Below are 144,179 nucleotides of genomic sequence, written 5' to 3' on the forward strand. Positions count from 1 at the left end.
CACAGTGAAGCCGGAGACAGTGAGTAACACTACCTGTGATTATAATTGCCATTACAAGTCCCCACTACAGTTCTCAGATCAGCAGATAAGCTTGATCAAGAGCACCTAAATTGGTTGATCAGAGCTCCCCGCCAGCACTGCCAGTGATCCCAACTCCCCGCCAGCACCACCAGTGATCCCAACTCCCTGCCAGCACCGCCAGTGATCCCAACTCCCTGCCAGCACTGCCACTGATCCCAACTCCCCCCCTCCCACCAAGGAGTAAGGGAAGGAATAAAAATAGAGAATACATGGAAGGGAGAGGAAAAGAGGGGGAGGAACAAAGAAAAGGGAAAGAGACAAATAAGTGAACAAGGAAGACGGCTAGAGAGGGATGGGGAAAAAAACCCTGAAATTAGAATAGAGAGGGATTAAAGGGAAAGAAAGGAGAACAAAGAGAGAGTGGTACATCCTAAAATGTACCATAAGGGGTTTTTAATACTGTACGAGTGGAAGGGACTCAAGGAGTGCTAAATGTCCGTGGGTTAGCGGCGACAATTACTTGTCTTGCCTTGGCTGCTGACAACCCACGCTACGAAAATAATTTTACTTTTAGGGGTCCCCACAACTTGGGAGATTTTATAAAGGGGTCACAGCACTAGAAAGGTTGAGAACCACTGGTCTAAAGAGAGAGAGGAACAGCTTCTGTCAGCTTGAAGAGTAGACATGTGCAATTCATTTAGTTCCGAATTATTTTTTTAACGAATTTTGACAAATTAGTTAATTCCCAAACTTCTGAATTTTTCAACTTCCGAATTTCCGAAGTTCCGAATTTCCAAATTTCCGAATTTCGAATTTCCTAAATTACGAATTTATGAATTTAGAATTTCCAAAATGACAAATTTCCAAATTTCGAATTTTCCAAATTTTCCAATTTCCGAATTGTCAAATTTCCGAATTTCCGAAAATTCTAAATTTTGGAAATTCGAAATTCGGAAATTCAAATTTCTGGAAATTGAAAATTCCGAAATTCGGAAATTTGAAATGTAAAAAATCTAAAATTTGGAAATGTAGAAATCCAAGAATAAGAATGAAAATTCAAAAGAATGAAAATCTGAAAATTCAAAAGAATGAAAATCTGAAAATTCGAAAACCCGAAAATCTGAAATAATAACTAACTAATAATAAATATTAAATTATAGGTATTGGAATTTCCTTTCAAATTTGGATGTTAGTGAACGTAACGAGTACAAATTTATCCAAAGTTACAAATTATCTGAAATAATGAATGCCGAACAGCCGAATTTGAAAGGAAATTCCAATACCTATAATTTAATAGTTAGTTATTATTTCAAATTTTACTGATTTTCTTTCTTTTTTTAAGATTTTCAAATCTTTGAATTTCCAAAAATTCGGAATTTGGAAATCCGAAACTCTGTATGTAGCATCCCCCTGAGCCCTGCACTCTGTATGTAGCATCCCCATAGCCCTGCACTCTGTATGTAGCATCCCCTGAGCCCTGCACTCTGTACGTAGCATACTCCTTGGCCCTGCACTCTGTATGTAGCATCCTCCTGAACCCTGCACTCTGTACGTAGCAAACTCCTGAACCCTGCACTCTGTACATAGCATACTCCTGAACCCTGCACTCTGTATGTAGCATCCTCCTCAATCCTGCACTCTGTACGTAGCATCCTCCTAAACCCTGCACCCTGCATGTAGCATCCTCCTGAACCCTTCGAAATTCAGAAATTCGAAATTTCGGAAATTCGGAAAAAAAAACTAATTCGGAAGTGAACGAATTGTACATGTCTAGCTCACATATATGCCAACCGGTGACTCTACAATACTACTACATGCTAGCCTCCCAAAGTGCCTATTCTGCCCAATGCATGATACTGTATATCTAAGGAATGCGGAAGTGCACACTGGGAAACCACCCAGTCTATACAGTGGCAGATTGGCTTCAGCTTGTCCCCTCCCTAGCTACGACCCAATAACACATTTCACCCATTCACATGCTTAGTCGTAGAGGTCCTCTATAACTAAGCCCGTAAATGCATGAAACATATTAGAGGGTCATGGCTATGGAGGGAACAAGCATTCCTTGGATAATCTATAACATTAATGTCATTTGAGCAGTGTTCAAATTCTTAATTTCACAAATAGCTTGTGTAAATTATGTCTTCCATGAATGCTAAACGATTCAGTGCTCTCTCCAGGGGCAAGTACTGTTGTGCAAGACGCAAGAGCATTGTTTGTTTTCCCAGATTTTGTATCTACAGAACTAATTGGCAAACACTGTGCAGCATTAACCACTGGGAAAGGAGTTTGGTCACCCATCAGGTGTTGGCTGGGACCAGTCTAGAGAAGGATAGTAGTATGAAGACATGGGAGCCAGAGGTAGGTAGGTGGGTTATAGTAGTGTAGCACCCTCTACTTAGGTAGATGCTAGAGTTAGGATTTTTGTGAGAGCAGGTAAATTTAAGCAGGCCTAGTTGGAAGCTGGGCCTGTTTGTTTTGATCTGTGTGGGCTGGGAGTGGCTCAGAGCAGCAGCTGTGACTCACAGACAGCATCACTCTATGGTTACCTCCCTCTAGCTTCTAGAGGATTCTAGAAGAAGAGAAGGGGAAGTGGGGAGGAGCAGTCTGGGGTGTCTCGGCGAGCACTGACCAATCCCCAACTAGGATTGGCAGGGGGCAGGTCTCCTTGAAATACCCAGGGCCCGCCCAGCTAGGGAGGAGTTGTCAGGTGGAAGAACTGAGGCTGGAGTAATAGGCTGTCGGGGCCTTTGAGGGAGCACCCCAGTCTGGGGGGGTGACCTTGGGCCTGGGACTCGGGTGCAGGACGGATCCCTTCAAGAACTCATGGAGGATCTGAACAGGAGACACAGAGACGAGTCAGAGAGGACAGCTGGAGCTAGTACTGCCTGGCAAGGAGGGAACCACCAGTTTGCAGCCAGGAGGGCTAATGAGTGACATGGGCAGTCGGGAGGACTGGAGAGGCATGCCAGAGAGGACTGAGAGGAAACAGTCAGAGCTGGGTGTGGAGCCAGTGAGGATTGCAATGTCAATGCAATTGATTCCACCCTAAGTCTAGAATTGCTGCACTTCTCTCTTCTGCCGCTAGGTGTTTGCGTACCTGGGGACATTAGATAAGACAAGGACAAAGCAAGGACAGATTAGGAATATATGGGGTATCTCAGCCAATGGGCAGGGATTTTCTTAAATCTCTTGGCCTGCTGGGAGAACCTATATATTTGGGTGGAGTCAGGTGATCAGTGTTCTGTGCCACCTGGACAGCTGTCTGGGTGGACATTTATCATATTGCCCGGGCTGCTAGGCTGGAGTTTGGGCCTATCCCGGGCACATCTGGCTGCTAGGCTGTCTGAGGGCCTATCCAGAAGCAAGAGAGCAGCGTAGGGTTGGAACTGCAGCTTGCAGTCCAATCAGAAGTGATGGTTCTGCCGGCCGGAGAACCTGTCAGAGGTAGGGGGAAGCTGTTGCCACTAAGGGGCCATCTACCTTATTACCAGGGACCACAGTGAGTAGCTGAAGCAAGTACCAGAGCAGTATTCTCACCAGCCGGTGAAAAATTGGGAAACTTCAGCAGGTGTCATGCCAGGGATCCTGCCAGTGGAGTTGACGCTTGTGGAGCAGCCTTGTGTGTCAAGCCAAGGACAGAGCAGGCCAGTGGGGTGAAGCTGGAGTGCAAAACTAGGGACCCAGCAGAGAAGCGGGGGTGATGCTTGAGGAAGATACTTAAGTGAAGATTGGAAGAGCTCAAGGGATTTGGGTGGCAGTGAATCAGCAAGTCTAGTGAGACAGACTGGGAGCTCAGTGGGTCGAGAATTTAAAAAAAGTGACTGTAGAGAAAGTAATGGAGTTTGTTACAACTTTTGTTAGGAACTGTTCTAAGATTGTTGCCATGGGAGACAGCATCCCTACGCATGCAGATGTGAGGTCTTGCTGGATGCTTTTCCCTGCATGGCTGTCTACCTGTAGAAGTCTCGGAGTCTGATAATTACCATTGCAACTACCTAAAGGGGTCCTGGCCCTAACCCTCTTTCCCAAAATTCTGTTCAAGAGAAATAAAATCTCTTTGCATTCAAGAAGTGTCTGGCACCCATGAATCTATCTTCCATTAAAGCCACTATGCCTTACAACCCACTCTATATGGAAGGATGTCAGCAGTTCTTGGCTCTGGAGGTTCTCATTAGACTAAAAGAGGCTTGGGATCTTGCTACAACTATATCAAAGGTGATTCCCCAGGAAGTGATTTTAGCGGTAATGGTATGGCAGGCAACTGCTTGCTCATTATCAAGGCCTGGTTTTGGCTTTTGAGTGGGCTATGTAGACCTGAACTTGAGAACTGAATAGACTAGCTGGGCCTGGGATGGACAGCTGAGTGGGCTAGGTGGGACTGGGCAGTTGGGTGGGTTTGCTGGGTCTGAGCTTGAAATCTTAGTGGGAGTGGTCTAGTTGGACTTGGGCTTCAAAGCTCAGGCAGCACGGTGGTGTAGTGGTTAGCACTCTCACCTAGCAGCCAAGGGGTTGCTGGTTTGAACCCCAACCACACCACAACACTACCTGCATTGAGTTTGCATGTACTCTCTCTGCCTGTGTGGGTTTCCTCTGGTTTCTGCCCACACTCCAAAGAGATGCCTGTAAGTTAATTGGCCCTAGTATGTATGTATGAATGTGAGTTAGGGACCTTAGATTGTAAGCTCCTTAAGCAGGTGACCGAATAGATGTAAATAAATAGGACTACGATCCACAGAGGACATTTTTGTCTTGCTCTGCCACTGGCTCCATCCACCCTTCTCCTGAGCCAAGTCCAATGTGGATTTACTCCCAGGAAAGGTCTAAGGTGCAATCGATTTGCACCCACTGCCAAGGACACTCTTATTGAGAAGAAGAGCAGTCTAGAGGCAGATTCATCACTTAAAAGCCTTCTCTGGGCACAAATTGTGATGTAAATGGCGTGACTATTTGAAGCAACTCCAGTTGAATGGTAGCTTGCAATTGACATGCTGCCCAACAAAATTATATTATTTATTTCAGGCATTTGAAGTGTCATCAATTTACTCAATGCTTCACATACTCTACATCAGTCAATACCCTCAAGGAGCTTATAAGCTATGGTTCTTATCTCACATGCTTACATACATACAGTCAGCTCCATAAATATTGGGACATGAACACAATTCTAATCTTTTTGGCTCTATACACCACCACAATGGATTTGAAATGAAATTAACAAGATGTGCTTTAACTGCAGACTTTCAGCTTTAATTTGAGGGTATTTACATCCAAATCAGGTTAATGGTGTAGGAATTACAACAGTTTGTATATGTGTCTCCCACTTTTTAAGGGACCAAAAGTAATGGGACAATTGGCTGCTCAGTTGTTCCATGCCAGGTGTGTGTTATTCCCTCATTATCCCATTTACAAGGAGCAGATAAAAGGTCCAGAGTTAATTTCAAGTGTGCTATTTGCATTTGGAATCTGTTGCTGTCAATTCTCAATAGGAGATCCAAAGAGCTGTCACTATCAGTGAAGCAAGCCATCATTAGGCTGAAAAAACAAAACAAACCCATCAGAGGGATAGCAAAAACATTAAGTGTGGCCAAATCAACTGTTTGGAACATCCTTAAAAAAAAAGAACGCACCGGTGAGCTCAGCAACACCAAAAGACCTGGAAGACCACAGAAAACAACTGTGGTGGATGACCGAATAATTCTTTCCCTAGTGAAGAAAACACCCTTCACAACAGTTGGCCAGATCAAGAACACTCTCCATGAGGTAGGTGTATGTGTGTCAAAGTCAACAATCAAGAGAAGACTTTACCAGAGTGAATACAGAGGGTTCACCACAAGATGTAAACCATTGGTGAGCCTCAAAAACAGGAAGGCCAAATTAGAGTTTGCCAAAAAACATCTAAAAAAGCCTTCACAGTTCTGGAACAACATCCTATGGACAGATGAGACCAAGATCAACTTGTACCAGAGTGATGGGAAGAAAAGAGTATGGAGAAGGAAAGGAACTGCTCATGATCCAAAGCATACCACCTCATCAGTGAAGCATGGTGATGGTAGTGTCATGGCGTGGGCATGTATGGCTGCCAATGTAACTGGTTCTCTTGTATTTATTGATGATTTGACAAAAGCAGCAGGATGAATTCTGAAGTGTTTCGGGCAATATTATCTGCTCATATTCAGCAAAATGCTTCAGAACTCATTGGACGGCGCTTCACAGTGCAGATGGACAATAACCCGAAGCATACTGCGAAAGCAACCAAAGAGTTTTTTAAGGGAAAGAAGTAGAATGTTATGCAATGGCCAAGTCAATCACCTGACCTGAATCCGATTGAGCATGCATTTCACTTTCTGAAGACAAAACTGAAGGGAAAATGCCCCAAGAACAAGCAGGAACTGAAGACAGTTGCAGTAGAGGCCTGGCAGAGCATCACCAGGGATGAAACCCAGCGTCTGGTGATGTCTATGCGTTACAGACTTTAGGCTGTAACTGACTGCAAAGGATTTGCAACCAAGTATTAAAAAGTGAAAGTTTAATGAATGATTGTAAATCTGTCCCATTACTTTTGGTCCCTTAAAAAGTGGGAGGCACATATGCAAACTGTTGTAATTCCTACACCGTTCACCTGATTTGGATGTAAATACCCTCAAATTAAAGCTGAAAGTCTGCAGTTAAAGCACATCTTTTTCATTTTGTTGTGAATTCATGAAGAAATATATTTTATATTTACTGGCAGAAACACGAGAGATGCTTAGGCCTCAAAAAGCAGATGAACTGTGATGTTAAATAATTGAACTGTTGCCCTTTTGGAGACCTTTAGGACAAAATTGACGTTCTCATGTTTGACCAAGTCTTTCTCTACTACTTCAAATATTGAAGACGTTTACAAGCATGTACTGTAAAGGAAACTGTTGGAACAAAGACTGCTCTTGTCACAAAACAAGGAGATATTTACATGGTATTAGTGAATAAACAAAAGAAAAGAGTCAAGATTATACGGACAATTCTCACATTAGAAATAGCCTCACCTGGCCTAAACCTATTGTGTTCAAGTGAGGGACTGTTTAAATAGCTAACACCTTGGCTAACAAAACTCATTGTATGAACTTTTAGGATGGTTTAGACAAACAAGTCATTTCTAAACACCCAGTGGGAATGTTCAAGGTCCATCTCAACACGTTAGAGAGAGTTGAATATTGTGCCAGTCAAAAATATTTTAAAAGTATCTATAAGGTTATTATAAGTCATTTCAAACTATCTATGACATTGTAGGTCACAGAGATATTATAATGTTGGCATCTGCGGACCCAACAACTTTGCTATGAAGAAAATGTATATGAAAGTGTGATTTTATAAGTAGAAGTGTTTTAAGTAATGAATTAGTATTAGGAAAAACATATAATTATAATTATAATTATATAAGATTGTAGCCTATGCTTAGATAAACAAATGTTCATTGGAGATACCAGAAGTTATACAGGTATCCATATAGATAATCATTTTTATGTAGTATTGATGAAATATATAACAACGTGTGTATTTCATAGATAGACCAGTCTTTATACACATACATTTATAGAGACACATATATATGTAACCAGTTTATGTAATAGTGATTAATCAAGATTATACTGAGTGTATTTTACATTAGACCGATTACCAGAATATTTAAAAGTATATACTATCCTTACCATTATACACATTATGAAAATAGAATGTATTGACTTAAAGGATGGACTCGAAACACATGTGAGACACCTGGTGGTTGAAGGTGGTATTATTTAAACTCACAAAATTTCCAGAGGAGGTTAATAATTAAGTCTCCTAACCCAATGGGAAGTGGCCACATCCTTTTGGGCAGAGCCATTATAATTTTTATGGTCTTATTATCTGAAATGGTATTTAGAGGCAAGTAAGATGGGAGAAAGAGACAGGAGGAGGAAGAGAGCTCATCGGGAGAGCTCAGGGATCCATCCTGAAGGGGGGACACTGGGAGATACACACACTCCCAGACTGACACTCATGCACCATGCATGAATACATATCTTTACATTCATGAAGATTCCTCAACACCTAATACTTAGAACTCAGAGGTCACAAGAAGTAAATCCTCTTTAAGAATATCCATTTTGAAACTACGGCAGCCATCTTAACTCTGGTAACCAGCCAATAGGAACTGTAGCCATCCTGGAATGGGTAATTATGTCATGTTGATTTTATCTTGTATGTTCTCTCAAATATTGATATGTTCTCTCAAATATTGATGTATTGAATATTATTCAATTGATAATCATTCTCCGAATCAATAACCGCTTTGTAGATTTTTCTCTAAAGATTCATATTTTTCATCATATTTTTCTTTTTGCATAGTTGCCACATTTATTGACAAAACAAATGTCTAATTTATTTCACAATTTTAACCACTTACTTACCTGCAGTATAGTAACGGTTGTACGTGTGAAATACAGATGTTCTGTTTAATTGTCAAGTTCACAAGGTTATTGATTCTACCGAGAAGTTATCATGGTGGTATTATGTCAAAGGGACGGTACGCCCATTTTTGCAAGTGTTTTTATTGATTTTCAGGACGTTCTTGTAACACAATCGGTATCTTAATTTCATGTGATTATTTGTGTTTGTTTACCAATAAATTTCTATTTCGTATGATCACACGTCTCCGTGAATAAGTTTCACAAGCATAGACTGTGTCATATTGATTGATTTTGTATCCTAAAAATATCTTCGTTAAAAATTACTCAATGATAATTATTGTGCGGGAAACCTGTCCTTAAAAAGGCACAACTTATTCTGACTGATTATTCACGACAATTTCATTTCAAATCCATTGTGGTGGTGTACAGAGCCAAAAAGATTAGAATTGTGTTGATGTCCCAATATTTATGGACCGGACTGTAAGAACCCCATTAAGACAGAAGCCAGTTAACCAACCAGAATGTCTTTGGAGTGTAGGAGGAAAGTCACACAAGCACAGGGTGAACATGCAAACTCCACACAGATAGTGTCCTGGCTGGGTTTTGAACCAACAACCCTGGGGCTGCAAGGCAAATGTGTTAACCACTAAGCCACAAAGATCTGTAAATGTTTTATATACAGGAATTGCTGTTACTAGCCAGATGGTAACCCTACTTGAGAATCTTTGGGAGATTTGCCTTAATTGCCGGGATACTCAGAAGAGAACCTTCAAAACCGAGTGTCTCCAGAGTTTCTTGGGGAAGTTGACATGTATACATCTATAAGAATATACAGTACATACACACGTTTCTCGGGGCTGCAGTTCATCTGAGCTCCACAAGTTGGTGATCTCACTTCTACCCAGACAGGAAGTCTCTATGAAAAACAGACAGGAAGTGATGTCAGGGATGAATAGGAAGTTCCGGGTGAGAGATGAGTTGGGAGGAAGTAGAGAGATAACATTGTTGGAAGTGGCAGCAGAGGAGGTAATAAGATCTTATTTTCTATTTACACCCAATAACCCCCCCCCTCCGTCATGTCCGTCCTCTGCTGATGAAGGTGGGTATCTGGAGTGATGTCACTGACCAAATATAATCATTACCAAATTTTGGCAGTGATGCCGCCCAGGACCCCCGCCGTCTTGCTTACAAACAAAAGCTAGACATGGATCTGTCATTTGTGACAGGAGTAGCTGCAGGGCGCATGGTTGTTATACTGTGTGCATTAGTGGATGTGACCCACAGCTGACAATAGCTCCTCTTGTACCGTCTAAAGGTAACAATTAAAGATCCTATTGATCATTCCTTGTCTGAAGATCTAAAACTAAGCAAAAATTGTTCAGAGACAAAACAGAAACTGTCATTTCTGATTGGGGATATAGGACAAAACAGGTTTGCTGGGGGCAAACTTGGCAAACTATAACCCAATCTACATTTGCCACTTCCAACTGGGGGCAGCCCTACTATTAACCCCTTATATCGTCATCCTAATATTGTACAACCAATACCATCCAGATAATTCTCCGCTATCCATTTACAGAGATCACATGACCTCAATAAGGATGGAGGAGGACTGGAGTCACATGACTGAGAAGATACTAAACCTCACCCTGGAGATCATCTACCTGCTGACCGGAGAGGTGAGGAGGATTCTGGGAGGTCACATGACATCACTCTTATCTCTATTAATAAAACACAGACCTGACCGGAGAGGTGAGGAGGATTCTGAGAGATCACATGACATCACTCTTATCTCTAATAATAAAACACAGACCTGACCGGAGAGGTGAGGAGGATTCTGGGAGGTCACATGACATCACTCTTATCTCTAATAATAAAACACAGACCTGACCGGAGAGGTGAGGAGGATTCTGGGAGGTCACATGACATCACTCTTATCTCTATTAGTAAAACACAGACCTGACCGGGAAGGTGAGGAGGATTCTGCGAGGTCACATGACATCACTCTTATCTCTAATAATAAAACACAGAGCTGACCGGAGAGGTGAGGAGGATTCTGGGAGGTCACATGACATCACTCTTATCTCTAATAATAAAACACAGACGTGACCGGAGAGGTGAGGAGGATTCTGGAAGGTCACATGACATCACTCTTATCTCTAATAATAAAACACAGACGTGACCGGAGAGATAAGGAGGATTCTGGGAGGTCACATGACATCACTCTTATCTCTATTAATAAAACACAGACCTGACCGGAGAGGTGAGGAGGATTCTGGGAGGTCACATGACATCACTCTTATCTCTATTAATAAAACACAGACCTGACCGGAGAGGTGAGGAGGATTCTGGGAGGTCACATGACATCACTCTTATCTCTATTAATAAAACACAGACCTGACCGGGGAGGTAAGGGGGATTCTGGGAGGTCACATGACATCACTCTTATCTCTATTAATAACACACAGACCTGACCGGAGAGGTGAGGAGGATTCTGGGAGGTCACATGACATCACTCTTATCTCTATTAATAAAACACAGACCTGACCGGAGAGGTGAGGAGGATTCTGAGAGATCACATGACATCACTCTTATCTCTAATAATAAAACACAGACCTGACCGGAGAGGTGAGGAGGATTCTGGGAGGTCACATGACATCACTCTTATCTCTAATAATAAAACACAGACCTGACCGGAGAGGTGAGGAGGATTCTGGGAGGTCACATGACATCACTCTTATCTCTATTAGTAAAACACAGACCTGACCGGGAAGGTGAGGAGGATTCTGCGAGGTCACATGACATCACTCTTATCTCTATTAATAACACACAGACCTGACCGGAGAGGTGAGGAGGATTCTGGGAGGTCACATGACATCACTCTTATCTCTATTAATAAAACACAGATCTGACTGGAGAGGTGAGGAGGATTCTGGGAGAGTCACATGACATCACTCTTATCTCTATTAATAAAACACAGACCTGACCGGGAAGGTGAGGAGGATTCTGGGAGGTCACATGACATCACTCTTATCTCTAATAATAAAACACAGAGCTGACCGGAGAGGTGAGGAGGATTCTGGGAGGTCACATGACATCACTCTTATCTCTAATAATAAAACACAGACCTGACCGGAGAGGTGAGGAGGATTCTGGGAGGTCACATGACATCACTCTTATCTCTAGTAATAAAACACAGACCTGACCGGGGAGGTGAGGAGGATTCTGGGAGGTCACATGACATCACTCTTATCTCTATTAATAACACACAGACCTGACCGGGGAGGTGAGGAGGATTCTGGGAGGTCACATGACATCACTCTTATCTCTATTAATAACACACAGACCTGACCGGAGAGGTGAGGAGGATTCTGGGAGAGTCACATGATATTACTGTTTTTTTAATACAGAGATTTCCTCTTATGAAGTCAGGTGATCATATGGCCATCACAGTGCCTCCATGTGACTCCCTAAAACCTGAGAGACACAACATGCAGAAGATTCTAGAAGTCACCAAGAAGATGATGGAGCTGCTGACAGGAGAGGTGAGCGGTGCTGGGAATTCTGGGACATTATCCAGTAACAGACAAGGGATGTGTCTGGATGGTGACTGTATCATTGTGTGTGTCAGGTTCCTATAAGGTGTCAGGATGTCACTGTCTATTTCTCCATGGAGGAGTGGGAGTATTTAGAAGGACACAAGGATCTCTACAAGGACTTCATGATGGACAATCAGCCGCCCCTCATATCACCGGGTAAGAGGAGACTTTATTGTAAAGGAGAGAGCAGTACGGAGGGTCCACCTAGATCCCCCATCATCTGATAAACACATAGAAACAATGTATTCAGTCAGTGTGTGTGTTTCCTACAGATGGATCCTGTAATGGGAACCCACCAGAGAGATGTCCCCGTCCTCTGTATTCCACACAGGAAGATCACACCATCCCTCACCATCATCAGGTAGGTGGGGTTGAGGATCGCAAACATAAAATGATTGAACACTCTGATATGTGGAGATGATGTGTGGACTCTACAAGATGATATTTTCTTTGTGATCTCACATCATAAATACTTCTATTTTACTGATGTTATTTTCTGTCATTCTGTTGGTTTAGGGTGAAGATCTAATGAAGATAAAAGTTGAAGGTAAAGAAGAAGAGAGGTATGTGAGGGATGATCAGCAGTCTATGGAGGAGGATGGAATAACGGGGACATTTATAGAGGAGGACACTCCTACAGAGATCAGCACAGGTGGGTCATAATATATTCTTCTGTTATCTCTGCTCTGTTACTCCACATTGACAAGTTCAAAGTTTGCAGGAGATGAGTGATATCAGCCAATAATAAATGGTAGTGACATGACACCCATCCTGGGGTGACAGTATTAGGTTGTATTTCACTTCTAGTTATAGTAACACAGATGTGATAATACAGATTGTGCCTTTCTCTGGTTGGTCCCTCTTCTTCGAGCAGACTAATAGCTAAATGATAAAACTCTAATTACAATCTTGTTGGGATCAAATTCAAGAAATAACATCAAGACTGGAATGCTTAAAGCGGAACTTCAGTCATTTTTTTCAACTTTCCATCTATGAAATCTTCTGTCCTTGTTGTTTTAACCACTTCAGCCCCAGAAGAATTTGCCCCCTTAATGACCAGAGCATTTTTTTTGCGATACGGCACTGCGTCGCTTTAACTGACAATTGCGCGGTCGTGCGACGTTGTACCCAAACAAAATTGACGTCCTTTTTTTCCCACAAATAGAGATTTCTTTTGGTGGTATTTGATCACCTCTGCGGTTTTTATTTTTTGCTCTATAAACAAAAAAAGAGCGACAATTTTGAAAAGCAATATTTTTTTACTTTTTGCTATAATAAATATCCCCAAAAATATATAAAAAAACAAATTTCTTCTTCAGTTTTGGTTGATATGTATTCTTCTATATTTGCTTAAAAAAATCGCAATAAGTGTATATTGATTGGTTTGCGCAAAAGTTATAGCATCTACAAAAGAGGATAGGGGATATATATATGGCATTTTTATTTTTTATTTTTTTTATTTTTTACTAGTAATGACGATGATCTGCTATTTTTATCGGGATTGAGGTGGACAGATCGGACACTTTTGACACTTTTTTGGGACCAGTGACATTTATACTGCGATCAGAGCTAAAAATAGCCACTGATTAGTGTATAAATGTTACTGGCGGGGAAGGGGTTAACACTAGGGGGCGATCAAGGAGTTAACTGTGTGTTCCCTGGATGTGTTCTAGCTGTAGGGGGGATGCGGTCACTAGAACATGACAGAGATCACTGTTCCCGATGACAGGGAGCAGTAGATCCCTGTCATGTTTCTAGGCAGAACAGGGAAATGCCTTGTTTACATCTCCCTGTTCTACCTCTCCTCGCCGTGATCGTGGGCCACCAGTGGACATTGAGTCCGCAGGACCCACAGGCACACTCCCGCCAGCGGCATGCACGCGCCCACTAGGCAGCTTTGAAGGAGGGACATATGGGTACGCCCATTTGTCCACCCTTGCCATTCTGCCGACGTATATCGGCGGTCAGGATGTGGTCAAACTTTGGATAGTAAAACATTTTTTTCTGCCAGTAAATAACTTATACAGCCCACTTCCTGTTTCTTGTCTGGTAAAAAACCTAGGCTTATGACATCATGCACACCTCTTTGCCAGGAAGGGAGGGGGAATGAGTCATAAGAGGGCCAATGAAAGGTGCAGAGCTGGAGGTGTGCCTCTGTGTGTCTGTGTAAATCCAGGAAGTGAACAGGCAGCAGCTTCATCTGCCCACAGTTAAAATGGTTGCAGCCAGACTTAGTGGAGGAAGATTTCTGCAGCATATTTGGCACGTACAGAATCACAGTATATATAAAATAATATGCAAAGTTGTTGGAGGGAAGCTTCAGAATGGCAAGGATGTTTTTATTACAAATTATGTGAGCAGACTACAGTTCCCCTTTAACTATCCAGAACATACTGCTGCAAACTCCCTCCAGTGCTGCTTATCACCAGAAGCCCATACTTGACCAACTGTCCCGAATTTCCCGGGACATTTCCGGGATTTGGACCTTTTTCCCGATTTTAGTGTTTCCCGGGAAATCAGTTTTTTCCCAGATTTTTCGCCACCACTAGAGGTCCCCGGTCGCCATTTTACAGAAGGCCAGAAGAAGTAACACCAAGAAAAAACAAGAGGCGGAGCCGGCCGGGTGGCTGACAATAGAAATTGAGCTGCGGCACTGCCCGCCCCGCTGCCGGTCTGCTGTGACCTGTTATGGAAAGGGGCGGGGCAGGGCGGCGCCACAGCTCAATTTCTATTGTAGCTACCTGGCCGGCTCCACCTGTATCCTGATCCCCTCGGCCTGTTACTTCTGGAATTCTGTAATGGCGGCGGAAACTCCTCTGCTAGGATACCTGATGTAAGGGGGACACCGCTGGGGGATACCTGATGTAAGGGAGACACCTGATGAAAGGGGGACACCGCTGGGGGATACCTGATGAAAGGAGGACACCATTGGGGGATACCTGATGTAAGGGGGGCTCTACTGGGGGATACCTGATGTAAGGGGGGCTCTACTGGGGGATACCTGATGTAAGGAGAGACTCCTCTGGGAATGCCTGCTGAGGACACCTAATGGTATCTGGTGGCAGGCGATGTGGCAAGTGACACACTCAGGACTCCTACTGATTCTACATTCTGGTGAGTTGAACTATTTTATCTTATATTACAATGTAATAATGCGGTGTAATCATCCTGACAACATAACAACCATGGTGCCGGGATGACTGAAGCGCCAACACCAGGTGTTTGGAGTATCTTTATCTGCTGATTGTTAAACTTTCTAAAATACACATATTTCTATTTGGGTGTAGGATCTGGGCCTGCTGTCCCTCCATCCCTCTTTCTTTCCTTCCTTCTCTCTCTTTCTCCCTTTTTTTCTCCCTCCATCCCTCGTTCATCTCAGACTCTAACCACACCCCCTTTCAGCCACGCCCCCATTACGCCACACCCAATATTTAGGTTAAACCACGCCCATTTTTGCCGTGGTGTGCTTTACGCGCCGCAGTTTTCTTTCTCGCTACATCACACCTACAGACGAATGCCCCGCCCCCTAATTATAATAAGACTCAACCTACAGACAAAAAAGTGTCCCTATAAAATTTTTTCCAATGTTGGCAACTATGGAAGCCTAAGCCTATAGCCACTTGTTCTATGCTAAAGAGTCTGCAAGTCTGAACTTTAAACCTCTGGTTTATCAGAGATCACATGACCCAGTGCCTAGGATTGTGGCTATGTAAGAAGCATGATATCCCAGTTCCCATTGGTTCCTCTTCAGAGAAGGCTGTGTAAATGTAGAAGTGATCTGGGGGGGGGCAAGGGCCCTTTTACCAAAGAATGGAAGATTCTCAGCTGGTTTGGACATCCATAGAAATAATTTATTCACTGAAATTCACCTGATCCAGATGCAATATTGATTTAAGTGGATTAACCCTACCATATCTATTGATTGTGGTTTTATATTTTTCCAGGACACACCATCAAGAAACCATCAAAGAATCGTCTCACTTTATCTTCAGGGTGTAAAATGGAAGATGAGAACATCACAAGAGATTGTGCAGGAGGAAAGACAATGAGCTCAGCTATGGATGGAGGACTTCACAGTGTGGATAGACCATCAAATCTTTCTGACTCTGAGCAACCTTGTACTGTGAGGGATGGTACCAGAATTCAGGGGGCGGGGAAATTTTCCTGCCCTGAGTGTGGGAAATGTTATTCACTGAAGTCCTGTCTTACCAGACATAAAAAAATACACACAGGGGAGAATCTCTATCCTTGCACATACTGTGGGAAATGTTATACACAAAAATCACACCTTGCTTCACATCAAAGATCTCACACGGGGGAGAGCCCATATCCTTGCCCTGAGTGCGGGAAATGTTTTTCACAGAGGGGCAGTCTTTCCAGACATCAGAGATTGCACTCAGGCGAGAAGCCGTATGCCTGCCCTGAGTGCTGGAAAAGCTTCTCACAGAAAACGGGCCTCGTTATACATCAAAGAATTCACACGGGGGAGAAGCCGTATTCCTGCCTAATGTGCGGGAGGTGTTTTTCTGAAAAGACTAGTCTTACCAAGCATCAGAGATTGCACACGGGCGAGAAACCGTATTCCTGCGCCATGTGCGGGAAATGTTTTAAGCAAAACTCAGAACTTGTTAAACATCAAAGATCTCACACGGGGGAGAAGCCGTATTTCTGTGCCGAGTGCGGGAAATGCTTTTCACAGAAGTCCAATCTTAATGCACATCAAAGGTTTCACACAGGGGAGAAGCCATATTCCTGTCCTGAGTGCGGAAAATGTTTTTCATGGATGTCTCAACTTACTGAACACCAAATGTGTCACACAGTGAAATAGCTATTTTTCCATCCCGAGTATGAGAAATGTTATACTCAGCAATTAGAACTGTCAAACAACAAAAATCTCACACTGGAGAGAAGCCGTATTCCTTCCCTGAGTGCGAGAAATGTTTTCCACAGACATCAGTGCTTATTATACATCGGAGGTCTCACACAGAGGAGAAGCCATATTCCTTCCCTGAGCGCGGGAAATATTTTTCACTAAAGTCTTGCCTTGCCAAAGTTCAAAGAACCCACACAACCTTTGAGGTGTATTAGTGTCCTGAGTGTGGGAAATGTCTTCTGTTCTGACTCAACTACAAGGCCATAAACTTTATCTCCAGCTTCATATAGGGCTTACACGACCTGGTGTTCTATTTATCCCTTGCATCAATTCAGACAGCTTTACTCAATGAATAAACTCACTGTATGGAGAGACAGACGATGAATCCTTTCGAATGTTCCGTTTAATGATGGATATTCATAGGTAGAAAAACATTGGTGTTGTAAGCCACATGGAAAGATGTTACAGCATGGGGTATACTGAGCAAATGAATCAGAGACAGGAAGGGGAGGGGAATATATAGAACTACGGTAGGGGAGAGAGTTCAGATAGACAGAAGGGAACAGAGCTTAACCACTTGCTTACTGGGCACTTAAACCCCCCTCCTATTCAGACCAATTTTCAGCTTTCAGCGCTGACGCATTTTGAATAACAATTGCGCGGTCATACAACACTGTACCCAAATGACATTTTTATCATTTTTTTCCCCACAAATAGAGCTTTCTTTTGATGGTATTTGATCACCTCTGCGGTTTTTTATTTTTTGATAAAAAAATGTAAAAAGATTGAATTTAAAAAAAAAAGATTTTTTTTTATATTTTGTTATAAAAAATGTAAAACAGGTAATTTTTCTCCTTCATTGATGTACACTGATGGGCACCGATAGGCGGCAGTGATGGGCACTGATGGGTGGCAGTGATGGGCACTGATCGGTTACACTGATAGGCAGCACTGCTAGGTGGCACTGATTGGCACTACTTTTGGGCATTGATAGGTGGCACTTGTGGGCATTAATAGGTGGCAGTGTGGGCACTGTTAGGTGGCAGTGTGGGCACTGTTAGGTGGCACAGATGAGGCAGATGTGCCTCTTCCACTTCGGGACCGATGTCCCTCGCATCTGAGCCGGTGATCGGGTTTTTTTTCTACTCACGCTATAATTGGACACTTTTTGGGGGACCAGTGACACCAATACAGTAATCAGTGCTAAAAAATGCACTGTCACAGTATAAATGGCACTGGCAGGGAAGGGGTTAACATCAGAGGCAATTATAGGGTTAAGTGTGTTCCCTATGGGTGCTTTCTTTTTTCAAATTCTTTATTTATACAAAAGAACCAAGTATCCATCACATACAATATACCGCAAAATAAGTGTCACATTCACCTAATACAAAAAATGTTTCAAAACAACACGGTATTATAGAGCAAGTAACCAAAATACTAAATATCGCTAAGGCCCTACACCATTTTCTCCTCTCCATAACTAAGGAGATGAAAAAATAGTGCGCCACAGTTTTCCCTTTTTGTTTTAAAGTAAGAAAAAAACCTAAAACAACCCCCCCCCCAAAAAAAACAAGAAAAACAAAAATAATGGGTGCTTTTTAACTGTAGGGGGAATACTTTGACTAAAAGAAAACAGAGATCCATTTTTCTTTCTGGCAGAACATCGGTCTGCCTTGTTTACATAGGGAGATCGCCGTTCTGCCTCTCTACAAACGATTGTCGAGTTGCTGGTGGCCATCTTGGCCCTGCTGATTGGATCCCGCTGTGTCCAATCACAGCGGGAGCGGGGCTCCGGTGGTGCGCGCCCCTGAGCCGAAGAAGATGATCACGTACAGGTACTTGATTTTGTGCTAAAGAGCCGCCCTGCTGCATAAATGTGCATGGGTCCTTAAGCGGTTAAAGGAGGACATAATATTAGGGTAGATATTGCTTGTAGATGAAGTGAAGGGGAGATCAGATTACATGAAAGCACTGACAATTTCAGTGCAGGAGTTATCAACCTGTACAGGCATTCTTAGATGTAACATTTCATATCTACGTAATAAAAAATTAAAATATAATAACACTTTTTTTTGTATGAAACAAAATTAAATGAACTATTACATTCATAAAAACACAATACTTCCTGCCCCACTCCTGCAACAAAATAGAGCCTGACTGAGCATTGCTCAGCCATTCAGGAGAAGCTTTGTATTCTATGAATGAAAAATAAAGCTTCCATGATTGGCTGAGGCAGAGAGGCAGGCGGATGACATTATGATCTCCGGCTCAGCCAACCAGAGGGAGCTTTGTATTCATTTATAGCATACAAAGCTTCCTGTGAATGGCTGAGCAGCGCTTGGCCTGACTCTGTTTTGCTCCAGGAGTGAGATGGGAAGTCCTCAAACTACTTCCAGAATGCTTCTCTGTATACTGGTAATACAACGCACCCAGCAAGAGCACCTGTTAGTGCAGTTTGTGCATAGTTTGTTTGGGCCAGCTTGGCTTAAAGAGACTATCCTAGGTGTCACATACATGACAGGGGAGCCTGACGAGACATGGATGACCTTCCCAACATCTGAGAAGAGTCTATGCTGGGTAGTTTGTTGCTGCCTTTTTCACACTCTGGGTTTGGGAGTTGCTGTCACATACTGTACATGTCAGCGGAGCCTCACTAGACAAGGATGACCACCCATACACTTCCAGCCCAGGGCCCCTGATAGGGTGGCTCGTTGATTGACTGGATGATGATGCCAAGGGTTGGAAGCCACTGGATGGTTCTGTGATGCATGGACTCCCCGTGGGAAGATGACGGGCAGAAGACCAAACACTGGTGCAGCAGTCTGGAACAGTGCAGCAGCCGTGATGGAAGAAACACAGGACCTGCAGAGGGGCGAGTAGGCAGGTGTGTAGATAATGGAGCTACAAGTAGGTGTGTAGACGAAGAGATGCAGGGCTTAGGACTCATTCAGGTCTTGGGGGAGCTGGGTCAGGCGGATCAGATGCAGAGGTGAGATTTCAGGTCGGTATCAAACGAGGAGATCTAAAGCTGGAGGAGCAGGCAGAAGTGTGATCATGGTTAAGACAAAGGTCGTTGGGTACAGATGGATAAGTAGAAGCAGTTCGAGACAAGCCAGGTCCAGGGCTGCTGCAAGGATTTTTGACACCCTAGGCGAAACCTCATTTTGCCGTCCCTTGACTCCACCCCATTTCCCCTGCCCATATAAACCCCACCTTTTTAATGAAGCGCCCATCAAATGCAGCCTCACCAGCGCCCATCAAATGCAGCCTCACCAGCGCCCATCAAATGCAGCCTCACCAGCGCCCATCAAATGCAGCCTCACCAGTGCCCATCAATGCAGCCTCACCAGCGCCCATCAAATGCAGCCTCACCAGCGCCCATCAATGCAGCCTCACCAGCGCCCATCAAATGTAGCCTCACCAGCGCCCATCAAATGCAGCCTCACCAGTGCCCATCAATGCAGCCTCACCGGCGCTCATCAAATTCATCCTCACCAGCTCCTATCAAATGCAGCCTCACCAGCACCCATCAATGCAGCCTACCAGTGCTCATTAAATGCAGCCTCACCAGCGCCCATCAAATGCAGCCTCACCAGTGCCCATCAAATGCAGCCTCACCAGCGCCCATCAATGCAGCCTACCAGTGCCCATCAATGAATGTTTGCTTGCCTTCAATCATTCGGGAGTCGGGACACAGACACAGTCCTCCGCCACTGCTGCGCCTCTGACACTATGTGTGAATGGAGCGGCGGCTGCCTGCTGATGCTGAGACTTAGTTGCTTGCTGCAGAGAGAAGAGAGTAGGAAAACCAGTGGCCGGGCACCCTAGGTGGCTGCCTAGTTCGCCTAGTGGTAGCACCGGCCCTGGCCAGGTCAGTATCAGGAAGTCAAACAGGAGATACTGGATACAGATTAACAGGTAATGCTGAAGACAAGTCATCACTGGCCATGGGAACTTATCCAGTTTAGATTTTCTTGGCACCAACAACAGCAAGTGTTCAGGTATGCAGCTGTGCATGAATAAGTGGTCAGCAGCAACCACTTGGTGTTATGCTGGCCATACACTATACAGAAAATCGGCCGAACCCATTTTCGAAAAACGAACGTTCGACCGTGACCGCAAACGATCGTGCCATCATATAATGTCCGATAATCTGTTCAGTGGACATGAATAAATAATTTTGTGTTCGTTTTTTTACATATACCTAGTGCAGGCAGTTCGGACGGGAAACACATTAACCTTGCAATTTATCGTACGTTCGGCAGAAATTTTCCAAACATGCCATTCGTTTTTTTTCCACAAAAACGTCACAAACGATTATCGATTTGTACCCACTAACTTGCCGAAAAACGAACGAAGTGTCCATACGAACGATTTTTCGGCCGATTTTTCGTATAGTGTATGGCCAGCATAAGGCCTGTACCAGGTTGCTCATACTGAAGTGGCATCTGCCATATTGTCATGAAATTCGTGAATCCAAGCCTCTAAGGGTTGTAGGAGTGGTATGATTGTCTGTTTTTTGTATGTCTTTTTTTTGTATCTTTTGTATTCATGCAAATGCAACAAGGATGGCATCGTAAACTAAACTTCTACTGATATCCTTCTCTGTGCGTGAGTAAAGTAGGGGATTCCAAAAGATCCAGTCCAATTAAAAACCTTAATCTGTTTTACGTTTATCTTTGAAAAAACCCTTTCACAGAATGCTTGAGTGCAAGTAAAAGTAAGAAGCAATGGTGGCTCGTCCATTAGGGGCGCACTGCGCTGCCCCCCATCCATGTGTCCGGCCCCCTAATCTACATGCAGGATTCCAATGAGGGTTGCTTTTTCTTTTTGAAGTACGTGATTAGAGCCAGGGGCTCTAAAAGACTTCAAAAGGTGGGCTCAGGGCGCAGAGCACTTCGCCCGAAGTCCACTCTTTTGTGTGACAATAGCGAATTAATATTCACTATTATTATACTGGTTCTCCTCCCGGCCAATCAGAAAGTGGGTCGTGAGGCCCGTTACCCGACTGAAAGGAGAAGCCATCCTATTGGCCTATGAGGAGGGAAGAGATGTACGGCTGAGGTGACGCAGGGGAAGCCCAACCGTCGGAGCCTGGACATGGAGGAGACTGAGGGGGAAGCCACCACTGCAGCGACCATGGGGGGGGGGGGGGGTTGGGTATGGGGCACGGTACAGGCAGGAGCAATGGGAGGGCATGGTCATGTCCGTCTGCCGCCCCCTTGACGGATGGAGCACCAGCCAGGAGCAGATAGGAGTTGAAGAAGACTCCTTACCCTGTAGCTGAAGGGAGCATATAGAAGACTGAGAAGACCCGTTACCCCGCTGCTAATGGGAGCAGCTAGGAGCCTGAGAATAATCGTTACCCCATAGCTGATGGGAAAAGCTAGGTATCTGAGAAGACTTGTTACCCTGTAGCTAATGGAAGCAGCTAGATGTCTGAGAAGACTCGGTACCCCCAGTTGATGGGAACAGCTAGGAGTCTGAGAAGACTCGTTACCCCACAGCTGATAGGAAAAGCTAGGAGTCTGAGAAGACTTGGTACCCCCGCAGCTGATGGAAGCAGATAGGAGTCTGCGAAGACTTATTACCCTGCAGGTGTTTGGAGCAGATAGGAGTCTAAGAATACCCATTACCCCATAGCTGATGGGAGCAGCTAGAAATCTGAGAAGACTTGTTACCCCACAGCTGATGAGAATGGCTAGAAGTCTGAGAAGACTTGTTACCCCGCAGCTAATGGGATCATCTAGGAGTCTGAGTAGACTTATTACCCCAGAACTGATGAAAGCAGATAGGAGTCTGAGAAGACCCATTACCCTGCAGGTGATGGAAGCAGATAGGAGTCTAAGAAGACCCATTACCCCGCAGGTGATGGAAGCAGATAGAAGTCTGAGAAGACTCGTTACCCCACAGCTGATGGGAGAAGGTTGGAGTTTGAGACGACTCGTTACCATGAAGCTGATAGGAACAGCTTGGATACTGAGATGACTCATTACCCCGCAGCTAATTGTTAATGTAGTTCTGAAGATAAAACATTTTTCACCTTAACAGATTCCCTGCATTAAGGTAAAAAAGGTTTTGGGACTTGCTGTGCCCCCTCCCTCTCTAAACACTTTCCTCTCCTGTACTGATCCAGTGCTATGCCCGGTTGCAGTCTTCTCTCCTCTCCCCTGCTTCACACAGGGACTGACAGGCAACAGCGGGATCCATTGACTCTTGCTGCTTTCAGATAAATTGAGTGAGGAGGGAGTGGGGGGCAAGGCCCACCTGCACTATGTGGGTCTATAGATGTACACAGCCCAGGTTGGGATCGAGCCTGCATGAGTGCCCCCATAGCAAGTGGCTTGCTATGGGGGCACTTGGGGATGAGGATGAGCTTAGAGTCATACCTCCCGACATTTTGAGATGGGAATGAGGGACACCTTCTAGCAAACCTATGTAGGCATAGGACACACACCCTGCCACACACCATTAAAGGTGACTTAACTGAAAACAAAAGGTTAATCAAATCCACAAGGGCTTTTTTTTACCACTACTATTCCTTTATATTGGCTTTTAAAGTTTACAAATGCAGCAATTTAGCATTTGGAGTAAAGGTTTAGCACAGACCAAAATGAGGGACAAATGAGGAGGAAAGAGGGACATTACTCCAAATCAGGGACAGTCCCTCCAAATCAGGGACAGTTGGGAGCTATGCCAGAGTGCCGGTACAGGACCCCAGGAGAACCTCAGACCACTCTGTGCACAAGCATTACACATAGCAGGTAAGTATAATACGTTTGCTATTTTGTTAAAAAAAGAAATGAAAGCCTTTACAATAGGCAGTAATATATTTCTATGCCCCTTGGTGGGAGTTTAGATGATCCCATCTATAAGGATATACAGTACATACACACACAACACAAGACTGTGTTCACACTACGAGACGTTTCTCGGTGCTGCAGTTCCTCTGAGCTCCACAAGGTGGTGATCTCACTTCTATCCAGACAGGAAGTCTCTATGGAATACAGACTGGCAAAGGAAGTTCTGGGTGAGAGGTGAGTTGGGAGGAAGTAGAGAGAAGACATTAGTGGAAATGGCAGCAGAGGAGGTAATAAGATCTTATTTTCTATTTACACCCAGTAATCCCCCGTCATGTCCGTCCTCTTCCTCCATAGTCACTGTGATGTCTTTTATCTCCAGCAGATGATGATACACACACATATACACCCATTACCTTGCACCCTCTGGCTGCAGCTGCAATCCACACAATTTAGTTCCCATTTCCCTTCTTCCTAAGACCAGACTCCCTTTCTCTTGCGCCCTTTGGAATGCCTACTCTGTCTGTAACAAACTCACCTCTCTCCGTGATCTCTTTATCGCAAACCCAATTAATCTACTTGCCATTACTGAAACCTGACTTCATGAATCCGACACTGCTTCTTCTGCTGCCCTATCCCATTGTGGTGTTCTCTGGACTCACTTCCCCAGATCCAGTGGACGTAAGGGAGGGGGTGTCGGAATCCTACTAGCCCCACATAGCACCTTTCAGGTACTACACTCACCTCCCTCTCTGTCACTCTCCTCATTTTAAGCACACTGCATTCGTCTATTCTCTCCAGTTTCTTTAAGGATAGCCGTGATCTACCGGGCCCCCCGGACCGGTGTCAACCTTTCTTGATGACTTCTCTGCCTGGCTGCCCTACTTTCTCTCTTCTGAAATCCCCACAATCATTCTCTGTGACTTCTACTAACAGTTACCCGTAGAAACCTATGACATCTCAACTCTTCTCTACTCTGCTACTGACCACCTCTATGACAAAGTCTCACCCTTATCCTGCACTGACCTAGCCACCTCTGTCTACAACGCTTCACTGTGGCATAAGACTAATGCCCCGTACACATAGTCGGAATTTCCGACAACAAATGTTGTATGTGAGCTTGTTGTCGGAAATTCCGGCCGTGTGTAGGCTCCATCGGACATTTGTTGTCGGAATTTCCGACAACAAAAATTTGAGAGCTGGATCTCAAATTTTCCGACAACAAAATCGTAAATTCCGATCGAGTGTACACAATTCCGAAGCACAAAATTCCAGGCATGCTCGGAATCAAGCAGAAGAGCCGCACTGGCTATTGAACTTAATTTTTCTCGGCTCGTCGTATGTGTTGTACGTCACCGCGTTCTTGGCGATTGGGATTTCCGACAACATTTGTGCGACCGTGTGTATGCAAGACAAGTTTGAGCCAACATCCGTCGGAAATAAATACAGGATTTTGTTGTCTGTATGCGGCATAAGTCTAAGAAAGTTTTCAACCAATATAAATCTGCCCTCCAAAAATACAATTCCAGCCTCCTCACTGCCAAGCAGACCTATTTTATCACTCTCATTAGCAACTTATCATCCCGTCCCAGTCAACTCTTCTCTACCTTCAACTCTCTACTTTGGCCTCCACCCACTAACTCACTCACTGCCCAGGAGATCATCAATCACTTCAAACAGAAGATTGATACAATTTGTGAGATCTCTGCTGTTCAGGTACCCTCCATGCTTTACACTTCATGCCCACCCGTACAATCATTACTTCCCTTTTCTTTCAACCCCACCACTATAGACGAGGTTGCTAAACTACTTTCTAACGTCCATCTAACCACCTGTCCTCTGGATCCTGTACCCTCAGAAGTCCTACGTTCACCCTCTAGCTCTATTCTACACTCTTCAACCCACATCTTCAATCTCTCCCTCTCTTCTAGCATCTTCCCCAACTCTCTAAAACATGTACTAATCACCCCCATACTTAAAAAGCCCTCACTGGACCCAACCAATCTTAACAACCTACGCCCCATCTCCTTGCTCCCCTTTTTATCCAAACTCCTTGAACGTCTGGTCTACAACCGACAGAGCGACCGCCTTGCTGAGAATAGCCTTCTTGATGCCATTCAGTCTAGATTTCATCCTCAGCACTCCACAGAAACTGCTCTCCTAAAACTAACAAACAATCTACTAATGGCCAAAACCAATGGACACTATTCTGTACTCCTGGAACTTTCTGCTGCCTTTGACACAGTTGACCACCACCCTCCTCCTCAAAAAACTCCACGCCTTTGGTCTCTGTGACTGTACTATTTGCTGGTTCTCGCCTCCAGGACTTTTCCATAGCCTCTCCAATCATATGGAACTCCTTACCCCAATCTGTCCGCTTATCTCCTACTCTGTTAGCTTTTAGACGATCCCTGAAAACCCTTCTCTTCAGAGAAGCCTATTCTACCCACACCTAACAACTGTATTTTCACTTTCTCCATCAGCACATCCCACACAATTATTACTGTTTTTTTTGTTTCACTTGAGCCTCCCTTCTAGATTGTAAGCTCCAAGGAACAGGGCCCTCTGATTCCTCCTGTATTGAATTGTATTGTAACTGAACTGTCTGTTGTAAAGTGCTGTGCAAACTGTTTGTGCTATATAAATCCTGTATTATAATAATAATAATAACCCATCCTCTGACATCACACTGATCTCACAGCTCCTCCTAATGTCTCTACGTCCAGCTCTTATGTCTTTTTCTGATGCGTTTAGGACTTGGGCGACCCTTGGTATCCTCAATTGCAAAGCAGGTTTGTTGATCCTGCATATTGTGTAATGACACCAGAATGCCTGCAGCAAGATTTTTATCTACATAATTGGGGGGGCTGTGTTTGTAAATTACATCTCAGCCTGCAGTTGGGCTTTACAACAACGGAGTGCTGACCAGAGATGTGAGGAGGATTCTGGGAATAACATTTGATTTTACTATTCGTGTTTTAATACAGAGTTTTCCTCCTATAAAGTCTGGAGATCATATGACCATCACATTGCCTCCACCTCCCTCCCTGATAAAATAGAGAAATAAAAAGAAGATTCTTGAAGTCACCAGAGAGATCATCAAGGAGAGGTGAGCGGTGCTGGGAATTCTGGGACATTATCCAGTAACAGACAAGGGATGTGTCTGGATGGTGACTGTATCATTGTGTGTGTCAGGTTCCTATAAGGTGTCAGGATGTCACTGTCTATTTCTCCATGGAGGAGTGGGAGTACTTAGAAGGACACAAGGATCTCTACAAGGACGTCATGATGGACAATCAGCCGCCCCTCACATCACCGGGTAAGAGGAGACTTTATTGTAAAGGAGAGAGCAGTACGGAAGGGTCCACCTAGATCCCCCATCATCTGATAAACACATAGAAACAATGTATTCAGTCAGTGTGTGTGTTTCCTACAGATGGATCCAGTAATGGGAACCCACCAGAGAGATGTCCCCGTCCTCTGTATTCCCGGGATTCCACACAGGAAGATCACACCATCCCTCACCATCATCAGGTAGATGAGGAACAATCACTGATAAGTATCATTAGGATCTGTAAATTCTATCTAGATTGTTACAATTAATGTCATTTTTATTCTATATTCAGAGTAGAAACCTGAGAGAGTTCAAAGTTAATGTTAAAAAAGAGATAAAAGAGGAGGATGATGAGGATGGGGTGATGGAGGAGTCAGAGCTTCTAAAAGAACACAAAAATCTGTCCCAGGACACCATGATGGAGTCATCCAGCTGCAGAAATCCACCAGAGAGATGTCCCCGTCCTCTGTATTCCCGGGATTCCACACAGGAAGATCACACCATCCCTCACCATCATCAGGTAGATGAGGAACAATTATTAGTAGTTAAGGCTTATATACAAGCATGTTTGTTACAATGATTATATTTTTATATATTCAGAGTGCAATCCTCTGGGATTATAATATTGTTGGTAAAGAAGAGTATAAAGAGGAGGATGAGGAGTATGGAGTGATGAAGGAGTTTTTAGAAGGACACAAGGATATGATGGAGCCACCTAATACCAGGAACCCACCAGAGAGATGTCCCCGTCCTCTGTATTCCCGGGATTCCACTCAAGAAGATCACACCATCCCTCACTGTTACAAGGTTGGTGGGACGTCTAAAATATGGATTCATGGAGATGATGTGTGGATTTATTGGATGTCATAATATTAAAATCACAAAGGAAACCATAATTAAATGGCGGGCGTTTAAATGGTAGTTCCCTAGATAGGTCAAAATATATAACAAAAATGTGTAAATCTAAAGTATAAAAAATTCATTTTTACATATAAATACATCACCTTGGACAATACAGGCAAAGCATAGGCCCGCATATACATTAAAAATACACAGATGTAAATAACCATGAAACACGTTTGAACATGTGCCACACAGGATTCGCCTACATGTTTCACAGCATCGGCTGCTTCTTCAGGGCTTCAGAATCCATGTCTGGTTCAAACAGTATCTCTAAAATTCCTGCATCAAATGTGTTTGAGCTAAGGGGAGACTTCATGATTGTTTACATCTGTGTATCTCTCTTTGTGATTTTTCTACTTAATTGGGCTGGTTGTTCCCAAAATAGAAGGCTGGTTTAGAACTTTGATAGGTTACTATACTATACCATTTCTATCATCCTTCACAAGTTCACAGTATTAAAACTTATAGTTCACAGATTATATTTTCTTTTTATTAGTGGGAAGATCCAGTAGATATTGAATTTGAAGTCAAAACAGAAGAGGAAGAGAGGTGTGTGAGGGATGATCAGCAGTCTATGGAGGAGGATGGAACAACGGGGACATTTATAGAGGAGGACACTCCTACAGAGATCAGCACAGGTGGGTCATTAACACTAAATACATTCCCTGACCCCATTCAGAGGAAGGCAAGACCTGGACGAATCAGTCTATTAAAGGGTAACAATCCTTTCCGTATGTGAAGATAAATGTATGAGTGCCCCCTTGTCCTCTGTAATGACCTGAAAGTGAATGAATCTACACCAACTTCACTAGATGGACCACTAATCTATTTATACATGGTGATCATATCTCCTCTTATGTATTTATACATGGAGATCATATCCCCCTTATGTATTTATACATGGAGATCATATCTCTCCTTAATCTCCTCTTCTCAAGAGAGAATAAATTCCGTTCCTCTAATCTTTCCTCATAGCTGAGCTCCTCCATGCCTCTTATCAGTTTGGTTGCCCTTCTCTGCACTTTCTACAGTTCCCCGATATCCTTTTTTATAAACTGGAGCCCAAAACTGAACTGCATATTCCAGATGAGGTCTTACTAATGATTTGTGCAGATGGTGTCAATATCTGGAGTACAAGAAAGGGCTTTGCTCGCTTTGGAAACTTCACTTGGCATTGCGTGTTATTATTAAGCTTATGATCTACCAAAACCCCCAGATCCTTCTCCACCATTGATTCCCCCAGTTGTACTCCCCCTAGTATGTAATATGCATACATATTCTTAGCCCCCAAGTGCAGAACTTTACATTTATCAACATTAAACCTCATTTGCCACATGGTTGTAACTTTCCTGAGCTGTGTTCCCCGTCCTGTATTCCTGTATTTCTCTCGGATAATCTTCCTTCTCTGAGCTGCAGACACAATTTATGTATCTAGAATGGATTTATGGAGATTCTGGGGTTCAGCTGGCAGCAAAATGTTGAATTTCACCATAGGCGTTGCTGGACCTGGGTAGTGGTACCTGGGGCATGTGCCTTAAGTCTTCTACCTCATGCCCGGGTCTAGCAGGAACTTTGAAAGAGCAATTCTCCCAGGCTTATTTGCTCTGTTGTCTGCTGTCTGTGCCGGGTGGAGGGATATGTCTGTATAGTCTCAGACCCAAGTCACTGAGTGCAGTCTCAGGAGATGGGAGGCAGTGGTGTGGGACCTCTGCAACTTGTCTCATGTAAACATTTAATGTAAACATTTAAGCTTCCACTGATTACCGAATATCAATATTATGAGCCCTGACCATTACACTATATAATTTATATTATACATTACATACTCCTGACCCCTTTACTCTATATACAATATACTCTATATTGTGCATTACATAGTCCTAATGCCTTCACTATATACTCTATGTCAGGATTCAAAATCTCAAGTCCTGAGCTACTAGCCAGGCCTTAAAACCGCGTACACTCGATCGGACTTTCCGACGGGAATTGTGTGATGACAGGCTGTTGGCGGAAAATCCGACCGTGTGTTCGCTCCATCGGACAATTGTTGTCGGACTTTCCACGAACAAATGTTGGATAGCATGTTTTAAAATTTTCTGCGGACAAATGTCTGTTGTCCGATTTTCCGAGCGTGTGTACACAAGTTCATCGGATAAAAGTCCAATGTACAAACACGCATGCTCAGAAGCAAGGACGAGCCTGGAGCGGTCGGTCTTGTAAACTAGCGTTCGTAATGGAGAATTAACATTCGTGACGCGGCAAATTAGGAAATCTCGAAATGTAGCGCACAATTCTCTTCTTCTTTATTGGGATAATGAAGCTGCTTTGCTGGTGATACTGGTGGAGTTATTGCAAACAAATTTTCAAAGGCTTTTTTTTCCTAGTGATATCAAGAATAATATTATTATGCTTTTTTTTTTTTTTAAATTTGGGCAAGTTACCACAACACCATTATCCTGTAGTTTTTAAGATCAAAGATACAACTATGTTGGTGCTCCTTGTCAATTTTACATTGTATTTTTTTAAATGTAACTGTCTACTTCCAAACTGTCATTTGAAGTAAAACACATAGCCAAGTATTATTCTACACAATTTTTTTTATTGTGCATTAAAAAAGAAAACAAATAAAATTAGACATGATATCTGCCAATAGAACTTAACCAAAAAGTGCATTCTATGCATCCAAAAATATAGAAAATATACCAAATCAAATCATTATTCAACCAAAAAATAATGTCAAAGCAATAACTCCAATGCCAGTAATAAATAACACGTTATCCCCTCTGATTCTGCAACATGGCTGGTTGATGAACGGCCGTTCAGATAGGAACTGAAAAGTGCAAAATGAAAATGCAAATCAACACTCACCAAACTTCTACTAACGCGAAATTAGCAGAAGGAGCCCAAAGGGTGGCGCTAAAGAGCTGAAAAACAACGTAGTACCTCACTACGTTCGTATTTGTTGGCCGACAATTCCTTGCCGTTTGTATGCAAGACAAGTTTGGGTCAACGCCCTTCGAACAAAAGTCCACGGTTTTGTTGGCCAACAATCCGATTGTGTGTACGAGGCTTAAGAGTTATTTGCCACCATTTGTCCCACCCAACCCCTACCCTGCCCTGCCCTTAAACACGCCCTCATAAATTATCTCATGAAATGACACTGTTGCATTGTGCACATCACTACTGCCTTTTTAAGTACCGTATTTATATTAAGGAAGAAAAACTTACATTAAAATGCCCATCAATGCAGCGTTATTGGTGTTGATCTGCAGCCTTGTCTGTGTCAGTGCAGCCTTGCTCCAGTGTCTATTGCAGCCTTGTCAGTGCAGCTTTGCCCCAGTGCAGCCTTTTCAGTGCAGCTTTGCCCCAGTGGAGCCTTGTCAGTACAGCCATGTCAGTGCAGCTTTGCCCCAGTGCAGCCTTGCCCCAGTGCTCGCCGCCGATATACACAGCAGTGTGTAAATTCAAATATGGCGCCGAGACTGCTGTGTATATCGGCGGCAATCGCGGCAAAAGCCGCAATCGCTCCGATCCGAACAAAAAGTGACAGGGATCGGCCTATAACACGCACCCACGATTTTCCCCTGATTTTCAGGGGAAAAAAGTGTGTGTTTTATGCCGATAAATACGGTAAATATTTTTAATGCTATTTAATATAGCATTAAAATATTTAACAAGGCAGTAATAATGTGTACAGTGCCTATAATAGCTCATCATATTTTATCCTTATTTTATCACAGTGAAATCTATGAAATGTGATGGCAGATTGCTGGTATTGGTTATTTCTATTTTTTCCTTATTTGATATAATAATTATACTGAATAAGGAAAGAAATAAAAATCACTAATACCAGCAATGATATTTCATTGATCTCACTGTGACAAATAAAATAAGGATAAAATATGATTGGCTACTATAGGCAGGAGAGAGAGAGGGGGAGGCAGGGAGGGAGAAGGCGAGAGGGGGGCAGGGAGAGAGAGGGGCAGAGAGAGAGAGAGAGAGAGAGGGGGTTAGGGAGGGAGATAGAGGAGGGTCACGGAAAGAGGGGGGTCAGGGAGAGAGAGAGGGGGGGGTCAGGAAGAGAGATAGGGGACAGGGATAGAGAAAGAGAGAGGCAAGGAGACAGATGTGGCAGGGAGAGAGAGAGGGGGCAGGGGGGATTGAGAGGGGGGCAGGGAGAGAGGGAGGGGTCAGGGAGAGAGAGAGCGGGCAGGGAGAGAGAGTGGGGGACAGGGGGAGATAGGGGGGCAGGGAGAGAGAGAGGGGGGAGGGAATGAGAGGGGGCTGTGGGAGAGAGAGAGGGGGCAGGGGAGAGAGGGGGAAGAAAGAGAGGGAGGGAATGAGAGGGGGCAGGGGGAGAAAGGGGGCAGGGGAGAGAGAGGGGTGCAGGGAGAGGAGAGCAGAGAATAAGAGGGTGCAGGGAGAGACAGAGGGGGAGAGAGAAAGGGGGCAGGGGGAGATGGGGGGCAGGGAGCGAGTGAGGGGAGATAGAGAGGGGGGGGCAGGAAGAGAGAGGGGGAGGGAGGGAATCAGAGGAGGCTGGGGGAGAGAGAGAGGGGGCAGGAGAGAGGGGGGGGGCGGGAGAGAGGGGGAAGGGAGAGAGGGAGAGAATGAGAGGGGGCAGGGGGAGACAGAAGGGGGGCAGAGGAGAGGAGAGCGAGAGAATGAGAGGGGGCAGGGAGAGAGAGAGGGGGAGAGAGAAAGGGGGCAGGGAGAGGTGGGAAGGGAGAGAGGGAGAGAATGACGGAGGAAGGGAGAGAATGAGAAGGGGCAGGGGGAGAGAGAAAGGGGTCAGGGGAGCGAGAGGGGTGGAAGGACAGAGAGATGGAGGGGTCATGGAGAAAGAGAAAGAGGGGGGTAGGGGGAGATAGTGAGGGGGCAGGGTCTGGTCAGTGACAGTACTATCACACTGGGAATAGTCCCTGGGGGCTCACTGGCTGAGTTAGCAGCTTTTTTTCCAGTGTGGTTTTCAGATGCTTATTTTTAATCTTCTCGTCTACATCCCCACACAGACGGAACACACAGACAGGGAGGGAGGGGTGGGAGAAGGGCTGTGTATGAAGCTCAGGACAGGCTGCAGGCATGCTGGAGGTGGAGTGGATCCCCTCTGCTCCTCCCGAGCTGGCTGTCACCCGCACTGTCCACACACTGAGAGCAGGGGATGATCAGGAAGACGGAGTGGCCATTGGGGGAGGGGGAGGAAAGGAGCAGCTGTATGGGATTTCCGGGGGACTGGAACTCATTTTCTCAGCTGAGGGCGAGTGTGGAACCACATCCGATGTAGCTCCACACTCGCCCTCAGCTTATTTCCACTCGCCTAATGCAAGCAGTATGTTATATATTACATACTCCTGACTCCCTGCACTTCATACTCTATATTGAGCGTTACATAGTCCTGATACTATATTGTCTCAACTTTGTATCTTCTACAATGAGTTCTGCATTACCTGGTCCTGACTTTTTCTTTCTTACACCCATTGTCTACCAGCTGGACATTTTATATCCAAAGTTTTGATTGGATCACAGACCTTTAAATCTTAAAGTGGAGCTTAACCCATAACAACTTGATAAAAAAGAATGCTCTTTAGCAATGAACATACGTTCCACTTTAATACTTATGCTACCAAAGTTAGTGTGTGCTGTAAATTGCCTCCAGCATTTTTTCTATTTCCTCTTGTTGGAGGCTGCCATTTTGCCAAAGCCCCTGAGCAGCAGTAAACCTTTAGGCTGTCAGCAGATCAGCCTCTACAAATTTGGCACCCTGCCTTGAAAAAAGAGAGCAGCTAAGCATGTGCCGAGCAGGGTGAGACAGTGATATCCCACAATCTAGGCACTTATTTTTAATGTTTTACATATTATATCTATACCTGCAAAAGGGGCCAGAGTGATGTTATCTAGTAGGACATCATTTTCTGAAAGTTTCCCTTTATTAATAATGTGATAACTTTGGAACCTTTAAACAGAAAGTGATAATGAGGGAGGAGTCAATAACCAAATGATGGTGGTCTTCAGGATCAGTCCAGTCTTCATCTTGGTTGTTCTCCCCCCATCCTCACTCTCTGACCTCTGGTGGGGCTCAGCCCCACTGTTATTCATGACTAAATCATGGACTAAATAAGGAAGTGCAGGACTTCTTGTGTTGGGAAGATGACAATGAGTGATAGAGGGGGTGGGGACACTCGTCCTATAATCCCCTCATCACTGTCACTCCTATAAAAGACAGTTCTCATTGTTTCCTCACTCTCTGACTAAGGTCCATGAATAAAGAAGTGAACTGGTAGGAGATCAGAGGACCCATTTACTAGTTACCTTGAGGGGGAATTGTAAGATCCTCAGAGACAAAGCTGCCTGATGTGGGCGGAGTCCTGGATTAGGGGAACCAATCTGCTCATGTCTAGTAATAATCTTTTTATTTCTATTTTAGTAGATGGACGGGAGATGAGGAAAACCTCAGAGGATTGTCTCACTTTGTCTCCAGACTGTAAAGTAGAAGATGAGGACATCACACAGTATAGTCCAGGAGAAAACCCGACTACCTCAAATGTCCATCCGGCACCACACAGTGTAGATGGACCATCGTATTCCTCTTATCCTGAGGAACCTCAGACTGTGAGGGACGGTGCCGTCCTTCCAACAGAGAAGAGCTTTTCCTGTACTGAGTGCGGGAAGAGTTTCCCTTCTAAATTCCATCTTAATGTGCATATAAGATCTCACACAGGTGAAAAGCCACATTCCTGTCCTGAGTTCGGGAAGGGTTTTTCATATAAGACCAGTCTTTACAGACATCAGAGATTGCATATAGGTGAGAAGCCGTATTCCTGTCCTGAGTGTGGGAAATATTTTGTAAAAAAATCACAACTTCTCACACATCAGAGATTGCACACGGGGGGAAAAACATATTCCTGTCCTGAGTGCGGGAAATGTTTTTCACATAAGTCAAATATTTACAAACATCAAAGATTGCACTCAGGTGAGAAGCCATATTCCTGTTCTGAGTGTGAGAAATGTTTTGCACAAAAATCACATCTTGTCAAACATCAGAGATCTCATACGGGAGAAAAGCCGTATTCCTGTCCTGAGTGTGGGAATTGTTTTTCAGATAAGTCACATCTTTATAGACATCAGAGACTGCACACAGGTGAGAAGCCACATTCCTGTCCTGTGTGTGGGCAATGTTTTGCACAGAAATCAAAACTTGTCACGCATCAAAGATCTCATACAGGTGAGAAGCCATTTTTGTGTCCTGAGCGTGGGAAATGTTTTTCAGAGAAGTCCTCCCTATCCACGCATCAGAAATTGCACACAGGCGAGAAGCCATATTCCTGTCCTAAGTGTGAGAAATGCTTTGCAAAAAAATCAGAACTTGTCCCACATCAGAGGTCTCACACAGAAGAAAAAACATATTTCTGTTCTGAGTGTGGGAAATATTTTGTACAAAAATCAGAACTTATCTCACATCAAAGGTCTCACACTGGTGAAAAGCCGTATTGCTGTCCTGAGTGCGGGAAATGTTTTTCACAGAAGTCCAATCTTTACAGACATCAGAGATTACACACAGAGGAGAAGCCATATTCTTGTTCTGAGTGCGGGATATGTTTTGCACAAAAATCAGATCTTGTTACACATCAAAGATCTCATACGGGGGAAAAGCCTTTTTCCTGCCCTGAGTGCGGGAAATGTTTTTCAAGGAAGTTCAATCTTTACAGACACCAGAGATCTCACACAGAGGAGAAGCCGTATTCTTGTTATGAATGCGGGAAATGTTTTTCACAAAAATCAGATCTTGTTACACATCAAAGATGTCACACGGGGGATAAGCCGTATTCCTGTCCTGAGTGCGGGAAATGTTTTTCACAGAAATCCAATCTTTCTACCCATCAGAGATCTCACACGGGAGGAGAAGCTAATTTCCTGTCCTAACTGAGGGAATTGTTCCTCACTGAAGTCCTGTCTTCCTGTACATCAGGGATCCCACACAACCCTCGAGGTGTATTAGTGCCTTGAGTGTGGGAAATGTCTTCTATATGAATGTTGCTGGACATCACAGCTCTCATGTGGGGAAGAAGCACACCCTGATATACACCTCAGATATACTCCATGGCTGATCTTCATCATGTAAGAAACAGTTCATAAGGAGATCAGAGATCACCAAAGACATGGATGAAGTGTTGTACTGTGTTGGTCATTGATAGCAGTAGAAAAATAAAAATGGAGTCATTACCTTTCATTGGCTGAGTACATTTTGTGATGTAAGCTTTCACAAACACTTAGAGGTCTATTTTTGACGAATGTCACAAGTATTCATCCAGCCACAATGACTATCGTTTGTATTTTATTTCACATAGTGATTTCATATGATCATTGGTTTAATCTAGTCATTACCTTTCATTTACTGAATACATTTTGTGGTGTAAGCTTTTGCAGACACTAAAGGCCCATACACACGATCAGAAAATCGGAAGTAAATTTTTTTTCAGATGAACGATCTAACGATTTTCTGATCGTTGGTATGGTGCTTTCGACAGCCAATTCCTAATTTTCAGATGACAAAAACCTGGATGTGCAGGCTATAAAATTTTTGTTGTATGTGAACACAACGTCAGATTTTCGTTTAATTAGCACAGTTTTTGTCCGAATAAAATCGTAAAAGATCAAGAGCGAAATGCATGCTCAAAAACGAACGTGCATGCTCAGAAGCAAAAGAACACATTCAAAACAATATAACACATTACATCACTTCTGAAGTTGAATTCTGTCGTACGAAAATTTTCGTATATTGAGTAACCTCTTCACTTTCGATATGAGACTAGCATGCAACAAAAAACTGACAAACATTTGTACGATAATCTGATTGTGTATATCAGGCTTTAGGGGGTCTGTTTGGTTCAAATTTTTTTTTTTTTTTTTAATGTTACCAGCTTTCACCCAGCCATGAGGAATGTTGGTTGTATTTTATCTCATACAGTGATCTCCTATGATAATTGGCTCCATCTGGTGGTCATATTGCGATGTTGCAATATTTTTTTTTTAATGGAGGTATTCTAGTTAAAATACTACATTATAGCCACTAGATAGAGCTGAGGATCATAGGAAATTGCTGCGTTAATTTATTGAACAACACAAAAAAATTGAGGATCATAGGAAATTACTGCGTTCATTTATTAAACAACACAAAAAAATTGGTATGTGCCTATGCAATGATGACAAACTTCATAAGCAAAGCTTTAAAAGCCTTTACAGGTCATCTGTAATGGAACCTCCCACACTGCTTGAGTGCTTCCGTCATATACCGCTTCCTCCAGTCTGAATATAGATATTAGATATTATTGCCGCATATTACAACCTCGAACAAGGCAGGACTCATTTGGCTGCAAGCTGGAATATGAACTCTTTATTCAAACACAGGTATACACTTGGGGAACAACTCCCCCCTCCCTTTGCATTCCAGGCAGGGTAGACTGTCCAATCAGCAGGGAGAGCTGTTGGAGGAATTCTTCCCTCCCCTCTCCACCCTGCTCCCAGTCCACAGGCCAGGAACACAAATACAAGGATCTATCCCATAATACACTTCTAAAGCAGACAGACACAACAGAAAAATGGGACACAGCCACACCCCAAACGATCCCAGCAAAGAGTTCAACAGTATGAGACAACACATATACATATATACAAAATTCCAGTCTGACTATCACAGATCAGACTGGGGTTCTTGGTCACCCTGTGCCCCTAATGGACACAGGGTAATTTACACATAGGAGGGGCCAGGGGAATTGGACCAGGAGCCTCCAAAGCTCTCCAAGGCAAGCTAGGTTCCACAAGCCCAAAGTGACTCCCGTCACACATCTCCCCTTTTGGCAGGGGACTAACACAGGAGGAGATCCCAGACTGGTTGACTCCAAAGTTAGTCATTAGTTCCAGTCCCCCAATGCTGGTATCCACACAGAACCCCAAATGAATTGTCCCAAACATAGCATTACTTAACCAGCCAACCTCTGCCTCTCTCAGAGAACATACCCGCCGCTGGGGAGAAGTGCGGACTGGCCCTTCTCCCTGGAGTCCTTTCAGCCACTGGAGAGAAGACAGGGTGGCTGGGCTCACTCCATCATGCTGTTGGGGATCTGGGCCCACTGCCCAGCATCCCTGGTGTATACAGATGGAGACCGCAGTCCCATCCACGACAACCGATCAAGCTGCAGTTGTAAGGGGCCAATTGCATTCCCTCCCTGGAGCTCCTGCGGAGTGGATTGTTGTGTGCAGAGGCCAGTAGTGTTCTGCCCTGCCCTTCAACTCTAACATAATCCACTCTACCTAACTGTTAGAGAGGGAAGACTACAACCTCCTCTCCCTGGGCCTCCAGAACTGCTGCAGGTGTGGGGCAGAGGTCTTGGACCCTCTGTTCAGTTGTCATCACTTCAGCTGGAGAAGTTTCTGGTAACTCCACAGATGCTGGTGCTGGGCAGAGCTCTGTGATGTTTGTGCTTGATGCCAGCTCTTCTGCTGGAGGCTCACCAGGTTGTACTTCCTCAGCAGAGAAGTCTATTAAAGCTCCAGTCTCGGACTGGTGTCTGGGGATAGAGGTTCATCATCTCCTGTCCGTGGAACCCAGAAGGTGTTATCAGTGCTGGGCAGAGGTTAGCAGAGATCTGCCCTGTTGTCAGCACTTCAGCTTTGGAGATGGCAATTATCAGAGTTTCCACTGCTAATTCTAGGGCATGCTGCTGAACGTGTTCTAGGAGTTTCCTGTATGCACTTTCCAGATGCTGTTCCTTTCTTAACAAATAGACCAGATCAGGTTTAAGCTCTGAGACCCCTACAAGACTGAGCATGGCCTCTCTGTATTTTTTCAGGTCCTCAAGGGTAGGTTCCCCTTCATCGCCAAACACAAAACGTTCTGTAAGGCTCTCCCACAGCAATCCAGGGTCGCCAAAGTCATATCCCTCTGGAGAGCATTCTGTTGTCTCCCCCAAATATTCCTGCTCTGCGTGCCATTGCAGAGCCCGATAACGATTATCCAGCTCTATCTCCTGCTGGACCAGCCTGTCCAACTCAGTCACCCATTGCTCCTGGGGCTTCTCTCCCAGGAATGCCATCCGCAATGCCTGCTAGTCACTGGCCCGGTACTCTGGGGCTGGAAAGCACTTGCCCCATTGCATACCAGTGACCTGGAGGGCTCCAATCCAGAGTCCTACCCGAATCTGCTGCCTGAGCTCCAGGTATTCATCCTCAGACACAGTCCTGGAGTATGCTGAAAGGACGATCCACAGCAGCCTCGGGAACTCTGATGCCAGGTCCATATCTCCGCTGGGGTGACCGAAGTCTACTATCCTGATCTTGGATCCTGGTGGAGGTTTGGATGTCCCAGACTTAAGGAAGTGTCCCACTACTTGCCACCAATGTAACGGAACGTCCCACATTCTGCTTGAGTGCTTCCGTTAGTATATTGCTTCCTAAGTCCTGGAACACGAGACCAATGGATCTGGCTATAGAAACCCCAAGAACCAGACAACACCAGTCTTGGAGTGAACTAGAAATAGACTGTTTTATTTCACATCTCCCACAAATATATACACCAGGATGACAATACAAACTGTAAACAGAAACCTTATTAACATGAGTTAATTAACTAATCATTTAACCAGACTAGGTGACTCAGAGATATGACCTTTCAGGTCATCCTTGTCGTCTCCTAGCTCACTGATTATCATAAATATCAACACATAACTCCTTCACACAATAGCAGAGTTAATTAGCATAAATAACAATGGGTGAAAGATCCTTAGAAACCACACTAGACTTATTCACAATAAACACATTATAGCAGACAACAGACAGACAGGTGGCTGGAGTTGATGACATCAGCATCTGGTGTGAGTCCCAACAGTATGTAGCAGTCACTATTTCTATTATGGAATATACAAGGTTCCCAGACTCTGTGTCTTAGGGGGACATGGACTTGAATCCAAAGTAACATTACATCAAGGGTCCCCAGGCATACACCTCACAAAGAGTATTGTTCCCTTAAAGTGGTTGTAAACCCACAAATAAAATAATAAAAATAAAAGAAACCCTGCAAAACAAAGGCATAATGAGCTAGTATGCATAACATACTAGATCTTTATGAAATACTCACCTTAGATCTAAGCCCCCTTGCTGTGGTCCCCGCACACTGCTCCGGCTGGCGACATCACTCCTGGAGTTACTTCCGGGTATTGTGGGGTCCGGCACTGTGATTGGCCGGAGGCGCGATGACGTCACTCCCGCGCATGCGTGCGGAAGCCACCGGTAATGGCACAATAGCTGAAGCAACGGCACGAACGTGCCATTGCTTCAGTGCGCATGAGCCGATGATGTCACCACATGCTGATACAGGGAATATCTCCTAAACCGTGCAGGTTTAAGAGATATCCAGAGTAGCTACAAGTAAGCCTTATTTTAGGCTTATCTGTAGTAAAAAGTGGTCTGTAAGGGTTGAAAACCACTTTTAAATCCAGGGTCCATAATCAGTAGGCAAGAGGCTCTGTTTAGCTCCTTTGTAAGCAGAGGAACTTGGGTTGATTGTTGGGGGCTGTTCAATGTCTCACAGGTTCCTGGTCTGCTACTTTCCCCTTTCTTCTGGAGGGTTCTAGAAGTATAGTGGGGGAAGAGCAGGGCAAGCAGCCTGGATGTTTATGGGTCTCCAGCCAGTCCCTGGGGAGGTGTGCCCAGCAGGTGGAAAGAAAGCACACAACTACTCCGAGGCCTGGCAATCTGAGGAGGGTTCCAGGGTCCAACCTTCTAGAGGAGACTCCTGCAATAGGGGTTCTTACGCTCAGGCATATAGGACAAGGAGTCCTTTTTAAAGACATCAAGGTCCCAGCTAGGCTTAGATGGGGGACCTACCGAAGAGAGAGAAAGAGTGAGACTTGGGTTAGAGTCTGGAAAATGCAGAAAGAATAAGAGAGAGGAAGCTCCACTGTTCGAGACTGGGAAGGAGCATGTGGAGAGAGAGTAGGAAGATGGCAACTTACATGCACATCTTCAGCTGCAGAGCAGAGGTGATGTTTTGGAGCCCAGCCCTTGTTGAACCACTAGGACGGAGCACCGTAGGGCCGGATCTCATGGTCAATACAGGCGTCTGGTTAGTACACAAGAGAGGGTTTGCATTAGGCATAATTGGGAGCATGGAGGGGCTGTGCCTATTATGTGGGAATTGCCAGAACCCTACAGAATTATTGAAAGCGTGGATACGCTCCAGCCACTGTCAGGAGCCCTTACTGGAACTGATGCCCAACGGACCTGCCGCCTGCGACCTATAAGGTGGATCTGGCTTTTGTGCGAAGCTGCCGGAAGCAAGTCTGGCTGGCAAGGATGGTGTTGCTGCTGATCCTGTACATCAAACAACTGCCCCTTCACAAGACCAGAGCTGCTGGCTGCATGGATCCCAAATGGGAGGGGCCCAGACAATATCTTCTTTGCCTGGAAAAATCAAGGACAAGGTAAGTGTCAGGTACTTTTTCCGAGGCCAAGATGCTGAGAGAGGCTCCCCTTGTGGCTAAGTGCAGTATACCCCTGAAGGTGGTACAGGAGGTATAGGGCTCAAAGAAGCACGGGTTGCCAGCAGGTTGAGAAGACTTGAGCTGATGATCAGTTGGAGACTTGCTTGAGAAGATGACAAGGAGTATTCCGGACGCTTAGTAAAAGCCTGGCTGAGGGTAGAACACAGGAGAGCAGATTGGAGGCTGTGGTGAGGCCAGCTGAGGGTCAATCACAGGTAAGTGATAAGCAAAGTCCGTGAGCCAAGCCGGGGGTCAAACACTGGTAATCAGGCAGGTGCAAGTATAGCAAAGTCTGTGAGCCAAGCCGGGGGTCAAACACTGGTAATCAGGCAGGTGCGAGTATAGCAAAGTCCGTGAGCCAAGCCGGGGGTGAAACACTGGAGAGGAGATCAGAGCAGGTCAGGAGGCAAGCCGGGGTCACAACAGCTATCACCTGAAAGTATAACACGGGTTCAGGAACAGGGAAGAGCTGAAGACAATCCAGCAACTTTGCCAGACAGAGGCAGACATTTATAAGCTAGCAGGGGGAACCATCTGTCACATGATGCGCCTATGGGGCCCATTTCTTCTACTAGCAAGATTGCCAATACTTCCATGGCCTATTCCCTGACACTATTTCTCTGACAGTAAGTTTAGCCTTGGAAGGGCCGGTGGCACCAACTTGCATCACAGGGGAGGTGCCTGCACCTGTCCAAGAAGTCAGTGGCAGAAGTCCAGAGTGGAAAGCAGGGAAAGGGGTTGGTAAATATGTCATATTTACCGTCCCCTTCCTTTCTTGAATGAACACTTTGAGCGGTCGGTACTGATTGCTCCTGTGTCCACTCATCACTGAAGTATAGTAAACTGTTTACTATGCTTCAGTTTGTGAATGAAAAGAAAGCTTCAGAGTACTCCCTATTTATTCATCTGTGCCACTGAGGCTGCAGAGAAAGGGACCGATGAATCTCTGTCCTCATTCCCTTTCTCTCTCTCAAATTTGAGAGATCAGGGGTCTAGACCCTCAATATTTCACCAAAGCCCCCCCAGCAAGGCAGTTAAAAAAATTAAAAAATATATGTAGCACCCTCTGTGTACAGTGTAGAAAGATTTAGTCATGCTCCTCTATAGGCAGAGAATTTGTTTAAAGTTACCTGACAGAGCTCCAAGGGCCGAGTCTCAGTTTCCTCCCCCTGGCTTCTGGATCTCCTGGAGGGTTCTAAAACTTAGAGGGTGGAGGAGCAGAGTCTCCTCCAATCCCTGGGTGAGGGTGGCCCAGAAGGTGGAGAGACAATCCATAAATATTCTGAAGCATGGTTATGTGGGGAGCTGAGTCCAGAGTCCAGTTGCCTGGAGGGGACCCCTATGCTGGGGATCTCTGCCCCTGGGCAGAAGGAAGGAGTCAGAGAGAGAGAGTCAGAAGCAGCAGAAGCCTTACAGCCTTCCAGCCTCAGCTAGGCTTAGCCGAATCCATCCTGGGAGCCAGTGCAACCTGTCCAGCAGGAGGCCTGCTCAGCAGTCACATGTGTTATACGATTTACCTAAGGGACTGAGTAAGTAGCTTCAACCACTACGCCCCAGAGCCTATAGTGCAGAATCAGCCAGGTGCAATGCCCAGCTAGATTTCTACCAAGGGAAAGCTTAGAGCCATTCAAAGCCAGTACAGCTACTCTACACATTTTGCACTTCTTGTTGGGAATCTAAGGAGCAGACAAATGTCTTGGCATTCTCTACGGAGATAGAGCACCTGCATTCACTGATCGGAAACCTTTCCTTACCAGTTGAGCCGGTCTGTTTTATCCTATGGGAGGATGGCTTTGTGATTTTTGGTAGCCAAAGACCGTTTCAAGTCCTTAATCTGTACTCAAGTTATCATTATGGGCATCCCATATCTTCCCATTCCTGTCAAGTTCATCACCTAATAAACCAAAAAAGCATCCTGGACTGGTTATTTACTACTGAGTGAATGCCAGAAAATTCCTATTGCCTGGTTGTGCATGTGAAGGGGGACCCAAAAATCAAGCGGCCCTTAAAGTGGCTGTAAACCCTCAAGGTTTTTCACCTTAATGCATTCTATGCATTAAGGTGAAAAACCTTCTGTCACTCAGCAGCCCCCCCCCCAACCCCCCATTATACTTACCTGAGCCCCGTGTTTCCCACGATGGGAACAAGCACACCAGCTCCGGCCGGTGTCTCGTGTCCTGATTGGATAGATTGATAGCAGCGCAGCCATTGGCTCCCGCTGTTGTCAATCAAATGCAATGACGCAGGCGCCGGGGGGGGCGGAGCCGAGTCTTGCTGTCTGTGTCAATAGATGCAGCAGCAGGACACGTGAGCATGCCCACACGGGTGTCCCGAAGGAGATCACTTCTCCAACGGGGCACTCAAGAAGAGGAGGAACCACGAGCGCCGCTGAGGGACCCCAGAAGAGGAGGATCGGGGCCACTCTGTGCAAAACCAACTGCACAGCAGAGGTATGACATTTTTTTTTTTTTTAAAAGGGTTTACAACCACTTTCACCTACAGGTAAGCCTAGATAAATGCTTACCTGTAGGTGCTAATAATATCTCCTAAACCTACACAGTTTAGGAGATATTTACAATTCCCCGTACGATGAGTTGTACGATGAGTTGTTCTGCGCATGTGCCGATGTACACGCTGTGCCGTTTCTAGCTGGGGTCATGCCGTGACTGGCGGCTCCAGTGCGAATGCGCGGGAGTGACGTCACGCGACTCCGGCCAGTCACAGAGCCGGAGTTCGCGGGCCCGGAAGGAAGAGGGGTAAAAATGAAAGCTCCCTGTGCGTGGGGACAACAGCGACATCACAGGCTTCTGTGTCAGGTAAGTGACACATAATGGGCTACTATGCGATGCAGGAAAATAAAGAGGAAGTAAACCCACCAGGGTTTACTTCCTCTTTAAGTGGGTTAGGTATCGGCCCAGGTTGGGATGGGTAAGGGTTAACTTGTGGTTACCAATTTCTAGGCTTTTTGGGTTTCACCCAGCCCACCTATGATATACTGTAAGTTGGAGAAAAGACCTGAGGAGTTAGAGATAAGGACTCATTCATATACAGTAGATACACTGGCCATGTAAATGAATGGATTGTTCATGCGGCTGGAGCTGTCTGTTAGGCTACTTTCACACTGGGGCGTTGGGGGCATCGGCGGTAAAGCACCTTCACCATCGTTTTTGCGGCACTTTTCGCCCGCTTTCTGCGGCACTTTTCGCCCACTAGCCGGGCACTTTTAACCTCCCTAACAGCCAAAAAAAGGTTAAATGCGCCCGCAAAGTGCCGCTGCAGTGGCGCTGCCCATTGGTTTCAAGTGTATGCACCGCTCCTACAGCACCTAAAAGATGCTGCTTGCAGGACTTTTTTTGGCGTCCTGCCAGCGCACCACTCCAGTGTGAAAGCACTCAGGCTTTCACACTGGAGTGAGAGGAGAGGCTCTTTACAGGCACTTTGCAGGCACTATTTTTAGCGCTATAGCGCCTGTAAAGCGCCTCAGTGTGAAAGCAGCCTAACTCTAATGCCGCATAAACGCGATCGGACATTCCGACAACAAAATCCTCGATTTTTTTCTGACGAATGTTGGCTCAAACTTGTCTTGCATACACACGGTCACACAAATGTTGTCAGAAATTCCGAGCGTCAAGAACGCGGTGACGTACAAGGCGTAAGACAAGCCGAGAAAAATGAAGATCAATAGCCAGTGCGGCTCTTCTGCTTGATTCCAAGCATGCATGGAATTTTGTGCATCAGAATTGTCTACATACGCTAGGAATTTCCGACAACGGATTTTGTTGTCGGAAAATTTGAGATCCAGCTCTCAAAATTTTTTTTGGGAAATTCCGACAGAAAATGTCCGATGGAGTCTACACACGGTCTGAATTTTCTGAATTTCCGACAACAAGCTCCGATCGCACATTTGTTGTCGGAAATTCCGACTGTGTGTGCGCGGCATTAGAGGAGGCAGCGGCTTAACAAACACAGCCACAGGCACTAATTTGGCAGGTGTGGGTTAGTGGCCCTGAATGACCACTTACACTGTCTGCATTCGGGGCCATACACCTGCACCCACATGTCTGTCAAATAAGGACCTGCAGCTGTGTTCATAGAGCCACTGCATCCCTATAGAGTAACATAGGCTGCCTGCACACAGCTCCAGCCACATAAACAAACCATTGAATAACACTGTAAAGGCCACACCACCCATGTCAATGACCCCCAAGACCTCATTCACACACAGAGTTTGAGCAGGAATTTTGTTTGTGTCCACTAGGAGCAGCCTACTGAAGCCTCAGAAATCCATCCTCAGGCAGGTGGGACCAAATAGGCTCCCACCAATTTGACAAAGGGGCGGTGCTTATTGCCCCAAAACACGTAGTCATGCCCTCATACCTCCCACATCATGCTCTTGGAACTTGCCTGCATCACTGTCTTGCTGTCACGGCTCCAGCCGTGGTTGGTTCCTGGACATTGGCTTATTCGCTCCAGCCTGCTGACTAACCGCTACAGGAGGGTAGTAGATATTCAGGCTGAGGATTTTTATCTTTCCACCCCAAGCTCTGGAAGTTTCTAAACAGAACTAGGGGGAAGCAAGCAATCCCACAGCTTGTGGAGCCACAGCAGACCAAAGCAGACAATCCAACTCCTGTAAGTGAGCCAAAAACTAAATTTCCCTAGCAACCTAACTAGCAGGGTGTTAAACATGGGTTCAGACTAAACCCAGAGCTCATTACAAGTGATCTGTTTACTGGTCCCCAACATTGGTGACCAATAGGAGAAGGATCCCCTTATATCAGTAGTCAGTGGGAAAAGTACATTGTTCATTTCTTCATCCTAAATCAAGGGACACAGAGCATCTTCCTAAACCCTTACTAGCAATGTTATGTTGCAACATACAGGTGATTGGACACTAACCAAAAAAAAAAAAGGCAGGAAGCCCCCTCCTAGACACAACCCTACCCCTGTAGGGGGGACTTCAGTTTTCTTGCCAATGTCTGAAGGTGATGGTCACTGCTGTGCGTTGAGAATCTAGCACAATTTTACTAGATTCGCAATGGTTCCAACTGGGATCAGGAGAGATTCTATCCAGATCCATTGCTACTGCTTAAAAGAATGGTACCCGGACCACTGGATGAATAGAATGCAAGGGCAGCCAGTCAGCATTGGATTTACTCAGCATTTACAGGAACTCGGTACAATGATATATTGCCTGATGTTTCCGAAACAGTGCTATACAGATGGCAGTGAATCCCAGCATGGGAGATAGAGTCTCTGAAGCCCCTCTGGGTGAAGTCCGCTGTGATGGGTGAAGATGGGACCATCCCTGGGAAGGGGGGTCCTGCAGCTGGATTGATGAGTGCCCCATGGTTGCTGTGCTAGTTGTTACCCCTGTGTGTCCCTCTTTAGCCCAGGGGCTCTCCCATTCCCCCTCCTGGGGAGTAGTGTCCTGGAGAAATTGAATTGCTGGTTTTGTGTTTATTCAGTGCTGTGTGTGGATGTCCTTCAGTGCCTGTTTATGGGGTCTTGGGCCAATATTTGGGGTTCCCCTTTATTGGCTTCTATATTGCTCTCTTGGGTACCTCCCCAGGCTGCCTGAGCACTGCATAGTGGTAACAGTGCTCAGGGAAACCCAGAAAACTTTTGGCACCAACTGGGGAAGGCGGAGTCATTGCATCCTACTCGTGGACGCAATGAGTGGTCATAAAAGGTACCTGGGTGGCAACACATGCATACTCCTTCCTGATGGGGGTGGTGATGTGCACTGCCTGGGTGAGTGATCATCTAGGATGATAACCAGCACATTAGTACAAAATTAGCACAGTGCCCCCCACCTAACTGGAAGCGCTGTATCAGCATAGGTCCCCCAATACGGGTCAGAAGGCCTCATGTCAACTAGACAGCAAAGAGAAGGTTATGTTGGGGATTGATGAGTCCTGTATACCTCTGCTAGGTAGAGAGGATCCTAGACATAGCCCCTCATACCACAATTGCTCTTGGGGTTAATATGTCCCTTTGCTGCTCTGACTCCAGGGGCACCATTCCTCCGATTCCTGCATGATTATAGAGAAATCTATGTTTGCATGGCTAAGGGATAGCATAGCTTATGGGATTGGTTTGGTTTGGACCGTTTAGGCCACAATTGCAGGCAATTATCTTCTACTCCCCCGTCCTTAAAAAGGAGGGGAACCTGGTGGAGGAACCAACAGAGGCAGACAACCTTTTTCTGGAAATGGGGCAAACAGAAGACTCCTCCTTTGAGGACTCTTCACCAGAGGAACCCCAGAATCAGAGTTTTTTGCAGACCCCTAGAGCCTTTGTGAATCCTTTTGCGGAATTTAAAATTGTTGCTTCCCAAGTCCAGAGGCTTCAGGGCTTGGATCATGCGGGAGGCCACAAGATCATCAGTTTTCCCTATACATTCTCACCATATCGATGTCTAGTATGCAGACTGGGCTCAACTCAAAGAGGTGTTCACTCCACCGCAGAGACTCACCTAGCAATGACCCAGGGAAAGGGAATTTGCTCCCAGTAGAGCCAGAAATCTTTTATCTCAATCAGAACCTGCCATGCTGGAAGACACTGTTCTGATTTTAAGGATGCTTCCAACAACCACCTGCAGGTTTGTTTTTTGAAGTATATAGTTTTTAGACATGATGGGAGCAGATCTGCAAATGGCTATACTAGTCTAACACAGTGCCAAGATATGGGCTCTGTGTCTGTCCAATGGAGGATCACTTTAGTGGGGATACAAATTTAAGTGGACATCTTGTGCCTGTTTTTTTTTCTTTCCAGTTTTCCGGTCAGAAGCATGTGGGGTTTTATTTTCTTCACAAGGAACATTTTGTTTGGACCTGCCCTGGTCCAGACAAAGGAGGAGAAGTTATCAGGAGTTATAGGCACTCTGGTACTGACAGGGAGTAGGACAAACTCATGGTTCCAACGGCTTGTCACTCCTTCTAATTCAATGAGACTTTTTTTGCTGCTCCCCAACATTGGGCTTTCAGCGGCAGTCCCCAGTTCCATTAGGAGTCCTAGGAGTCCATGCCAGCTAAACAAGAGACAGTGACCTCCTCACTAGAAGAGGCCCCTCACCCATCGGGTAGTGATTTTTTACAGGCCTTTTGCAGAGATTGGCAGGGTGTAAAAGCAAATGAGTTGGTCTGCAGCATGGCAGTTCACAACTACCAGTTAGGATTTTGGGGTCTTTCCACTTCTCGATTCACGCTTTAGATTTTTTCTTTGATTGTACAGGAAGAGGTTGTTCCTGACTGCAAGAGTTTCCATATTTATACTCAAAGCTCCTATGGTTCCAAGAACAGATTGCCATTTCTGATTTGATTCATTTCTACAGGTCTTTTCATGTGTGGAAGTTCTGGATGGAATTAGTGCACCTGGTGGTAGCCTTTCTTCAGCTGGAGGTCCTCCTGGCATCAGTGGACATGAAGGGGGCCCTTCCTCTCCAGGAGTCCAAGCAGTTTATGGTGGAGGAATGTCATCTCCCATTTACGGCCCTACTATTTGACCTGTTCATGGTTCCCAGAGGTTCTTCAGACCCAGGGTATTCCTAATGTAGGGTACATAGATGATCTACTTCTATGGGAATTATTTCACTCTTTTCTTGAAACATAGGTGACTCTCCTGGTACCCACTCTACAGAGGTTGTTTCTTATCAATGCCCTGATGTTGCGGATGTTTAGTCTTGTTCTCCTGCATTGGTTGACAAGGCTAAAGGTCCCTGTGAGGTTCCACTTAAATAACACCACAGCTGTGACATATGTTAGTCATTAAGGAAGCTCCAAAAGTTGGGTGGCCCACGAGGAAGTGAATTTCACTATGTCTAGGGCAGAACTTCATGTTTGCGCTCTGGCAGTCACTCACCCTCCATAAATGGAAGTTTGCCTAGCGGATTCTTCACAGCATTGATCTCTGAAGGAATGGGCTCTTTATCTGGAGGTGTTCGGGAGCTCTGTCAATGGTGCATCTCTCCGGATGTGATTTTCAAATGTCCAGGTTTAATATGGACCCGGGCAAGTTTGTCTGAATACCAGGGTTCTTTATATGTCTGGTGGCATTGTGGAATCAGTTATCTATGCTTCTGCCTTCCCTTGTTTGCTCTGTGGGATTCTGGTGAAAGGAACTCCTGTGCTTTTGGTCATTCTGGCTTTGTCTAGGAGAACATTATGAATTTCCAGTGGACTGTTCTTGGATTTCTGAATATTTCTGAATAGTCAAACCCTGCTGTTGCAAGGCCTGATTTTCCCAGCCTTATTATGACAGCGGGCATACCATATTGGCTATTGCAGCCAATAAGGTTTTAAGAGACAGGGGTTTCAAGGCCTTTTATTGTTCCTGCTCTTTTGAAGGTTAGGTCGAGGAATATTTCAAAATGTGTTGGCAATCATGTGTTGCATGGTGTTGACCTATGAGGTTTCCCCCTTGCCAGTGGGTTGTAGACCGTATCTTGGATTCCTCCAAAGAGGGATTGAGTTGTGTTTGGCCTTATGTATCATCACATGGGTCAGATTTCAACTTTGGTTGACTCTTCTTTCAGAGGCTGACTGCTTTTCACTGTCTTTGTGCATATCTTTGTACTAGGTGTCATGCACTTTGTTCATCCAGTCAGCCTGCTGTTAACTCTGTGGGAGCTCAATTTGGGTCTTTTTGTTTTTGCCAGAATTCTATATTTGAGCTTATTCAGGACTGTTTCCATTGGTTCCTTTTTTTGTTTGACATGGAAGTTTGTGTGTTCTGGTTGCTGTTACTTCAGCTCATAGGGTTTTGGAACTGGCTGTCCTTTTCTATAAGGGGCTGTTCCTGTTTTTTTTCTCTCGTGCTAAGTTGGCTTTTCGGCCTCTTGGTTTCCAAGTCTACTTTTTTTCTGTTGAACTCATCAGCTTATTGCTCAAGCTAAAGGATTGAAAGGACAGGTTCCACCTTTTTCGGTGACAACTCTACCTTATCAGTGAATCAAGATTATGAAGCCTCTACCTGGTCTTTAGTGCACTTTTTACAATGTTTACCAGGTAGGTGGTAGAGCCATAGAGAATGCTGCCCTTTGGACACAGTGTTTTTTTGCAGGCTGCTGTGTGAGGTTCGTTCTAGGGCTGCAACTAACGATTATTTTCATAATCGATTAGTTGGCCGATTATTGTTTCGATTAATCGATTAATCGGTTATAAACTTAAAAAAAAAAAAAAAGTGTGGCGTATAATTTAGTTAATATGTAAAGTTTTAAAAAAAGGCAATTTATTCTTGCATATCTCTATGCAGTGGTAAATATAGATAACCAACTATATGGATAGGGAGCAAAATATCTAATCCACTCTGAGAATAACAGACAGAAGAGATATACTGTATATACTATTAGAGGAGATATACTGTATATACTATTAAAGGGTGACTCTGATAAATATTATCAGACTCAGAGATCAAATGTCTTACTTCAAAAAAATAAAGTCATTTTAAGTACGTTCGTTCGATTTTCTAATCGTTAGTGGGCTCAAGTCGACGTTCATTTTCAACCACAGTGACGGGAAAATTTGGAAATAGAAAACTTCTTGGTGAAAGAAATTTTCAGACAGTGTATGTGGTTTTCATTCAGAAATTACATTCATTTTAAAAACAGAATGTTAAAAACAAGTGAAAATTTCAAACAACATTCTTTCATTTAGCGAATGTACAAAGATTTTTCGTCTGAATATTCTCGTCTGAAAATTGATCTGTGTGGCCAGAATAAGGCTCGCCACACACCTAGGCAGCTTGCTTTTGATCTGTTTCTGCAGTGCTTTTTGCTGTGCGTCTTGATTTTCGCGCACGTGATTTTGCGGCGATTTGCGTTTTTGCATTTTTTTTTGGCCAATTTGTTGTTGGGCAGATTAAAAAACACAAATTGCTGCAAAAACGCATTAAATGCTTTTCTGCAGCTTCTCCATTGAAGTATATTGAACCAAAAAAGCACAGTTTTTGCGTTAAAAAAAGTCCCTGACCCTTTCCAAATCCGCAGCGGCTGAAAAAAGCATAGATGTGAACGTGTCCAAAGGGAAACCATGTTGATGAACCGCAGTGCGCTTCTACAAAAAAGCACCAAAAAACACATAGATGTGAACCAGGTCTAAGACGTTTAGTAACATAATGGGGTTAAAAAAACTAAAATTGGCCCTTTATAGTACAAAAAAAAAAGCAGATCACTACTACTGTAGGGTTAATTTTTTTACTGTAGAACTGTGAAAGTAACATCTACAGTAGCGATAATTTGCTCTTTTTGTACTATAAAGGGCTCGTTTTAGTTTTTTTTAACCCCATTATGTTACTGGCCGATTAATCGATTGTGAAAATTGTAATCGATTAATTTCATAATCGATTAGTTGTCGATTAATCGATTAGTTGTTTCAGCCCTAGTTCGTTCCCCTCATGTTCTAGTGGTACATCCCTGTTAGTAAAGATTTAAGAAGGTGCTCTGTGTCCTGTATTGTATGATAAAGAAAATAGGTGTAGCGGTACCCCTGTGGGGCTGCTGAGTGTAGTAGTTCCACCTGCCACCCTGCTCAGCCCGGCATGTCCTTCTGTGCTAGCTGTAACTAGGTGGACTACTGGTCCCAGTCAGTCCTGTGTGAACTTTGCCAACCCTCCTGGCTGCGACAGTCCAACTTCAACACCAGTACCATTACAGTCTCTCCCTCTGGCTCTACATCCAATCCTGGCATGCCTCTCCTAGATCTCCTGACTGTGCCTGTCACTCACCGAACAAACAGGTGAATCCTTCCTGAGGATTTGCCTGGCAGTGCTGCCCGCTGTCCTCTCCTGCTCCTGTTCAGGACACCCCTTGGGTCTTGGGTTGTGTGGGGTTCCCTCACAGCTCCGAGCCCTGGCCCAAGGACACCCCCCCCCAGATAGGGGGGCTTCCTCCAATTCCTCGACAGCCTAACACTCCATGATTCAGTTCTTCCACCAGAACAACTCCTCCCTAGCTGGGCTGACCCAAGGTATTTAAGGAGGCCTGCCCCCTGCCAATCCTAGTTGGGGATTGGTCAGGGCTCCTTACCACACCCCAGACAGCTCCACCTCTCTTCCCCTCTTCTGCTTCCAGAATCTTCTGAGAGCCAGAGGGAGGTAACCAAAGAAGTGATACTGTCTGTGAGTCACCAGCCTACATTAAACCACTCCCCAGCTCCCGGATCAAAACGAACAGGCCTAGCTAGGCCTGCCTAAATTTACCTGGACTGGCCAAAAATCTGACTTCAGCACCTACCTAAGGTAGAGGGTGCTACATAGGATTTTTGGTTTACTTGTAAAATCCATTTCTTGGAGTACATCACAGGACACAGAAATCCCTCCCCTCTCTGTTATGGTCTATGTCTTGCTACACAAATGAAAAGGGGTTATGTACCAGGAGGGGACTTCCTGTCTTTTTTTTTTTTTTTTGCCAGTGTCCAATCACCTGTACAAGGTTCATAACCCAGTTGGTAAGGAATTAAGAAGATGCTCTGTGTACCGTGATATATGATAAAGAAAATAATATTTTTTTGGTTTACCTGTAAAATCCATTTCTTGGAGTACATCACGGCACACAGAGATCCCTCCCCTCTATTATTTATTATTATTAAACAGGATTTCTATAGCGCAGCAGTTTGCACAGCGCTTCACAAAATGAAGGCAGACATTACAGTTACATTATAATTTGGTACAGGAGGAATCAGAGGGCCCTGCTCATTAGAGCTTACAATCTAAGAGGGAGGGTCAATTGATACAAAATGTAATAGCTGTGGGGGATGAGCTGATGAAGAAAGTAAATCAGTGTATTAGTTAGATGTAGGATTGGCTTCTTTAAAGAGAAGGGTTTTCAGGGATCGTCTAAAAATGGATACATTATTGGACAGTCGGACTTTGGTAGGGAGTTCCAAAGGATCGAAGAAGCTCTGGAGAAATCCTGGAGGCGAGCATGGGAGGAGGTGACAAGGGAGCTAGAGAGCAGGAGGTCTTGGGAGGACCAAAGAGAGCAGCTTGGTTGGTATTTTGAGACTAGGTTAGTGATGTAGCTGGGGGCAGAGTTATAGATGGCTTTGGGAATTATTGTTAGTACTTTGAATTTTATTTGTTGGGTGAGAGGAAGCCAGTAGAGGGATTGGCAGAGAGGGGTGGAGGACACTGAACGGTTGTAAGGTGGATGAGTCTTGCAGCAGCATTCATTATGGACTGAAGGGGGATAGTCTATGTAAAGGTAATCCAATGAGGAGGGAGTTGCAGTAGTCGAGGCGAGAGATAACCAGGGAATGAATGTGAAGCTTGGTGGTGTCTGATGTCCTGCTTACCTTGGCGGGGATATGCAGTAGGAGGGACTCTTTTTTTGTGTTCAATCACCTGTAGGTGGTGAATAACAATGTCAGTAAAGATTTAAGAAGATGCTCTGTGTCCTGTGATGTTCTCCAAGAATTAGATTTTAGAGATAAACCAAAAATGTTTTCTCTAGGAACCCCTGAAAACCCTTGAATGAACCCTGGCTGGGAAAGGCTGACCTAGGCAGTAATTTATTTCTATCTCCATTGGTGGGAGTGGAGATGACCCCATCTATAAAAATATACAGTACATACATACACACACAGTACAAGACCATGTTCACACTACGAAACGTTTCCCGGGGCTGCAGTTCCTCTGAGCTCCACAAGATGGTGATCTTACTTCTATCCAGATAGGAAGTCTCTATGGAAAAGAGAGAGGAAGTGATGTCAGGTACAGACAGGAAGTGATGTCATGTATAAATAAGAAGTTCTGGGTGAGAGGTCAGTCGGGAGGAAGTAGAGAGAAGACATTGTTGGAAGTGGCAGTAGAGGAGGTAATAAGATCTTATTTTCTATTTACACCCAGTAACCCCCCGTCATGTCCGTCCTCTTCCTCCATAGTCACTGTGATGTCTTTTATCCTCAGCAGTTGATGATACTCACATATATAGTGACAGAACATTTCCCCACTTACGGTGCCGCAACATTTCCTTCATTGTAGAGATGTGTCACCTTTCCCACCAATCACCTTCTCACCCCATAAGTCTATACTCATAGATTATATGACTTTTATTAGTGTTGGGGGATGGGGTGTTTATTAGGTGGGATTAGAATATGTATTTCTTTATTTTATAAGATTCAAATAGGAAGAAAGAGGGGAAAATTTCATTTGTAGTAAGGCTGGCTTACACAGTTTGAATCTCATCTGGTTCGGTAGGAACCGTTCAAGAATCAGACCATTAATAGGTAGGCTGAATGTACCATGTTATTGATCAACTTGGGTACAACCAGCCTGCCGTATTTTTTTGTGATTATCACTAGCGCCTGCTATAGTTGCTAGCGATAATCACTGTCTTCTTCCAGTCGGGGCGGCTTCCTCCGTCCAACTGCCGAGAGAAGACATTTGCTGATTCCCCTGTCAGCACTGTCTGTGTTGATGGGGGAATCATGCACATTTCTTTCCTGCAACCCGTGGTATGGCCGGCCTAAGTGTCCTGAAAACAAATGTCTCCATAATAATCTCCGTCTCAGATATTGATCCTAAAATGTGATCAGTAAAGTCCCGGAGTACACGGAGATCACAGGAATATGATGTATCCTGGTGAAGCCCAAAGACAAAGTTCATCTTTTAGTTTAGGAGAGGTGGGACGCACCCAGGAAAAATGAATCTGTGTGTACAGAAACGTTACAGAGCCCCCCCCTCACAGCTTCTCCTCCCAATGTGCCTCCAACCAGAGTCAGAGAATCCTACGACATTACACTGACCTTGCAGCTCCTCCTCCCAATGTCCATCGATCAAGAGTCAGAGAATCCTATGACATTACACTGACCTCACAGCTCCTCCTCCCAATGTCCCCCCAACCAGAGTCAGAGAATCCTATGACATCACATTGACCTCACAGATCCTCCTCCCAATACCCCTCCATCCAGAATTAGTGATTCCTATGACATCACACTGAACTCACAGCTCCTCCTCCCAATGTCCCCCCAACCAGAGTCAGAGAATCCTATGACATCACTCTGACCTCACAGGTCCTCCTCCCAATGTCCCTCCATCCAGAGTCAGAGAGTCCTATGACATCACATTGACCTCACAGATCCTTCTCCCAATGTCCCTTCAACCAGAGTCAGAGATTCTTATGACATTCCAAAGACCTCACAGCTCATTCTTCTAATGTCCCTCCATCCAGAGTCATTGCATATCAGTATCTGGCAGACTTCAGGAAGGGGTTAGGTGCCCAGAAACTATGCCATTGATCAGAACAGCCCACTTCTGTTGATTTGGTGTATCTGGTGTGGTTGTTTGACGTCTGCACATTATTCGGCTTCTAATCCCCGCTGACAGCCCCGTTCAGGCTTTAGGTTTACCAAGGGTGGCTGTCAATCACTGGACTGAGCTCCTGAGGACTCCAGCATTCTCATCTCACTTGACATGGAAGCGGATACTTTGCTTTGTTGTTACATTGAAGCTACATTTTATTAATCATCTCTGCACCCTGCTTCTTCTTATCACACTGATTCTACGCTGACATCACAGCTCCCCCTCCCAATGTCCCTCCATCCGAAGTCAACTTATCCTATGACATCACTCTGACCTCACAGCTCCTTCTCCCAATGTCCCTCCATCCAGAGTCAGAGAATCCTATGACATCACACTGACATCCCAGTTCCTCCCAATATCCCTCCATCCAGAGTCAGAGAATCTATTTTTTTTTTCAAATGTAATATTTTACTTAATCATAGGACATACTCCAAGATAAACCACTGTACTTTTAAAGAACATAGCATTGCAATTAAACATCCCATATTTAGAACATATCATTATATTCAAAAAACAAAAAAAAGAGAATCTTATGACATCACACTGACCTCCCAGTTCTTTCTCCCAATGTCCCTCCATCCAGAGTCAGAGAGTCAGTTCCTGGAGGACTGGGCCGACTTCTCAGTCGGTAACCGGTACTATAGAAGGGACGGACTGCACCTAAATGAGGAGGGTGCAGATCTGCTGGGAATGAAGATGGCCAAAAAGTTAGAGGGGTTTTTAAACTAGGCGATGGGGGGGAGGATCCAGAGACAGTGATAGCCAGCGCGGATGATATTCCAGAGGGTAGTGTTGGGGGCATTAGTGGTAGGTTAACCAAAGCACAAAAACACAAGGTGAGTATAGTAGCAAGTCCTAGTTGCAATTTTGAAACACCCAATACGAGGACAATATGCGACCGGTCTAAACTATGTGGCATGTTCACCAATGCCAGGAGCATGGCAGACAAGATGGGTGAACTAGAGATACTGTTGTACAAGGAGGAGTTGGATTTTGTGGGAATTTCAGAGACCTGGTTCAACAGCTCTCATGATTGGCTGGCAAACATTCAAGGGTATACCCTATACCGCAAGGATAGAGAGGGTAAAAAAGGGGGAGGGGTATGCTTATATATCAAGAATAATGTACAAGCGAATGTGAGAGATGACATCACTGAGGGAGCTAGAGAGGAGGTGGAATCCTTATGGGTAGAGCTCCAAAGGGATGAAGCTAAGGGGAAAATAATACTGGGAGTATGCTATAGGCCCCCTAACCTGAAGGAGGAAGTGGAGACGGATCTCCTATCACAATTTGGATTAGCAGCAAGGATGGGAAGCGTTATCATAATGGGGGATTTTAATTATCCAGACATAGACTGGGCGGAGGGAACCGCGCATTCATTTAAGGCTCGCCAGTTCCTTAATGTCTTGCAGGACAATTTTATGGGTCAGATGGTAGACGCACCAACTAGAAATAAAACATTACTGGATCTACTGATTACCAACAATACAGACCTGATCACAGATGTGGAAATACAGGGCAATTTAGGTAACAGCGATCACAGGTCAATTAGTTTCAGTATAAATCACACAAATAGGAAACATAAAGGGAATACAAAGACACTGAATTTCAAAAGAGCCAACTTCCCTAAACTACAAACCTTGCTAAAAGGCATAAATTGGGATAAAGTATTAGGAACAAAGAATACGGAGGAGAGATGGGTTTGCTTTAAGAGCATATTAAATAAGGGCATTAGCCAATGTATCCCATTGGGTAATAAATTTAAAAGAGCGAACAAAAATCCTGGATGGCTTAACTCCAATGTAAAAATGCATATAAAAGCAAAGGAGAAGGCCTTCAAAAAATACAAGGTTGAGGGATCATCCTCAGCATTCAGACTTTATAAAGAATGCAATAAGAAATGTAAGGGTGCAATTAGGACGGCTAAGATAGAACATGAAAAACACATAGCGGAGGAGAGCAAAAAAAATCCCAAAAGAATTCCCTTAAAGAATTCCCAAGAAATTCTTTAAGTATGTAAGCAGTAAAAAAGGGAGGACAGACCATATTGGCCCCATAAAGAATGAGGAAGGACATCTGGTTACAAAGGATGGGGAGATGGCAAAGGTATTGAATTTATTCTTCTCCTCAGTCTTCACGAGTGAAGGCTTCAGTAACCAAAACTGCAGTGTTTATCCTCATGACACAACACAGGAAGCACCTCCATGGTTAACAGAGGACGGAATTAAAATTAGACTTGAGAAACTTAACATTAATAAATCACCGGGACCAGATGGCTTGCATCCGAGGGTACTTAGGGAACTCAGTCAGGTGATTGCCAGACCGTTGTTCCTAATTTTTACAGACAGTCTATTGACTGGAATGGTACCAGCTGATTGGAGAAAAGCCAATGTAGCACCAATATTTAAAAAGGGCCCAAAAAACATCCCTGGGAATTACAGACCAGTTAGCCTAACATCAATAGTATTTAAAATCTTGGAGGGGATGATAAGGGACTATATACAAGATTTTAGTAATAAGAATGATATCATTAGCAGTAATCAGCATGGATTCAGGAAGAATCGTTCTTGCCAAACCAATCTATTAACCTTCTATGAGGAGGTGAGTTGCCATCTAGATAAAGGAAGGCCCGTAGACGTGGTGTATCTGGATTTTGCAAAAGCATTTGACACAGTTCCCCATAAACGTTTACTGTACAAAATAGGGTCCGTTGGCATGGACCATAGGGTGAGTACATGGATTGAAAACTGGCTACAAGGGCATGTTCAGAGGGTGGTGATAAATGGGGAGTACTCAGAATGGTCAGGGGTGGGTAGTGGGGTTCCCCAGGGTTCTGTGCTGGGACCAATCCTATTTAATTTGTTTATAAATGATCTGGAGGATGGGATAAACAGTTCAATCTCTGTATTTGCAGACGATACTAAGCTAAGCAGGGCAATAACTTCTCTGCAAGATGTGGAAACCTTGCAAAAAGACCTGAACAAATTAATGGGGTGGGCGACTACATGGCAAATGAGGTTCAATGTAGAAAAATGTAAAATAATGCATTTGGGTGGCAAAAATATGAATGCAATCTATACACTGGGGGGAGAACCTCTGGGGGAATCTAGGATGGAAAAGGACCTGGGGGTCCTAGTAGATGATAGGCTCAGCAATGGCATACAATGCCAAGCTGCTGCTAATAAGGCAAACAGAATATTGGCATGTATTAAAAGGGGGATCAACTCCAGAGATAAAACGATAATTCTCCCGCTCTACAAGACTCTGGTCCGGCCGCACCTGGAGTATGCTGTCCAGTTCTGGGCACCAGTCCTCAGGAAGGATGTACTGGAAATGGAGCGAGTACAAAGAAGGGCAACAAAGCTAATAAAGGGTCTGGAGGATCTTAGTTATGAGGAAAGGTTGCGAGCACTGAACTTATTCTCTCTGGAGAAGAGACGCTTGAGTGGGGATATGATTTCAATTTACAAATACTGTACTGGTGACCCCACAATAGGGATAAAACTTTTTCGCAGAAGAGAGTTTAATAAGACTCGGGGCCACTCATTACAATTAGAAGAAAAGAGGTTTAACCTTAAACTACGTAGAGGGTTCTTTACTGGTAGAGCGGTAAGGATGTGGAATTCCCTTCCACAGGCGGTGGTCTCAGCGGGGAGCATTGATAGCTTCAAGAAACTATTAGATAATCACCTGAATGACCGCAACATACAGGGATATGTAATGTAATACTGACACATAATCACACACATAGGTTGGACTTGATGGACTTGTGTCTTTTTTCAACCTCACCTACTATGTAACTATATGTTATGACATCACACTGACCTCACAGCTCCTCCTCCCAATGTCCCTCCATCCAGAGCCAGAGAATCTTATGACATCACACTGACCTCCCAGTTCTTTCTCCCAATGTCCCTCCATCCAGAGTCAGAGAATCCTTTGACATCACACTGACCTCACGGTTCCTCCTCCCAATGTCCCTTCATCTGGCTCTTTTCTATTTTTTCCTTAAACTGTGGGTGGACCCTTGGCATCCTCATGTGCAAAGCAGGACTGTTGGACCAGCATTGTGTCAAGGATGCCAGAATGCCTGTGACAAGCTTTTAACCTGAAGTGGGTGGGGGCTCTGTGTGGGTAAATGATACCTAGGCCTGAAAATCAATACCTGAACAAGAGGGATACCTGAGCTGGGGATGTCACTTGATTTTACATTCATGTTCAAATCTAGTGTTTTCCTCCTGTGAAGTCTGGAGATCATATGACCATCACATTGCCTCCACCTCCCTCCCTGATATAATAGAGAAATAAAAAAGAAGATTCTAGAAGTCACCAGAGAGATCATGGAGGAGAGGTGAGCGGTGCTGGGAATTCTGGGACATTATCCAGTAACAGACAAGGGATGTGTCTGGATGGTGACTGTATCATTGTGTGTGTCAGGTTCCTATAAGGTGTCAGGATGTCACTGTCTATTTCTCCATGGAGGAGTGGGAGTATTTAGAAGGACACAAGGATCTCTACAAGGACATCATGATGGACAATCAGCCGCCCCTCACATCACCGGGTAAGAGGAGACTTTATTGTAAAGGAGAGAGCAGTACGGAGGGTCCACCTAGATCCCCCATCATCTGATAAACACATAGAAACAATGTATTCAGTCAGTGTGTGTGTTTCCTACAGATGGATCCAGTAATGGGAACCCACCAGAGAGATGTCCCCATCCTCTGTATTCCCGGGATTCCACACAGGAAGATCACACCATCCCTCACCATCATCAGGTAGATGAGGAACAATCACTGATAGTATCATTAGGATCTGTATGTTATCTGCATTGTTACGATTGATGTCATTTTTATCATATATTTAGAGTGGAAACCTGAGAGATTCTAAAGTTGATAATAAAGAAAAGATAAAAGAAGAGGATGATGAGGATGGGGTAATGGAGCAGTCAGAGTTTCTAAAAGTACACAACGATCTGTACCAGGACACCATGGTGGAGTCATCCAGCTACCCAAACCCACCAGAGAGATGTCCTCGTCCTCTGTATTCCCGGGATTCCACACAGGAAGATCACACCATCCCTCACCATCATCAGGTAGATAATTGACAATCAGTGATAGGTATGATTTATTTACAAGCATGTTTGTTACAATGAATGTTTTATTATATATTCAGAGTGCAATCCTCGGGGATTATAATATTGTTGTTAAAGAAGAGTATAAAGAGGAGGATGAGGAGTATGGTGTGATGGAGGAATTTTCAGAAGGACTCAAGGATATGATGGAATCACTCAATACCAGGAACCCACCAGAGAGATGTCCCCGTCCTCTGTATTCCCGGGATTCCATACAGGAAGATCACACCATCCCTCACTGTTACAAGGTTGGTGTGACAGAGCATCTAGAACAGTAGTTCTCAACCTATCTAGTGCCGTGACCCCTTGATAAAATTTCCCAAGTTGTGAGGACCCCTAACAGTAAAATTATTTTCGTAGCGTGGGTTGCCATCTCCCAAGGCAAGACAAGTAATTTGCGCCCCTAACCCACGAACATTTAGCACTCCCTGTGTCCCTTCCACTGGTACAGTAATAAAACCCCTTATGGTACATTTTAGGATGTACCACTATTTCTCTTTGTTCTCCTTTCTTTCCATTTTATCTCTCTCTATCCTAATTTCTTGTCTTCCCCCCCCCCCCCCCCCCCCATCCCTCTCTAGTTGTCTTTCTTGTTCTTTCTCTCCCTTTTGCTTTGTTCCTCCCCCTCTTTTCCTCTCCCTTCCATGTATTCTCTATTTTTATTCCTTGTCTTACTCCTTGGTGGTGGGAATGGGATGAGTGGCAATGCTGGCAGGGGTTCTGATCAGCCAACTTAGGTGCTCTTGATCAAGGTCACCTGCTGATCTGAAAACTGTAGTGGGGACTTTTAATGGCAATTATAATCACAGGTTGTTTTACTCACTGTGTCTCCGGCTTCACTGTGTCTCCGACTTTGTGGTGTCTCGCAGCAGTGACACCTATGCCGAAATCAGGAGATAGGGTCTCCTTCAGCCCCACCCACTTCATTCCTCACCAGTCAGCTGACCTCTAGTCTCTGCCCCCCTAGCCATGTGTGAACTGAATGGGCGGCTGCAAAGAGGCTGAGTGGGCGGCCACGGGCTCCAGGGACAGCCCTTCTGGGTGGCCGCGAAAAGGCTGGGAGAGCAGTGCGGGCTTCAGGAACAGTGAAGGATTTGGTGACCCCTGGCAAATTGTCATTTGACCCCCGAGGGGGTCCCGACCCCCAGGTTGAGAACCACTGATCTAGAACATGGAGTTGTGAAGATGATGTGTGGATTTTTATGTTATGTCAGAATAATAAAGCTTATAGTTTATAGGTGATATTTGTTTGGTTTAGGGTGAAGATCTGATGGATATAAAAGTTGAGGTTAAAGAAGAAGAAGAAGAAGAGATGTACGTGAGGAATGATCAGCAGTCTATGGAGGAGGATGGAATAATGAGGACATTTATAGAGGAGGACACTCCTACAGAGATCAGTACAGGTGGGTCATTAACAAAAAATACATTCCTCCACCCATACTGCTCACTGATTGGTCCAGAGTAGGGCAAGAACTGGGTGATATCAGCCTGTAAAACCTGGTCACTTTCCTGAACTGTGTTCCCCGTCCTGTATTCCTGTATTTCTCTTGGATAATCTTCGACACAATTTATGTATCTAGACTGGATTTATGGAGATTCTGGGGTTCAGTTAGCAGCAAAATGTTGATTTTCACCATAGGCATTGGTGGACCTGGGTACCTGGGGCATGTGCCTTGGGTCTTCTACCTCATGCCCGGCTCTAGCAGGAACTTTGATAGAACAATTCTCCCAGGGTTACTTACTATGTAGTCTGCTGTCTGTGCCGGGTGCAGGGATATGTCTGTATAGTCTCAGACCCAAGTCACTGAGTGCAGTCTCAGGAGATGGGAGGCAGCGGGGTGGGACCTCTGCATCTCACCTAAACTTTTAAGCTTCCACTGATTTCTGAATACAAATATTATGAGTCCTGACCCTTACACTATATAATTTATATTGCACATGTCAGAAATCGGCAGCAGGGATGGCCAGGTCTGCACGGCCACATTTAGGAAACTGGGACCAGACTGTATGCTTTAACCACTTTTAACCCCCTTCCTGAGCACTAGAGCACTTTTACAATTTGGCACTGCGTCACTTTAACTGACAATTGCGTGGTCATGTGACGTTGTACCCAAACAAAATTGACGTCCTTTTTTTACAGAAATAGAGCTTTCTTTTGGTGGTATTTGATCACATCTGTGGTTTTTATTTTTTGTGCTATAAACAAAAAAGAGCGTCAATTTTGAAAAAAAACAAACAATATTTTTTACTTTTTGCTATAATAAATCTCCCCCAAATAAAAAAAAAAAAAAAAAATTTCTTCATCAGTTTAGGCCGATATGATTCTTCTACATATTTTTGGTAAAAAAATCGCAATAAGCGTATATTGATTGGTTTGTAGCGATCAGAGCTAAAAATAGCCACTGATTACTGTATAAATGTCACTGGCGGGGAAGGGGTTAACACTAGGAGGCGATTAAGGGGTTAAATGTGTGTTCCCTAGGTGTGTTCTAACTGGGGGGGGGGGATAGGACTGACTAGGGGAGGAGACATATCGTTGTTCCTACTTAGTAAGAACAAATGATATGTCTCCTCTCCCCTGACAGAACAGGGATTTGTGTGTTTACACACACAAATCCTTGTGCTGGCCCATGTGTACATGATTGCACCCGCCGGCCACATGCATCGGGTCCCCTGCCATGCAGCAGGCATGCGCGCCTCCAGCGGCCCTTAAAGGTAACCAGTACGGGGTTTCGCGCAGCGGTGCCATTGTGCCGCAGTAAATGTACGTGAGCTGGTCGGGAACCGGTTAAGTGAGGAAAAACCCAGTGACAGAATACCTAACTAATAACTAACAAACAGAAGCCTAGCTAAAAACTAACTATATACAAAATGGGGAACACCAAAAAGCAGGAAAAACTCTAGGAGCATGGAACAGATGGGAAGAGGGGAAAAAAACTGGGATCAGAAACAAGGGAAAGCACGCACAAGGCAGCAGGGAACAGGATACAATGTACAGGGGAGAAGCAGGAACGGGATAACGGCCAGCAGTATCTGGCAGCAAGCAAAACAGTGAAGTGAAAGCACTTAGTAGGGGAGGACCTAAATATACACCCAGCAGACAGCATCAGGTGGAAACTAATTGCTTAGGTCTGCTGGTAAACACCCGATGGTGGACACAGGAATCGCAGCCCTTCCCAAGGGAACCACAGCACCAGCAGCAGATGATTCCACCCTAAATGAAAGTCCTCTGGATGCTCCACTGTGCCCCCGTGCCAGTGTCCAGAAGCTGACTGGGTATCCCACCAAGCTGAGCAGCAGGTAGGGAATCAGTAAAGTCTGGCTGAGCAGCGGGTGAGAAATATGGAAAGTTTGACTGGGCAGCAGCCAGGGAACCAGCAGGGGCTGATTTGACAGCTGGCAGCAGTTCCTCACAGGCAGGCTTGCCAGCAGACAGCAGACCACCAGAGGCAGACTTGGCAGTGGACAGCAGACCACCAGAGGCAGGCTCGGCAGCAGACCACCAGAGGCAGGCTTAGTAGCAGACAGCAGATCAACAGAGGCAGGCATTCAGGCAGACTGAACCACATCAGCAGGCATCAAGGCAGACTAAACATCATTGGCAGACATTAAGTCTGACTGGACCACATCGGCAGGCATCATGGAGATGGACTGGACCCCATCAGCAGGCATCATGGAGATGGACTGGACCCCATCAGCAGGCATCATGGAGACGGACTGGACCCAATTGGCAGGCATCATGGAGAGGGACTGGACTCCATTAGCAGGCATCATGGAGACGGACTGGACCCCATTGGCAGGCATCATGGAGACGGACTGGACCCCATCGGCAGGCATCATGGAGAGGGACTGGACCCCATCGGCAGGCATCATGGAGAGGGACTGGACCCCATCGGCAGGCATCATGGAGAGGGACTGGACCCCATCGGCAGGCATCATGGAGAGGGACTGGACCCCATCGGCAGGCATCATGGAGACGGACTGGACCCCATCGGCAGGCATCATGGAGACGGACTGGACCCCATCGGCAGGCATCGTGGAGACGGACTGGACCCCATTGGCAGGCATCGTGGAGACGGACTGGACCCCATCGGCAGGCATCGTGGAGACGGACTGGACCGCATCGGCAGGCAGCATGGAGGCGGACTGGACCCCCATCACTAGGCAACATGGAATCAAGAACTAGGTGATCAATATTTGAGGCAGCAGTGGATAATGGCAAAGTTATGTAGAAAATAACTTTTGTTCCCTTTTCAGTTTAAATGCTGGAGTCATGCATGTGGTTGCAGGATGCCGACCAGATTGTGCTGCTGGTACGAAAGCAGTAACAATACTGAGAAGCCTAGAGGGAAAGTTAGCAGAAGCAGAGAAAAGTGTCTGAAAGGTTGCCATGCGTAATAGACCTATAGAGGGGTCCATCAATGGGTTAAATGCAGGAGAAGTGTGGGTAATATAAGCAGAGTACTAGCTAAATCTTAACTAAAAACGAATGAGCAGAAAGCCTAACAATAACTATAAACAATATAGACAAAACGGGGGATCACCGAAAAGCAGGGGACAAGTGGAGGTTCAGGGAGCAGAAGGGAAAGGGGAACCAAAACTGGGATCAGGAACCAGGAGGAGCAGGTACAAGGTAAAAGGGTACAGGGCAGGAACAGGATAACTGCTAGCAGAATCTGGCAGCAAGCAAAACACTGGATTGAGAACACTTAGTAGGGGAAGACCTAAATACCTTCCCAGCAGCCAACATCAGCTGGAAACTGATTACTGGGGTCTGCTGACTGCTGGGGGACACCTGCTGGTGGACACCAGAACTACAACCCTCCACACAAGGAACCACAGTGCCACCAGCAGATGATCTTGGTCCTAATACTATGTTGTACATTACGTAGTCCTGACCCCTTCATTATATACTTGTACATTACATCATTCTGGTACTATATGGTCCTATCTTCTGTATCTTATACAATCTGTAGTATGTTTCATAGTTCTGAGATGTGCATGTATCCATCTACCCACTGCTATATATAATGTATTTTATTTTGTTACACCCATTTTATACCAGCTGGACATTTATATCTGATTTGATTGGAGCACAGACTTTTACATGTTGATAATAATGTGATAACATCCTCAAACTTTGGAACCTTAAATAGAAAGTGATAATGAGGGAGGAGTCAATAACCCAATGATGGTGGTCTTCAGGATCAGTCCAGTCTTCATCTTGGTTGTTCTCCCCCCATCCTCACTCTCTGACCTCTGGTGGGGCTCAGCCCCGCTGTTATTCATTACTAAATTATGGACTAAATAAGGAAGTGCAGGACTTCTTGTGTTGAGAAGATGGCAATGAGTGATAGAGGGGGTGGGGACACTCGTCCTATAATCCACTCATCACTGTCACTCCTATAAAAGACAGTTCTCATTGTCTCCTCACTCTCTGACTAAGGTCCATGAATAAAGAAACGAACTGGTGGGAGATCAGAAGACCCATTTACTAGTTACCTTGAGGGGGGAATTGTAAGATCCTCAGAGACAAAGCTGCCTGATGTGGGCGGAGTCCTGGTTTAGGGGAACCAATCTGCTCATGTCTAGTAATAATCTTTTTATTTCTATTTTAGTAGATGGACGGGAGATGAGGAAAACCTCAGAGGATTGTCTCACTTTGTCTCCAGACTGTAAAGTAGAAGATGAGGACATCACACAGTATAGTCCAGGAGAAAACCCGACTACCTCAAATGTCCATCCGGCACCACACAGTGTAGATGGACCATCGTATTCCTCTTATCCTGAGGAACTTCAGACTGTGAGGGACGGTGCCGTCCTTCCAACAGAGAAGAGGTTTTCCTGTACTGAGTGCGGGAAGAGTTTCCATTTTAAATTTAATCTTGATGAGCATAAAAGATCTCACACAAATAAGAAGCCACATTCCTGTCCTGAGTGCGGGAAATGTTTTTTAAGGAAATTTCATTTGTCCACACATCAGAAATCTCATGCGGTGCAGAAACCATTTTCCTGTCCTGAGTGCGGGAAATACTTTGTACTAAAATTACAACTTGACGCACATCAATTATCTCACATGGAAAAAAAGTCATATTCCTGTCCTGAGTGCGGGAAATGTTTTTCTCTGAAGTCCAGCCTTCGCAGACATCAGAAACTGCACACCGGGGAAAAGCCGTATTCCTGTTCTGAGTGCGGGAAATGTTTTTCAAGAAAATTAGAACTTGTCGCACATCAGAGATGTCACACAGGGGAAAATCCATATTCCTGTCCGGCACCACACAGTGTAGATGGACCTTCGTATTCCTCTTATCCTGAGGAACCTCAGACTGTGAGGGACGGTGCCGTCCTTCCAACAGATAAGAGGTTTCCCTGTACTGAGTGTGGGAAGTGTTTCAGTTCTAAATCCAATTTTAATGCGCATAAAAGATCTCACACGGGGGTAAAACCATATTCCTGTCCTGAGTGTGGGAAATGTTTTACAACGACTTCCAGTCTCTGCAGACATCATAAATCTCACACAGGGGAGAAGCCGTATTCTTGTTCTGAGTGTGGGAAATGTTTTGTAAATAAATCACTTCTTGTGACACATCAGAGGTTTCACACGGGGGAGAGGCCATTTTCCTGTCCAGAGTGTGGGAAATGTTATTCAGAGAAGTCACATCTTTATGCTCATCAGAGATTGCACACGGGTGAGAAGCCACATTCCTGTCCTGAGTGTGGGAAAAGTTTTTCAAGGAAGTCCATTCTTTCCATACATCTGAGAACTCACACGGGGGCAAAGCCGTATTCATGTCATGAATGCGGGAAATGCTTTGTAAATAAACAACGTTTTGTCATACATCAGAGATCTCACACGGGGGAGAAGCCATTTTCCTGTGCTTTGTGCGGGAAGTGTTTTTCAGACAAGTTCTCTCTTTTCAGACATCAGAAGTGGCACACGGGGGATAAGCCGTTTTCTTGTTCTGAGTGTGTGAAATGTTTTGTAGATAAATCGGATCTTGTTAAACATCAGAGATCTCACACGGGGGAGAAGCCGTATTCCTGCTCTGAGTGCGGGAAATGTTTTTCAGGGAAGTCCAATCTTTACAGACATCAGAGATCTCACACGGGGAAGAAGCCCCCTTCCTGTCCTGAGTGAGGGAATTGTTCCTCTCTGAAGTCCTGTCTTCCTGTACATCAGGGATCCCACACAACCCTCGAGGTGTATTAGTGCCTTGAGTGCGGGAAATGTCTTCTATATGAATGTTGCTGGACATCACAGCTCTGATGTGGGGAAGAAGCACACCCTGATATACACCTCAGATATACTCCATGGCTGATCTTCATCATGTAAGAAACAGTTCATAAGGAGATCAGAGATCACCAAAGACATGGATGAAGTGTTGTACTGTGTTGGCCATTGATAGCAGTAGAACAATAAAAATGGAGTCATTAGCTTTCATTGGCTGAGTACATTTTGTGGTGTAGAGACTTAAAGGTCTATTAAAAAAAACAAAAACGTTGAACGAGTGTGACATGCATTTGTCCAGCCATGACAAATTTCAGACATATTTTATTTCATGCAGTGATTTCCTGTGATAAGTGCCTCCATCTAGTGGCCATAATACTTAATCACGCTATTTTTAGTGATTGAGATATTTCAGGAAATATACCACTAGATGGAGCTAACAATCATAGGAAATCACGGTGTTAAATAAATGATGGTGGTGTAAGCTTTTGCAAACACTTATGCCCCGTACACACGGTCGGATTTTCAGACGGAAAATTTGTGATAGGACCTTGTTGTCGGAAATTCCGACCGTGTGTGGGCTCCATCGGACGTTTTCCATCGGAATTTCCGACACACAAAGTTTGAGAGCAGGATATAAAATCTTCCGACAACAAAATCCGTTGTCGGAAATTCCGATCGTGTGTACACAAATCCGACGGACAAAGTGCCACGCATGCTCAGAATAAATAAAGAGATGAAAGCTATTGGCCACTGCCCCGTTTATAGCCCCGACGTACGTGTTTTACGTCACCGCGTTCAGAACGATCGGATTTTCCGACAACTTTGTGTGACCGTGTGTATGCAAGACACGTTTGAGCCAACATCCGTCGGAAAAAATCCTAGGATTTTGTTGTCGGAATGTCCGATCAATGTCCGACCGTGTGTACGGGGCATTAGACATCTATTTTTAAAATATTTTTGGTGACATGTTGCAAGCATTTTATTTCATACAGTGATTTTCTATGATTTTTGGTGCCATCTAATGGCCATAATGTGGCACTGCTTTTTATTTACCGCAATATAGCCAATAGATGGAGCTGACGATCATATGAAATCACTGTGTTAATTAAATGAACGCCAGAATTTGTCACAGCTGGATGAATGCTTGTCACATTCCTCCAACCATTTTTTTTCTAAATAGATCCCTTCGTTTTCTTTATCGAGCATGTTTTCATATAAATGACTGATTTCAAACTCATGCACTTATAGTAAAGGTACAGTAGACATTAAAGAACATCAGGAGAAGAAGTATTTTGCTTATCAACTAATGCAAAGGCTGCACCACATCCCTTAATAGATCAATAGAAATTTGGAAGGTGTATTTGGGATTTTTAGGGTGCACAATTGAAACAAAATCATTTTATAAATAAGTAGAAATTTATTAGAACAATGTTAAAAACAGACATCCAAAAGAGTAAGTGTTGATATTACAGTAGTGATGCGGACTGATTTAATCTCTACATGTTTCGCCTTAGAAATTGGCTTCTTCAGGAGAATTTATTGATCTCAGGCACAGTAAGCACTGTATGTTCAAAAACCTTTTGTATGTAAATTGAGGCTCCACCGTGGTCCAGCATAGGAAGGGGAGAGATCGTTTGGTGAACCTCTGAATTAAGTGGTCACAATTTGAGCCCGGGAACTTATCAAAGGATTCCTGGTATAGGTTTTTGGACCATTACCAGTGGCTGTACTTTAGATATATCCCCCTCTATGGCTATACCTGATGATCCGATTTTTCATATCCCTATGACTCTGGAGCCTCAATTTACATACAAAAAGTTTTTGAACATACAGTGCTTACTGCGCCTGATATCAATAAATTCTCCTGAAGAAGCCAATTTATAAGGCGAAACATGTAAAGATGAAATCAGTCTGCATCTGTATCAGTACTGTAATATCAATACTTACTCTTTTGGATGTCTGTTTTTAACATTGTCCTAATACATTTCTATTTTTTTATAAATGATTTTGTTTCAATTGTGCATCCTAAAAATCCCAAATACACCTTCCAAATTTCTATTTATCAAAGAACATCAATTAATTATTATTGTATTAAACCAACCATTGATTTAAAACAAAAATATTGTATTTGGCTAGTAGATGGCTATAAGTATTCGCACCTTCTAGAGGATAAATGTGGTATTTTACATGTTAAATCAATGGAAAACATTCAACCAGTTTAATAAATGGCCTAATAACATTTGTACCCCCCCCCCCCCCCTATTCACAGAGAATGAATGTACCTGCACTTTCACCACGTGCATTGCTGTGCAAATTTTTCATGAATAGTCAGAAGACATTTATATAAACATAGGAAGCATGTAGCTGCTAAATGACTAGACCTCCTAGCAATGTTATTACCACGCTGTAGCTAGGGGGAGCTCTAATGTTTAGACTAGAGTGTAAAATATAAAAGATGAGGTTGTGAGAGTAAAGAGATACCCAACATGTCAACCCTTAAAATTGTGAGTGATCCCACTTCCTTCCCAAAACTTACAGTGCCTTGAAAAAGTATTCATACCCCTTTGAAATTTTCCACATTTTCTCATGTTACAACCGTAGATGTATTTTATTGGGATTTTATGTGATAGACCAACACAAAGTGGCACATAATTGTGAAGTGGAAGGAAAATGATAAATTGTTTTCAAAATTTCATACAAATATGTGAAAAGTGTGGGGTACATTTGTATTCAGCCCCCCTGAGTGAATATTTTGTAGAACCTCCTTTCACTGCAATTACAGCTGCAAGTCTTTTTGGGGATTTCTCTACCAGCTTTGCACATCTAGAGAGGGACATTTTTGCCCATTCTTCTTTGCATAATAGCTCAAGCTCTGTCAGATTGGATGGAGAGCATCTGTGCACAGCAATTTTCATGTCTTGCCACAGATTCTCAATTGGATTTAGGTCTGGACTTTGACTGGGCCATTCTAACACATGAATATGCTTTGATCTAAACCATTCCATTGTAGCTCTGGTTGTATGTTTAGGGTCGTTGTCCTGCTGGAAGGTCTCAGTCTCAAGTCTTTTGCAGACTCTAACAGGTTTTCTTCTAAGATTGCCCTTATTTCACTCCATCCATCTTCCCATCAACTCTGACCAGATTCCCTGTCCCTGCTGAAGAAAAGCATCCCCACAACATGATGCTGCCACCACCATGTTTCACGGTGGGGATGGTGTGTTCAGGGTGATGTGCAGTGTTAGTTTTCTCGCCACACGTAGCGTTTTGCTTTTAGGCCAAAAAGTTCAATTTTGGTCTCATCTGACCAGAGCACCTTCTTCCACATGTTTGCTGTGTCCCCCACATGGCTTCTCACAAACTGCAAACAGGACTTCATATGGCTTTCTTTCAACAATTACTTTCTTCTTGCCACTCTTCCATAAAGGCCAGATTTGTAGAATGCCAACTAATAGTTGTCCTGTGGACAGATTCTCCCACCTGAGCTGTGGATCTCTGCAGCTCTTCCAGAGTTTCTATGGGGCTCTTGGCTGCTTCTCTGATAAATGCTCTCCTTGCCCGGCCGGTCAGTTTAGGTGGACGGCCATGTCTTGGTAGGTTTGCAGTTGTGCCATACTCTTTCCATTTTTGGATGATGGGTTGAACAGAGCTCCGTGAGATGTTTTAAAGCTTGAGATACTTTTTTTTAACCTAACCCTGCTTAGAACTTTTCCACAACTTTATCCCTGACCTGTCTTGTGTGTTCCTTGGCCTTCATGATGCTGTTTGTTCACTGAGGTTCTCTAACAAACCTCTGAGGGCTTCACAGAACAGCTGCATTTATACTGAGATGAAATTACACACAGGTGGACTCTATTTACATATTGGTGATTTCTGAAGGCAGTTGGTTCCACTAGATTTTAGTTAGAGGTATCAGAGTAAAGGGGGCTGAATACAAATGCACTCCACACTTTTCAAATATTTATTTGTAAAAAAAATGTGGAAAACCATTTATCATTTTCCTTTTTACTTCACAATTATGAGCCACTTTTTGTTGGTCTATCACATAAAATCCTAATAAAATACATTTATGTTTTTGGATGTAACATGACAAAATGTGGAAAATTGCAAGGGGTATGAAGAGTTTTTCAAGGCACTGCATCCCCCGACTATTACTTTATTTTCTCTTCTAAAGCCCTTTTTAAAATTCTAAAAAAGGAAATTGGAGAGGAAGGATGGCTTTATTTTTGTCATTTGGACCCTACTTTATACTGGCGAATTGTTTGGAATACACCATGCCTATATACCTTCTGAACTGTTCTTTTTCTTTTGAATAAAGAATTTATTAAAAAACAATTGTGTGTGTCAGTGCAATGATGACAAACTTCGGTCCTCAAAAATGGCCCATAGGTGACATTTCAAAAGCACCTACAGGTCATTCGTTTAGAGTAGACATGTGCAATTCGCTTTTTCTAACGAATTCCAAATTTTCGGAACAATTTGAATTTGGATCAGTCGAAAAATGATCGACTAATTTGAATGCTGTGTGAAGAATAGCTGGTTGTTAAAATGATTTGTAAAGGCACAAGGCTTTTACCTGAATGCATTTTTAAAAACCTTCTCTGTGCTGCAGCCCCCCCCTAATACTTACCCCCATCTCTATCCAGTAATGTGAACGAGTGTCTGAGCCGTCCGGGACTCTCCCTCCTGATTGGCTCCTGCTGCTGTCAATCAAACCCAGCCAATCAGGATAGAGAGGGGGCGGGGGCCAAACCACGGCTCTGTATCTGAATGGATACACAGAGCTGCAGCTCAGCGCGGGGTGCCCCCCGTAGCAAGTTGCTTGCTGTGGGGGCACTCAACGGGAGGGAGGGGCCAGGTGCTCCAGCCAGGGACCTGAGAAGAGGAGGAATCGGGGCTGCTCTGTGCAAAACTACTGCACAGAGGAGGTAAGTGTAACATGTTTGTTATTTTAATAGAAAAAGAAAACAGACTTTACAATCACTTTAAGGAGCAGCCCGGGAAGCCGGCCGCCTCATCCTTAACAACCAGCAATGACTCATCAGCTGTCAGCGGGCTTCCTTACTGAGAGCTGAAATGTTAATAGAGGAATGCTGGAAATAGAAAATTTAGGGGAAAAAACAGCATGGGGTCCCCCCCAAAATCCATACCAGACCCTTCTCTGAGCATGCAGCCTGGCAGGTCAGGAAAGGGAGGGGGCGAACGAGTGCCCCGCCTTCTGAACCATACCAGGCCACATGCCCTCAATATTGGGGGGTGTTTGGGGCAGGGGGGGCTCTGTCCAGCCCCATCCTAAGGCACCTTGTCCCCATGTAGATGTAATCTTGGCTGTTTTTTTTCCTGAATTTTCTTCTGCCGTCATTCTTTTGCTCTCTGCGGGGAAACCTGCTGGCAGCTAGGTCATCAGTTGTTAAAGCGGAGCTCCACCCAAAAGGGGAATCTCCGGTTGTTTGCTTCCCCCCCTCTGCTTCCACATTTGGCACCTTTTGGTGGGAGTGGATATCTGTCAAAACCAGGTACTCGCTCCCACTTCTGGGTAAGAACACCACAATCGTTGTGTAGGGATCTACGCAATTTCCAGCCTCTCCTCCTTCCCCCGTTGCCTTCTGGGAGACACAGGTCCCAGAAGACAGCGGGACCATTCGGAAAGCACAACTCGTGCATGTGCAGTAGGAAACAGGCTATAAAGCCATAAGGCTTCACAGCTTGTTTCCCTTAGTGAAGATGCCGGCGCCTGCATCCGGAGCTGAAGAACAGATCGGCTTGGGGTCCCGACATCGCGGGCTCCCTGTACAGGTATTGTCGCGTACACACGATCGGAAATGCCGCCAGCAAAACTCCGATGAGAGCTTTTTGTCGGAAAATGCGACCGTGTGTATGCTCCATTGGTCTTTTGCTGGCGGAATTCCAGCCAGCAAAAGATTGAGAGCATGTTCTCTATTTTTCGGTCGGAAAAAGTTCCTATCTGAAAATGCGATCCTCTGTATGCAATTCGGACGCGCAAAAAATCACGCATGCTCGGAAGCATTGAACTACATTTTCTCGGCTCGTTGTAGTGTTGTACGTCACCGCGTTCTTGATGGTTGAAAGTCCAGAGAACTTTTGTGTGACCGTGTGTATGCAAGACAAGCTTGAGCGGAATTCCGTCGGAAAAACCATCCAAGATTTTTCGGATGGAAATTACGCTCTTGTGTACGCGGCATAAGTATCCTTATATTAAAAGTCAGCAGCTACAGTTTTGTACAGTATTTGTAGTTGCTGACTTTTCTTTTTATGTTCCTTTTTTTGAACTCCTTTTTACAGACGCCCTTCCCGGCCCGCTCCTTAACAACCAGCTATTCTTCACACACAATTCGATCATTTTTCGACCGATCCGAATTCGAGACGTCCGGAAAATTTGGAATTCGGTAGAAAATGAATAAACTTAACAAAACGAATTGAATTCTGAAACGAATCAATGAAACTAAATTAGTAACATAACGAATCTATCTGAAACTAAACAAATCTTTTCGTTCTTCGCATGTCTAGTTTAGAGTGAAACGGGAATGATGGGCCTAGAATTATTGCTCTCAGACCGGTGTGCGCGGCAATGTGTATAGCTCAATTGACATTTTTGTATATAGAAGGCCGCAACATGTGTGTGTGTGTGTTTATATTCATACAGTATTTTCATGTACAGTACATAGAGGCTCAGAAATATGGGGAGGTCAAGTGCTTTAGAGTAACTTTTATATGATAATTACACAGTACAGGAGGCTGGCAGCATAGTGATACCCCACGGGTCGGGAGCTTCCCCCTTCTTCTTTTAAAATTTTTTATTTAACCACTTCAGCCCCGGAGGGATTTACCCCCCTTCCTGACCAGAGCACTTTTTGCGATACGGCACTGCGTCGCTTTAAGCTGACAATTGCGCGGTCATGTGACGTTGCACCCAAACAAAATTGACGTCCTTTTTTTTCCCCCACAAATAGAGCTTTCTTTTGGTGGTATTTGACCACCTCTGCGGTTTTTATTTTTTGCGCTAGAAACAAAAAAAGAGCAACCATTTTGAAAAAAAAAGCATTATTTTTTTACTTTTTGCTATAATAAATATCCCCAAAAAATATATATAAAAAAAAAGTATCTTTCTCAGTTTAGGCTGATATGTATTCTTCTACATATTTTTGGTTAAAAAAATCGCAATAAGCATTAATTGATTGGTTTGCACAAAAGTTATAGCGTCTACAAAATAAGGGATAGATTTATAGCATTTTTCTTAATTTTTTATTAGTAATGGCGGCAATCTGTGGATTTTATCGTGAGTGCGACATTATGGCAGACACATCGGACACTTTTGACACCATTTTAGGACCATTGTCATTTATACAGCGATCAGCACTATAAAAATGCACTAATTACTGTGTAAATGACACTGGCAGGGAAGGGGTTAAACACTAGGGGGTGATCAAGGGGTTAAGTGTGTCCTAGGGAGTGATTCTAATTGTGGGGGGGGATGGGCTACCACTGACATGACAGCGATCACTGCTCCCGATCACAGAGAGCAGTAGATCACTGTCATGTCACTAGGCAGAATGGGGAAATGCCTTGTTTACAAAGGCATCTCCCCGTTCTTCCGCTCCGTGGCACGATTGCAGGCCCCCCTGGCGGACATCGAGCCCGCGGGCACGGTCACGGAGCGCCCACAATGCCGCGATTGAAAGGGGACGTACCTGTGTGCCCATTTGCCGTGCCATTGTGCCGACGTACATCGTCGTGCACTGGTCGGCTAGAGGTTAAAGATGTGCAACTGATAAAATGTTAACTTCGCATAACATACAGTCAGTATTAATCATTAGAAGCCCAACCAATATGCAGAGATATGTTGCAGAAGATAAGGGTAAAAATAAGTAGCAATGAAAATGGCAGAACAATTGTACATAAATGTAAGGAACCCTCTGGTCGGGCTGTGCTGGAAACAGTCTTACTTGAGAGTAAAATCCCTCTAACTTCCAGAAGAATCTGCCATTTCAGAGAGGGAAGTCTAGTACGAGGTCTACAACTAAGGTCTGTGCAAGCCACTTTTTAGGAGGAAAGGGGCTTGGGAAAAGGAAGTAGGGGGGATAGAGAGTGGGAGTCGCCCCCAGGGAGCCGGGGTCACCAGTGCCAGTCAGGGAGCAGGAAATCATAGGCAATTAATATTGATTATGTGTGTAGCACCCTGGAGTTTAGGCAGGGTTGCTCCTCACAAATTTACTTGCCAGGAATAACTATCCTGGTTAATTGTTAGAGATCCATTGATTTCTCCCTAAATTTGGCCTGGTTGCACTTTTCTCTTCTACCACTAGGTGACCGGTTACTTGTCGGTACTAGATATGAGAAGGGCATCCCAAGGTCAGGTTATGGGTATATGGGGTATCTCAGCCAATGGGCAGGGGTTTTCTTGAATCCCTTGGACTGCTGGAAGAGCCTATATATTCGGGTGAGGTCAGGTGATCTTCTGTGCCACCTGGACGGCTGTCTGGGTGGACGTGTGTCGTTTTGTTCGGGCTGCTAGGCCGGAGATTGGGCCTATCCCAGGGGCATCTTGCTGCTAGGCTGTCTGAGGGCCTATCCAGAAGCAAGCGCAGGGTTGGGATTGTGGCTTGCAGTCCAACCAGAAATGATGGTTCTACCGACCGGAGAACCTGTCGTGGTCAGAGGTAGAGGGGAAGCTATCACCAGTAAGGGACTATCCGCCTTACTACCAGGGACCACAGTGAGTAACTGAAGCAAGTACCAGAGCAGCATTCTCACCAGAGGGGGACGGTGGAGAATTGGGAAACTTCAGTGGGAATCAAGCCAGGGACCCAGCCAGTGGAGGCGACGCTTGCAGGGCAGCCTTGTGTGTCAAGTTAGGGACCAAGCAGGCCTGCTTGGGTGAAGCTTGAGCGGTATCTAGAGTGCCAAGCTAGGGACCCAGCAGAGAAGCGGGGGTGACGCTTGAGGAAGATACCACCGTGAATATTGGAGGAGCTCAAGGGATTCAGTGACAGTGAATCATTGGGTCTAGTGAGAGATCAGGAGCTCAGTGTATTGGAGAACTACAATGAGCGATTGTAGTGAAAGTGAAGGAACTGTTAAGTCTTGTGTTAGGAACTGTTAAAGACTGTTTCCATAGGAGACACATGCAGATGTGGCGTCTTGCTGGATGCCTTTCCCTGAATGGCTGTCCTCCTATTGAATTCTCAGAGTCTGACAATTAATCTTACAACTACCTAAGGGTGTCCTGGCCCTAACCCTCCCTCCCATCAAAAAAAAAAAAAAAAAGGACTGTTAAGAGAAATAAAACCTCTTTTGCATCCAAGAAGTGTCTGGAGCGCAATAACTTTAAGCATCTTACACCCACTATGCCTCACAACCCACCACATACAGAAGGATGTCAGCTATCCCTGGCCCTAGAGGTTCTCATCAAACCAAAGGAGGCCTGGGACTTTGCTACATTTGGCGGCCAACGCAGGGCTAGCAACCGGCCTCAGCTTCATCGGGATTTTGTCTGGCTCCGTGGGAAGGTGGCAAGTAACCTTTACACTTCTAATGGACTGTGTTGTCGTGTGTACTACAAATGTGGGGAAGAACCATAAAGTCTCACTGCTCAGGGGGAGAGGATCAGCCTGGTATTTTGACACTTCCCCCCAGCGCTGTGAGGGTTAATACAGACTCCATAGTGGATTCCAGTACAGTTTTGGCGCACTGCAAAGAAAGAAGGCGGGCGCCACAGTTCCCAAAGAACATTTGCGCCAATCTGTTGGCAGGGGGAGGAGTTCCCATTCTGCAGAGCAGGATGAGGAAGTGCTGCCACATGTGTCTGATTGTGGGTTGAAGAGAGAGATGGCGCAGTTCGTGAGTCAGATGGCGGATTGGAGAAAGTATGCTCCGGGTGTTTGTTTCGGTCCAAGCGATGCGAAACCTGTCCTGACTGACACTGGAGTGCAATATACATTGAAGGGCAAGCTTGCCTTGTATACGGCTGAAGGCTACAAGTCTCTGGGACAGATTTGTGCAAAATTTTCTGGCCTGACCACGCAGTTGAGGCCTTTGATCGCCTGTGGATGCTGTGGAGAGCATCTGAGGTTGTCCCTCCAACTTTACCTCCATGGATCCTACAAGTTGATTGGGATAAGAATGTTGCTATCCCGACTGAGAGTGATGTCCAGAGCATGTCGGTTATCACCAGAGTCATGCAGGAAGCGGTTATCCCTGCCTCAATGACTACCCCAGGACCCAGCGCACCGATCGCTCCTCGTGGGCTGTGGTTGGGCCCAACTGCTCGCACTGATGTCCGAGCCACCCGGGAGGAAAGTACCAGAGCCGGGTAAGCCAGCGAGAAGTGAGAGTCTTGTACCTGTGGGGGAAGTGATTCTAGTGGCCATTAAGGGGGTGCCAAAGTGGGTGCCAGCTAAGGCACATGCTAAACGCATCTACATCCTGGCCGAAGAGTGTTCGACCATTTCAGTTTCGGACATTCTGTCTGATGGTCTGTCTGAACTCTTTTCAGACACTTTGTCTTACTCTGGAAAGTGGGGTGAGAGTGATGAAGAGTTAACAAGTAATGTGCAGGAGGATTTAGTACCTGCTACTACTACCTCAAGTGTGCAAATTACGCTGTCAGCCAGTGCAGCTCCACTGATCAGCATCGCCAGGTTCTTTGAGGAGGACCAAGGAGCTCAATGGGTTCCCAAAGGCCGTCCGATTACGCCTATGCCTAGCCTTAAACCAGACCATAAGTCTGATGTGGTCGCTGGGTGCTCGGTTCAGAAAAAGAGTGGCAGAAGACTACGGGTACTTATACCCCTACATTCCCCTCATCTGCAAGAGGAGATTTCCGAGAAGGAAATGGAATGGGTGGATGAAGCCGTACATGGATTCCTTCAAATCCCTTTCAATACAGACTTTCTCAAGTTGTCACCTAAGATGTCCGGGAAATACCTGTCAGTTCTAAATACCTGTGGATACGGCAGGAAGATTAATCTAGATGGTGTAGTCACCCGCCACCCGGGCAAAAGAGATCGAAAGCGATTTGCCACCACAGTGAATGTAAGGGGAGAGACTGTAATTCTACCCAACCCCGGTTACTGCTGGTGAAACATCATCAAAATGGTATCCATTACCTTGTGGATTACAAATATGTGTTGTGTGATGTCAAGGACGCTATGCTGACAGCCACTTCACACACACATTTAAAGTGTTGCTAGTGGAGAACATTCCAGAGAGCTGTTCTGCCTGGACTATGCTGGACTTAATGTTGCCGGCAGATACATGGAGTGCCCACTTGAAGCCATGTTGGCTAAAGTTTGAAGTTGTTGGGGTGATCCACCCTGAAGGATGACCTGTGATTTTCAGCAGGTTGCTGCCCCTAAGAAGAAAATCTTCTTTGTCCCCGGCTGTCATGTGGACAGACTGATGAGGTGGACAGACTGATGATGTTTTTGCAAGGGGACCAATGTCCTGAAGTACGGTCCCCTGCACTAAGGCCTGGCTGCTTGTTGCCTAAAATGCAGTTGTGCCTTTTTGTCCCCGGAGCTGTCCCTGGAGAAGAAGGGAAACTACTGGGAAATGTAGTTTATCCAGAAGGAAATCGATGAACTGTAACATGCCTTGGACTATAAGTGTTTAGTTAGTTAGATTAGGCCACAATAGAAGGGTCAATTCTCACTATGCATGTGTCAGGTCACCTGAGTCCAGGTGACAGATGCACCCCATTGAGGTCTGGAGTGCACCGCAAGGTAGTGGACCCTACGGCTGACTGCTGCGGATGGTGCCCTGGGTGGTTCAGGAAAGCAGGTACTCTGGAGCACCAACACGGATCACACTGGGAGCTAGAGCATGAGATTTCCCAGGGTGCGGAATCTAAGAGCCAGCGGGTGTTCTCCAAGGCCCCTGATGGTGGGGATGGACTTTGCTGCAGTCTGGCTCCAGGTAACGGCCCCCAGGGTCTCTCAGCGCACGCTCACAGTAGACTACTGGAGGATAGAAAGGAAGCAGCAGCAGCCTGGAACAACAAGGATAGTCAGGAGATAAGCCAAAAGGTCAGGGCAACAAGCAGATAGGGATAGTCAAAGAACACACCAAAAGTCGGGATATGAAACAGACGAGGACAGTCAAGAACAAGCCAAGGCAGAGCAATGAGCACACGAAAGCCAAAACACACAATACTGATCAGCAGGGATGGCTTGCAGTGCACAGTTTAATATAGAGTTCCCTGATGGGGGCTGGGGTGGAACCATGCTTTGAGGAGAGATTACTTAGGCAGCCAGGTGAGAGTGGCTGGCCACCTAAGCTGAACACATGGAGAGGTAAGCTGACAGACAAACATTACTGCATTACCATGACAGTACCCCCCCCCCCACGAGGCCTCCCCCTCCCCCTCCCTTGCCTGGGCCCAGGCTTAAAGGGAAACTTCAGATGAAACCTCCTCAACAAACAAGTCGCAAAGACCTCAGATGCAGTGATCCAAGACGTCTCCTCAGGACCAAACCCTTTCCAATGCACGAGGTACTGAAGAATGCCTCTACAGAACCGGGAATCCAGAATTTGACTAACCTTGTACTCCTGATTACCTCAGAGACCAGGGCCGCAGTAGGGAGAAGGCGAGAGAACTTATGGAGGACTAAAGGCTTCAGAAGGGGCAACATGGAAGGAGTTTGAGATTTTGAGGCTTTTAGGAATCTGGAGTTTGAAACAAACTGGATTCAGTTTAGAGGTTATAGTGTACGGATCAATGAATCTTGGGGTGAACTTCAGAGAAGGAACTCGGAGCTTGATGTTCCTGGTGGAGAGCCAGACTTTGACCCCTGGCTGAAGAGAAGGCGGTTTATGCCTGTGGTGGTCAGCAAAGCTTTTGAAATTGTCAGCAGCTGCCCGGAGGGAATCACGAACACCACCACAAATAGAATTAAAATACTCCTGAGCCGTAGCCAAAGCTGGAATATCTGGAGAACAGGTCATGGGAAGAGGAAGTTAAGGATGTTTTCCATAAACTGTGAAAAAGGGTGTCTTCTGCAAACTAATATTTCCATGAGTGTTGTGAGAGAATTCTGCCCACGGGAGTAGAGAGGACCAATCGTCATGATGAGCAGAGATTAATGCCCCGTACACACGATCAGACTTTCCGACAACAAAACCGTGGATTTTTGTCCGAAGGGTGTTGGCTCCAACTTGTCTTGCATACACACGGTCACACAAATGTTGGCCAACAATTACGAACGTAGTGACATACAAGTCATACGTGATATCTCCATTTCGAACACTAGTTTTACAAGACCAAGCGCTTCCGGCTCGTCCTTGATTCCGAGCATGCGTGTTTGTACTTTGGACTTTTGTCCGACTGACTTGTGTACACACGATTGGAAAGTCCGACAACACACATTGTTGGCGGAAAATTTGAGAGCATGCTACCCAACATTTGTTGGCGAAAAGTCCGACAACAAATGTCTGATGGAGCATACACGCGGTCGGACTTAACGCCAACAAGCTCACATCCAACATTTCCCATCGGAAAGTCTGATCATGTGTACGGGACATTAGGCGTGAAGAAAGACCTCTAACTCCTGATTAACCCTCTCAGTCTATCCATTGGATTGAGGGTGGTAAGAAGAGGAAAAATCCAAGACAAGAGGGGTTTGCAAAAATGAGACGTAAATTGAACGCCCCTGTCGGAAACAATGTACCCCATGGAGGTGGAAAATTTCTTGACCAAAAATGGGAACCAAGGCAGGAGCAGAAGGAAGACCAATAAGAGGAACAAAACGAGCCATCTTGGAGAACTGATTGATTACCACCCAAATGACCGTATTATTCTCTGACAGTGGGAGATCGGTGATAAAATCCATGGCAATGTGAAACCAGGGCTCCTTAGGAATGGGCAAGGGCATGAGAAGACCAGCAAGGGCTTGTATGGAGAATTTAGACTGAGCACAGACATGACAAGCCTTAATGTAGTCTTTGACATCCGAGTGGAGATTAGGCCACCAGTAGTGATGACTGAGGAGCAGGAAGGATCGGAGGAACCCAGTATGACCTGCCACCTTGGAATCATGTCCCCAACAAAGGATCTTAGCTCTTAGCTCAGTGGGGACAAAGGTCTTGCCAGGAGGAATTTTTTACTCCATGGTGGTAGAATTGGCAACAATGCACGAGGTCGGAATGATCGGCTCAGGTTCAGGGGTGGACTCCTTGTCCAAAGTGTCAAATGACCTGAAGAGTGCATCAGCCTGACCGTTGCAGGGACCAGGTTTGTACATAATTATGAAATTAAAATGGGAAAAAAAAAGACTCCACCTGGACTGTCTGGGATTCAGACGTTTAGCATTCTGTAGGTACTGTAGATTCTTGTGATCAGTAAAAATCGTTATGGAGTGAGGGGAACCCTCCAAGAGATGACGCCACTCCCCTAACGCTAATTTAATTGAATTAAGTTCCTGATCACGATAGCATAATTTCTCTCTGCCTGAGAATTTTTTTTGGAGAACGCACATGGTTGACGTTTCTGCTCAAAGGATTGAAGAAGCACAGCTCCCACCCCCATTGAAAAAGCACCCACGTCAATAAAAAATGGGTCCCCAGAATTAGGTCTCCTCAAGAGAGGTCCAGAAACAAAGGCCTGTTTCTGGTCGTGAAGTGCAGAGACATCTTCAGGAGGCCATTCCTTGGCATTCGCACCCTTCTTGGTCAAATCGATAATAGGCGCAGCAATGGAAGAGTAATTCCTTATTACTGCGTAACCATGACAGCATTTGAATAATGGACTAAACAATATGTCTGGACTGTCTCTAGTGTGGTCACCAGGTGGCGTGAGTGCTGCCAACTCGAGTGAACTTTTGTGCTGATGTAAGTTTGTTGAAGAAGAGAAGAATTCTCCACAGAAGATGGAACCAGCTTCCAAAAATGTAAATAATGCAATATTCTATAGAGTGTATTTACACTGCTATGTAGGTATGAGCTGAAAACCCCTTTGGTTTGCAGCAGAACATGCAAACAGGCAAAAAATGTGTGCGTACATGAAAAAGATCAAAAAGTGCTAATTTTTAAAGCTTATATGCAAGTTATTGCCATAAAAAGTGTTTTGGGACCTGGGTCCTGCCCCAGGGGACATGTATCAATGCAAAAAAAAGTTTTAAAAACGATCGTTTTTTCAGGAGCAGTGATTTTGATAATGCTTAAAGTGAAACAATAAAAAATGAAATATTCCTTTAAATATCGTGCCTGGGGGGTCTCCTTAGTCTGCCTGTAAAGTAGCGCATCTTTCCCATGTTTATAACAGTACCACAGCAAAATGACATTTCTAAAGGAAAAATTGAATTCAAAACTGCTCGCGGCTGTAATGTATTGTCAGATCGTGGCAATATAGATAAAAAATCATTGAAAAAAATGGCGTGGGGGCCCCCCAGGCACTATATACTCTGAACAGCAGTATATGTATACTATACAGACTGCACTATATGCAGAAAAATTGGGCCTTAGGTGTTGGTGGTGCCAGAACACTGTAACCCCTCACATTTACTCTTGTTGGGTGCAGGAACGGGCACTGTCATGAAATATTATATCAACAATTGTAATTCCCCTGTTAAACAGGGGCAGAAAAATTGGGCCTTTGGTTTTGGTGGCGCCAGAACACTATACCCCTCACAGATACTCTTGTGGGGGGCAGGAATGGGCCCTGCTTAACTATTATTTCAAAAATTTTAATTACATGCGCCTGTTAAACAGGGGCAGAAAAATTGGGCCTTTGGTTTTGGTGGCACCGGAACACTGTAATCCCTCACAGTGTCAGAAACCATGAACCAGCCCGAGACAGAAGTACAGTAAAATCACACGGCCAGCTCAGAGAAGGAAGGGCTGAGCCAGCCCTTACACACAGTTACTCTTGTTGGGTGCAGGAATGGGCACTGCTGTGAAATATCATGTCAAAAATTGTAATTACATGCCCCTGTTAAGCAGGGGCAGAAAAATTGGGCCTTGGGTGGTGGTAGTGGTGCCACAACACTGTAACCCCCCACAGTTACTCTTGTTGGTCGCAGGAACAGGCCCTGCTGTGAAATATTATATCAAAATTTGTAATAACATGCCCCTGTTAAACAGGGGCCGAAAAAATTAGGCCTTGGGTGGTGGTGGTGCCCTAAACCAAAAATATTGTTGGAAGCTAGCATCATCAAGATTGAGGAGGAAAAGGGTAGGCAGCATAGGCAGTCCCAGATCCATAGCAAATCCAATCAGTTACAACAGCATCAGGTGCTTGATAGCTGCTGATCCAGGACTAAATAATTTTTATAAATGTGAGCCTATCAACGGAGTCTGTGGACAGGTGCACTCTTTGATCAGCAGCACTGAATGTGCGTTCAGAATACATGCTGAATGCAGGACAAGCCAGTAGCTTGATTGCATATTGAGCAAGTTCTGGCCAGTGGTCCATCCTCAAGACCCAGTAACCCAGTGGATGCTCTATTGGAAAGGTCTCCAAGTCTGCTCTTGCCCCTAGATATTCCTGCACCATATAATGCAGATTCTGGCGATGGTTGCTTGAACCAATCAAACCTTGGCGCTGAGGACTGAAAAATAGTTTAAAGGCATTGGTCAGCTGGCCACCTTCTCCACTGCTCTTCCTCTGACTGAACGAAGCCTCAGCAACACGTTGTCCAGCACTAGGAAATGGTAACCTACCAGGGTCTGGAAATGCGTTGCACAAACCTTTCTTCAAGGCTTCCTGAAGATGTTTCATCCTCTGCTCCCTCTGCAAAGGCAGGATGAGTTCTGCAACTATACCCCTGTAACATGGATCGAGAAGGGTTGCCAGCCAGTAATGATCCCTCTCCTTGATACTAGGAATCTTAGGGTCCTTTCACAGGCTTTGCAGAATCAGGGAGGCCATGCAGTGTAAGTTTGTAGAGGCATTCGATTCTAAGTCCTCTGGGTCACTAAGGATCACATTATCCGTAACTACCTCCTCCTAGCCATGTACAACTCCTTGGGTTTCTGGGGACTGAAAACCATACCTTGAAGACTGCTGCTGAGTGTTATCCTCTACATCCATGCTGACACAATCCTCCTCTTCATCCTGTGTGTTTAGCCCTCAGGAATGCTATTTGGATAAAGGGGGCTTTGAGAGGAAAGGAAGTCCTCCTCTTCCTCCCGCTGTTCTGCCTCAAGTGCCCTGTCCATGATTCCATGAAGTGTGTGCTCCCGCAGGAAGACTAGAGGGACAGTGTCACTGATGCATGCATTGTCGCTGCTCACCATCCTTGTGGCTTCCTCAAATGATGACAGGACAGTGCATTCATCCTTGATCAGTAGCCACTGGCGTGGCGAAAAGATGTAAGCAGCCATTTGGCTTTTGTTTTTAACTGTTTTTAGTAATAAATGAGATTACACTATTATGGGATTGCACACAGAGCACTTTGGGTGTTTAACACTGGTGGTGAAGGTGTTCATCTAATCAGCGGAATAGTCACCTATTTGAGTTTTTTTCAACCTCATGAAATCGCATATGGACGTTTTCTTATATTTTTCTCACAAAGGACATTTATTTTTATTTTTCATACATGCTTAAACGGCACGGATGTCATCCTTTTCTTATACGTTGTATTTGCACGCTAATATATAGCTTTTTTGCATAGCACATTGATGTATATTTAAAATGTTGCTGTTGGGTTCCACATTTTTCATACATAGTAGCTAACAGTAAATTTAGACTCAGCGCCCCCCACCATACACATTCTCTCATTTGCACTGGATTTCTCACCCAGTTTGGGGGTTAGCAGCTTTTGTTTAATTTTTAATTTTTAATTTTTTCACATTCATTTTTTGGCGCGAGGTTTACACACATTTATCACTTGTTGTTTAATGCTGATTCTGACGGTGAAAACCCCCTGCGAGGGAAACCCTGTTGTTTTGTTTGATCTTCTTTAATAAAAGTGGGCCAACATTTGTGTGGACTGTTCTCGCTAGCAGGTGCTAAATAACCCCCGACTTTACAAGTGGTGCTTGGATGTGGACAGAACTGGAGATCCCTGAAAAAAGTGAGTTCATCTGTTATATGAACTGTGTTTGTGTGCACGAGACAGCACAATCTGTGTTTGCAGGTGAGGAAAGCTTGCATGAAAAGAAAAGCAACTTGCTTTAAAGAAACAGTGCTTAATTTCTTTGCTGGACGGTACAAAAGTGTGGTGGAGTGACTGCGAAGATGGAGCAAGGGTTTGAGCCTGCTGGCGGTATTGCAGACTGTTTTTTGCTTCACCAACTCCAGTTAAAGGGGAAGTGCGTGCTGTTGCCCCTGGCAACACTGGTGCAAGCAGGCCAGCTATCAATGTGCAGAGGACTAAGTTTGAAAGAGGATGCAATTGGGGAAGCCCTGTTAAGGCTCTGAAGCAAGAGCGCTGTTTGTGGGGCAGAGAGTGGGGACATGTTGTCTCCAAGTTATGGTTGCCACCTCATCCCTTTAAACCCGAACACATATTAATTACACAGGTTCTGTGGCTGATTAAGGTGGTAATTAAACTCACTTGGTGCCTTATCTGCACAGAACCTGTGTAATTCAAAGGTGTTCGGGTTTAAAGGGATGAGGTGGCAACTCTACTCCAAGTGCCCATTGTTTCAGTCTTCAATACAAGGTGACATGGCCAGACAAAGGTCTGCAACAATGTTTAAGAGGCCTTATTTGAGTGCCAGGAGTGATCAACAGGCTGACCGGAAGTTGGAGAAGTATGTGGTTGCCCGTAGCAACAGTGGTAATGTCAAGGCTGCTGACCACCACTTGAGAGAAGTATTGCCTACAGAGGATCATGGCAAATTAAAAGCAACAATGCTTCAAGGAAAGCAAAGTCGTTGTGTTTGGGAGAGTCAGCAAAGTACAGCTGGGAGAGTGCCATCTCCCTTAGCAATGAGAGATCGAGTGTCAACCAGAAGGAGGAGCTACAGTGGAGATTGTGGAGCAGCATCCCACTAAAGATGTGTGCAGAAATGTACCATGCCTGGAATGTGGTCAACTGGGGCATGGAATCTTTTCTTGTCCCAGGTTGTGGAATACTACTGGTGATATTGCTACTGGGCAAAAGTCTTTTTATGCAAGCCCAGGTTCCTGTTTAAAAATGTTTGCAGTCACCCCTGGCCACAGTGAGGAAATACCTGCAGGGGGTGCTAAGGAGTCAAAAATGGCTGCTGCAATTTCATCCCGTGGCCACCAGGGAGAGTTGGCCAGTGAAAGTGCGATAAAGGATAGACAACTTACTCAAGTGAACGTGGCAACCCCTATTACACCGATGGGTAAGACTGTTGCTAGGAAATGCATGGAAAAGACTATGTGACTGTGCACACTGGAGTGGAAGTGTCCCCAAATTGGAGATCAACTGTCTGAGTGGAAAAGGACTTGCCTTGCTACAGTGCCCTGTCCAGTGGGGAGGCAAATGGTAAACTTGAATTTGACAATGGGATGTTTAAAACTGCTAATATTGTGTTGGCTAAAGTTGATGGTCCAGTTGTTAATGGTCTAGTGCAGCTCACTAGAGATAAAAACATTGCTATGAATGCGGTTAAAGATGTGCTATCTCCCCTAGCAACTGTGACGAAGGCCACAGAAGTGTCCCTAGAAACACCCAGGTAGCTCTGCATTTTGGAGGTTGCCCGGGATAGATATGGTGCCGCTCTGAGGGATAAGAAGGTACCTGAACCTGGTGATAATAAGATGTTAAATGCTAAAACTGAAAAAAACTCACGGTGGAAATAGGTTAATGCAGTCTGGCAATGACATGTGCGAAAGTGTTCATGCGTTTAATGAAGTGCCACCAGAGCAAGGTGGTGAGAGTGTGGTATTGCAGCCTGCTCTGGTTAAAAATGTATTGCCACAGTCTGGTTTGAACAAAAGTGATATGTGCAATGTGTCTGTTGCTGAGCCACTCTGTCCCAATGGGTCTCCTTGAGCAGTTGGAGCGGCTACTGTGTGGTACCTCTGGGAGCACAGAGATAACAGACTGGGACAGATGGGCAAAAAGCCTGTTGGCTTTGTTGGAAAAGGCCTCTGTTGATAAGAGTGGAGCAGACATGATTTCTGCGGTGCCAGATGAAGGACCTGTAGAGCAACTTGTATGCAAGGGTGCATTTGCTACTTCAGATGATGTTGCTCAGCAGATGGAAGCGCCAAGTAAGGGCGAATGCACAGAAGAGGTCGTGTCTGTGATCCACAAAGAGCCTGATGATGTGGTAACGAGTGACGTGCTGCCAAACAAGCTGGTGTTGGTGGAAGTGCCTGATGACACAAGTACAACTGAAGTGATTGGGTTCACATACCCGAATGTGGAATTATGTAGCGATGGTCAGTTGTCAGGACAGTTGCTGGAAGAGTGTTGTGGGCCAGTGGAGTTGGTGGATAGTGAAGTTGCCATGGGAGACAACAACTCAGCTGTGTGTGTGATTCTTCTTCAGATACTGCCCTGTCAAACACTGGTGAAATGAACGTTAACGGTAATGAAATGGGTAGTGACCTTGTGGGTTTTGATGGTTTTGTTGCTTTAGGTGACAAAAATAATGGTAGACCTGATGGTCTTGGTCAAGTTGATATGGTTGTAGCGAACCCTGAAAATTGTAATGAGATAGGGAATGGTATGACTGACACAGAGGATGTAAAAGATACGGCAGAATTAGGCCCCCTACAGGTTCAGGAGGGTAATTCTGGGGAAGATTTCCTGAGGTTTGATGAATTTCTAAGGTCTGAGAAGGATTCTGGTAAACAATGGTCGGAGGGAAATAGCCAAAGCTCAGCAAGGTGTCACATGACTTAAAAACCTCAGAGTGGCAAGACAGTCAGGGTGTCCTTCAGAGAGAAACTAGGATGAGGCTGCAGTCATATGAAATCAACATCATGTGGAAAAATGTACAAAGATTGGTAAAAGGACTAGTATAGGCCCAAGAGAAGTGGGAAGACATTGCTTTTGGAAGCGCACATGCAAAAAGGCATGGGGGTGTCTTTGTAGAGCCAGAGTAGATGTAGTAGGGGGACATGAAGAAAGTCACCTGATGGGACCAGATTTGGCCCATGTGGGTGGTAGCTTGCATGGTCGTGCCAAAGTGAGGAGGTTGTACTGGTGTGTTCCACCCTCTGGGTCGAAACAATGGTGGGGGGATATGTGGTAGTGTGGTACCCCACCGGTGTACGGACGCAGGATTCTCAACCAGGCAGGTTGAGGGGCTCCAGTGTAGTTGCTTATCTGGGAGGAAACTGGCTTTTCAGTTTCCTCATTATTTAGTAAAGTCTGCTCTGGGACCTGGAGCCTGGGGATTTCTTAGAGATCCGGGTGGGATGAAATCCTCAGTCCTGGGTCCGGATTTTGAGACTCACCAGCACACGGACTGGTCAGGTGTGTGCTGGCCTATTTATAGATACCTGACCATGGTTCTAGGCTCCACCCTCCCGAGGAGTCCAGGCTTGGGAGAGAGAACCCAGAGAGTGCAGGCCGCACTGTGAAAGCCAGAGACCCGAGTCTGAGGTCACTGACAGGAGTCAGGAGGGCTCCATGTGGGAGCCTGAGCAGTGGTGCTGCTGCTGAAGAGAGCCAGGTGGCTCTGCATTTTTGTTTGCAATGTTGCATGTGTGAGCCAGTAGGCTAAACATACTGTTGTTTAAAGCTGATGCTGACGGTGAAAACCCCTGCGAGGGAAACCCTTTTTTGTTTGATCTTCTTTAATAAAAGTGGGCCAACAAGCCCTGAAAAAGAAACATTTGTGTGAACTGCTCTCACAAGCAGGTGCTGCACTTAGGCTAAATAACCCCCAACTTTATATATATATATATATATATATATATATATATATATATATATTACATCACCTGACATGTATTAAAAACTGTGTACACTGCCTGCACTGTATTAGAAACTGTACAACGGCTTCACTGTATTGTATACTGTGTACACCACCAGAAGTGTATTAGAAATTTTACACACTGTATTAGATACTGTGTACACCGCCTAAAGTGTATTAGAAAGTATACACCACCGAATGCACTGTGTATGTGTGTGTGTATATGTACATATATATATATATATATATATATATATATATATATATATATATATATATATATGCTACACTGATGGTCAATGATGAGGCGGCACTGATGAGTCTGCACAGATGTGTGCTAATAAGCCTGCACTGATGGGGCGGCACAGATGTGTGCTAATAAGCCTGCACTGATGAGGCGGCACAGATGTGTGCTAATAAGCCTGCACTGATAAGCACTGATTGATGGCACAGATCTGCACTGATGAGGTGGCACAGATTGATGGCACAGATGGGCACTTCCACTCCAGATGGGCACTGACCCTGACGGGCACTGTGACACTGATTGGCACTGGTAACGCTGATCTATATATATATCTATAATATATCGCTCACGATCCAGCACAGGTAGCTCTCCCTTCTCACACAAGGTCTCTGTGTGAGGAGGGAGAGCTGTCAATGAGAGATGATTTCATATGTTTACATTTGAGATCATCTCTCATTGGACACGCCGATCGCGTGGTAAATGGCCTTTATGATTGGCTATTTACCGTGTTCTGTGATTGGCTGTGTCTGTCCAAGGGACACGGCCATCACAAATTTTCCCCAATGCACACTCGGGGGGGGGGGGGGGGTGCGCACGGGGAGCGCTGAAAGATGACGACATCATATGACGGCGTCCCGGCAAAGTAGATCCATGCTGTAGCTGTCATTCGGCTATAGTGCGGATCTGAGGAGGTTAAGCCAAAACGTGATTGACCTCCTGTAATACGAGGTCAACAGTAGCTGGTAAGCAAGCATTTTTGCACTTGGTGGTGTAATCACAAGAGGATCCTTTGTTTATGGTGGCGGATGCCGATGATATCCAATGAAATTCTTTCTACTTCAGCACGTGAGGAATTTATGTTTTACTACTTTGTAATGTTATTTGATTCAATCTAGTACACCATTTAATAATATTGTGGTACTGTGACTCAATTTGTATTATATTTGAACTGTGTATATCTCGCAGAAGAGTTGCTGATTTAAGGGACTATTTCTATATACAATATACATTAGCGTGTTTTTTCTTCTTCTTTTCTTTGTAAATGTCACTGTTGCTGCAGCACATCCTACAGCAAGAATAAAAAAAAAAAATTGTAAAAAGTTTCTCAAAATTACATACAACACCCTTTTGAGGAAGAGGATCCTCATGCAAAAAAATAGAAAAACTTGAGGTCCAGGAAATACATATCAGCCCCTAAATCCGAGCATGCAGCCTGGCTGGCCAGGATGGGTGGGGAGCAGGATAGAAGATCACATCGGTTCCTGTGTCTGTTTTTGTAAACACAAGCTGATCTCTTATTCGGTACAGCCAATCCATGCCAAAAATCATTGGCCTGGACCTGATGACTAATCCGTGCTGTAACGAATCACAGCACCACTGGGCCATTGCGTGTGTGCGCCATATTCCTTGGAAAGCTGATCACATACTGTGTACGTGATCTAGTGCAGAGCGGCCTCCCCGCAGCAGTAAAATGTACATGGGGACTGGAAAGGTCCATAACTGGATATTTCAGCACTTGGATGATAAATTGTTTTATATGTGTGATATTGTTTGGATTTATTGTTGAGATTGACTTTTTATGTACAGTGATATTTACACACAGCTCTGCACGGTGGAGATTGATATAGATACAAATTAACTCCTTTGTGCCTAAGGGTAAAACAAATCGAAATGCCTAAGTGCACAATTTTGGGATATTGACATGTGTTAGTAAAACCATATATATCATCACAACTACTTTGTGCATCTAGGTGGATTACATCACATTTTTTTCAGGACAAATTGGCCTTTCATTTGGTGGTGAATGGTAATGGATATCTCCTGCTTTTTTTGTTTATTTTTTATTATTAAAGTGGTGTTCCAGCTGAAATTATACTTTTTAAATAAAAATACCCCTATAATACACAAGCTTAATGTATTCTAGTAAAGTTAGTCTGTAAACTAAGGTCTGTTTTGTTAGTTTATAGCAGTAGTTTGTTATTTTATAAACTTACAGCAGGCCGTGGCCATTTTAAGTGTGGGCATCTGAAGCCAGACTGTATTTCTTCCTGGATCTCATCTTTACAGATCTCGCACATGCTCAGTGCAGCACAAGCAGTGTAATAGGTTTCAGGTCAGGTTTCCATAGCAACGGCAGTGTCAGAGGAAGTTGCCGCCCCTTCCCAGAAGGCATTGCAAACAGGAAATGATGCGATGGGCCACGGCCAGGGAGGAGGAAGTGAAAAATGAATACAGCAGATATACAGTAGGTGCTGAGAAAAAAAATTAAAAATATCCAATTCGTTTTACAGTGCACAGTTTAGTGAGGGATGCTGAAGAGTTGTAAAAGTGGGTGGAACTCCACTTTAAGAGAAAAAATCATTAAATAAATTTTATATATATATATATATATATATATATATATATATATATATATATATATATATATATATATATATTACATTTTTTTTTTTAATTTTAGCTGTATTTTTCTTGGTACTACCATAACCTTCCTCCAAAGAACAATAAATTCTCCTGATCCTTACGATCGTAGCAATACCACATATGTGGATGTTAGGTGTTATATGTACACGTAGTACAGCCTAGAAACAATAGTGTGCATTTTGTTTTGTTTTTATCCCACCTAAAACACACAGACACTGATACTAATTAAAAAAAAAAATACAATTATGTTCCCCCACAAAAAAACACTGACCTTGACCCAAACACTAAGCCTGGCACTGACCTGGATCAAAACTTGATCTAGGTATTTTTTTTTTATTTTTTACTATTATTTTATTTATCATTATTTTCTTAATTTTATTTTTTTTACACACACTTTTTCTTTCTGTGCAAGGACAGAGTGATACAATGTACCTTTCGCCTCTATTCACAGAAAAAGAAAACACGGGGGCGGGCTTCACAGTGACTGATCACTGTGATAGCCAATCAGAGGCTATCACAGCGATCAGGAGTTCCGGGTCCTGATCGTTAGTATGGGGCTCGCGGTGAGACCCCAGTCTCTGTGCTGGGAGCACACCGTGCAGCGCGCTCCCAGCACAAAGGGAGGTGCGTAAATATGCGGCCCGACAGCAAAAAGCCCAGTTCATTGGGGCCACATATTTGTGGGACGTCGGCATTAAGGGGTTAACTTTCATTTGAGTTTGTGATTTTAAAATCTTGTTTAATAAGAAAAACTGGTAAAACAATGCAAACAAAATATTTACAGAAAAGGGTCCTAAAGAAGAAAAGAGGTAATAACGCAACAGAAAACATAAAGGGTTTGAGCGAAAATATGTCATAAAGTCCTGGTTCTGTGCATTCAGCAAAGTCATGTCAATGAACATAAGATGGATCAGTGCAATCTTGTCTGATGTTCTTGTTAGATGGTAAAGGAGAGCTCCAGATTGTTGATGCAGTCCCTCTTTGCTTGTTCCTGAGGAGGCTGTGGACATAAATGATCTGACCAATGAGAAGATCTGAGGAGTGGCTGATGGGATGTCATAGTGTTTATGACCGTGTAGCTGATACTCCCTCAGATACAGTTTTATATAGGTATTAATATCTTGGAATACCTACAGGTTACATTCTGGTAACTCAATCTCAGTTTTTGTAGACGACACAAAATTAAGCAGGGAAATAACTTCACATCAGGATCTAGAAATTTTACAGAAAGTCCTGAACAAAATAATGGGATGGGTAAATACATGACAAATGAGGTTTAACGTGGAGAAATGTAAAGTAATGCACTTGGGGGCAAAAAACATAAATGCAAACTAGTCTCTAGGGTGGAACTGCCTGGGGAATCAAGGATGGAGAAAGATCTGGAGGGTCCTAGTAGATGACAGATTGAGCAATAGCATGCAATGTTAAGCTGCAGCTACCAAAGTCAGCAGAATAATTAGCATGCATAAAAAAGGTATATACTCCAGAGATAAAACTATAATCCTCTCACTTTATAAAACTCTGGACCGGCCACATCTAGCAAATTCTGTCCAGTTCTGATCACCAGTCCTCGGAAGGGATGTGCTGAAGCTGGAGAGAGTCCAAAGAAGGGCAACAATGCTAATAAGGGGACTGGAGGAGCTCAATTATGAGGAACGACGGCAAACGCTAAATGTATTTTTGTTGGAGAAGCGACGCTTGAGAGAAGATACGATAGCAATTTACAAATACCTCAATGGTGATCCCAGCGTAGGAAAAAAAACAATTCAGTCCCAAGGAGTGTAATGCCGTGTACACACGAGCAGACTTTGACAGCAAAGGTCAGACAGAACGAATCCGCCGGACAATTCGATCGTGTGTGGGCTTCATCGGACCTTTGCTGTCGAAAAATCAGATGGACTTTAGAAATAGAACACGTTTCAAATCTTTCCGACGGACTCGAGTCTGGTCGAAAAATCCGTTCGTCTGTATGCTAGTCCGACGGATGAACAACGACGCAAGGGCAGCTATTGGCTACTGGCTATAAACTTCCTTATTCTAGTCCGGTCGTACGTCATCACGTTCGAATCAGTCGGACTTTGGTGTGATCGTGTGTAGGCAAGTCCGTTTCATCGGAACTCCTTTGAAAGTCCGTCAAAAAGTCCTTCGGAGTTCAGTCCATCGAAAGTCCGGTCGTGTGTACACGGCATAAGAGAGCACGGGGCCACACAATGAGATTGGAGGAGAAGCGGTTTAACCTTAAGCTGTGCAGGGGGGTTTTCACTGTCAGGGTGATACAAATGTGGAACTCTCTTCCACAATTTGAATATTTGAATATTTTTAAAAGACTCTTGGATGTGCATCTTAAAGAACACAACATACAGGGATATGGGAAATAATTATAGACACTGACACATGTGCACCTACGCAGGTTGAACTGGATGGACTATTGTCTTTATCCAACCTTGCCTACTATGTAACTATGTACTGTAAATCCTGTATAATAATAATAATAATAATATTGTCCAGCATGAAATTACCGTGTGAATGAATACAAATATGATGGGTATCAGATGACTATTTCAGCAAGGAGATGTAATGTGTCTCAACTGCCTTCCGTACCGTCTAATATAGAGGTGTTCAGGCTTAAAATGTTGCTAATGAACCACTTCAATACCGAACACTTTTACCCTCTTCCAGTCCAGGCCATATTTCAACTTTTAGCGCTGTCACACTTTGAATTACAATTACTCAGTCATGTAACACTGTACCCATATGACATTTTTATCTTTTTGTTCATACTAATAGAGCTTTCTTTTGGTGGTATTTAATCAAAGTGTTGTTTATTTTTTGATAAACAAAAAAAGACTGAACATTTTGAAAAAAAAAGTTTTAGTTTCTGTTAAAAAAATTTGCAAATAAATAACCGTTCTTCATAAATGTAGGCAACCATTTATTCTGCTAAATTTCTTTGGTAAAAATAACCCAAATCAGTGTATAGTATTTAGTCTGTGTGAACATTATAAAGTCTACAAACTATGGTATATATATTTGAAAACTGATCAATCCTGATCCACTGATGGACTAACTGATCTCATTTCTTGAGGCCCAAAAATGCCAGGACAGTACAAATAACCCCCAAATGATCCTTTTTTGGAAAGCAGACATTCTGAAGTATACAGTGAGAGGCATGGCGAGTTTTTGAAGTTTTTTTTTGTCACAATTTTTTGGAAAATGAAAAAAATCAAGTCATCATATGACTGGTGTGGTGGTGATCAGGGACACTGAATAGTGACAGAATGGTAAAAAGAAAAAAAAAAATTTTCTTTATTATATTTATTTTCTTCTTTTTAGGATTTTTTTGTACATACTGTGACCAGGGCAGTAAAGTGTTAACATAGTAACTACTACTTTGGAGAGGTGATCAGGATTTGTTTTTGCTTATAACAGTGAGTTTATGCTTATGTGTGTACTGTTGTGATTAGCCATAGCTAATCATATTGTACAGAATATTATTATTATACAGCATTTATATAGTGCCAGCAGTTTGCACAGCACTTTACAAAATCAAGGTAGACATTACAGTTACAATACAATTTGGTACAAGAGGATTCAGAGAGCCCTGTTCACAGATAGGCTGCGATTGGCCCTATCTGTATCATATAATCACTGTGACCAATCACAGAGATCAACTCAATAGCACACAATGAATGGCTACGAATGGAAGCCATTCATTGTTTACAATTGCCATGTGATCTGCTGTGATTGGTCACAGGGATCACATGGTACCAGGAGAGGCCCAGTACACTGATCTGTCATCCGCTGTGTCCAGTGACAGAATCACGCCACAGCGTGGCCTGTGGGGTGATCCTGGGTGGACATCATATGACATCCACCCAGAATGGCAGCGATCCCGCCCGACCTTCATATTACTATAGGCTGGGTGGGAAGTAGTTAACTGAAGCAGGTAAAGATGTCCTCATTCTTGCTGTACTGGTATCATCTCAGGAGATATGAAATACATTGTAACTTTGTGGTTAGTAAAAGCCAGTAACAGTCATCCAGAAATTTGTGTTCGGCCATTCTACCAGCTGAACAATTTACGATGATGAGTCTGATACTATTAGTGAGGACGGATATCTGCTTGCTGTTCTAATGACTTTAGCCTGGATTTGAAGGGTTTATGATGGCTATTAGAGTCAGACTGGGATGTGTATTATGTTGGGTTCTGGTAATGGGATTTATGATGGCTCAATCAATGTTTTCCATGCTTTGTTGTGATTTTGGTTTATTTGGGTAGGAGGTTCTGCTGTGTCCTATCAATGGACTGATAAGGATGTTTTGGGATGCAGCTAAAAGTGTGTGAATTGCAGAAGATGTCCTTCCGGGATTATGGAAAGCAGATCACCGCTGTTAGGTGTCTCCTATTCTACAAAATGTCATGGCTGACCTCTGAATTCTGAACATAGCTGCCCTGGTTCTTCTCACAGAGCTTTTAGGGGGCTCACTGAGCATTATCATCAAAATAAGCATTTGTTCTGAGTGCTCCAGTTATAGCAAATCTCCCCCTAAGTGTTTGTGAAAGCTTACACTAAAAATGTATTCGGCCAATGAAAAGTAATGACTCCAATTTTATATTTCTACTGCATCAGTGGCCAACACAGTACAACACTTCATCCATGTCTTTGGTGATCTATGGTCTCCTTATGAAGTTTTTTTACATGATGATCAGCCATGTAGTATATCCGAGGTGTATAGCCGGGTGTGCTTCTTCCCCACATGAGAGCTGTGATGTCCAGCAACATTCATATAGAAGACATTTCCCGCACTCAAGGCACTAATACACCTCGAGGGTTGTGTGGGATCCCTGATGTACAGGAAGACAGGACTTCATTGAGGAACAATTCCCTCACATAGGACAGGAAAGTGGCTTCTCATCTATGTGCAATCTCTGATGTCTGGAAAGATTGGACTTCACTGAAAAACACTTCCCGCACTCAGGGCAGGAATACGGCTTCTCCCTCATGTGCAACCTTTGATGGTTGTAAAGAGTGCACTTCTGTGAAAAACTTTTCCCACACTCAGGACAGAAATACGGCTTCTCCCCTGTGTGAGATCTCTGATGCACGGAAAGATGGGATTTACGTGAAAAACATTTTCCACACTCAGGACAAGAAAGTGGCTTATCCCCCGTGTGCAATCTCTGATGTCTGGAAAGATGAAACTTCTGTGAAAAACATTTTCCACACTCAGGACAGGAATACGGCTTCTCCTCTGTGTGAGATCTCTGATGTTTGTTAAGATTGGACTTCTGTGCAAAACATTTCCCACACACAGCACAGGAATACGGCTTTTCCCCCGTGTGAGATCTCTGATGAATGACAAGATCTGATTTTTGTATATAACATTTCCCGCACTCAGAACAGGAATATGGCTTCTCGCCTGTGTGCAATTTCTGATGTCTGTAAAGTTGTGACTTTGATGAATAACAGTTCCCACATTCGGGACAGAAAAAAAATGGCTTTATACCTGTGTGCAGTCTATGATGTTTGTAAAAATTGGACTTGTGTGAAAAACATTTCCCGCACTCAGGACAGGAATACGGCTTCTCACCTGTGTGAGATCTTTTATGCACATTAAGATCGTATTTAAAACGGAAACACTTCCCACACTCAGCACAGGAAAACCTTTTATCTGTTGGAAGGACGGCACCGTCCCTCACAGTCTGAGGTTCCTCAGGATAAGAGGAATACGATGGTCCATCTACACTGTGTGGTGCCGGATGGACATTGGAGGTAGCCGGGTTTTCTCCTGGACTATACTGTGTGATGTCCTCATCTTCTACTTTACAGTCTGGAGACAAAGTGAGACAATCTTCTGAGGTTTTCCTCATCTCCCGTCCGTGTACTAAAATAGAAATAAAAAGATTATTACTAGACATGAGCTGATTGGTTCCCCTAAACCAGGACTCTGCCCACATCAGGCAGCTTTGTCTCTGAGGATCTTACAATTCCACCCTCAATGTAACTAGTAAATGGGTCTTCTGAATATCCTACCATTTCTTTATTCATGGACCTTAGTCAGAGAGTGAGGAAACAACAATAGCTGTCTTTTATAAGAGTGACAATGATGAGGGGATTATAGGACGAGTCTCCCCACCCCCTCTATCACTCATTTCCATCCTTCTAATACAAGAAGTCCTGCACTTCCTTATTTGGTCATGAATAACAGCAGGACTGAGCCCCACCAGAGGTCAGAGAGTGAGGATGGGGGGAGAACAACCAAGATGAAGACTGGACTGATCCTGAAGACGTCCATCATTGGGTTATTGACTCCTCTCTCAATATCTTTTTCTGTTTAAGGTTTCAAAGTTTAAGGATGTTATCACATTATTATCAACATGTTAAAGTCTGTGCACCAATCAGATTATCAGATATGAAATGTCCAGCTGGTAGAAAATGGGTGTAACAAATGAGAATACATATTATGTTTATACAGTATATAGCAGTGGGTGGAGAATAGAGAGCAGAAGTCAGGGGTATGTAACCCAAAACTTATTTTATAGGATACATCAGTCAGGACTATATAGTACTTGAATGATGTAATGTACAACATAAAATATATAGTACAGGGATCAGAACTATGTACCATGCAATATACAGAGAATTATACAATCAAGATTCATATTATTGGTATTCAGTAATCAGTGGAAGCTTTAATGTTTACATGAGACAAGTTGCAGAGGTCCCACACCGCTGCCTCCCATCTCCTGAGACTGCACTCAGTGATTTGGGTCTGAGACTATACAGACATATTCCTCCACCCGACACAGCCAGCAAACAACAGAGCAAGTAGCCCCAGGAGAATTGTTCTGTCAGAGATCTTACTAGAGCTGGGCAAGGAGAATACCCAAGAGGCATGTCCTAGGTGCCTAGGTCGAGCAACGCCTATTAAAAAAATCAAAATTTTGCTGCCAGCTGAACCCCAGAAGCTACATAAATCCAGTCTAGATACATAAATTGAGTCTTACATGATATTGCTAAGTGTTTGAGTTGGAATATATTGTTAATGTATTTTTATACAACTACATCAATATTAGTATTCAGTGAAGAAGCTCACAAAACCAGGTAATGTAGTGACCTTCCAAGATGACAGTTGTGCCATCACAAGAGGGGATATCTTAATTGCAAAGGCTAAAATTACAGATGAACTGTATCAGCTGAACTGCAATGAGGTGGTTAATATGGCCATGGAGGAAAAACATTCACACATGGCACAAACAACTTGGGCACAGAAGGTCTGACATAATGAAGAAATTAACAGAGAACGACTATGAAGTGGAATAAAAATTAGTCCATTTGATCAAACAATGAAATGCACCAGCTGTAAAAAGGAAAAATGACATACTGGGGGTAAGCAATTATGACCGCATTCTACAAAATCGACTTCCAGGAAAATCAACTGAGAAAACTCCATATGAAATGTGAAATGGAAAAGCCCTGAATTTGAACCATCTAAAATTTTTTGGAAGCAAAGCCTATGTGCACATCCCAAAAGAAAAATTTACAAAATGGGATGCTTGCTCAAAGGAAGGTGTACTTGTGGGGTACAGTGAATCTCAAAAAGGGATACAGAATTCTACACCAAGACACAAACAAGGTAACCATCAGTAGAAGTGTAATTGTCCATGAAACTTCAATGTGTTAAAAAATGTTATTTTGAACTAACACAAGCACTTAAATCTGAGTAAAATTCCACATCAGTGTCACATGAAGATAAGAAACAAAGTGACACAGAAATAGAAATTAACACAGACAATCCAAATGCTGTAAAAGAAGAAACCAGGCCACAAGAGGCTTCAATCAGGAAATTCACCAGAAGCAATCCCACCCAAACGTCTGTCCTATGTTAAAACCAGAGCCAGATTCATGGGATAAGACACAAAGACTTCCAACTCATGAGAAACAAAAGCGGATTAGAAGCTTTGACAAATACGCTTACAAGAAACAGATTTATAGAACTGAGATCTGAAATGGGACTAATATAAAGAGTAGTTACTGAGTGGGGATGTTGGAATACATTGTTCATGTATTTTTATGCAACTACATCAATATCAGTATACAGTAGAGATATAGTCTTCAACCAGTAGATGGCAATGTTTATAAGTTTGTAGCTGCTCTATGGTAAACTCTATGTCTTTTCTCTGTTTAATAAAGTTCCTGTTTCCTGTCTGCAGTTAAGCAGCAAAGCCCATGTGCACTATCTGTCTTCTGTAGGGCTATATACATAATTTCTACCAGGTTCTGGACACAGACATAGCCAGCTACAGCAAAAGAAGTGGTACAGCAACAGGAATAAGACTGCCAAAGAATGAAATAAAATGGCCAGTATCACAGCTGCAAAGCTTTCATTTACAAATCTGACAAACAAGAACTACCAGTCTTGGTAGTTCAAGATGTAAATGCTGCTCATAAGAGAAGGTATGTGGAAATGTATAAATGAAATTTAGACCAGAACAGAGTGGATAGAAAAAGACCAAAAAAGCTCAGAGCACAATCTCTCTTGGCATAGAAGATGATTAAATCATACATATATGTAAGTGCAAAACTGCTAAGAAAACATGGGAAGGATTACAAAAGGTGCGCAATAGAGCTGAATTCAGCAATAAACTGTATTTGATTAGAAAACTTTATCAAACCAAGCTGATGAAAGGCCAGTATATGTAGGATTACATAAGGCACAACTTGGAACTGGTTGACTGCCTGAGGAATAGGAGAAGAAATAAAAGGTTTTCATGTTGCAGCACTATTACTCAGTGGCTTACCAGAAAGTTATGAAACACTTGCCACAGCACTTGATGCACATCCAAATGATGAACTGATATTGGAAAATGTTAAGGGCAAGCTTGTGGATAAATATAAGCGTAAAACAAAAGCATTAATAGTGACGGTGCTTCTGTCTGCTTTAAAGACGAAAAATAAGAGTAAAAACAGTAACGCCCAGCAAAGTGGATTGTGCACTGTCTGTTCTGTAGGGCTATATACAGAATTTCTAACAGTTTATTTTACTGTGGACAAATCAGTGAGCAGTGTGGGTGGAGGAATGTATTTAGTGTTAATGACCCACCTTTGCTGATCTCTGTAGGAGTGTCCTCCTCTATAATTAGTCTAATTATTCCATCTTCCTCCATAGACTGATGATCATTCCCCACATACATCTCTTCTTCTTCCACTTTAACCTCAACTTTAGAATCTCTCAGGTTTCCAATCTGAAAATATAATAAAAATGACATCAATTGTAACATTGCAGATAATGTACAGATCCTAATGATACTATCAGTTATTATTCCTCATCTACCTGATGATGGTGAGGGATGGTGTGACCTTCCTGTTTGGAATCCCTGGAATACAGAGGACGGGGACATCTCTCTGGTGGGTTTTTGTAGCTGGGTGACTCCACCATGTTCTCCCAGTACATATTTTTGTGTTTATTTAGGAACTCTGAGTCCTCCATCACCCCATCCTCATCCTCCTCTTTTATCTCTTCTTTGACATCAACTTTACAATCTCTCAGGTTTCCACTCTGAAGACGTAATAAAAACGACATCAATGGTAACAACACAGATAATGTACAGATCCTAATGATACTATCAGTGATTGTTCCTCATCTACCTGATGATGCTGAGGGATCCTGTGACCTTCCTGTGTGGAATCCAGAGGATGGAGACATCTCTCTGGTGGATTTCTGTTACTGGATGACTCCACCATGGTGTCCTGGTACAGATCTTTGTGTTTTTTTAGAATCTCTGACTTCCCCATCACCCCATCCTCATCATCATCCACTTTTATCTCTTTCTTTACTTCAACTTTAAAATATCTCAGGTTTCCACTCTGAAGATATAATAAAAATGACATCAATGGTAATAGTGCAGATAATGTACATATCCTAATGATACTATCAGTAATTGTTCCTCATCTACCTGATGATGGTGAGGGATGGTTTGATCTTCCTGTGTGGAATCCCGGGAATACAGAGGACGGGGACATCTCTCTGGTGGGTTCCTATTACTGGATCCATCTGTAGGAAACACACACACTGACTGAATACATTGTTTCTATGTGTTTATCAGATGATGGGGGATCTAGGTGGACCCTCCGTACTGCTCTCTCCTTTACAATAAAGTCTCCTCTTACCCGGTGATGTGAGGGGCGGCTGATTCTTCATCATGATGTCCTTGTAGAGATCCTTGTGTCCTAAATACTCCCACTTCTCCATGGAGAAACAAACAGTTACATCTTGAAACACACAATGATACAGTCACCATCCAGACACATCCCTTGTCTGTTACTGGATAATGTCCCAGAATTCCCAGCACCGCTCACCTCTCCTGTCAGCAGCTCCATCATCTTCTTGGTGACTTCTAGAATCTTCTGCATGTTGTGTCTCTCAGGTTTTAGAGAGTCACATGGAGGCACTGTGATGGTCATATGATCACCTGACTTCACAAGAGGAAATCTCTGTATTAAGGAATCAATAGGAATATCATGTTAGGATCCCAGAATCCTCCTCACCTCTCCAGTCAGGTCTGTGTTTTATTAATAGAGAAAAGAGTGATGTCATGTGACCTCCCAGAATCCTCCTCACCTCTCCGGTCAGCAGGTAGATGATCTCCAGGGTGAGATTTAGTATCCTCTCAGTCATGTGACTCCAGTCTTCCTCCATCCTTATTGATTTGATCATGTGATCTATGTGGGTTGCTCAGTAGCGGAGAATCATGTGGACGGTATTATTTGTACAATATTAGGATGGAAACATAAGGATTTAATAGGAAGACTGCCCCCACTGGGAACTGGATCAAATAATTTGGGATACTTAGGAGTCTATCTATAGAAAAAAAAAAAAAAAAAAACATGTGCATAATCATTCCTTCTGCAAATCTGCTTTCACATTTATTTTGTGCAAAGTGGGCAAGTAAAGATGTTCTTTAGGCTCTTTTCTTCTCTAAGCAAATGTTCTTTTATTATGGGCCGTAGTAAAATTCCACATTGAGGTCCATTAGATGGAGCTGAGCAGCACAGGATGTATGTCTTTGTAACAAGAGATACACTGTAACACATCTGGAGAACACTAGAGGGAGTTCAAAAATAGATGTAACTAACTAGTGTGCGGCATACACAGGTTGTTGAAAAGTTGTTGTAGCTTCATTTGTACGCAGCCTGCCGTCACCTTGCAAAGCCATAAACAGTGTGCAGTAAAAGTACCCCACAATCAACTCCCCATCACCATAATAAATAAAAGCTAGGCTGTACATTTATCTCCATCAAACTACTACAAAGACAGAGAGACCTCATATGAGAGGCAGAGTTGCTGCAAAGGGAGATAGTAGGGGGAGAGCAGTTGCTGCACCGGGAGATCGTAAGGGAAAGCAGTTGCTGCATGGGGAGATAGTAGGGGGAGAGCAGTTGCTGCATGGGGAGATAGTAGGGGGAGAGCAGTTTCTGCACAGGGAAAGAGTAGGGAGAGAGCAGTTTCTGCATGGGGAGATGGTAGGGAAAATCAGTTGCTGCACGGGGAAATAGTAGGGGAAAGCAGTTGCTGCACGGGGAGATAGTAGGGGGAGAGCAGTTTCTGCACGGGGAGATAGTAGGGAGCAAGCAGTTGCTGCATGAGGAGATAGTAGGGGGGAGAGCAGTTGATGCACGGGAGATAGTAGGGGGAGAGCAGTTGCTGCACGGGAGATAGTAGGGGAAAGCAGTTGCTGCACGGGGAGATAGTAGGGGAAAGCAGTTGCTACATGGGGAGATAGTAGGGGAAAGCAGTTGCTGCACGGGGAGATAGTAGGGGAAAGCAGTTGCTGCACGGGAAGATAGTAGGGGAAAGCAGTTGCTACATGGGGAGATAGTAGGGGAAAGCAGTTGCTGCATGGGGAGATAGTAGGGGGTGAGCAGTTCCTGCATGGGGAGATAGTAGGGAGCAAGCAGTTGATGCACAGGGAGATAGTAGGGGAAAGCAGTTGCTGCACGAGGAGATAGTAGGTTGGAGAGCAGTTTCTGCACGGGGAGATAGTAGGGGGAGAGCAGTTGCTGCACGGGGAGATAGTAAGGGGAGAGCAGTTGCTGCACAGGGAGATAGTAGGGGGAGAGCAGTTGCTGCACAGGAAGATAGTAGGGGGGAGAGCAGTTGCTGCACATGGGGATAGTAGGGAGCAAGCAGTTAATGAACGGGGAGATAGTAGGGGGTGAGCCATTTCTGCACAGGGAGATAGTAGGGGAAAGCAGTTGCTGCATGGGGAGATAGGGGAGAGCAGTTGCTGCACGGGGAGATAGTAGGGGAGAGCAGTTGCTGCACAGGGAGATAGTAGGGAGCAAGCAGTTAATGAACGGGGAGATAGTAGGGGGTGAGCAGTTTCTGCACAGGGAGATAGTAGGGGAAAGCAGTTGCTGCACAGGGAAAGAGTAGGGAGAGAGCAGTTTCTGCATGGGGAGATGGTAGGGAAAAGCAGTTGCTGCACGGGGAAATAGTAGGGGAAAGCAGTTGCTGCACGGGGAGATAGTAGGGGGAGAGCAGTTTCTGCACGGGGAGATAGTAGGGAGCAAGCAGTTGCTGCATGAGGAGATAGTAGGGGGGAGAGCAGTTGATGCACGGGAGATAGTAGGGGGAGAGCAGTTGCTGCACGGGAGATAGTAGGGGAAAGCAGTTGCTGCACGGGGAGATAGTAGGGGAAAGCAGTTGCTGCACGGGGAGATAGTAGGGGAAAGCAGTTGCTGCACGGGAAGATAGTAGGGGAAAGCAGTTGCTGCACGGGAAGATAGTAGGGGAAAGCAGTTGCTACATGGGGAGATAGTAGGGGAAAGCAGTTGCTGCATGGGGAGATAGTAGGGGGTGAGCAGTTCCTGCATGGGGAGATAGTAGGGAGCAAGCAGTTGATGCACAGGGAGATAGTAGGGGAAAGCAGTTGCTGCACGAGGAGATAGTAGGTTGGAGAGCAGTTTCTGCACGGGGAGATAGTAGGGGGAGAGCAGTTGCTGCATGGGGAGATAGTAAGGGGAGAGCAGTTGCTGCACAGGGAGATAGTAGGGGGAGAGCAGTTGCTGCACAGGGAGATAGTAGGGGGGAGAGCAGTTGCTGCACAGGGGGATAGTAGGGAGCAAGCAGTTAATGAACGGGGAGATAGTAGGGGGTGAGCCATTTCTGCACAGGGAGATAGTAGGGGAAAGCAGTTGCTGCATGGGGAGATAGGGGAGAGCAGTTGCTGCACGGGGAGATAGTAGGGGAGAGCAGTTGCTGCACAGGGAGATAGTAGGGAGCAAGCAGTTAATGAATGGGGAGATAGTAGGGGGTGAGCAGTTTCTGCACAGGGAGATAGTAGGGGAAAGCAGTTGCTGCACGTAGGGAGCAGTTGCTGCATGGGGAGCTAGTAGGGGAGAGCAGCTGAAGCACAGGCCGATAAATGGCTCTTCCTGTTTACACTGTGATCAGCTGTGATTGGACACAGCTGACCACATGGTAAAGAGCCCACGTCAGAGGCTCTTTATCAGGATCGGAGATGCAGTGCGTCAGACTGACACACCACACCACCGATCGCCGCGCTAGCGGCTTATCCTGCTGTACATCATATGACGTCCAGTCAGGATAACGTAACCACTTTGCGGCTGTCATTTTGGTATATGGCGGACAGGAAGTGGTTAAAAGTTCTTACAGGTCATCAGTTTAGCGTTAACCGTGAATAACATTCCCAGAATTACTGCTCTCCCTCTTGCATTTGTGACGATCCACAGCCAATAGCCCCCATGCGATAGCATAGTAGAAAATGACCGGTCCTCCTTATGGAAACATCAGTGGCCTATTAGGCCTCTAACATTACCTATGGACACCAGTGAAGCTGATGAAGGACAGATCGAGATTAATCAGCTGCTTCCATGACCACAGTGACCGGGGGAATGACAGCTCTGAGCCTGGAAGTGATGAAATGTTCGTATCTTCTGGGATCCATCCCTGGAGAGGAGATCGGAGAACTGATCATCTGCCACACCAGTCCTGGGCCTGCAGGAGAGGCAGCGGAGCCCGAGATACATGGAAGAGGAAGTAAATTACGGGAAGTTAGGTACTTTTACAGGAAGGGTGTGGAAGTGCAAATTTCAATACAACCCGAATCTAAATCTCATCCCTCATTAACAGAGACTGCTAAAGGTGAGACAGTGACAGAATGCTCCGGACCCATAAGTGGGGAAACGTTCTGCCCCTGAAGGGGTTAATCTAGGTTTCCACACTATATATGTGTGTATCATCATCTGCTGGAGATAAAAGACATCACAGTGACTATGGAGGAAGAGGACGGAACATGACGGGGGGGGGGGGTTACTGGGTGTAAATAGAAAATAAGATCTTATTACCTCCTCTGCTGCCACTTTCAGCTACGTCTTCTCGCTACTTCTTCCCGACTCACATCTCACCCGGAACTTCCTATTTATACCTGACATCACTTCCTGTCTGTATTCTCTGGAGATGTTCTATCTCAGTATAAGTGAGATCACCATCTTGTGGAGTTCAGAGGAACTGCAGCCCAAAAAAAATCTCGCAGTGTGAACACGGCTTTGTGCTGTGTATGTATGTACTGTATATCCTTATAGATGGGGTCATCTCCACTCCCACCAAGGGGGATAGAAATATATTACTGCCTAGTCCAGCCTTTCTCAGCCAGGGTTCCTCCAAAGGTTTCTAGGGGTTCCTTGAGCATCAATCATCTGTAAGGGGGACAGTCTTCCCACCGGTGACGATGAATGTTCTGTCCACCAGATGTCTTGCTGATGTTTTATATTGGTTATTTGTACCCGTGTTGTTAAATATACGTGCAACATGTGTAATTTAGACAATTCAAGACAATCATATGTGGTGTGCAGGCTCCATCTAGTGTTCCTTTTTGGTATTGCCGCATTTCTGCTTAATTGTTTATTGTATGTGTAAATAAGGAAGTTGTCAGCAAGCAGGGAATTCTGGGTAGAATCTTGGCAGGAAGTGAACCATCTACCATTCTTTTCAACACATTGCAGGAAGCAACACATGTATTTCTCAATCTATCGCCACCACCCCTTAGAGAACTTGAAAAGTAAGTTTTTACTATCTCATCTTGTACTGTATATCGGTGTTTATGCAATGTATGCTGTATTGTATGCAATATTATACTTATTGGGGTCTATTTCTGTTATTTTGTAGTTTCATCTGGCTTGTTCTAATAAAACTGAGATCAAAGAAATAAGGTATCTACAGTTATTGGGATAATAAGGTTTAGCTATCTGCTCCTTGAGACAGAACAATGAAGAATGTCTTTTTCCCACTGATCTAAGGGTTTTTTGTTCTCACATTAGTCACCAATATAAGGGACCATTACACTGACCACTGATATAAGTAGGTCTTTCTCCCTTTAAATCACCCATGTAAGGGACCACTACACTGACCACTGATATAAGGGGTTCCTTCTCCCATTGGTCAACAATGTAAGGGACCACAACACTGACCACTGATATAAGGGGGTTCTTCTCCCATTCGTCACCAGTATAAGAGATCACTACGTTGACCACTGATATAAAGAGGTCCTTTTTTCATTGATCACCAATGTAAGGGACCACTACACTGACCACTGATATAAGGAGACTCTTATCCATTTTATCTTCAATGTAAGGGACCACTATACTGACTACTGATATAAGAAGGGCCTTCTCCCTTTGATCACCAATGTAAGAGACCACTACACTGATCACTGATATAAGGAGGTCCTTCTCCCATTGGTCATTAATGTAAGAGACCACTACACTGATCACTGATATAAGGAGGTCCTTCTCCCATTGGTCATCAATGTAAGAGACCACTACACTGATCACTGATATAAGGAGGTCCTTCTCCCATTGGTCATCAATGTAAGAGACCACTACACTGATCACTGATATAAGGAGGTCCTTCTCCCATTGGTCACCATTGTAAGGGACCACTACACTGACCACTGATATAAGGGGGTTCTTCTCCCATTAGTCACCAGTATAAGAGATCACTACACTGAACATTGATATAAGGAGGTCATTCTTTCTTTCTTTAGTATAAACAAACTCACAAAAAAAGTGAACAAATGCCAAAGCCAGAGGCAAGGGTTAATTTGAAGAGATTAACATACATACCAACGACAAATAGGTCTCTTAAATAGTATAACTAGTAGCTTCAACTGAAGATAAAAGATAACCAGGTGAGGATGTACAATCTATGGGGTAATAACAAACCATGTATCTCGGAATGATACAAATCTAGAAGGCTTGCTAGGCAAACACTGTTCCAGGAATCAGGCCCGCACTGGGACAAAAAATAGGCCCGGGCATTTTGGATTGAGCAGCCCATAACGTGTTAACCAGCCCCTTCCCCACTGTCCACCCTGAAGGATCCCCGGGAGAGGGGAGGGGGAACCCAAGAGAGGTGTGGGGGGGGAGGCGAGAGGGGACCAGGAAAGAGCATGGGGGGTGGAGAGCACAGGGGGGCAGCGGAGAGCATGGGGGATGTGGAGACCATGGGGGGGGAAAGAGCATGGGGGGATGTGGAGAGCACAGGGGGGCTGACGGAGAGCATGGGGGAGATGGAGAGCATGGGGAGATGTGGAGAGCACGGGGGGACAGTGGAGAGCATGGGGGAATGTGGAGAGCACAGGGAAGGGGGTGGCGGAGAGCATGGGTGAGGTGGTGATGTAAGAGACCGCCACACTGACCACTGATATAAGGGGTCCTTCTCCCATTGGTCACCAATGTAAGAGCCCACTACAATGACCACTGATATAAGGGGATCCTTCTCCCTGTGATCACCAATGTAAGGGACCACTACAATGACCACTGATATAAGGGGATCCTTCTCCCTGTGATCACCAATGTAAGGGACCACTACACTGACCACTGATATAAGGGGGTCCTTCTCCCATTGGTCACCAATGTAAAGTAAAACTACCATAGGCTAACTAATCACGCGTGCAGTGTTTGTGTAGTCCCATGACGGCTGTCTCCTGAGATCTGCCTGCTGGTCTGCTGTGAAATGCTGCATCCAGATCCAAGCAATGTGTAGCCCACGCTGAGACAGTATCACATTGAGCAGATGTTGGGGCTTGTAAGATCCGCTCAGTGTGTGACACTGTCATGTATTGTAATATAACTGCATGCAGGGAGAGAGAGGAGCTGTCAGAATTCAGCGGTGATGGCGGGACCGAGCAGTTATCGAATGCCAGCCAATAGGATGAGGTCTGGGCGGGCCACTACGTGTATGTGGCTCCGCCACCTTCCTTAAGCAGCCCAATAATTGGCTGGTGTTCGATAGCTGCTCAGTCCCGCCCCCCCCCCCCCCCCGACATCATCAACGAATTCTGACAGCTCCTCTCTCTCTCTGCAAGCAGTTACAATACATAACAGTGTCACACACTGAGCGGATCTTACAAGCCCCAATATCTACTCAATGTGATACCCCCCCTCTCCTCTGTCAGTGCTTCCAATCAGTGCCACCTGTCAGTGCCAATCAGTGCCAGTGCTGCTTCTCAGCACCAATCTGTGCCACGCCAGTGCCAATCAGTGCTACCTGTCAGTGTCAATCAGTGCCAACTGTCAGTGCCAGTGACAATCAATGCCACCTGTCAGTGCCAGTCAGTCATAATCAGTGCCACCCAATGCCGCCTTTTAGTGCCAACCAATGCCACCTTTCAGTGCCCATCAATGCTGCCTATTAGTGCCACCTGTCAGTACCAATCAGTGTCACATGTCAGTGCCAGTCAGTGACAATCAGTGCCACCTGTCAGTGCCAAACAGTTCCTCCTATCAGTGCTGCCTATCAGTGCTTCCAATCAGTGCTCATCAGTGCTGCCTATCAATACCCATCAGTGCCACCTATCAGTGCTCATCAGTGTTGACTATCAGTGCTGCCTTTCAGTGCCCATCAGTGCTGCCAATCAGTGCCACTAAATGCTGTCAATAAGTGCTACCTATCAGTGCCAATCAGTGCTGCCTATTAGTGCCACCTATTAGTGCCAATCAGTGCTGCCTATTAGTGCCAATCAGTGCAGCCTATCAGTGCCATTAGTGCTGCCAATCAGGGCCCATCAGTGCGGCCAATCAGTGCTTTCTGTTAGTGCCAATCATTGCTTCCTATCAGTGCCACCAAGCAGTGCCTATCAGTGCCCATCAGTGCTGCCAATCAGTGTTGCCTATCAGAGCACTGAGTGCAGGGATGGGGCGATGAACTCCATGAAGGGGCAGCCTGGTGGGGTAGAACTGAAATCTGTTGATGTTTATTAATGCCACATGCCGATCTTTAGTATAAGAGGTAATCACCACAATCATCCAATAAACTACTGGAGGTAAAATAAAAAAAAGTGTCAGTAAAAGGCTTGCTGTTAAGCACTGTTATGTGTTCCCACACCACAAAAAAAAAAGTGCAGCGCTAACTTACTAATCAATAACTTAACAATAATGGTGGAACCCTCTAATGTATGGAAATCTCAATAAACTTCAATATTACCACAATACCGTTCTCTGATACGCAATTTCACATATAATACACATCAAACTGAAAATAAGACATACTGTATAAAATGAAACTTAGCAGGGATGGTGGAAAGATATTTGCTATACAGATTAACTTCAAGTGCAACAACTTTTTAGTTGAGAGGTTCCCACCATTATAGCACTTTGGAATTTTTATTTTTTAGATTGTTACACCTAATTTTATATGTTTTAGTTACAATTATAATGTGGATTTTTTCACTTGACGGTAATTTTCCACTGCCCTTGCTCATCCATGTCTTTATGGACCTTGCTTTGTGCACTGGTGAGCAGTCATGTTGGAACAGGAAGGGGCCATCCCCAAACTGTTCCCACAAAGTTGGGAGCATCAAATTGTCCAAAATGTCTTGGTATGTTGACGCTTTAAGAGTTCCCTTTACTGAAACTAAGGGGCCAAGCCCAACCCTGAAAAACAACCCCACACCATAATCCCCCCTCCACCAAATGATTTGGACCAGTGCACAAGGCAAGGTCCATAAAGGCATGGATGAGCGAGTTTGGGGTGGAGGAACTTGACTGGCCTGCACCTCAACCCGATAGAACACCTTTGGGATGAATTAGAGCGGAGACTGTGAACCAGGCCTTCTCTTTCAACATCAGTGCCTGACCTCACAGATGCTCTTCTGGAAGATGGGTCAAACATTCCCATAGACACACTCCTAAACCATGTGGACAGCCTTCCCAGAAGAGATGAAGCTGTTAAGGCTGCAAAGGGTGGGCCAACTCAATATTGAACCCTACGGACTAAGACTGGGATGCCATTAAAGATCATGTGCGTGTAAAGGCAGGCGTCACAATACTTTTGGCAATAAAGTGTGTGTCTGAGCTTTGGGTGCACTACCTATAGCAATAGGCTGCGCACACCTATGGACACTACACTGACCACTGGTATAAGGGTTCCTTCTCCCATTGGTCACCAATGTAAGTAAGGGACCACTATACTGATCACTGTTATAAGGAGGTCCTTCTCCCTTTGATCACCAATGTAAGAGACCACTACACCGATCGCTGATATAAGGAGGTCCTTCTTCCTTTGATCATCAATGTAAGGGACCACTACACTGACAACTGATATAAGGAGGTGCTTTTCCTTTTTATCATCAATGTAAGGGACCACTACACTGACCACTGATATAAGGAGATCCTTCTTCCATTGGTCACCAATGTAAGGGGCCACTACACTGACCACTGCTATAAGGAGATCCTTCTTCCATTGGTCACCAATGTAAGGGGCCACTACACTGACCACTGCTATAAGGAGATCCTTCTCCCATTGATCACCAATGTAAGGGACCACTACACTAACAACTGATATAAGGAGGTCCTCCCTTTTATCATCAATGTAAGAGACCACTACACTGATCACTGATATAGTGAGGTCCTTCTCCCATTGGGTCACCAATGTAAGGGACACTGCACTGACCACTGGTATAAGGAGGTCCTGCTCCCATTGATCACCAATGTAAGGGACCTCTACACTGACCACTGATATAAGGGGTTCTTCTTCCTTTGGTCACTGATGTAAGGGACCACTACACTGACCACTGATATAAGGAAGTTCTTCTACTACTAGTCACCAGTATAAGAGATCATTACATTAACCACTGATATAAGGGATCCTTCTCCCATTGGTCACCAATATAAGAGACATTACACTGACCACTAGAGATGAGCTCTGAGTTTAGACTAAACCCAGGTTCAAACAGAATTTTTGTTTGTTTTTGGGGTTTGCAAAATGGTAGAAAAGAAAATGGATGTTCAGCTCAGTCAGAACTCTGACTACATCAGCTCTATTGCTGTGATATATAGCAGCTTCCAGCTCAGGCTGGTTGTTAGGGGGTCAGCAACCACCCGTGTCAACCAATGATGTATCACTGCCCAGTGCCCGGCTCATTCAGATGTCAACTGGGGATTTGCCTGTCAAAGTTGTATAGTTGTGGATATTAAAGACACAATATTCTCCTGACCCAGTAATCAGTAGAGGACAGATGTTTCCAAATGAGGATCTGAAAGGACAGAGCTGGCTTGTAGACCAGAACTGACACCTAGACGCCAATGACATCTTCACATCCTTGTAGATATAGATAGGGATAAAGGAACTGTCACCTCCCTGAGCCACAAAGGGAAGTCCTAGCCGTTTTAGCTACAAGCCCAACAGGAGACAAGGCCTATACACCCAGAAGGCCCTGAATTTTCTACCAACAATTTTTTAGGTCAAAAATCTGAAAAATATATTTTCGCTCATAAAAACTAAAGTAGTTGCCAATAGCCAAACTTTGTGTGTCCTTTTCTATTTTTTGTAATTCTTCTCTTTGTGCGTTTGGCAAGCTGATTATTAACTATTGCTGATTTGCCAGATGGAGATCTGTGTGTATGGTTTCCTAGTAGACCGTTAGCAGACAAATTGCTAGGTTGTGGCAAGCTACCGTAAGTGGGCTGTCTGTGTGGACATTGGGAAGAGTTATTACCACAGAGATTCTAGGTTGTAGCATAGCTGGAGGAATCCTAGAAGTGCGTGCCAATTGCTAGACTACCCCCCGACCCTTACAAATCTCACATACAATCTGGTGCACTGTATCTGTTTGTGTGTGTGGTCAGCCAGCTAGATTTGAGTGGAGTCTCCTTCTAGTGGTGGCCAGTGGTAGCGCAGGATGTGAAAAGTACAACACAGCTTGCCTTACCTGCTCAAAGTAAGCTCCCCCTCATTCCCTCCTACACCAAACAAGGTCCCCACCTCGGTTAGCTGATCACCGCAGGCTTGTGTCCTTGACGGTATGCTGGGCTGTATAGGATTTTTTCTGACCACTACACTATGTACATTGGGCTGTATATGGCATACTCCTGACCACTGCACTCTGTATGCCAGGCTGTATATCCATTTGCGGACCGTATAACTTAGTTATACAGCGGCAGAGTGGCTCTCCTACCTAGTGCCTAGTGCGTGATCTTGTACTGCCAGGAAGGGGGCGCACGCCACCGCCGTGCAACTTCTGCTGTGATAAGACGCAGCAGAGGCTGATCAGTGGGTCCCGGCCAATGGATGTCTGCTGCCACCCGCTGATCGTCAAGGAGAGACACAGGACAAAGCTCTGCACTCTGGGGGAGTGATCAAGGATTTTTCTTTCTTTTTACACTGTGATTGCTTGTTATAGCGATTAACATTGAGACAGCAATCGTTTGAACTGTCATGAATGGCTTTCATTTATGACTCATTGTTTACTATTGTCATGCTGTGATTGGCACACAGCTATCACATAGTACAGGGTGCTGTGACTGGCTCACGTACCATGCGATAGCTGTGGGCCAATCACAGCATCACAAAAGAAAGCAAGCTGTCATGAATGAAAGACATTCATGACAATTTTGTTTACATGTCATCATGTGATCGCTATGATTGGTCATAGAGTTCAGATGATACCTCGGACACTCACAGCACCCTAGGGGGCGCTCCAGCACACATGGGCAGGGCGACGTACAGGTTTGTCTCTGTACCTGCTCAAGCCTTCTGCCAGCAGTAAATTTACAAGTGGTTAATAAAGAGTCAGTTTCTGTTTGGATGATGTTCTCAAGATGGACACTTTATCTGGGTTTCCAATCAGGGCAGACTGAATTTCTAAGTTTGGCATTTGTGAGTTGATGGAATATTGTATTGTTATGTGAGCACTTTGTTACATCTACCATCTGTACATCACTAAGTGGTCCCAATCACATGAGAATAATTGATTAACCACCTCAAATACCGGGCACTTACACCCCCTTCCTGCCCAAGCCAATTTTCAGCTTTCAGCACTGTCGCTGTTTAAATGACAATTGCGCGGTCATGCTACGCTGTACCCAAACAGATTTTTTAAATCATTTCGTTCCCACAAATAGAACTTTCTTTTGGTGGTATTTGATCACCTCTGCGTTTTTTATTTTTTGCTAAACAAAGAAAAGACCTAAAATTTAAAAAAAAAAAAAGTTTTTCTTTTGTTTCTGTTATAAAATTTTGTAAATAAGTAAGTTTTCTTCTTCACTGACGGGCATTGATAAGGCGGCACTGACGGGCACTGATAAAGCAGCACAGATGAGGTGGCACCAATGATGTGGCACTGATGGGCACTGATAGGCAGCACTGATGGGCACTGGTAGGTGGCACTAATATGCAGCACTGATGGGCATTGATATGCGGTACTGATAGGCACTCATGGGTGGTACTGGTAAGCAATGATAGGTGACACTGATGGGCACTGAAAGGCTGCACTGATGGGTACTTATGTGTGGCACTGATAGGTGGCACTGCTGGGCACTGATAGGTGGCATTGATAGGCATCACCGATAGCACTGGCAGGCATTAGGGGTGGGCACTGATTGGCAGCTGCCTGAGCACTGATTTTCATTTCCCTGGTGGTCTAGGATGGCAAACCTGGTGGTCCAGGGTGGTGCCAATCAATCCCTGGTGGTCCTGGTTGGGCATCTGAGGGGGGGCTGTGCTGATAAACAATCAGCACAGACCTCCCCCTGTCAGGAGAGCAGCCCATCAATGGCTCTTCCTGTTTACATCGGGATCAGCCGTGATTGGACATGGCTGATCACGTGGTAAAGAGCCTCCATCAGAGGCTCTTTACCGAGATCGGTGTAGCGGTGTGTCTGACTGCAGACAGGCTCGCAAGAGTCGTGCGATTGCTGTGTGTAGGGGAACCCATTCAGGTGGATGGGCTGTCCTATGTGTGATGAGTAAAAATGCTCCAAAACACCCCCCCAGGATAAACCACCCCCCTCCATCAGTACAGACCCCTCCCCCAGGATAAACCACCCCCCTCCATCAATACAGACCCCTCCCTCAGGACAAACCACCCCCCTCGCTAAAACAAAAAAAGACGCATGTGGGAATGTGAGTTCCCACTATGCAGAGATGTGATAGGGGCTTCACAGCTGAGTGTTTCTGTCCACTCCCTCCTATGTACTTGTATAAAGATGGCCATACACTATACAATCTGATTGTATATTGTGTATTTAGTGAGAAGGGTAATCACTGATTGATTCCATTTCATTTAAAAACGTGCAGCTGGAAATGGGTGGGTAGGTAGGAGGGTAGATGATGCAGGGTGTGTGCTAATGAGGTCAGCTGGTCAACTCCTTCCTGTGTCATGACCTACAGTCTGATCAGGAAGTAAGGCATCACTAATGGAAACGTCTGGATACATGGATGAGGACAAGAAAAGTAAGTTACTGTAGATTTAATGGAAAGCTTTGATATCTTTGCAAAAAAAGTACATGAATGCTCTATTGGTACATAGGGGGGCTGGTATTTAGAAAAAAAAAAGTGTATGAAGGTGAACTTACCCTTTATCCACTTGCCGACCACCCGCCATCATTATACTGTGGCAGGTCATCACGATTCCGCAAACCGGCGTAGCTGTACGTCGGCCCCTTTAAGGGGGCCGCGGGCACAACGAGCCGACGCTCGTGGCTGGCGGTCGCGATCGCGGGCACAAGAGGAAGAACAGGGACGTGTGTGTATAAACACACAAATCATTGTTCTGTAAGCTGAGGAGAGGCAGATCATGAGTTCCTAATAGCTAGGAACCACGATCTGTCCTCTCCTATAGTCAGTCCCATCCCCCTACAGTTAGAACACACTGAGGGAACACAGTTAACCCCTTGATCGCCCCCTACTGTTAACCCCTTCCCTGCCAGTGCCATTTATACAGTAATCAGTGCATTTTTATAGCACTGATCGCTGTATAATTGTCAGTGGTTTCAAAAATGTGTCAAAAGTGTCCGATGTGTCCGGCATAATGTCGCAGTCCCAATAAAAAACGCAGATCGCCGCCATTACTAGTAAAAAAAATAAAATAATAAAAATGCCATAAATCTATCCCCTATTTTGTAGACGCTATAACTTTACACTATAAACCAATCAATATACGCTTATTGCGTCTTTTATTACCAAAAATATGTAGAAGAATACATATCGGCCTAAACTATGGAAAAAATTAGCTTTTTTAAAAAAATAAAAATTGGGGATATTTATTATAGCAAAAAGTACAAAATATTGTGTTTTTTTCAAAATTGTCGCTCTTTTTTTGTTTATAGCGCAAAAAATAAAAACTGCAGAGATAATCAAATACCACCAAAAGAAAGCTCTATTTGGGGGGGGGGAAGGACGTCAATTTTGTTTGGGTACAGCGTTGCACGACCGCGCAATTGGAAAAGGCTCGGAAACACTCAGGAACGGAGTATTTCCGAGTGGCTCCGAGTGTCACCGGCGCCCCCGCACCTTTGGCCAAATGTGGTACTACACACCGCAGAGGCTTGAATCCTGCTCGTTTTGCGAGACAACACTCGCAAACCGAGTCAGGATTTTAAAAAAAACATAATAGCTCTTATTGCGGAACACTCGTTAACCGCGTTGCTCGCAATCCGAGGTGCCACTGTATTTTAGGGAGCAAGTGAACATGTTATCCCCAAAGTTGATGTGTGAAAAGCAGAAAAAAGTGGGAAAGTGTAAGGATTTGAATAACTTTGACTTAGTGTACTCCTGGAGATCCTAGGACACATTTATACTAGATGCAGTAAAGTGAATTTATAAATGCAGTACAGAAACAGAATTCACATGCAAACACAACTTAGTAAAAAAAAAAAAAAAAAAAAAATTGAATAAAAGGAAAAATCATTGCAAAAAAAAAAAACTATAAAAATATGTAGACACAGAGGTTCGGGGACTTTAATTCAGCTTTGTACAATTTACACTCGAACCCCCAAAATCAGACTGCGGTAGAGGAATATGTGTCAACTTCTGGTTTGCCTAGCCTGGCGTCTATTGCACGGCAGGAATTGGAAAAACCAATCACATTGGAGGAAGTTCATGAAGCGGTGAATTCGGCAAAGATGGGGAAGGCCCCGGGCCCAGACGGTTTTACCGCCCAATATTATAAGCTGCTCTTTCCTATTTTAGGACCTTATTTGGTTAAAATGTATAATGGATTGGGAGATTCAGGTTCGTTCCAGATGGAATCCCTGAAAGCGTTAATCACGATCTTACCTAAGGAAGGTAAAGACCCATCACAATGCGGGAGTTATAGACCGATATCCCTTTTAAATGCGGATCTGAAGCTTTTCTCTAAGATCTTGGCGATGCGGCTCCAACAGTATCTACCCTCCCTGGTCCATTTGGACCAGGTAGGGTTTGTCCAGACACGGGAAGCACGAGATAATACGATTAGGACTTTGAATTTAATTCATATAGCTAATACTTCCAAAATCCCATCCTTATTTCTGGGAACAGATGCAGAGAAAGCTTTCGATCGCATTAATTGGCAGTTTATGTTTGCAGTGTTAAGACAAGTAGGGATGGGTAACAATATGATTAGATGGATTTCGAGTATCTATACACAACCATCAGCTCAGGTTAAGGTGAACGGGGTGCTATCTCAGCCTTTTAGTGTCACGAATGGAACAAGGCAGGGATGCCCACTGTCCCCAATATTATTTGTTTTGTCGTTGGAGCCCTTAATGTGTAGGATCCGGTCAAATACAGATATAGGGGGTATATCAATAGGAGGTATGCAGTATAAAGCTTCGGCGTATGCAGATGATATGTTGTTTTCATTGACTAATCCGATTGTATCATTACCTAACCTTCTTCAAGAAATAGAGACATATAGCTCCTTATCAGACTTTAAGATCAACGTATCAAAATCCGAGGCAATGGGAGTTGGGATATCTAGCAACATATTAGGAACACTGAAGGCAAGTTACAAATTTAAATGGTCAGATCAAGCCTTGAAATACCTGGGAACTTTTATCCCAGCAAATCTTTCCCATACATACAATCTTAATTTCCCACCAATATTACATAGAGTGCGAGTCCTCTTGGAAAGGTGGCAGAGAGGGCTCCACTCCTGGTTTGGGAGGTGTAATATTATTAAAATGAATATCCTGCCGAAGTTTTTGTATTTATTCCAAGCATTACCTATCGCTATACCTAAATATTATTTCAAACAGATACATTCCCTTCTTGTCAGATTTATCTGGGCAAATAAACACCCAAGGATTAGCAGAGCCCTGTTGACTATACCCAAACAAAAGGGTGGACTAGCTGTACCAGACATGTACAAATCCTATCAGGCGGCTTTATTAAGCCGCTTGATTGATTGGAGTGGACATGGAGATGGGAAGTTATGGCCGGGCCTGGAGCAGGCTCAGAGCAGTGCTTTACTACAACGAGCCACTTGGTGTTATAAAGACCTTCCGACCATTACGAGGGCACACCCTGTGATAGGACCCACCCTAAAGATAGGCTTTGAGTTTTTTTCTAAGGGTAAACTTTCGGCAATAATCTCACCGTTGTTTCCAATACTGGGGAATCCCCAGTTTGAGCCAGGTCTGAGGAAGGGAAATTTTACGGCATTGATGGAACAGGGGATCTTCCAGGCCTCTCATTTTTTAACAGGGGAAGCATGGCCCACAATATTTTCATTGACAACAGGATCTTTACCATACTGTTTGGATTTTTGGCGTGCGGTACAGCTGAGACATTTTTTGAACACTTTAATCCTGCCAAGTAGTTATGGGCGCACTCTAACAACCTTTGAGGAATATTGTAACGGAAGTTGTGTATTCCACCAAACCCTTTCTAAAACGTACGCGCTGCTGGTAGCACCCTCGGAGGACTTTAGGTTGCCCTTTTTTAGGGGGTGGGAGAGAGATCTGGGTCGAACCTTTACGGAAGAGCAGTGTACTAATATGATACACAATATATTTGAGTCGTCAATCTGCATAAGAATGCAGGAGACAAATTTTAAGATTCTGTCCCGGTGGTACCGCACCCCAGCATTCCTAAACAGATGCTACGGAGGTATCAGATAATTGCTGGCGTTGCGGGGGGGAAGGAGGGGACGCTAGTGCATATTTTTTGGTCCTGCCCCAGAATAGAGAACTTTTGGAAGGAAGTCCAGAGAATTGCTCAAAAATTTAGTGATCAGGAGATTCCGGAGGATCCATCTTTCTTCCTATTACAAGACACTAAAATCCCAGTTAAATAATATAAGAAATCTATTCTATGTCCTCTGCTGAATGCAGCTAGAGCATGTATTCCACTCACTTGGAAGCAGGCACAACCACCAACGGTAGGATTGTGGCTTAAAAGGGTAGAACAATTGAACCTTATGGAAGATTTGGTTTGGACACCCTGGCAAAAAAGAGGGATATATCTGAAAACATGGTCTCCATGGAATCTTTTCATTAATACAGAAGAGGGAAAAAACCTTATAGATGTAAGTTCTAATGACTGAAAACAGAAGATGTGGCCATTGGACTCTTGGCAGGGGAGGGGGATGTGGGGGAGAGGGGGAGGAGGAGGGGATGGGGAGGCAGGAGATGGGCTCTGCCCCTCCCTCCCCTTAGGTTTTATTTATTTATTTTTTAATTATTTTTTTTAATTTATTTTTTTTATGTCTTTGTTGTTGTCTTTTTTTTTTATGACTTTGTTGTTGTCTTTTTTTTTTTTTTTTATGTCTGTTGTTTTTTGTAGTTATACATATAGAAGTAAGAGAGAGTTAGACGCTTAAGGAAAATATAGATAGAACCCCCCAGGATGGATTTGGAGATATATTTTGATTAGGATCTCTGCCTTAATGCGTTTGGGGGATTGACTTTGTTGTAATTAGAGAACATGGTCTTGGCTTTAGAAGAAAATTAATTTATTTGTATATTAGATTAGCATATAGACATGCATAATATGCTATATTTGACGTTGGTAAAGTGTATGCCTTTCTTCCTCTTAAATCAGTAATAAAAATATTAAATATGAAAAAAAAAATATGTAGACACAATGAAAATGCACTGCAAATGCACTGAAAACCCATGTAATGCACTGCTAACACAAAGAATACACTTGAAAATGCACCGCTAACACACAGAACACACTGAATCACATGTACATAGGTCACGAAAAACATGTCTGGCACGCATATGTAAATTGTGATTGCAACACACATGGGAGGTATCGTCATGAATGTCAGGGTGAGATCAATAAGTCAAGGACCATAGTTCATGGTTACCTCTAAACTGATAACCTGTAAAAGCTATTAAAGCATTGCCTAAGAACAATTTTAGGTAACGTAATTTGTCACATTTCAGAGGGGTGTGCAGTTGTAAATCATGACATGTTTGGTATCTATTTACTTTATGCAGAATCATATTTTATATCTTTTATATTGGTCAAGAAACTTCTAGAAACCTTTGGAGGAACCCTGGCTGAGAAAGGCCGGACTAAGCAGTAATATATTTCTATCCCCCTTGGTGGGAGTGGAGATGACCCATCTATATGGATATACAGTACATACACAGCACAAGGCTGTGTTCACACTACGAGATGTTTATCAGGGATGCAGTTCCTCTGAGATCCACAAGGTGGTGATCTCACTTCTATCCTGACAGGAAGTCTCTATGGAAGACAGACAGGAAGCGATGTCAGGTATAAATGGGACGGTTCCTGCAAGAGGTGAGTCGGGAGGAAGTGGATAGAAGACATTGTTGGAAGTGGTAGCAGAGGAGGTAATAAGATCTTATTTTCTATTTACACCCAGTAACCCCCCGTCATGTCCGTCCTCTTCCTCCATAGTCACTGTGATGTCTTTTATCTCCAGCAGATGATGATACACACATATATAGTGTGGAAACCTAGATTAACACCTTCAGGGTCAGAACCTTTCCCCAATTACGGGACTGGAACATTCTCTTCATTTTGGAGATACGTTTTAGTAATATGGTCCTTTAAACAAACAGCACTGACAATAAATAGACAAGACAATGACCATCCTGACCATACATGGCCTACAAAGGCAATTATTACACCACACAGGCAGCCAATGGGCAATTATTACAATTTGCAGCCAACACAATGATGGAGTGCAGGGGTCAGGAGTATGGAGCATAGAGCCCCTTACATTGCTGGTCAGGAGGAAGAAAACATTCCCCAGCCTGCCATGAAGAATATGTTCCATTATTGGTGTCAGAGGTAGGAAAATATTGAAGGTTCTGAGGGAAGTAGAGGAGCTTAGGGGGGGTACTGAGGGCGAAGGACTTTGTAGAACCTGAGGGGGTAGTGGGGTTGAAGGATTGTGAGGGGGTAATGTAGCTGAAGTACTTTGGGCCCTTGATAAGGATGGAGAGCAGCAGGACTCTGAGGCAAAAGAAGGTCGTAGGGCTCAGGAAGAGTCTAAGGTTTGGAAGGGGGACTCTTGGTTATGGTGGTTCCCCCACCTGCATTCACTTTTCAGACCACCTTACAGAACACCTGCTAGAAAAGGAAGGCGACCATCACCTTCTTACCACCTCACTGGTCAAATAAAATTTTCCAAGATTCTAAGTGGAATGAAGAAGGACAGTCCTTCACCCCTTGGTGGGCACTCGTTCTTATGGGAGGTCTGTTTGCACAGCATTGCCTAGCAGGGGACCAGGGGTCAGTGCTCTGCATCTGGGGGAGGCAGTCCAATACCTTCCCATGACAAAGGCTCTGGCAGTGCCAGGTGCTGGAATTCAGAGGTCCTGGAGCCCGCTGCCACTCTTCCTCCTGCTGTCCTCCTCCTACCCACACTGGTCTGCCATTGGAGGGAAGAGAACAGACTCCTCCCCCCACAGCTCTCTACTCCACCAGCACCATCCTCCTGCTATCCAATCCAACCCCTTCTCTTACTGCAGAGAGTAACAGTGACGTTATCAATATTTTTTTATTATTGTTATTCAGGATTTATATAGCCACAACAGTTTGCACAGCGCTTTACCACAAGAGGGCATTAGAGGGCTCTGCTCGTTAGCGCTTACAATCTGAAAGTGAAGCCAAAGGTAATAACTGGGGGTGACATCATTAGTATCAGTCCGCAGGCTGCCAAAGATTTGAGCCCTACAGCTTCTGGTAATTATCCTGATTAGCCGGCAATTCTGGCCAAAAGTCAGCAGTTCCCCTTCCTGGACATCATAATGACCCGACATTGTCCTCACAGCACTGCCTCAGAGCAAACAAGTCACAGGAAGGATCACAGAGAAAAAGGAATTTCTGATCCGGCAACCCAATAGAGTTCTGGGTTCATGAAAATGTAATGAACACTAAACAGTCCAAATGAAATATGTTTCCATGGGGGCAGTAGTGCTTAAAGGATAAGTTCACCTTTCTACAAAAAAATAATAAATGCACATCTTTTTGCAGGTAAAAAAATGTGCATTTATTATTTTTTGTAGTAGGAGCCTGTAAAGCAGATCTCTGATGTCATGCAGGTCTCCTGCACACTGTCACTGTATCGGCTTATCCGTATATCCCATACATCCCGTATATCCCGTACATCCCGTATACATTGCTGACAGGAAGACTCAATGAACTACCACAGCACTCCACAGCATCGTGGTAGTTTATTAAGAACTACAAGCTGACAGCCGGATGTCGGGGCTTGTAGTTCATTTGGACACACAGAGCTGTGTATATAAATGACACGGCCGTATGAGCAGAGACCAACACGGCCACGCTGTTTTCAAACATTATCAGCTAGTACGGGGGGGGGGTTACAGCACTGTGAACATTTTAAATGTCCCCCCACCTAAAATTGGGTGGAGCGTGTAACATGTTCCCAAAGGTGAACTTATCCATTTAAATGTACAGCAACCCTCCTATCCCCCCTCCACATCCACATCCTATTATTGTGTGACCAATACCATCCAAATAATTCTTACTTTCAGTTCCCAAAGTTATCCGTCTACAAGGAGACCTGTATAGATCAAATGACGGCACCAGCGAGGATGGAGGAGGACCGGAGTCACATGACTGAGAAGATACTAAACCTCACCCTGGAGATCATCTACCTGCTGACCGGAGAGGTGAGGAGGATTCTGGGAGGTCACATGACATCACTCTTATCTCTATTAATAAAACACAGACCTGACCGGAGAGGTGAGGAGGATTCTGGGATTCTAACATGATATTCCTATTGGTTTTCCAATACAGAGATTTCCTCTTGTGAAGTCAGGTGATTATATGACCATCACAGCGCCTCCATGTGACTCCCTAAAACCTGAGAGGCACAACATGCAGAAGATTCTAGAAGTCACCAAGAAGATGATGGAGCTGCTGACAGGAGAGGTGAGCGGTGCTGGGAATTCTGGGACATTATCCAGTAACAGACAAGGGATGTGTCTGGATGGTGACTGTATCATTGTGTGTGTCAGGTTCCTATAAGGTGTCAGGATGTCACTGTCTATTTCTCCATGGAGGAGTGGGAGTATTTAGAAGGACACAAGGATCTCTATAAGGACATCATGATGAAGAATCAGCCGCCCCTCACATCACCGGGTAAGAGGAGACTTTATTGTAAAGGAGAGAGCAGTACGGAGGGTCCACCTAGATCCCCCATCATCTGATAAACACATAGAAACAATGTATTCAGTCAGTGTGTGTGTTTCCTACAGATGGATCCAGTAATGGGAACCCACCAGAGAGATGTCCCCGTCCTCTGTATTCCTGGGATTCCACACAGGAAGATTACACCGTCCCTCACTGTTACAAGGTTGGTGGAAGGGGACATCTAGAACATGGACTCGTAGATTCTTTTTGATGATGTCACAATATTAAAGCTTATGTCATACAGATGTTATTTTTGATCCTTTTCTTGGTTTAGGGTGAAGATCTGATAGATATAAAAGTTGAGATTAAAGCAGAAGAAGAAGAGACGTATGTGAGGGATGATCAGCAGTCTATGGAGGAGGATGGAATAACGAGGACATCTGTAGAGGAGGAAACTCCTACAGAGATCAGCACAGGTTGGTCATTAACACTAAATACATTCCTCCACCCATACTGCTCACTGATTGGTCCAGAGTAGGGCAAGGACTGGGTGATATCGGCCTGTAATACCCTGGTCACTTTTCTGAGTTGTGTTCCCCGTCCTGTATTCCTGTATTTCTCTTGGATAATCTTCCTTCTCTGTGCTGCAGACACAATTTATGTATCTAGACTGGATTTATGGAGTTTCTGGGGTTCAACTGGCAGCAAAATGTTGATTTTCACCATAGACATTGCTCAATCTAGGCATCTGATCCATGTGCTTTGAATCTTCTACCTCATGCCCGTGTCTAGCAAGACCTCTAACAGAACAATTCTCCCGGGGTCACTTCCTCTGTTGTTTGCCGACAGTGCTGGGTGGTATGAAATGTCTGTATACTTGTTGATAATAATGTGATAATATGTTGATACATTTGGAACCTTTAACAGAAAGTGATAATGAGGGAGGAGTCAATAACCCAATGATGGTGGTCTTCAGGATCAGTCCAGTCTTCATCTTGGTTACTCCCCCCCCCCCCCCAACATCCTCACTCTCTGACTTCTGGTGGGGCTTAGCCCTGTTACTATTGATGATTATTATTGGTGAGGTTGTTTCCTCGCTCTCTGACTAAGGTCCTTGAATAAAGAAATTAACTGTTAGATCAGAGGACCCATTTACTAGTTACCTTGAGGGTGGAATTGTAAGATCCTCAGAGACAAAGCTGCCTGATGTGGGCGGAGTCCTGGTTTAGGGGAACCAATCTGCTCATGTCTAGTAATAATCCTTTTATTTCTATTTTAGTAGATGGACGGGAGATGAGGAAAACCTCAGAGGATTGTCTCACTTTGCCTCCAGACTGTAAAGTAGAAGATGAGGACATCACACAGTATAGTCCAGGAGAAAACCCGACTACCTCAAATGTCCATCCGGCACCACACAGTGTAGATGGACCATCGTATTCCTCTTATCCTGAGGAACCTCAGACTGTGAGGGATGGTGCCGTCCTTCCAACAGATAGGAGGTTTCCCTGTACTGAGTGCGGGAAGTGTTTCCGTTCTAAATTCCATCTTAATAGGCATAAAAAATCTCATACAGGCGAGAAGCCATATTCATGTCCTGAGTGCGGGAAATGTTTTTCATTGAAGTCAGATCTTTACAGACATCAGAGATCTCACACGGGGGAAAAGCCGTATTCCTGTCCTGAATGCGGAAAATGTTTTTCACAGAAGTCCAATCTTTACAACCATCAGAGATCTCACTCGGGGGAGAAGTCCCTTTCCTGTTCTGAGTGCGGGAAATGTTTTTCACTGAAGTCTAATCTTAATAGACATGAGAGATTGCACACAGGTGACAAGCCATATTTCTGTATTGAGTGCGGGAAGTGTTTTATACGAAATTCAGTACTTGTTGAACATCAGAGAACTCACACGGGGGAAAAGCCGTATTTCTGTCCTGAGTGCGGGAAATGTTTTTCACAGAAGTCCCATCTCTACAGGCATCAGAAATTGCACACAAGGGAGAAGCCGCTTTCCTTTTCTGAGTGCGGGAAATGTTTTGCACAAAAATCAGATCTTGTTACACATCAGAGATGTCACATGGGGAAAAAGCCGCATTCCTGTCCTGAGTGCGGGAAAAGTTTTTCACAGAAGTCCCATCTTTACAGGCATCAGAAATTGCACACGGGGGAGAAGCCACTTTCCTGTTCTGAGTGTGGGAAATGTTTTGCACAAAAATCAGATCTTGTTACACATCAGAGATGTCACACAGGGGAGAGGCCATATTCCTGTCCTGAGTGCGGGAAATGTTTTTCACGGAAGTCCAATCTTCAAAGACACGAGAGATTGCACACTGGTGCTAAGCCATATTTCTGTATTGAGTGTGGGAAATGTTTTATACGAAAATCAGTACTCGTTGAACATCAGAGGTCTCACACGGGGGAAAAGCCAAATTCCTGTCCTGAGTGCGGGAAATGTTTTTCACAGAAGTCCCATCTTTACAGACATCAGAGATCTCACACAGGGAAAAAGACACTTTCCTTGTCCTGAGTGAGGGAATTGTTCCTCACTGAAGTCCTGTCTTCCTGTACATCAGGGATTCCACACAACCCTTGAGGTGTATTAGTGCCTTGAGTGCGGGAAAGGAGGGAGCCCCCACAGTCCAAGGGGTGTCCTGAACAGGAGCAGGAGAGGACAGTGGGGAACACTGCCGGGCAAGTTTTCAGGAGGGATCCTCCACCAGATGTCGGTGAGTGACAGACAGTCAGGAGAGCTGGGAGAGGCATGCTAGGAGTGGATATAGAGCCAGAGGAAGAGACTGTGATGTTCCTGGCATTGAAGTTGGGCAGCTGCAGCCTGGAGGGCTATCAGAGTCTGCACAGGACTGACTGGGATCAGTAGTCCACCTCAATACAGCTAGCACTAAAAGACTTTCACTATTGGTTGCCACACCAAAGGGGCACGTGGTCCCTGTCAGCAAATGGCAATTTCTCAAGTTTGACTGGATTAGTGATGGGCCTACCATGTGTTAGCTGTGCCAGGAACCAAGTATTTCACAGGAGAGAGAGAGAGAAACAGTCTGCAAATAAGCATTGTTTGCTGGAGGAGGCTGGAGCTCTAGAAGATGTAAATAGAGGTTCCAATTGATCATCCTATTGATTTTTTGCTGTTGATTCTGGGCAACCCATAATCCCCTTAACCCATCCAAATTCGAATCCCTCAATAAATTAACAAAACAAAGCTGATGGACTGTTCAGTGTTTGGAGAGTGACTGGAAGTAAATGCCAGGCTGGGCGGGGTGACAGGTGCAACTACAACTTTCTGCAGCCCCTTCGGGGGTACCGCTACATTTGGGGGCTCGAGCTGGGATCACCTGTTCACGGGTAACCTGCCAGATTTTGCGCCTAGCAACGGAGCCGAAGAACTCCTGTTTTGTTCCCCCACCATTGAGGATTGAACCCAGGGGAAGGACTTGTGTGCTCTGCCTATTGTTCAGTGCTTTAACAAGTTCTGTTGTCCATAGCAACCATAAAGGACTGTCGTTATTTACTGTTCCTGCTGACCAGTTGCCCCAGCCGGTGCTGGGACTGACACTTGTACCAATCCTGCAACTCAGGAACTGTTCACTATGTGCTGTTACCCGTGGCAACCGCGCCTATGGATTACAAATACGTCCAGCGTTCTGCTATTACTGGATGTCTCATTGTGGATTACAAATATGTCCAGTGTTCTGCTAATGCTGGACATCTTGAGCTTTGCTCCAAACTCTTGCTAAAAGACAGTAAAGTAAGCTGGAGAATGTCTACTGTTGCCCAGGGTGATCGGAAGCAGCCTGTGGGTGCCTTCAGGCGGGACTATGTTATATCCGCCCTCTACAGGGAGGCTACCACCTTTATTGTTGCTACAGGCAAACACCGGACAATTCAGCTATCATTCTACCTTCAGTTGTTTGGGCATGGTTGGTGCCAGGCGACATGCCTGGATAAGTCCTGTTTTGAAGAGGAGTGGGAGACCGGTTTCAATGAGAAATGCAGAGGAGGGTGGCTCTGGAGTGGGGCCTGGACTTTCCATATGTCCCACCCCAGATTATGGACGTTGTGGAGAACTATCGGGAAGAGTGGGAGGACGACCCAGTCTGGAACTACCTACACGTTCCCAAGCCCATGTGAGTGCCCGACAGTGAGGTCTGGGCCTGCTTTAAAGACATTCGGGAGGAATGGAAGCTTGGGAGGTAGATCTACAGAGACCGGGTACTTGTGTCCAGGGCGGGTCGGCCCAAGCAAAGTTACTCAGTCTCTGGGGAGAAAGAAGGAGGAAGCCGAAGAAGCTTGCCTGACCCTCGGTTTTATGAATAGGAGAACTGTGAGGAGCCACAAGATGCATAGAACGAGCTGCATTGACTGCAGGGAAGCTGCAGGGTTGTGTTTTCTTTTCTCCCTGACTTCCAGGAACAAACTAGCCTGCCACCCTATGTGCCGACAGAGGAACTGGCTGTTGCAAAGACACTTGGGTGAAGTTTGTTCCTCTACCAGCCCTTTGGAACCTGTCTGTTCAGGGAGGTGCCCCTGCCATCAGGAATTCTAAAGAGGACTGTTTTACATGTTTGTTTGTTTTTTTTTTTTATTGTTCTGTTGTTTGGGTTATAACCCCCTTCTGACAGAACAAGACAAGAGAAATGTATGTGCTTTATTGCTTTGATATTTCTGTTTGGCAGGATGCTAACCCCTCCTAACAGAAACCATGTACAGTGTACAGATAGATTTAAAGAGTAGTGCTGGTTGTTGTCTTCTCTTAGGTTCTTCTGCGATGGGACGGCTGTCTGCCCAAACCGGCTGGAGACAAGAATTTCTGCGAGCAGAGTATCTTTTCCAAGGGAGAGATGCTCTGGCTCAAAATGTGTAGATACTGCTAGCTGCAGGGACCTGTAGTTAGGAGTGCCTTATCCATTCCGTACAGATGTAATTTCCTGTCAAAAATGTATACAGCTATTTTTGTACGTAATTTATTTGTACAGTTCCCCATCCAAGTTATTTCCCTTTTTCCCAATCCCAATTATTTTATGGGATGCCCTTGCTCCTGGGCCCAGGAGCCTTTTTTTTTATATTTCTCAGCTGAGGGACCAGCTGATTTCTGGTGGGGGTAAGTGTAGCACCCTATACCTTAGGTAAGTGCTAGAGTTAGGTTTTTGGCCAGTACAGATAAATTTAGGCAGGCCTAGCTTAAAGCAGCGTTCCACCCATTAAAAAGTCAGCAGCTACAAAAAGCGAAGCTGCTGACTTTTAATAAACAGACAATCGCCTGTCCCATGGTCCAGTGATGCGGCCGCCCGAAGTCTCGCTCCTCTCCCCTCCTCATGCGTGTGCATGCATGAGTAATGCTGCGCGTTATGAATGGCCAGGAAATCTTCTGGGACCTGTGACATGTCCCAGAAGATTGCAGGGAGGGAGGAGGGAAAGGTGATCTTTCGCTCTGTGCCGCAGTGCCAGGAGAGGAAGTGGGAGCTGGGTACCTGTGAAAACTAGGTACCCGCTCCCCCCCCCCCCAAAAAAAATGACATGCCAAATGGCAAATTCTCAGGTTTGACTGGATTAGATTTGAGCCCACCATGTGCTAGCTGTGCCAGGAACCAAGTATTGTAGAGGAGAGAGATAGAGAGAAACGGTCTGCAAATAAGCATTGTGCTGGAGGAGGCTGGAGCTCTAGAAGATGTAAATAGAGGTTCCAATTGATCATCCTATTGATTTTCTGCTATTGATTCTGGGCATCCCATAATACCCTTAATCCAATCCAAGTTCTAATCCCTCAATAAAATAACAAATAAAGCTGATGAATGCCAGGCTGGGAAGGGTGACAGATGAACTACAACTTTCTGCAGCCCCTATAAATGTGTTCTCTATACCAACTCTGGAATAAAACTCCAACGTGTTCACAATTTAAGACACCGTGTGAAAATATAATAAATAAATAAATAAATAAATAAAAGATTGAGACTACAAAGAAGAAGCCCCAGAAGAGGAGAGGATGTAGGGCCGGAACAAAGCAAAGAAAAAAGAGAATAATTGGAGAAGGTATATTCAATTTCAGTGATGTACAATTGACTAATGCCGCATACACACGCTCAAACTTTTCGACCGGCGGACAATCCGATCGTGTGTGGGCTTCACCGGACCTTCAGCTGACTTTTCCAGTCGCAAATCTGATGGACTTTAGATTTGGAACATGCTTCAAATCTTTACATCGTAACTCCGCCAGACCCAGAAATGCGCTCGTCTGTATGCTAGTCCGACAGACAAAAACCCACGCTAGGGCAGCTATTGGCTACTGGCTATCAACTTCCTTATTTTAGTCCGGTGTACATCATCACGTACGAATCCGTCGGACTTTTGTGTGATCGTGTGTAGGCAAGTCCGGTCGTTAGAAAGTCTGTTGAAAGTCCGCCCAAAGTCCTGTCGAAAGTCTGTTGGACGGGCTGTCGGACTTTTGTAGCTGAAAAGTCCGACTGTGTGTACGCAGCATTAGTCCGTAGGGTTCAATATTCGCCCACCCTTTGCAGCTATAACAGCTTCAACTCTTCTGGGAAGACTGTCCACAAGGTGTAGGAGTATGTCTATGGGAATGTTTGACCATTCTTCCAGAAGCGCATTTGTGAGGTCAGACACTGATGTTGGTCAAAAAGACATGGCTGAGTGAGTTTGGGGTGGAGGAACTTGACCTCAACCCGATAGAACACTTTTGGGATGAATTAGAGTGGAGACTGCGAGCCAGGCCTTCTCGTCCAACATCAGTGCCTGACCTCACAAATGCGCTTCTGGAAGAATGGTCAAACATTTCCATAGACCAGTGATGGTGAACCTTGGCACCCCAGATGTTTCGGAACTACATTTCCCATGATGCTCATGCACTCTGCAGTGTAGTTGAGTATCATGGGAAATGTAGTTCCAAAATATCTGGGGTTCCAAAGTTCGCCATCACTGCCATAGACACACTCCTAAACCTTGTGGACAGCCTTTCCAGAAGAGTTGAAACTGCAAAGATTGGGCCAACTCAATATTGAACCCTACGGACTAAGTCTGGGATGTTATTAAAGTCCATGTGCTTGTAAAGTCAGGCATCCCAATACTTTTAACAATATAGTGTGTATTGGGTTACAAAAATATGTGATAAAATTGAATATTATATATGCAAACAACCCCACAAGAAAGAATGGTTGTCAATAATTTAGAGACGAGTAATATACAAATCACTTGTAAGAGATGCTTCGTGTCCCTTAAGTATGCTGAGGTCCTCCCGGAAAAAGCCTCATGCGGCCACACGGAGGCAATCTGTCACTGGCTTTGTTCATCAGACACAGCCGATGACTGATCAGTGTATCAGCCTGCTGTCAGTACCATGTGATCGCTGTGACCAATCACAGCAGATCACATGACAATTGCAAACAATAAATGGCATCCTTTCCTGACAGACTCCATGGCAGCATATGTATGGGTTAACCCCGCCTCCTCTCCACTCCTACAGGACCCCACTCCCATAAATTTTTGCTCAGCGCCAGGGGCCACGTTCCTTTTTTGTCCTCCTCCTAGGGACTAGAATGTTTGAAGTCTTGCCTTCGATAACGTGTCCACGATTGAGGCCTGGTTGATTGGCAAGCTATTAGCGGGGTGGAGAAGGGAGCGAAAGGTACGGTGCCAAGCAGTCCCCAGCTATTAGCGGGGTGGAGAAGGGAGATGGATGCAGTGCCATGTGGAGTCTCCAGCAGACCCCAATTATTAGCGGGGTGGAGGATGGTGATGGATGGGGGCCATGAAGAGCTTAAGCCTGGACATTGGCAGGCAAAGTGACAGTACGGCTGTCATGTACCTGGTTTGTGAGCCTGAGGTGTAGAGGGGGGCCTCTCATACCACACCAGTTTGTGTGTCACTGAGGGTCAGACAGCAGCCATAGAAGCACAGTGACGTAGGAGTGCCTGGGATCAGTCCAGTAGTCAGTATGACTGGTTGTCTGTGGCCGGATATGCAGCAGGCAGGCTGGTGATGGTTAGGCAAACCAGAGCCGTGGCAGGCTGGGATCAGAGCAGGAACTGGATGCAATTTGCAGAGGAGAGCTGTGGCAGGCTGGATGTGCAGATGCAGGGTCAGGCATGCCGGGTCGGTAACGTTCAGGCAGATAAGCAGAGCAGCAGGCAGAAGAGAAGTCCAAAACAAGCCGGGGTCAGGGTATCAAGCAGACAGCATTAGTGGGAACAAGCCGGATCGAGATCAGAGGTCAGCACGGGTAACAGGTCAGAACACACAGAAGCTGCAGACCAAACAGCAACGAGTCCTTGGGGCACTCAGTTTAAATAGCCCCTTTGGCGCCAGCGTTAGTGACAGGCGATGCGTGGTGAGCGTGCATGCATGTCGTGCAATTCCCGCTGCATGGACATGCCTTTCCTGACATTGCCCCCCCTACGGCAACCGCCGGATGCCCAACTGGCTCCTCTTCCGTGGGTGGCTATGAAAAACTGCACAAATCAAGCCTGCTGCATGCACATTACTTTTAGGTTCCCAAGAGCTTTCTTCCGGACCGTAACCTCTCCGTTTAATTAAATACTACGTTTGCCCCTTCTCTTCCTGCAGTCTATGATGGCCTCGACTTCAAACTCCTCATCCCCATTAATGGTGATAGGTGCAGGGGGTCCCGAACTACGATCGGGAAATGGATCTGGTACTGCCGGTTTTAACAGGGATACACGAATTACTGGATGTACTTTAAGGGACTCTGGTAATGTTAATTCATAGGATAAGTCATTAATTTTCCTCTTTACCGGAAATGATCCTATGAATTTCGATGCCATCTTCTTTGACGGGCAAGTCATCCTTAAGTTTGTCGTGGCGAGCCATACCTGGTCCCAAGGTTGCAGTAACAGTTCCCTCCTTCTCTTCCTGTCAAACATTCTTTTGTTGTCCTCCTGAGCCTTCATGGCCGTCTCCTGTAACAACAAGTTATTAGTAGAAAAAAAATCCAGAGTATTCTGGACAGCTGGAACAGCAGATTCAGGAATCAAATCAGGTAGAAAGGTTGGGTGGAATCCATAATTTGCAAAAAATGGTGATTAAAAAATAAAAGAAATATCTGCACTAAAAACGAACCACAATAACATACAGCAGCTATGCACTATAACCCAGATAGCTGGCAAAAAGCAAATATATAACAAAAAAAGTGCAGCGCTATTGAAATAAACTAATGATGATAAAAAGTAATAATTTATATAGCTGACATATTAAAGTGCATTAGTGCAAAAATCCAAAATAGTGAACCGTACAATTCAAATAAAATATTTAATTGAAAAAAAGTCCAGTATATCAATAATGCACAAAATATTCATATGATGATATATTTACATAAGTGACATCAGTTCATAAGGAATCTTGGTGCATTGTAAGATGAATCATTCATAAATAGTGAAATAAGAACACTTGACCACGTGAGACCACCACCACAGGTAAAACAGGAGACTTACCAGAAAGCCAGTGACCACCCTTATTCAGGGGGGTCATATAAGGCTTGTTGGGTCTGCGATCCGTTAGGAGACACGATTGAAGCCTGGAACGATCATCCAATGTACTGAGCTCTCACCTCCAGAGGCCTGGAACGATCATCCAATGTGCTGAGCTCTCACCTCCAGATGATACTGGGCAATACTCCACTCAAATCTACGGTCAAAAGTGCAAGTGAATATAAAAGGAAAAACTCCAATAGTGCAAAATGCTGCAAAGAGTGCTTTATTGAGAGGAAATGCACTGCTGCATAAAACGAAATGACCCACAAATGGGTCACTGAAACGGTCAAGTAAAAAGTTGGAATTCCAGTAAAAAAAAATCATACCAGTGTGTGATGGCGATCGCATATGCGCAGAGCGTGTAAGCGTAGCGTCCCCACGATCGTTTCATCATACGTGACATCCTCATTGACCATGCATTGACATAAGCCTTGCAATCCTTCTCCAACCCAGGCGACCAGAATGTACGTTGTACTAACTCTATGGTCTTGTGGATCCCAAAATGACCTGCTAATGGGTGATCATGGCATAACTCTAGAACAGCCACTTGGGCATTCTTTGCCTGCAATGTGACCCCTGGGGGACTGGTTGTACCTGCTGAGGCTTGCTGCAATTGAGGTAGTAGGCCCGACTGTACAGAAGGAAACTTCCAGCTGGTAAGATGGTATCTGGTGAAGGTATGTCCTTTGGATCCTCAAACATGCATGATAACGTGTCAGGTTTGGTGTTTTTTGATCCGGGTCTGTAAGTAATATGAAAGGAGAATTGACGTGGTTTGAGACATTTTGCAGTTGCAAATACTCAAGGTTTTTATGGTCTGTGAAGATTAGTGTCCAATGAGTGGCTCCTTCCAGCAAATACCTCCATTCCTCTAACGCTGCTTTGATCCCCAGAAGCTCCCGTTCTCCCATGTCATAATTCCTTTCAGGTTTGGTAAGCTTTCGGTAAAAGAATGTGACCAGATGGATCACATCTTTGGGGACCTGTGGCTGCGACAAGACTGCTCCAGCTATGCTTTCAGATCCATTTCTAAGATGTAAGACAGCGGAATCTGGATGACTTGAAACAGGAGCTGTGATAAATCGTTCCTTCAAGGTCTTAAATGCGGCTTGTGCCTCAGGAGACCAGTAGAAACGGATGCCTTGTTTGGTAAGTTGAGTGATGGGGGAGATAATAGCTGAGAAGTTCCTGATGAATCTACGTTAAAAGTTGGCAAATGCCTTCAAAATGTTGGATTCCTTTTTTATCAGTAGGGGCTGGCCAGTCCAGGATTGCAGATACTTTTTTTGGGGATACATCTTGTTTCCATCAGTGGAAATAATTAATCCAAGAAGCTGGATGCTGTGCTGTTCAGTCACACTTTTCAGCTTTGGCGTCAAGTCTGTGCTGGCGGAGTCGGAGAAGTACACTCTTGATGTGTCCCCGGTGTATCTCTAACGAGATGGAAAATATCAATCTGCACCATGTGATTAGCTGTGGGCAATCGCAATAAAACAAACTGAATGCATCCATTTTATGCTTGCTTATAGCAATAAAATTCACTGCTGTAAGCAATCATAATATGTAAAAAAAATCCTGGTCACTTCCCTAGAGTAGTACAATGTTACTATGGCAAAATGATGTGTAAAATTAGGTTTGTCACACTGACAAGCAACAGAAATATAATGTGACAAGATATAAAAATACGGAACAGATCAAATGTGTCAAAAGGCGAGTTCCATGTGATAAAACAGTCCGTTATAGCACCTCATGAAAATTCCAAATGTGAAGGCTCCAATGCCTTTATACACCCAACAAGTGCATCCAATATGGGTATAGATGACAAGCCGAAAAAGTGATTCACCCAAAGTGCACCTCCACCATAGGGTAAAAAGTGGCTTCTTACCAGAAACTTTTAACTCTTAATCAAAAGAGTCAAAGGCACTGTGTGAATAAATATCACTTGGGATAGAAACCCTTCACTCCTTTCTTCCTGTTTGGTTACAGCAATATCGGTGGGAAACAGCAATGGCCGGTGGGAAAAGATCCGATGATGGCTGAAAATACAAAATTCTGTGTTGGGGTGGAAGTATTGGAAAACACTCGCCTTATAAAACAGCCCAGTTTAAAATAAAAATGAACAAAAAAAATGTATTGATATATATAAAAAAAAAAATTATATATATATATATATATATATATATATACACACACACACACACACACATACATATATATACACACATATTTTTCCCTTATTAATACAGTGCTGTGAAGAAGTATTTGCCCCCTTCCTGATTTTTATTTTTTTGCATATTTGTCACACTTAAAAGATTCAGATCATCAAGCTAATTTTAATATTACACAAAGATAACCTGAGTAAATACAAAATGCAGTTTTTAAATGATGATTTGATTTATTAAGGAGAAAAAGCTGTCCAAACCTTTCTGGCCCTATGTGAAAAAGTAATTGCCCCCCCCCCCCCCTGCCAAATCATGAATGAACTGTGGTTAACCACATTTTTTGGAAAGTTAAGTTTAATTTCACTTGCCACACTCATGCCTGATTACTGCCAGACCTGTTGAATCAAGAAATCACTTAAATAGAAGCTGTTGGATAAAGTGAAGCACGCTGAAAGATCTAAAAAAGCAAAGCATCATGATGCCATCTAAAGAAATTCAAGAACAGATGAGAAACAAAGTAATTGACATCTATCAGTCTGGAATGAAGGCCTCTTGAGCCCCTTCCCTAAGGAAAGAAAGCCTTGACTGATGGGGGCATGGCCAGGTGCCGGACAAGGGAGATGATTGGTGGAAACATGAGGGATGGGATGGGCCTGAGCTCAGGGAACGTGTGCCCCAGGGGATTCTGGGTCTTTCAGGAGAATCAGATTGAAGAGCTGCTGTGGACCCTGCACCCTCTACCATGAACACTGAACTTCTGTTGGCCAGGGTCCACGAGCTGGCTCTCCAAGGCCAGGCTGACTGATGTTCTTTCTCCTTACTCCTGGGTTGCCCCCTCCTCCTGTCCCACTGTTACCCCCGGGGCCTCAGGCTCCTAGGGCCAGGAAATGTACCCTTCCGCCCTCTCACCTTAGCCCCAATCCCTCCAGGCCTTCTTAGTTGCCATCCACCCCTCCACCTTCCTCCGGAGCCCCGGTTGCCATGGTCCCTGGCTTTCCCCCCTTCCCCCTAATTCTTCCCGCCGCCGGAGTTCTCCCCGGTGGGTTCCCCCCATCTGTCTGCTCTGTGGGCCGGCACTCTTCTCACCCGGCCCCCGGCGGGAGATTCAAACCTGGCTCCAGTCCACACAGCCTCTGCAATGTCCCCTGTGCAGCCACATCCCCTGCACCCGGCTGGGTGGGGGATGGCAGAGCTGCACAGAACGCTCATCCCTGCCTTCCCGCATCAGGCCTCTCACCCCCTGCCTCTGACCCCTGCCTTCTCACATCCCCCTGCGCCCAGATGGGTGGGGGATGGCTGGCGGTCACCTGCGCCCCTCCCCTCATCACTGACCTCTGCCCACTGGCAGCTCCCTGCATCCGGCTGGGCGGGAGATTCTGTCCAGACGTCCGCTGCTACAGCCTTGCCCCGGTCTGCCACCCTGCACCGTCTCCCTGCGTCCATCAGGGTGGGAGATGCCTGCCACTGCGGCCTTGCCCCTGCCTGCAGCTTCTTCGGCTGCACATCCGTACCTCAGTGAGTATCATTGCGATTTGATTTGGGGTAGGACCAGTGACGCTGCCATATCGGGTCCGGCGGACGAATGCATTGCTACGGTCGTAAAATCGGTCTTGTCTCATGGGTGTGTCGGGTCTGGCATGCAGTTCGGCCTCTTCTGTGGGTGGTTTCGCCTACTGGCATGCACCTATCAGAAGACGTCAAGGATAGGATCTGGTGTTGCAAATTTATGGATTTCCTCGCTTTAGTCCCTTCCGCCTGAGAGAAAAATCTAAGCAGCTTCCTCGGACGTTCGGGAACTGGCTGCAGGGGTTCTGTGCTTATGCCGGAGTGCTTTGCAAGCGTTTTCCGGGTTAGCTGCATCATTCTTTTGCTATCTTGATCTCATTTGGGGTGCCTACAAAGTGTATGGGGGTCAGTGTTGGTTCCACTATGACACCCAGTTTCGCCAAAAAAATGGTGTCCAGGAAGGAGTTCCGCTTCGATTGTCAGGACTGTAGCCTGTGGTTATTGCTTATGTGCCCCCACAGACCTTCGTTCTTTCAGACCCCAGCCGGCGCTCCCTCCGGAGCGTCGGCTGCCCCCAAAAAAAGTCTATGCTGGCTGTTCAATGAGAGCCACTGCAAGTGGTACACCGCGTGCCGTTTTAAGCACGAGTTCTCACTTTGTGGGGGTGCCCAGCCAGCCGTGGGGCCAAGCCTAACATTTCTAAACCGGAGGACCCCAGTGATCATCTCAGAGATGCTTCCCTGGCTAGACCGGTACCCCCTTTATAGAAAGACCTTGACCTTGAGGGACGGTTTGGACTGTGGTTTTTGGATCCCCTTTACTACTTCGGATGTGCCAACCGTGGCACCTAATTTAAAAATGGCTGTTCAATTCGAGTCCGTGGTGGCCGAGAAACTCCAGAAGTAGTTGGATTTGGGGCGTATAGTGGGCCCGTTTGAACCCTTCCCTTTCCACAACCTGAGGGTTTCCCCCTCGGTGTGGTCCACAAAAGGGCTAAGGGAAAATTCCCACCACCTATCCTATCCTTCTGGCTCCTCGTCAATGATGGCATCGACAAGGAGGAATCCAGGGTCCACTACGCCTCTTTTGACAAGGCACTCCAATTGGTAAGGGTGGCTGGTCCTTCAGCTTTGCTGGCCAAGGCGGACATTGAGTCCGCCTTCCGCCTCCTCCCAGTCAACCCAGAATGCTTCCATCTGCTGTGATGCTACTTGCAGGGAAGCTTCTTTGACACGTGCCTTCCCATGGGCTGTGCCATTTCGTGTTATTTCTTTGAAATCTTCATTAGTTTCCTTGAATGAGTAGTCGTCCAGGCGGCTGGCTTGCATTCTGTGTTACACTATTTGGACAGTGGTGGGTGCCAGCAGCTCCTGTCCATTTTTCAGGACACCTGCGAGCGGTTTGCCATCCCGCTGTCAGCTGACAAGACCGAGGGCCCTGTGACGGTTCTGGCCTTCTTGGGTACTGAAATCGACACAGTGTCAATGGTTTTTAGGCTGCCCAGCGACAAGCTGGCCAGGCTTCTCTCCCTGGTCCGCTTGGCAAAAGTGGCTGAAAAACTGCAGTTAAAACAGCTTCAGTCTTTGCTGGGTCACTTGGTCTTTGCCTGTCGAGTCACCCGCGTGATCTTTTGCGCAACCTCACACTGCTGGAGCTCTTTCCGATTATTGTCGCCATTGAGCTGTGGGGCGAGCGGTTGCGCAATCGCCAGGTGGTTTTCTGGTCTGATAATATGAGTGTGGTGCAGGTGGTCAATCAACAGTCTGCCAGATCCCCTCTGGTCGTGTTGTTGCTGCGTTTTCTGGTTCTAAAGTGCCTGCAAGTTAACGTATGTTTTAGAGCTAGGCATGTCCCTGGAACTGCTAACGATACTGCTGATGCTCTATCTCGTTCACAGCTCGATCGTTTCCGCGCCCTGGCCCCGTCGGCTTCCCTGGAGGGCCTCCCCTGTCCGGCCTACTTGTGGAACCTCGTTTCCGATGTTTGCTAGACCTCCTCCAGGCGTCGCTGTCCTCGCGGACGTGGGCCTCGTACTGTCACGTGTGGGACGAATGGGTCTAGGTGTCGGGCGGTGAGTTTTCTATCTCGTATTCACAGGAAAGGCACATGACTTTATTTTCTTTTTTCTATTTTACCTTGTTTATTTGTTACTTGTCCTTCTGGTTTCATATCCTTGGGTGGAAAGACATCACAAAAGCTTTTCCTGTCCGTCGGGTCTTGCAGGGTTGGAGACGTGCAAACCCATACCCCCAATTCCCGGCGCCCGGTTTCACTCCCTATTCTCTACGGTATCCTTTCCCTGTTGCCGTCCTTTTGCTTTTCCCCATTTGAGACCCTCCTTTTCCAAGTGACTTTCTCTTGGGCGTTTTTCAGGGCTTTTGTCATCAGCGAACTGGTTTCGAAATCCACGTTCTCGGCGGGCGGCGTTCTGGCGGAGGACGTTACCTTCTCTGAGCGCTGCGTGTCGGTTTTGTTGCACACATCAAAAACCGACAGCATTGGCAAGGGCAGAAGAGTTGTCTTGTACCCTTGCGGGGGCCCCTTCTGTTCTGTTTCATTGGCCTCCCTCTTTCTGTCCCTACACTCCCCGTCCCCTATTTTCTTTGTCCGCACCGACTTCTCCTCTCTTACCAGGTTCCAATTTTTGCAGGTTTTTTGTTGCTGCCTCAAAAAACTGGGCCTCCCTTTGTGTGAATTTGCGACCCACTCCTTTCGAAATGGCGCTGCCACAGCGGCTTCAGGTATGGGTTTCCCTGATATGGAACCCCAGCATTTGGGTAGGTGGGAATCATCCAGTTTTTCTTTGTACGTCCGCCCACACCTGTTGTTTTAATTTCAGATCGTTACCCGGCTCTGGTCTGGATTGTTGGAGATTCCTTCATTCACTGGGCCTCTCATCGGGCGGAAGTTCGGAGCCACAGGAAGAGTTTGGGTTTTACCGACGATCTCGCCAGGATCCGCTGGCTTGGGCTCCATGGTTTACGCTGGCCTCAGGTCCTTCCAGGGTGTTTGCGCCTTCAGTCCCACGTGTCTGGCCCTATCATCTTGATTCTTCACGCTAGTGGGAATGATGTGGGTTATACACGTTTTGTGGACTTAATCTCTGCTATAAAGCGGGACATTGCTCATTGCTATGCAATTTACACCAATTTGGTGCTCATCTGGTCGGAAATTGTGCCTCACCTGCTATGAGCCAGGGAAATACCTGGCCCCCGGCTGGAACGATTCCATCGCAAAGTTAACTCCCAGGTCGCCAAGTTTGTTCGGCAAATTGGGGGGTTCGTCATCCGTCACAAGGATCTGGAGGGTACTAATGATGATCTGTTGAGACCGGATGGCGTTCACCTTAATGACATTGGGTTGGACATCTTCAACCTTGGCCTGCAGCGAGGTGTGGAACAGGCACTGGCTGCGATGGGACGCTCGTCAGCTATGCGCTGACAGGTGGATGGCGGTTTCTTGACCTTGCAAAACCTTTCTATTACTTGCAAATAATCCTGGGCTATATTAGTACTTGCAAGACAGAAAAAGTGGCGCTAAATAGCGGTGTAGCTCCTAGCTGAAGTGCAAAGCAATAATCTAATGTTCCAACAAATAAAACATAATAAAAGTTCTCATTAGTGTGAGAAAATAAACATTCAAAATCCCTGTACAGGTGTATCAAACACACAGCACTATATAAAAAAAGGACATGAACTCTAAATAATAGTCCATAAATATTCCCAAGGCAGGACACCGTGCAGGAAAGGTGAGGTCTCTGAAAACAATCCACCAATTCACTCAGTGTTAGTGATTCCTCTCCCCTTGAATTCCACACTCACCAGCTCCATATGCCTCACACTCTCGTGTTTTGGCAATCAGGCATAAGTGTAGGTTGGTCAGTGAAGGGTCAAAGGATCCAGATTCTTTTATAATCCGGGTATTACCTCAATTCATAAAAAGAACTCAAGATAGTGTGATACCGTAAAATAAGTGAATTTATTCAATTTAAAACTTAAATCATTGCACTCACATGAACAATTCTTGATAAAAGCCAAACTGACACTGCAAAGCAACTCTAAACCAAAACGAATCCTCCTCTGTGAAACGCCCAGCACCACTGTGAGAATGAAGGTCACGGCGGACCTCAAGAAGCAGCGATGGATAAGTTCTCACCCCTCTCCGCTGACAATCTAAGATTGTGGATCACCTGCTGGCGACGCAGCCCAAGGGGCAGCTCCTCCGAAGCGTTTGAATGCTCCCGCTGATGCACGGAGATCCACAGCCAAGTCCCGTCCGTCACTACTGCTTACTGATAGGTGCCGTACAGCCACGCCCCGACATGTTTCGTCACATCAGACTTCCTCATGGGATTGGCTGCACGGCACGGCACCTCCTCCCCTTATACTCCTTACGTCTTACGTCGTAATAGTATGCAAATCAGTGTTCGCCTTCCCAGATGCCTCTGCGGCCCTCAAAAGCAGCGATGCTGGGCCGATCACGTACATCAAAGAATAGCTAAACTGTACAAATATCTTGAAAGTGTCTGAGCACAGTATAAACAAATGTGTTGCATAGATCGGGTATTGAAACTCAAACAAGGTGAGACGAACTATTATATATTCTAGATATCATTCATTGGGTCACATTCAGCAGTGTATCACCAACTTGTTAGTTAAATACTCCCCATATGGAGTCTAGAATCATAGAACAAAAATCTTGGAACAAAAATCTTACATAATAGAGCTACTCTAGCGGTTTGTAATATATGGTCAAACGAGGCAATACATACATTCCTTGACCATAGACATGAATTGGGGCATTATCCTGAATATATCCTTCATACCCCCTACCTGATGATAAAAACTCACATGAATATACTCATATCTCATTCCCTATATCTGCATTATATGACAGCTGTAGTGTATAAAGAATGTGAATGACAAACAGTTGTCGTGATATTGACCAGTACAGTGAGCCATCTAGTGGTGGAGATAAAAAGTGTTTTCTCTATATTTCAAAAAATTGAGCCATCCAATTACCCCCCTTAATCAGTGCAAGTACAGCCCCCTAAAAATATGGCTGAGCTGTATCATTAAGAATATTAGTGACTAAATTAATAAATATACTCATAATCCATTTCCTATATCTACATATGACAACTATAGTGTATAAACAACATTAAACCCTTAATGGATAATTGTGAATAACTAAAAATATATATATATCGTGTTGTTGGCCAGTGAAGTGAGCCATCTAGTGGTGGAAATAAAAAGTGAAAAGTGTTTTCTTCATGTTTCAAAGAATTGAACCACATAATTACCCCCCTTTTTTTATTCAGTGAAAACACAGCTCCACAAAAATATTGGTAAGCTGTGTCATAGTGAATGTTAGTGCCTAAATTGCTAAATATTAATTGGCCATTTTTTCAAGTGACGCTTATATATAAAAATTGAAGTAAAGAATTAAGAAAAAAATATATATTTAAGAAAAGAAATATGAGAGTCAAAAAACAGTTGTTTCTCTCGACAATAATTAAGTGTGGCGAGTTCTAAAGAAAAATGTATAGAGAGGGATATGAGGGCAGATTCCCTTGGGTATATAGTTCAAACATCACTGATGAAGCAGTTCAAATCTACCTCAATATTTAGGCCCCTAGGGGCAAGGCTTTTCAGACGAAATATCCATAGGGTCTCTCTTTGTGAGAGATCCCTAACTCTATTGGACCCTCTCCAAGCTGGATAAACACAATCCAATCCACAAAATTGTGCTAAGGAGGGGTCTTGATGGTGTTTATCCCTAAAATGTAGAGATACACTATGGTATTTGTAACCATTTCTGATGTTCGTAAGGTGCTCCGATATTCGGACTCGGAGTAGTCGTTTCGTCCGACCCACATACAGTAGCCCACACGGGCACCATAAGAGGTAGACAACATATGAGGAATTGCACGATATGTATTCCTTGATCTCAAAGTTTTGCTGGTCTGTGCTAGTGACAGTAGTCCTCCCCCTATTTGACACCCTCACAGTTTTGCAACATACACATTTCCTACATGGGAAAAAGCCTTGTAGGTTGATTCTTAAAGCTTGTTGCCCTGGTGGATCCAGGATCTTTCTCACCACTCTATCCCCAAAGTTTGGAGCTCGTTTATAAACGAACCTGGGTGATGAGGGTAAGATTGGACCTAGGTGTCTATCCCTTTCCAAGATGTGCCAGTGCTTCCTAAATATTGCCTCAATGTCCTTGTACTGGAAATGGAAGCCCGTGATGAACCTAATTTGTTGTTGGGTAGTTACTTCTAGTGGGCGCCTACTTCTAAAACACTGGTCTCTTGGTATAAGTGCTACTTCCTGTATTGTATTATCAAGTCCCTGTTCACGGTAACCCTTTTGTATAAATTTGTCCTTTAGTAGTTTAACTTGGGTATGGTAATCCTCCAACTCGGTACAGTTTCTTCGTACCCTGAGTATTTGTCCCTTCGGTATATTACGAATCCAAGTGGGGTGATGCCCACTAGTGATGG

General features: G+C 44.7%; 3 protein-coding genes across 7 annotated transcripts; 2 read left to right on the top strand and 1 right to left on the bottom strand.

Moving 5' to 3' along the window:
* Positions 1 to 9,377: 9,377 nt before the first annotated feature.
* On the top strand, positions 9,378 to 69,584 carry LOC141121768 (uncharacterized). Its single transcript, XM_073611487.1, has 22 exons — positions 9,378 to 9,476; positions 10,030 to 10,129; positions 11,861 to 11,995; positions 12,082 to 12,205; positions 12,322 to 12,410; positions 12,566 to 12,701; positions 15,994 to 16,876; positions 21,854 to 21,905; positions 26,814 to 26,831; positions 26,918 to 27,041; positions 27,159 to 27,256; positions 27,349 to 27,576; positions 27,657 to 27,863; positions 28,456 to 28,597; positions 34,384 to 35,876; positions 54,237 to 54,308; positions 60,233 to 60,356; positions 60,473 to 60,570; positions 60,660 to 60,887; positions 60,968 to 61,174; positions 62,185 to 62,329; positions 66,545 to 69,584. Exons 2-22 carry the CDS (start codon positions 10,037 to 10,039, stop codon positions 68,062 to 68,064), a joined length of 6,216 nt encoding a protein of 2,071 aa, XP_073467588.1. The 5' UTR covers positions 9,378 to 9,476; positions 10,030 to 10,036; the 3' UTR covers positions 68,065 to 69,584.
* A 23,757-nt stretch (positions 69,585 to 93,341) lies between these two features.
* Positions 93,342 to 107,080, bottom strand: LOC141121750 (uncharacterized). 5 transcript variants are annotated; one of them, XM_073611461.1, is made up of 9 exons: positions 106,996 to 107,080; positions 103,247 to 103,486; positions 102,985 to 103,119; positions 102,796 to 102,868; positions 102,582 to 102,679; positions 102,274 to 102,492; positions 101,960 to 102,184; positions 101,729 to 101,870; positions 93,342 to 98,509 (listed from the first exon to the last, which is right to left on the bottom strand). In XM_073611461.1, exons 2-9 carry the CDS (start codon positions 103,340 to 103,342, stop codon positions 97,512 to 97,514), a joined length of 1,986 nt encoding a protein of 661 aa, XP_073467562.1. In that variant the 5' UTR covers positions 103,343 to 103,486; positions 106,996 to 107,080; the 3' UTR covers positions 93,342 to 97,511. The 5 variants fall into 5 exon arrangements, with proteins under 5 accessions (XP_073467562.1, XP_073467561.1, XP_073467565.1 ...); XM_073611460.1 differs by having other exon boundaries at positions 102,796 to 102,871; XM_073611464.1 differs by having other exon boundaries at positions 102,796 to 102,897.
* A 14,540-nt stretch (positions 107,081 to 121,620) lies between these two features.
* On the top strand, positions 121,621 to 127,025 carry LOC141121754 (uncharacterized). The gene is made up of 7 exons (XM_073611473.1): positions 121,621 to 121,719; positions 123,895 to 124,032; positions 124,160 to 124,294; positions 124,381 to 124,504; positions 124,621 to 124,718; positions 124,830 to 124,971; positions 125,775 to 127,025. Exons 2-7 carry the CDS (start codon positions 123,937 to 123,939, stop codon positions 127,016 to 127,018), a joined length of 1,839 nt encoding a protein of 612 aa, XP_073467574.1. The 5' UTR covers positions 121,621 to 121,719; positions 123,895 to 123,936; the 3' UTR covers positions 127,019 to 127,025.
* Positions 127,026 to 144,179: the final 17,154 nt, after the last annotated feature.

Source organism: Aquarana catesbeiana, unplaced genomic scaffold (genome assembly GCF_042186555.1).
Source record: "Aquarana catesbeiana isolate 2022-GZ unplaced genomic scaffold, ASM4218655v1 unanchor229, whole genome shotgun sequence".
NCBI classification, from domain to species: domain Eukaryota; kingdom Metazoa; phylum Chordata; class Amphibia; order Anura; family Ranidae; genus Aquarana; species Aquarana catesbeiana.

Excerpts from the sequence above, each read along its gene's own strand:
- LOC141121768 (XM_073611487.1), top strand. The coding sequence starts at position 10,037 with ATGACCTCAATAAGGATGGAGGAGGACTGGAGTCACATGACTGAGAAG. Across the intron at positions 60,888-60,967 it reads CCATCCCTCACCATCATCAG|AGTGCAATCCTCGGGGATTA; the intron begins GTAGATAATTGA and ends TTATATATTCAG. Across the intron at positions 61,175-62,184 it reads CCATCCCTCACTGTTACAAG|GGTGAAGATCTGATGGATAT; the intron begins GTTGGTGTGACA and ends TGTTTGGTTTAG.
- LOC141121750 (XM_073611460.1), bottom strand. The coding sequence starts at position 103,342 with ATGATCAAATCAATAAGGATGGAGGAAGACTGGAGTCACATGACTGAG. Across the intron at positions 103,120-103,246 it reads TCTACCTGCTGACCGGAGAG|AGATTTCCTCTTGTGAAGTC; the intron begins GTGAGGAGGATT and ends TCCTTAATACAG. Across the intron at positions 102,680-102,795 it reads GCCGCCCCTCACATCACCGG|ATGGATCCAGTAATAGGAAC; the intron begins GTAAGAGGAGAC and ends TGTTTCCTACAG.
- LOC141121754 (XM_073611473.1), top strand. The coding sequence starts at position 123,937 with ATGACGGCACCAGCGAGGATGGAGGAGGACCGGAGTCACATGACTGAG. Across the intron at positions 124,295-124,380 it reads TGGAGCTGCTGACAGGAGAG|GTTCCTATAAGGTGTCAGGA; the intron begins GTGAGCGGTGCT and ends TGTGTGTGTCAG. Across the intron at positions 124,972-125,774 it reads TCCTACAGAGATCAGCACAG|TAGATGGACGGGAGATGAGG; the intron begins GTTGGTCATTAA and ends TTTCTATTTTAG.